Source organism: Heteronotia binoei, chromosome 20, assembly GCF_032191835.1.
Source record: "Heteronotia binoei isolate CCM8104 ecotype False Entrance Well chromosome 20, APGP_CSIRO_Hbin_v1, whole genome shotgun sequence".
In the NCBI taxonomy this organism is placed as follows: Eukaryota; Metazoa; Chordata; class Lepidosauria; order Squamata; family Gekkonidae; genus Heteronotia; species Heteronotia binoei.
The window spans coordinates 18,245,158-18,389,035 of NC_083242.1; the positions used below are offsets into that span (position 1 = coordinate 18,245,158).

Below are 143,878 nucleotides of genomic sequence, written 5' to 3' on the forward strand. Positions count from 1 at the left end.
AGGGGATCAGGCATAGTGGGCTGAAATACATGCAGTTTGTTGATTAAGAGGGCAAACTGACTGTGATCACAGGATAAAACAGTGTGGCTTGGCATTTGGTCTGGATAGCCATAAAAGGTAATAAAGTTTCCTGGCAGTTGGTGTTTCTGCCTATCTCGGTAAATCACAAAAGGACATGTGTTTCCTAGTTGTAGTCCACCTAGTTATTGAAACAGATTTTATCCTAACTCGATTGTGATTTTATTGTTATCTATATTGATGTACTCTGCCCTGAGCCCCCATGGGGAAATGGGTGGAATAATAATAATTAAAGTTAAAAAGCATTGCCCTGATTGTATAACTACTTGTGCTAGCCTTCTATAATAAACTTTAGTTTATTAGTTTTTATGTATAGTTTTACAACTTTGGCAGATAACTGCAAACTGGCTCAGAAGTCATTTACAATCGTCTAAACAATAAACCTCGCTGTCCCAGAAAGGATTTTTTAAGTCTAATGAAACATTTGGGAGAGAATTTTAAATGCTGTGCCGTTTCGTTCTACTGTTTAATCCCATTGCTTCGCCGCCCCCCCCCCTTCCGTACACAGACTTCTAAAAACACAAAAGTTAAAAAGCGTCGCCTCTGACTTGGCAGCCTGAGCCATCCACATCTTCTGTTCAAAAGAATGTAGATTTAATTTTGAAAAAAGTATTATTCCCTCCCTCCCTCCCCAAGCCACGCCCCCTTCCCCTCCCCTGTCCTAACGGCACGAGGGCTTGGCTGCAGTCTCCATTTCCGAGGGGAAACAAAACACGGCGCTGCTAGGGGAGGGTCTGGCTTTCAGCAGAGGCGACATGGCCGAGGAGGTGTTCCAGAAGGCCCGCGACAGGACCCTGAGGGTTTTCCGCGAAGGTATCGTTAGGGGCGGCCACGCAGTCGGCGGAGAGCCGCTTTGTCAGTCCTGCTTTCTCCTCCTCGGTTTGGAAAGGAAAAGGCAGCGGGGCGGAACCTTTGCGTGGGGACGCATCGGTCCCACTCGGCTCCTTTTCAGCGTCTGACTTGCGGCCAATGGGGGACAAGAATAGGGGCGCACTGAGGGGAATGGAAGGAAAAAAGGGGGTTGGGGAAAGGGATTAAAAGGTGCAGGGTTTTTTATCGTCGTTTGTTTTAGTCTTAAATTATCCTTGTTCACTCCGAGTTCGGAAATTCCTGCAGATTTGCGGTGGAGTTTTAGGAGGAAGGGACCTCAGCTGGTTGTGATACAGTTCACTCTACAAAGCAGCGTGTTTGTCCAGTGGAATTAGTGATGCCCTGGAATTGCAGCTCAAACCCAGACTACAGTGATCAGCTCCCCTGGAGAAAATGGAGGCTTTGGAGGGTGAATTCTGTCACCCTACTGAGGTCTCTCTCCTCCCCAGGCTTCACCCCCCCCCCCAAAAAAAAAAGTCTCCAAGAGTTTCCCAGCCCTAATGCATGTACAAAGTGGCTTCCCCCACCCCAGCCAGGAAGGGGCCAAATATGACTGGAATTCCAGACTCATCTCCAAACTACAGAAGAAGAATTGCATATTTATACCCCACTCTTCTCTCTGAATCAGAGACTCAGAGCAGCTTACAATCTTTTTTACCTTCTCCCCCCACAACAGACACCCTGTGAGGTGGGTGGGGCTGAGAGGGCTCTCACAGCAGCTGCCCTTGCAAGGATAACTCCTGTGAGAGCTATGGCTGACCCAAGGCCATTCCAGCAGCTGCAAGTGGAGAAGTGGGGAATCAAACCCGGTTCTCACAGATAAGGGTCCGCAAACCTAACCACTACACCAAACTGGTTCTCAAGGATCAGAGATCAGTTCCCCTGGAGAAAATGGGTGCTTTGGAGAGTGGACTCTGTGGCATTGTGCCCCATTGATGTCCCTGTCCTCCCCAGGCTCCAGCTTCAAATTTCCAGGAGTTTCCCAGCCTGGATCTGACATAAGAATATAAGAGAAGTCATGTTGGATCAGGCCAATGGCCCATCCAGTCCAGCACTCTGTCACACAATGGCAAAAGAACATAAGAGAAGCCAGATGTTGGATTAGTGGGGCCAGGGCACCAGAAGCCCTCCTATTGTTGCCCCTCCCAAGCACCAAGAATACAGAGCATCACTGCCCCAAACAGAGAACTCCAACATATGCTGTAACTAATAGCCATTGATGGGCCTTTGCTCCATATGTTTATCCAATCACCTCTTGAAGCCGTCTATGCTTGTAGCTGCCACCACCTCCTCTGGCAGTGAATTCCATGTGTTAATCACCCTCTGAGTAAAGGAGGACTTCCTTTTATCCATTCTAACCCGACTGCTCAGCAATTTCATTAATAATTCATTAATAATTTCATTTCATTAATAATTGTCAGTGTCACTGACAACTCTACCCCCACCCCCATCCCTTGCAGGTGGTCAGGAGGGACTTGGCAATCCTAATGGGAACTGATCCCTGCAACGAGGAGATCAGCTATACTTGTGGGAGATCTTAAAGGCTCACCTGATGATTGACACCCTGACCCTCAGACTTGCCAGAGTTGATAAAGGAGTGTTGTGATAAGAGCATTCAAGGGATTCCGTGCCTCCAAAATGGAAGGGAGCTCAGGGCTTAGATGGCTTTGCATTCGGTGTGTGCATGGAGGATGCATGTCTCATGCCAATAAAGAAATGGAGCCTCCATGGTCAGAGGCAGTGTACCTCAGCAAGCTGTTGGAAGACAAAGCAGAGGAGGATGTTTTTGTGTCCCCTTTGTCTCTCCGTCTAACCTACCTTGCAGGGTTGTTAGGATCAAATGGCGAAGTGATGGCACCCTGAGTTCCTTGGAAGAAAGGTGGGATAAATGTAAAATGTGCTGTGTCAGTGGTACGCAGGGGTCAGCAGCAGGACCCACGTCTAAGTTTTCTGTGCTCTTCGGGATCCAGCTGATAAAGTAATTCCATGCTCCTTTTGCATTCCCAGATATTTGAAATTGATGCGGTTGCTTTACATTATTGGTCTCCAAATAATATATTGAATTCATTTCGGTGTGTCTGCCTTAGCAAATATTGTTTTGTGTTTTATTGTTTCCAAAATACACATTCTCCATGATGTATAGTCATGGAAATATGAGTTTATAGTAGGTTACCTTCAAAACATTGACATTTTCATGCTTAGAAAACTGAAGGCAAGCTGGGCATACTTTTAGAGTGCCAGTTAAAAGATTCTTGTTATCTGTTGAGCTTGCTCTGTTTGGCGGTGGCATGTGCTGTTACTTCAGCATTTTATTGAAAACACTCCTTGTCAGACCGCTTTGGCAGATGTCTTGAGCTGATGATTCCACAAGGTGTATGATAACAAGCAAAAATCCACAAAAAAAGCATTTTTATTTCAAAACAAATCCTTCCAGAAGCAGTTTACATTCTACATTCCTACGAGGTGGGTTGTGCAGAGAAATGACCAGGAGCAGCCGGTGAACTTCTTGGTAGACTGGGTGGGTGGGTCTTCCCCCAGGTCAGGGGGGGATTATTGCCCCCCCCAAGTGTAGTATGTTTATTTATTTGTTATTGTAGCGCTGGTCAGGCTCTCAGAGCTGTGGTGTAGATATTATAATGTAGCGGTTGTCTTCCTCAGGTGTTAAATGCAAGCTGAAAAAGTTCGATCTTGCAGCCCCTGCGGAACCGTACAAGGTCCCACAGGGCTCTAATTTCTTCTGGAAGGGCATTCCACCATTTGGAGGCCGCCACAGAGAAAGCCCCGGCCCTGATGGTAACCAACTGTGCTTCTTTTGGCCCAGGGATCGTTAAAAGATTTTGGGAGCCTGAGTGTAGTGCTCGCTGGAGTACATATGGGGAAAGGAGGTCTTGAAGGGAAACAGGCCCCAGGCCATATAGGGCTTTAAAGGTTAGAACCAGCAACTTGAAGCGAATCCGGAACACCACAGACAACCAGTGCAGTGTTTACAGCACAGGTTGAAGAAGACGACAACATTGGATTTAGATTCTGCCCTCCATTCTGAGTCTCAGAGCGGCTCACAATTTCCTTTATCTTCCTCCCCCACAACTAGAGATGTAAAATTTCCAGAAATTTTGAAGCTCGGAAAAAAGCCCAGTTTTTTTTTTGAAAAAAACAAACAAACAGAAATTTTCAAAAAAATTGAAAAAATGCTACATTAGCACTTATTTTTTCTTTTCCAGATTGAAAGTTATTCTGTTACTTTAGGAACATAAAATATGACTATGGACAATTTTACTTGACATGAAATTATCCAAACTAGCATATTAAAAATATAGTGTATCCAAATAATTATTACAAACAGAATTTACTTTTTAAATAATATTTATTTGTAATTGTAACAAATGGAGCAACAATCTCCTGAACTGTTTACTAGTTTATGTGGAACAGACAAATAAGCCTCCACAAAACTATCTTTAAAAGTCCAGAAGTAACCATTATTCATATTTCTTCTCCACAGTATTAAATAAAAATTTTAAGAACCATTCTCATAAAAAGAATTGAAGAGGAGGAAAGTGTATAGAAGAAGATATGGGATTTATATCCCGCCCTCCACTCCGAAGAGTCTCAGAGCGACTCACAATCTCCTTTACCTTCCTCCCCCACAACAAACACCCTGTGAGGTGGGTGGGGCTGGAGAGGGCTCTCACAGCAGCTGCCCTTTCAAGGACAACTTCTGCTAGAGCTATGGCTGACCCAAGGCCATTCCAGCAGGTGCAAGTAGAGGAGTGGGGAATCAAACCCGGTTCTCCCAGATAAGAGTCCGCACACTTAACCACTACACCAAACTGGGAGCGTGGGGCTACGTTTCAATGAATATACGCAGAAATTAGAATAATCTGATACCATACATATTTTTTAGAAATGATTTGGAAAATAAACACCTTGTCTTAAAATATTTTATTCATCATGTTAAAATAAAACGTTCCAATTTTTCGGGAAAAAAACCAAAAAAAGGCTTCAGGAAAAAAATGGAAAATACCCGTTTTTTTCTTGAATTTTTCCAGTTTTTTTCAGGCCTTCACATCTTTACCCACAACAGACACTCTGTGGACAAGTCCTGTGGTGGAGGAGACAAGCTTGCAAGCCTGCCTATATCCCTCTCCTTCTCCACTTTGCACATGGCAGAAATAATCACCTCTTTATGGGTCAGCACTCAGAGACTGACTGAGAGCCTCTTACTGTCAAAAAAGTCTTCCTAATATCCAGCCAGTACCTTCCTGCCCTTAATTTAAGCCTATTATTGCGAGTCCTCTCCTCTGCTGTCTAGAGCTGCAGCTCCCTGCCCTTTTCTAAGTGAGAGCCCATCAAACACTTAAAGAGAGCAATTTTGATTCACCCCCTCAATAAAAATGGTAGAAAGGGGCATGTACACATCCCTGACCCTTAGAAACAGGGTACCGCCCTGCATTCCCCATTCAGGACATGGATCACAAAAGCGAAGAAAGTGCTGTCAGATGGCCTCACCAACTGCAACAGGTTACAGGGAATAATGGGTTTTGTGCGTCCGCTCCAGTCTTTATGGCATAAGGCACAGCCAAAATTATGTCAAGATAGAGAGCTCACAGGTATGAAAAGGCAAATAAATATAGAACACTCGGTGAGGGTTTTTACTAATGCATGTAATACCCAAACAGTTTTTATACTAAACAATATTCAATAGTATTCCAATAATTCTCTTTTACAAAAAATTGTACAATCTTCTCTCTTTGTTTGCAGAGCTACACAAAGTCCAAGAAATTCCAAAATAGATATGAGTGCTTCCCAAAACAGGCATGGCTGCAGACGGCCATTTCTCTTGAAAGGGCCCTTCTCTAGCCCTTTCAAGAGAAGCCCAGGGCAGATAGGAGCATTGAGTCCATTGGAGACAAGAGCACAGTCAATTGAAATAATTTACCCTTTTGGTGAGCTGCCTGAAGAAGGAGACTCCGAATAGAGTCCATTTGCAGTCACGCCTGTTTTGGGAAGCGGTCATATCTGTTTTGGAATTTCTTGGGCTTTGTGTAGCTCTGCAAACAAAGAGAGAACGTTGTACAATTTTTTGTAATGGGGAATTTTTGGAATACTATTGAATATTGTTTAGTATAAAAATTGTTTTGGTATTACAGCCAAAATTATGACAGCAGCAGCTTCTTTTGGGGGGGCCAGATTTGAGGCTGTGTCAAGCATTCTATTTCTATGTATCTAATAGACAGGCCAGATATAAAGCAGAACTCCGCCATGGCCTATTCCCCCCCCTTGTAACAAAAGGGTGCATAATAAATCCATCTGGACCCAGGATGTTTAGGTTAACCTTGCAGTAACTGTGTAGAGTGCCTCTCCCCCATATTCACACAGCCACGTCTTATTGGCTCTCAGAGAAAGTGAGATGTTTTTATTAGCTTGGATTCCTTTGCCATAAAAGAGATACTAGCTCTTTGAACCCGTGACTCAAATTGCATCTGTATGTTATCCTTTTGACACTATCTGTATGCCATCCTTTTGAAGTTTTCCTTTAAGTAACTATTCAATGCTGTGTACGTCATTACTTCCAAGGATTCCATCCTTGACTAAGCTATGGAGTTTTACAATAAAGCAACTTTTGATTAAAAGAACAAAAGCTTGATTATTGGGAAATATCGATGCTTGCCATTTTGGAAGTAATAGGGGGCAGAAGTTCATTGACAGGCTGCAGAGAACAGCACTGTGCTGTTGTAGACATCTTGTAGACATCTCTCCCTTCTTGGTTTCTGTCATGATCGGAGGCCTAGTGTGGCCTAGAGGGCAGAGAGAAGCCTGCCTAGGAGTTGCTAATGGGCCTATCTCCTCTGATTGGGTGGCAGAGTTTTGATGGGAAAACTAGCCCAGAGGTAGAACCTGGGAGGACAGCCTAAAAAGGCCCAGCTAGAAAGGGAAGTTGTTCTCTCTGCTGAGGCTGGACTGGAGGACGTTGCAGCTGAAGAAAGATCTGGTACGGTAGTAGCAAGGAACATCCAGTTAGTTGCAACCCGGCTGTTTTATCTTTGCACCAACCTTTGTTGTTTTTCTTTATTCACTGCACACTGAGAAGTTTTACAATCCACTTGTTGTTTTGTGCATTTATAGTAAATTTCTTGTTATTGTTAAACTGCCTGGGTCCCAGTGTTCCCTCTAAGCTGAGTTAGCATGAGCTAGCTCACAGATTTTTAGCCTGCAGCTCACACATTTTTGTCTTAGCTCAGGAAGGATGACCCCAGAGGACACTAATTTATGCAGGAGCTTGCAACTTGAATGCCAGTCGCTCACAAAGTGGAATTTTTGCTCTTCAGTTTAGAGGAAACATTGCTGGGTCCTCGTGTTTCTTTGGTCACAGTTAAAAGGTTTTGCTAAAAAGGAAGCCGGGTGGTTGGATGCTCTGGGCCCTCCCATACAATCCCTTAACAGAGTGGTGCAGCCAACAGAAGGCCCTTCCTGATCTCCTGCAAGGGGGAAGTGTTTTCTCTCCCAAAACAAAGCCAGATCTTGCCTGGTCCAGAGTATTTGCAAGACAACCACCACGTTTGTTCTGGCAGCAGAGTGGCTGCAGATGGTCTTGTTAGTTTGGAACAGGAGCACCTTCCATTCCGCAGGGGGGTGGGGGGAAAGCTGGTGACAGATGGAGTCACCTAGTTACACAAAGTCTACAGAGGAATGTTATCGCAAGGAATGTCCAGACACACAGTGTAAATGTTACTGAGCAAAACTGGATGGAAATGCTCCCATGAAGTATGACTAATAAGTTATTTTGACACCAGACCTGCAGACAGCATCCTAAAACCCACTGCACAAGCACTTGAGGTGGGTATTGATGGCTGCTGCAATGCAGTCTTACAAACGGCCCAGCCCTTAATCTATATTATGTGTTTTCCCATAAACTCGTTTATTTAAAAACGAACAAGACTCTCGTGTGAATGTATTATCTCTTTTATCAGAAGAGCGGTGTCTGAAAATCAACCGGGGAAAAAAATGTTCCGTGCAGAAATGTGAGAGGAAATACAGTTTTTTTTTCTTGCAAGTACATTTGTATTACTTAATTAAAAAAAAAAACCCTTATAAGTGATCCAGACAGCAGATGCTAAGTGCAACAAAAAGAATGAGGCCCATCTTTTAAGATTATGATATTGGATTTATACCCCGCCCTTCACTCTGATTCTCAGTCTAAGAGCAGCTTACAATCTCCTTTATCTTCCTCCCCCACAACAGACACTCTGGGAGGTAGGTGGGGCTGAAAGAGCTCTCCCAGAAGCTGCTCTTTCAAGGACAGCTCTGCGAGAGCTATGGCTGACCCAAGGCCATGCTAGTAGGTGCAAGTGGAAGAGTGGGGAATCAAACTGGCTGTAGTGTGCATGGTCTGAAACAAAATCCTTTGCAGGTTTCTTGTATAAAAATCAGTGCCACAGGTTTTGGGTGGTCTCGCAGAGGGGATGCTGTGCTAGAAAAAGCCAGCAAGCAGCGTACAGAGATGTCAGTTGCATATTCTTTTGGTTCACTCATGGTTGTTAAACGCATGAAGTTCTGCCTTCTATTTAGTGAGAACGTAGGTCGGTCAGGGTTAGTATTGTCTCCTCTGACAGGCATAGGCTTTCTGGGGTCTCAGGCAGAGGTCTTTCACATCACCTGTTGAGCCTTTTAAATGGAGATGCTGAGGATCGAATCCGGGACCTTCTGCATTTCAAAGCCAGTGTCATGTCCCTTCCTTCAGAGCCAGTATGGTGTAGTGCAGGGGCATCAAACATGCAGCCCATGGGCTGTGTTAAGCCTCCGAAGGGCTCCTATCAGGCCCATGAGCCACTTACTGTTGCCTGCTTCCTTCTCTCTCTCTCTTGCTTGCTTCTGCATCACAGCTTGCTTTGCCAGGCTTGCTCTATCAAGCTACAGAGCAAAGCTTCTATTTTCTCCACTGGCTCACCGGCACATGAAGCAACTTGTGTACCAAAGCTTGCAGTGCCCATCCATTTCATTTTTTCCCTTGGGTCTTAGGCTCAAAGCATTGACCGTGAGATTTCTGTAATGAATGTCACTAAATCAAAAGTAGGTTTGCAACATACATGCACACACCTGAACAGCACATGAACAGCATACTCAAGATTGCTATAGCACAGACATTGTCTCCAGATTTTGATGCAATAATTCAGAGCAAGAGGTCTCAGTTATCAGAAACAAAATATTGCAAGAGTGCTAATCTTTTAAGCATGTTTTAAGTTTTTAAAAAAATCTTTATTGTGTTTGTCTGTGTCCTTTATAAAATTTATATCTACACTACCTGGCATTCCATTTTATGACGCATATAGCCTGGCCCAGCAAGGTCTCATTTATGTCAGATCCGACCCTCATAACAAATGTGTTCAACAGCCCTGGTGTAGTGGTTAAGAGAAGTGGACTCTAATCTGGAGAATTGGGTTAGATTTCCCCACTCCTCCACATGCAGCCACCTGGGTCAGTCACAGTTCTCTCGGTGCTCTCTCAGCCCCAGGTGCTTCACAGGGGGTCTGTCGTGGGAAGTGGAAGGTGTCAAGTACTACAAGTCTCCTGCATTCAACACACCGTTGCTTATAGGAAAGATTTATTGATTGAAGAGCATGACAGGCGAGATGCCTCTTGCTAAAACTGCTTTTGGCAGGCAAAGCCCCTCTACATATACCTGAGGTCCAGCTGTTAAAAAGTTTAAGCGCCAAAATCCTATGTCTGTCCCTCCTCCCATAGTCCAGCATAACATTCCCAAGACAAGCAGGTGCAGACACTGACCAGATAAGTGCAAGAGGTTTGGCATGCAATAGAGGAACAGTGGCCAAAGGAGCAGTGGCCAGGGTTCAAGATTCACTGCAACTAGAGACGATAATCAAACATTAAACTTCTTGTACAAACAATTCCTGCACTTTATTTTTTATTTTGAAAACAAAAACCAGGTAACTATTGCGGGACAGCTGGATCCCCATACTGGAGTGTTCATCATCTATTTAAACATAGCTCGGGGTTTAAACTACAATATTGTAAACAAGAAGAAGACTGCAGATTTATACCCCCCCTTCTCTCTGAATCAGAGTCTCAGAATGTCTTACAATCTCCTTTATCTTCCTCCCCCACAACAGACACCCTGTGAGCTGGGTGGGCTAAGAGAGCTCTTACAGCAGCTGCCCTTTCAAAGGCAACCTCTGCCAGAGCGATGGCTGACCCAAGGCCATTCCAGCAGCTGCAAGTGGAGGAGTGGGGAATCAAACCCAGTACTTCCAGATAAGAGTCCGCACATTTAACCACCACACCAAACTGGCTCTATATAACAGCAATATAATAGCTTTCCCGCCTTCATCTATGGTTGCCAGCTATGGCTGATACCTAGTGGTAAATTTGAAGGGGCGGGGTGTCACTGTCAATGCAACAGTGTAATGTCACTTCTGGGTTTTCCCCGGAAGTGACATAATGCCATCATGCCAACTGATTTTTTTTCTTCATTCCCACCCACTGGCCTACTGAGCGCTGGTAGGAGCTGGTGTTGTCACCGGGAGACCTAGCAACCTGACATTCATCCCCAGTAAAGGAACTGCTAAAGCAGGCAAGGCACAGAAGCACCACACAATTGTCTGGCGCAGGGCGGAACGTTGCTTTATGAATGGTACACAGTGAGCACCAGAAAGATAGCGCAAAAGCAAGGCCTCAGGGTTGCTACAGGTTACAGCCACAGAAAATATCATTAAGGGAAAAGGCGCTCTTGACAAGGAGATTGTAAACCACTCCAAGCAAAGGGCAGGATATTAATCCCATCTCTTCTTCCAGGTTGTGCCTTTGGATGGTTGTGTCATTTTTTGACCCTTCAAAAAGATGCTGCCCTAGTCTTGTTTTCTTCAATGACTGATTTGCTTGCTTTTCTTTTGGGGCTGGCCTTTGGCATTGTCGAACAGTTTATTACTCACCGCAAACCTTCAGGACCAAGTGGGGGAAGCAAAATTGCTGGATGGTGTTGTGAGAACTGGAAAGAATTGGCAGGATTCTCTGGAAAGTGGGGTTGCGCTTGTGGCTTTTCCATTTGTCTGGAAGGGCTCGTGTTGCATAACATTCCGCTGTGTTCCTTTTCACCCCCTGTCCTGTGAACCGTCAGGTTGAATTTTAAACTGCAGCTTTTAATTCTTTATCCTGCTATTAACAGAAAAAAAAAAAGTGATAGCCTGACTTCAGCAGATTGCTCTCCCCTTTGAGACAGCAAAGGGAGTTGGAGGAGGGGGAGCTATTAGCATTGCAGTTGGCCGCAGAGGTAATTCTTCAATTAGAGACCTGATTGGGGTCAAAGCAGACCTGATGGCAGCTTTAGGATTCTACAGGCTGGGGGGAGGAGCGGAGGCAGCATTTTGGCTGGCTGGCAGGCGGGCAGGAAAAACAAGGCAACATTTTTCTATGAAGACGCTGGTTTGGCCCTTCTTCTTTTTGAGCACTTATAATAAACTGTTGTTATTTTTAAGCTGTCTGGGACCTGGTGCGTGGGAGTTGGCAAAATAGGTGGGCTCCTGGGGCGTCACCTTGCCGCAGGGGTGGGGGCGGGTGTCCCGTCCTGTTACCGCCGACTGGAACGCGTGGCTTGGCCCATCCCTTGCTCAGCCCTCTCCCGCTTTGCAAGAGAGGTGTGGTGGCGGAGAGTTCGGGTGGCAGCCTGCCTTCCTCAGGCGGCTGCCAACTTTTTCCACTCCATCTTAAATACTTCTAAATCATAGTCTCTTAAGGTTCTTGTTAACTTGTCCATTTCACTCCAAGTTAACAAGAACTTTAAGAGACTATGATTTAGAAGTTTTTAAGATGGAGTGGAAAAAGTTTTTGAAGATACGTAGAAAAAGAGTGGCAAATAAAAGGACATTGGACAATTTTTGATAATGATTAAGTATTAGAAGGTAGAAGGATATTAATTTTTGTTTTTATTAGTTAAGGGTACCTTTAAATGTTAGTATCTTACGTAAATAACACCGGCGGGGGTCAAGTAATGGGGGGAGGGGTGGTTAGAAAGTAATATATGGGATAGATAAAAAGAAGTTATTAATGATGCAAGAAATAGATATTGTTACCATATGTTACTAAATAAAATTGTTTTAAACTTAAGAAAATTTATACCCAAATATTCAGCCATTCCTGATACCCAAAGAGTATGATGACTCCTGAGCAGCCTGTGTGAAAACTATATTGTAGATATGGCAATCTTTTGATTTACTGGGATTTCTGATTCTTAATTTGTTTTTATTGTGTATGGCCTATGGCAGGGGTAGCCAAACTTACTTAGTGTAAGAGCCTTTATAGAATAAATATCAGATGTTTGAGAGCTACAAGACATAAGAACTGAAGAGAAGCCATGTTGGATCAGGCTAATGGCCCATCCAGTCCAACACTCTGTGTCACACAATGGCCAAAAATTTATACACACACACACACACACACACACACTGTGGCTAATAGTCACTGATGAACCTCTGCTCCATATTTTTATCTAACCCCCTCTTGAAGCTGGCTATGCTTGTAGCTGCCACCACCTCCTGTGGCAGTGAATTCCACATGTTAATCACCCTTTGGGTGAAGAAGTACCTCTTTTTATCGGTTCTAACCCAACTGCTCAGCAATTTCATTGAATGCCCACAAGTTCTTGTATTGTGAGAAAGGGAGAAAAGGACTTCTCTACCTTCTCCATCCCATGCATAATCTTGTAAACCTCTATCATGACACCCCACAGTCGACATTTCTCCAAGTTAAAGAGCCCTTTCTTTATAGTTGCCCTTTTCTGCACTTTTCCCAGTGCTATAATATCCTTTTTGAGGTGCGGTGACCAGAATTGCACACAGTATTCCAAATGAGACCGCACCATCGATTTATACAGGGGCATTATGATACTGGCTAATTTGTTTTCAATTCCCTTCCTAATAATTCCCAGCATGGCGTTGGCCTTTTTTATTGCAATCGCAGACTGTCTTGACATTTTCAGTGAGTTATCTACCACGACCCCAAGATCTCTCTCTTGGTCAGTCTCTGCCAGTTCACACCCCATCAACTTGTATTTGCAGCTGGGATTTTTGGCCCCAGTGTGTATTACTTTGCACTTGGCCACATTGAACCACATCTGCCACGTTGACACCCACTCACCCAGCCTCAACAGATCCCTTTGGAGTTCCTCACAATCCTCTCTGGTTCTTACCACCCTGAACAATTTAGTGTCATCCACAAACTTGGCCACTTCACTTCTTACTCTCAACTCCAAATCACTTATGAACATAAGAACATAAGAGAAGCCATGTTAGATCAGGCCAATGGCCCATGCAGTCCAACATTCTGTGTCACACAGCGGCCAAATATATGCTTGTGGACGCCACCACCTCCTGTGGCAGTGAATTCCACATGTTAATCACCCTTTGGGTGAAGAAGTACTTCCTTTTATCCGTTTTAACCTGTCTGCTCAGCAATTTCATCGAATGCCCACGAGTTCTTGTATTGTGAGAAAGGGAGAAAAGTACTTCTTTCTCTACTTTCTCCATCCCATGCATTATCTTGTAAACTTCTATCATGTCACCCCTCAGTCGACGTTTCTCCAAGCTAAAGAGCCCTAAGCGTTTCAACCTTTCTTCATAGGGAAGGTGTTCCAGCCCTTTAATCATTTTAGTTAAAGTTAAAGAGCATGGGACCCAGTACCAAGCCCTGCGGCACTCCACTGCTTACCATCCTCCACTGCGAAGACTGCCCATTTATACTCACTCTCTGCTTCCTATTAATTAGCCAGTTTTTGATCCACAAGAGGACCTGTCCTTTTACTCCATGACTTTCGAGCTTACTAAGGATGAGGAACTTTATCAAAAGCTTTCTGGAAGTCAAGGTAAACAATATCTATCGGGTCTCCTTTGTCCACATGTTTGTTCACCCCCTCAAAGAAATGTAACAGGTTAGTGAGGCAAGATCTTCCCTTTCAGAACCCATGCAGAGTCTTCCTCAAAAACTCGTGTTCATCAATGTGCCTACTCATTCTGTCCTTGATAATGGTTTCTACCAACTTTCCCGGTATTGAAGTCACACTGACTGGCCTGTAGTTTCCCGGATCTCCTCTGGAACCCTTTTTAAAGATGGGGGTGACATTTGCTACCTTCCAGTCCTCAGGAACGGAGGCAGATTTCAATGAAAGATTACATATTTTTGTCAGAAGATCCACAAGTTCAACTTTGAGTTCTTTCAGAACTCTTGGATGTATGCCATCCGGACCTGGTGACTTATTAGTTTTTAATTCGTCCATCAGTTGTAGGACCTCCTCTCTTGTCACCTCAATCTGGCTCAGGTCTTTCAACACCCCTTCCAATAGAAGTGGTTCCGGAGCAGGCAAACACTTCTCATCTTCCACAGTGAAGACGGAGGCAAAAAATTCATTTAGCTTCTCGGCCATTTCCCTATCCTCCTTCAGTAATCCTTTGACCCCTTGGTCATCCAAGGGCCCCACTGCCTCCCTGGCTGGTTTCCTGTTTCTAATATATTTGAAGACATTTTTATTGTTGGTCTTTATGTTTTTTGCAATATGCTCCTCATAGTCCCTTTTTTGCCTGCCTGATCACAGTCTTGCATTTGATTTGCCACTGCCTGTGTTTCCTTTTATTAATTTCACTTGGAGTAGCTTTCCACCGCTTAAAGGAGTCCTTCTTACCTTTTACATCTTCCATTACTTTGTTCATTACATGAACGTCAGATGTTTGGGAACTGGAAGGAAGGAGATGATGATGAAGATGATATTGGATTTATATCCCGCCCTCCACTCTGAATCTCATCATCTCAGAGTGGCTCACAATCTCCTTTATCTTCCCCACAACAGACACCCTGTGAGGTGGGTAGGGCTGAGAGAAGTCTTAGAGAAGCTGCCCTTTCAAGGACAACTCTGCGAGAACTATGGATGACCCAGGCCATTCCAGCAGCTGCAAGTGGAGGAGTGGGGAATCAACCCCGTTCTCCCAGATAAGAATCTGCACACTTAACCACTACGCCAAACTGGCTCTCTCAAGAAGGGAGGGAGGGAAGAAGGAAGGAAGAAAAATAGATGGAGAGAGAGTTAGAAAGAAAGCAAATGTAATTTTAAATGCATTCTCCATGACGCCAGCTGGCTTGGAGAAGTGATTTAAAGAGGCAAATGCCTTCTCCAAGAAGGCTGATGGAGCAGTGGGGACTCTTTGAGCCACACAATATGTGTGAAAGAGCCACGTGTGGCTCCTGAGCTGCAGTTTGGCCACTCATGCCTGTAGGCTGCTAAATTTAATAAACTTGAACTTGATTGGAAGCCACTTCTCCAGAGTTTCAGCCTGACACTTGCTGTCATAGGCTCCTGAACAGGATGTACCTGGGACTTCCTGAGCACAGAGTATGTACTCTGCCCCTGAGCCATGACTGCTGGTCCTGACCAACCAGCAGAAGTGGGATTCGATGCTCCCAGAGAGATGGCAGCGTTGTAATGGTGCTGCCAGGATGCTGTGTCATCAGCACTTTGTTCTAAATTATGTTTAAGTCGCATGCTGGAATTTAGTTTGTAACCTGTCCCTTTAAGTCCTTCCTGTCACTCTATATTCATCCATCTGGCCCTGTGCTTAGTGGTGGGGGGTGCGTGTTGGCTTCAGGCAACTTCAAAATGTGACTGGCATTCGTCTTGATGACAGAATCTATAATATGTGAAGTGTTTCTCTAGTGGAAAATGTTTTAGCCTTGGGTACACACACGAGGCCTCACAGTCCAAAGTACCTGAGGCGGGGAGGAAACAAAGCAGTTCAGTTGTTCACGCGTTGGTGGGTTGATTGTATTAAGAAATGTCGCTCACCTCAGATCAGGACGTGGGAAGTGGTTACCATTTGGGGAGGTTTACTCTCATCATTTTCTTGATTAGGGGGGAATCAGCGTGTTAAGGTATTAGGAACTCTATCAGTGGAGTACTGACCCAAGTCTTGTTCTTATTTCTCCAGTTTGGCGTCGTGGTTAAGAGCGACAGACTCTAATTTGGAGAACTGGGGTTGATTCCCCACTCCTCCATGTGCAGCCAGCTGGGTGACCTTGGGTCAGTCCCAGTTCTCTCAGCCTCACCTACTTCACAGGGTGTCTGTTGTGGTGGAGAGAGGAAGGGAAGCTGGTTGTAAGCAATTCCTCCTCTAAGCTGTGGTGTCTTGTGAGCAAAAGTTCTACTTTGTGAACTACTAGCATAATTTGTGTGAGCTACTGTTGTGACCTACAGGATAAATTAGTTTGCTCTGGGGCCTTTTTCCTGAGCGGAGACAAAAATGTGTGAGCCGAAGGCTGAAAAACTGTGAGCTAGCTCACACTAACTCAGCTTAGAGGGACACACTGGTTGTAAGCCACTCAGAGACTCCTTCAGGTAGTGAAGGGTGGAGTATAAAACCTCCTCCTCTCCCGTTTTGTTTTGTTTTGGGGTTTTTTGGATGAGGAACCTCTTTGAAAAGTTCAAAAACCCCTCCCCAGTGTCTAGACATGATTGGGGGAGGGGTTGGTTTTCTTTAAGCAGGAACACACAGGAATGGAGTTCTGGCTGGCTTGGTGCCAGGGGGTGTGGCCTAATATGCAAATGGGTTCTTGCTGGGCCTTTTCTCCAAAAAAGGCTCTGGGCATGATCATATAAGAGGAGTCCTGTTGGATCACTCTAAAAAGTACAGGTAGTCCAGCAAGCCACAATGGCTAACTAGATATTCCCGGAAGGCTAACATGCTGAGCATGAAGGCAAAAGCCCCTCCCCTATCATTTACTCCCAGTAACTAGTATTAAGAGGTGTACTGCCTTTGAACATGGAGGTTTCATTTAGCTAGTAGCTATAGATCAGGGGTGGCCAAACTACAGCTCAAGAGCCACATGTGGCTCTTTCATACATATTGTCTGGCTCTTGAAGCCCCCACTGTTGCATCAGCCAGCTTGGCTAAGGCATTTCTCTCTTGAAATCACTTCTACAAGCCAAACCAGCTGGCAACTTGGAGAATGCATTTAAAGTTGCTTTCTTTCTACCTCTCCCTCCCCATCTTCCTTCCTTCCTTCCTTCCTTCCTTCCTTCCTTCCTTCCTTCCTTCCTTCCTTCCTTCCTTCCTTCCTTCCTTCCTTCCTTCCTTCCTTCCTTCCTTCCTTCCTTCCTTCCTTCCTTCCTTCCTTCCTTCCTTCCTTCCTTCCTTCCTTCCTTCCTTCCTCCCTTCCCTTCCCTTCCCTTCCCTTCCCTTCCCTTCCCTTCCCTTCCCTTCCCTTCCCTTCCCTTCCCTTCCCTTCCCTTCCCTTCCCTTCCCTTCCCTTCCCTTCCCTTCCCTTCCCTTCCCTTCCCTTCCCTTCCCTTCCCTTCCCTTCCCTTCCCTTCCCTTCCCTTCCCTTCCCTCCCTTCCCTTCCTTCCCTCCCTCCCTCCCTCCCACCCACCCACCTCTGGCATTTATTGTATGTGGCCCTTACATTAAGCAAGTTTGGCCACCCCTGCTATAGATCTTTCTAGCCCACCCTTCTCTACACAGCAGGCTCAGGGTGGGTTAACAACAACGCATCAACAATAAATGGAGAATTTAAAACGTAGTACAATCATGGACAGAATTAACAGTATAATCAGTTGCAGTATTAACAATCATTAACAATCCTACTGCAGAAGAGTGTGCAGCATCAAACAGAGATTGTTTGGCCTGCAAACAATCTGAAATTCTATCCCAGTTGCTTGGCAGGGCCTCTGTAAGAAAATGCCTGAGATCCTGGAGAGCAGGTGCAGGCCAGAGCAGACAGTAATTGAGCTAAACAGACCATTCTGACTTGGTATAAAGCCGCCTTAGTGCAGCTCCTGTTCAGATCCAGCCGCCTGTCTCTTACTGGCAAGCCCCAGATTGCACCTATCGGCAGGGGTGGAATTCTAGCAGGAGCTCCTTTGCTTATTAGGCCACACACCCTAATGTAGCCAATCCTTTGAGAGCTTGCAAAAAAGAGCCTTGTAAGCGCTTGGAGGATTGGCTACATCAGGGATGTGTGGCCTAATATGCAAAGGAGCTCCTGCTAAAATTCCACCCCTGCCTATAGGCATCTGACGGACAGGTTCAGAAAGAGAATTAGTTTGTTTTGCTTCATTTATGCCCAGTCTTTCTCCTCAGTGGCGCTCAAAGCTACTTACAGCATTCTCTCCTCCATTTCATCCCTGTGAGATAGGTCAGGCAGAGTGTGCGTGACCATCCCAAGGTCATCCAGCATGCTTCCACCACAGATCGTAGTTGGACATTAACTCCTACAAGACCCTGCAATGCATGCATCCCAGAGATTCTGATTAAGCCAGGCTTCTGTTTGGTATTTTGCCCTTTCCCGCATGAAGGGATGGTTTACTGGGGTTAATCTCCTTCCTTGGGGGTATTTAGGCAGAGGTCAGATGGCCATCTGACAGCAATGCTGATTCTGTGAACTTGGGCCGATCGTAAGAGGGAGAGCAGCAAGGGTTATATTGGTGCTTCATTCTTGCGGCTCTTTCTCATATCTCCAGGGAAATGTCGATTTGGGGTCAGGCAGCAATTTCCTTCCAGGCCAATTTGGCCAGGGATTCTGAAAGATTTTTTGCCATCTGGGCATGGAGCAGGGGTCACTGGAGGTATGTGTGTGGTGGGGGGAGGTAATTGAGAATGTTCTGCATTGGACAGCATTTGGACTAGCTGATCCTGGAGGTCCCTTCTGTAATAAACGGATTCCCCCTTGAACCTCCAAAAGAAAAACGAAGTCAGTCAGGTAGACCCATGTCATAGTTTCTACTGATATAAGTAAGAGCTCAAAGTACAGAATTAAAAAATACATTTATACTTAAAAAAAAAAAAAAGGAAAGGAAAGGACTGCAAGCACTGGTCGTTTCCGACTCTGGGGTGATGTTGCTTTCACAACGTTTTCATGGCAGACTTTTTACGGGGTGGTTTGCCATTGCCTTCCCCAGTCATCTATGCTTTCCCCCCAGCAAGCTGGGTCCTCATTTTACCAACCTCAGAAGGATGGAAGGCTGAGTCAACCTGGAGCCAGCTTCCTGAAACCAGCTTCCGCCGGGATTGAACTCAGGACGTGAGCAGGGAGCTCAGACTGCAGTAGTGCAGCTTTACCACTCTACGCTACGGGGCTCAATATAAATATACTACTCCGGCCGCAAGTCCCTCCCTTGTCCTCCCAGTTGATAAGAGAACAAAGTTTAGAATTCTTTCAGACTGCCTTTTTCACACCACTACACATTAGCTCCTTGATATGACCCCCACCCTCTAACATACATCGTATGACTATGTAAATGAAGCAATTATCTATGCTGGGCGTGTTAGTGAATATTCATGAAGCTATTAAGCATGCCAAGTGTCCACCTATATACCCCATCCCATAACCTTTGTCACACTTTCATTCCTCGCTGCCAAGATGGCCTTACGATGGATCAAAAGAAGAGACTTCACTAAAATATGCAGCATCTCTAAGTTTCGCTCCTGCTTCTCTGTTGGCTAAATTAACCCTTACACATTGGGTTTCACTTCAGCTCAAACCTCAAAATCATTTCCCTCACTTCCAGCTCTGTGATTCTATTATGCTTCTTTCTGCTCTTGGGGAACCCTGTGCCAGCTTTTCACTGTTTGATCAGAGCCCAAGGCTGTATCTTGGTAGGAGGTGATTCCCCCCCCCCACCCACACACACACACTCTTTTTGCAGCAAGGTAGAAGTTCTGTTCTCCTCTTAAGGGGTTGCCCTCCTGTGACATGTAGAGCACTGAAATCTAAAGCAGCAACACAGGAGCCAATTCTGTGGCTCCGGTCCAAAGACGACGTGTATGATTTGTGGTTTGTGCAATGCATGCGCCTTGAAAATGCCCCACCATTTGCATTTTGACTTTATTATCTAACAGCATTTTTCTGTCACACCTGGCTGTCTAGAGGCCTGATTCGGGCCGCAAGTTTGAGACCCCTGAATTAGGCTTCCCTCATTGTGAAGGAGGGAGAAGGGCTAGTTTTATTAGGTTTCTATGGAGATAGCACTTCTTGTTGTTGTTAAGTCCCCCCTGGGTGAGTGAGTATAAAAAGGTGGTAGTGCATTCCAGTTGGTTTTGCTGGGTCTGGTGTGAAACTAAGCTGCTATCAATCAGAGTGCTGTGTTTTTTAAAATTCTTTTTTGTAAACTTTTTTATAAACCTGGGAGAGGGTTTTTCCCCTTAGGCAAGTACTGTTTGAAACCAAACATTCCACAACTCCTGGTAGATAGTTAATATTTACCTTAGTTTTGTGTAGCTTTCTGAATAAACTTGGTCCCTTTTCATTTTGAAAAGCAAACTGTCTCATGCCTGTCAGGTTGCCTCAGTTATCAGTCCGTGCTTAGGCGGGTTTATACCAGGGGTGGCCAAATTGCTTAACATAAGAGCCACATAGAATAAATGTCAGATGTTTCAGAGCAGAAAGATGTGAACATCAGGGAAGGAAGGAAGGAAAATAGGGGAGGGAGAGATGGAAAGAAAGCAACTTTAAATACATTCTCCAAGCTGTTGGCTGGCTTGGTTTGGGAAAGTGATTTAAAGGGAGAAATGCCTTCTCCAAGCTGGCTGATGGGGCAGTGGGGGCTTTGAGAGCCACACAATATGTGTGAAAGAGCCACATGTGGCTCCTGAGCTGCAGTTTGGCCACCCCTGGTTTATATCAAGGCCGAGATTCTGTCCCCTCAGGCTTTTTATCATTCCTGCTGAGAAACCCAGTGCAGTGGGGCAGGAGGGAAATTGTCAGAAAAAATCCTGTGAATGGGTGTCTTGACTCTCACCCTACCCCCCTCTGACAACCTCACGCTTCCTTATTTATTCATCTGTATTTTCTTTCTGGTGCAGCTGGCTATATACAGCCGAAACACAACAGGAACAGAGGTTGCACAGGCCACCAACTATTATTGGCTGCTTCTTTGAAACATTTTTGCTGCTTCTTTGAAACGTGCCAGAGCATGGTAGGATCAGTGTGTCCCTCTAAGGTGAGTTAGCGTGAGCTAGCTCACAGTTTTTCAGCCTCCGGCTCACACGTTTTTGTCTTAGCTCAGGAAGGATGGCCCCAGAGCAAACTCATTGATGCAGGAGCTCACCACTTGAATGTTCACCAAGTAGAATTTTTGCTCACAAGACTCTACAGCTTAGAGGCAGTGTTGGATGTGATGCCAGCTAGCTGCACCTTGTGCCCGTTGAAGTTGCCTACATGTCCTCCACACAAAGAGGCCTAAAATACAAAGGCCAGTAAAATATATTTTTCTCCCCTTCCTGTATTGTTTTGTTCTTACCATCCGGTCTGATGGAGAACTTGAAAGCTTGCGTAGTGTTTCACGTTCCTTTGGTCAGTCTTAATAATATTTTAAACATGGGTTTTACTTGTTGGAAGTTGCCGTTACACACGTGCAAAATGAACTGGTGTGTTATAGGGACAGAATGTGAGCCCAGCAATGTTCCCTCTAAGCTGCAGAGTCTTGCCCTCCACTTTCAGCTGCTGGAATGGCCTTGGGTCAGCCATACCTCTTGTAGGAGTTGTCCTTGAAATGGGCAGCTGCTGCAAGAGCTCTCTCAGCCCCACCCACCTCACAGGGTGTCTGTTGTGTGGGGAGGGGAGGTAAAGGAGATTGTGACCGCTCTGAGATTCAGAGTATAGGGCAGGATATAAATCCAATATCATCATCTTCTTCACAAAAATTCTGCTTTTTGAGCAACTGGCATTAAAGTGGTGAGCTACTGCATAAATTAGTGTGCTCTGGGGCCATTTTTCGTGAGCTAAGAAAAAAATGTGTGAGCTGGAGGCTAAAAATCTGTGAGCTAGCTCACACTAACTCAGTTTAGAGCAGGAATGGGGAACATCAGGCCCAAGGGCCGTTTGTGGCCCTCGAGATCACTTGGTCTGGCCCTTGGGAAGCCTTAATGGTGGGGATTGTGAAGGACTGCTGTGGGGTATGTGGGTGCCTTTAAAGGTCTGCTGGGAGCAGCTGCAGTTTCCGCATGAAGGGAGGGAGGGGTGGCAGGGGTGGGAGCCGGCTACCACCAGTTCAATTTGCACTTGATTATTCCAGATGGTGTGGCCTAATGTGCTAATATTAGAGGATGTAGTCTAATATGCTAATAAATTCCTACTGGGTTTTTTCTACAAAAAAAAGGCTTGGATCTAGCCATTTGCCTAGGGCGGCAGGCCAGGGCAGTGCGCCAAATTAGGCTCACCACACATGACTTCAAATAGAAAAACAATTATTTGCATTAATTTTGCCGACCTGAATTGTTCTCCCTTGGAGGAGCACTGTTCTTTAAATAGATTCTTTTGTATGGCCTGCGAATGACGTTATAAATATTCAAATGGCCCTTGGCCGAAAAAAGGTTCCCCACCCCTGGTTTAGAGGGAAGACTGGAGCCCGGTATCACTTGAAAATCCATCACAATTTTGGCATTTGTGTGCTAAACCTCAAGTTTGTTAGATACAAATGAGAACAATGTCTGACTTGGGCATAAGGGCTGACGGATCTTCATTCTCATTTGTATCTTAAGAAGGGAGTTTTGACTCATGAAACCTTATACCCTGGAAAATTCTGATGGCTTTTCATGGCTTCTGGACTTGAATTTTGTTCTTCAGCTTCAGACTAACACGGCTGCTGGCATGAACCAGTCTTCATGGACAATGTGAATGCTAGTGCCTTTTAAATTCTGCTAAGGCAAGTGTTTCCACCCCCCCTCTTTTGTTCTTTCCTCCCTGTCACGTCTAGATGTGGAAAAGGAATGGAAGGCCCCATTCTACTTCATTCAGGGAGCGGACCCTCAGTTTGGGCTAATGAAAGCCTACGCGATCGGCGACTGCAACAGCGGGGGAGACGAATGGGAGCAAGAGCTGAAGCTCACGCAGCAAGCGGTGCAGGCCATCAACCGGCTGAAGCCCAAGCCCAAGTTCTTTGTGATTTGTGGAGATCTCGTCCACGGCATGCCAGGTAACTGGGGGAACCTTTCAGCTGGCACAAACCCAGAGCCAAGGAAAAGACTAGTAGAGTTCAAGATCTTTATTTCAGCTTCATGGGCATACACACGCGTTGTCAGAACTGGCAAGCCCACCTTTGCCCTTACTGTTATAATTCAAGCCAAAGTGCGCCAAGCTAAAGCGGGGGTTTTGTTCAGGGTTTCTATTAAGCTCTCATCAACACAGGTGTCGTTATCAGTTCTCGGGTCGCATCTCCTGTTCGTGGCCTTAGCTACATAGCAACTAGCCAACTCCCAGTCCCAGACATACCATCCTCCCTTCAGATAGGCAACAAGCAGCGACTACATCAAAGCAGCATAGCTAGCACAAGCACAGTATTGTATAGCTGGATACATATGGCAAGAGGAACAAGATGGAGTGACTCTTGACAAAAAGCTCTAGAGTGCTATGCAGCTCTCCAAGCCTGTTTGCACAGGTTGTCTCACTGGGAGTAATCTAAAATATTTATTAATTTATTTATTTTTAGTAAATCTATATTCTGCCCTACCCCACAAATGGACTTAGGGTGGATTACAACATACAACATTAAAAACATTAAAAATCCATAAACAGTATGTTAAAACAAGTAGAACCCTCCTGGTTCAGAGCAGGAGACAGAAAGGTATAAGGTTAGAACAGTTTCCAGCTGGCCACTAAGTAATGATGTCATATTTCAAATGAGCCTTTTCAAGGGAGGCCAATGTAGTTTAGTTTGGTTTGACATGGATGCCTGCTGCCTCACCCAAAAGCCTGGCAGAACAGCTCTGTCTTGCAGGCCCTGCAGAAAGGTAGCAGATCTGGCAGGGCCCTAATTTCCAACGGGAGCATGTTCCACCAGGCCGGGGCCAGGGCAGAAAAGGCCCTGATCCTGGTTAAGGCCAGTCGGACATCCCAGAAGATGTTGGTTTTCTGAGTGTTATAATCTCTACCTTTCATTGCACTCTTGCTGAGTGACTGTTGAACCCCACCCACCCCCGGGGCCAGGGCTGCTTCACCAGTTTGGATCTCCATCACTACAATCCTGTAGGGTAGTTTAGACTGAGAGGGTGACTAACTGGCCGATGGTCACCCAGCCAGCTTCTGTAGCAGAGTGGGGAGATTCAAACCTAGGCCTCCCAGATCCAATCTGACATCCTGACCACTCCACCTCACTGGCTAGAGTGCTGGGCCAGAATCTGGAGACCTGGGTTCAAATCCCCAAACTTCTGTGATGTTCCTTAGGTAACTGTGGGCCGGGGAGATTCTTTCTCTGGCACTTGGCTGAACCTGCATGTTGTTGCCGTGATGGTAGAATGTGGAGGGAGTACAATGGAGACTGTCGTGAGCTCCTTGAGCGGGGGTGGGGGGGGGAAGGGGGAAGGTAAGGTCAGAATGCACAAGGTGGACATTGGTCTAGTATTGACCCAGTTGCATCCCCATGGGCCGCACTCGAGGTAAAATCCTGCACTTTCTGCTTGGCTTCCCTTACATATCCCTTTGCATTGCCGCTTAATGTTCTGTGGGTCAGGAAATTTTTGCATATCAGGTTAAAAAGGGTTCCCTAAGAGAATGGCCTTCTGTAGGCTACATACTAGCTCCAGAGCAGAGACAGAAGCAGGGGTGGAATTCTAGCAGGAGCTCCTTTGCATATTAGGCCACACACCCCTGATGTAGCCAATCCTCCAAGAGCTTACAAAAAAGAGCCTTGTAGGATTGGCTGCATCAGAGGGGTGTGGCCTAATATGAAAGGAGCTCCTGCTAGAATTCCACCCCTGGACAGAAGGCAGCTAGGGAGGGACCAGGACCACCCACAAGTGCTTTTGGATCTTTGAGCTTGGGGTGTCCCTGTGCCACGACATGGCAGCTCATTTCTCCTTCTACTGTAGTTCCTGTCTCTCCCCTTTCCAGGCAACTGAGGCTTTTCTGAAGGGAGTGGAGTATGACTTTTTGCACTCCTTTTAGCCCTGTTAAGAGTTTGCAGGGTTAAAAGGAAGGAGAAGAGCATCTGCACTATTTCAGGGTCCCTGGCGGAGGCAGGCGCACAGGAATTTTCTCACCTTTGGCTTCCTTCAGGCACTTCTCCCGTTTACAAATACTGTGATGCAGAAGGAAGCAAGAGAGATAGAAGGAAGCAGATGACAGTGAGTTGTTTGTGGGCCTGATAGGAGCCCTGTGGGGGCCTGTCTGGCCCTTGGGCCACCTGTTTGATACCCCTGCACTAGAACATGAATGTGGCAGTATAACAAAGTGCAGCATTGTATATTTTGCTTTTAAAATTTTATGTTGCTTTTATTTGTTGTTAACCGCCCTGACCCCCGCCAGGGGAGGGTGGAATAGAAATCTAATTAAATAAATAAATAAAATGTTGCAGCACAACAAAGTTCTTTCTTTGAGAATCTTCTTTCCCCCCACCATCCCAAGTTCCTCAGAAGAAAAGCTTTGTTCGTTCGGCATGCGATTTTCTTTTGCCTTTAAAAACAGTGCCTGTACACTGCTGATTAAAGGCGTCTGGCCAGCAAGTCAGAGAAGTCAGGAAAAGAACAGGTTCCTCAAGTACCTGTTGGACCTGAAAATGGTACTGCACTGTCTAGGTAGATCTTTGAAGGTATTGTCCATTGAGCCAGCATCTAAAGAGGAAATACAAGTGTATCCAGTCCAATCCAAATACCTTTATTGGCATAGAAGTAAAAAAGTACAGCATGGCAAATTTACACAGAGTTTCAGGTATAAAAACTAGTCAGCATCAAGAAGGGGAGCTAGTCTTTTGCTCCCTGATTGTTATGGCAGCCAAAAGGTACTTTGCAACTAGGCTAGGCGTATGGGAACATCGCTCAGATAGCAGAAAGAAAACCAACTTTGTCTCAGGTCGTCCATAAAGGTTAGACAGGATAGGTTTGATTGTACAGTCCCGCACTTCCCCATAGAAATCACAGTGGGTGACCGCTTTAAGAGGGGATTGGATAAAAATATGGAGCAGAGGTCCATCAGTGGCTATTAGCCACAGTATATATATGTGTGTGTGTGTGTGTGTGTTTGTATACACACACACACACACACACATATATTGGCCACTGTGTGACACTAGAGTGTTGGACTGGATGGGCCACTGGCCTGATCCAGCATGGCTTCTCTTATGTTCTTATATGTTTCGAGGTGCCTTTCATTACATGAGAAGAATCTTTCCTGATAATACGAGTGTATATCAGCATACTTTTGGGGCAAGAGTTAGCAAACTTAACTGAGAACGCTCTTTTCCCATTTGGCTTTTTTGCATACCATTCAATTCAGATCACATTCCATGGCTGTACAGAATTGTTCCAGCCAAAGCCCATTGATTTTGGAGGCCTCGCATAGTAATAATTCTGCATGGAGCTGCATTGTCAACAAGTACTGCAGGGCTTTTTTTGTAGCAGGAGCTCCTCTGCATATTAGGCCACACCCCCTGATGTAGCCAATCCTCCAAGAGCTTACAGAGCTCTTCTTACAGGGCCTGCTGTAAGCTCCAGGAGGATTGGCTACATCAGGGGTGTGTGGCTAATATGCAAAGGAGTTCCTGCTACAAAAAAAGCCCTGAAGTACTGTGTTTGTGTGTGTGTTAGATATAAGACCTTGTTGCTCCTAATGAGATGGAGTTTTGTGTTTTGTTGGTGGTGTTTTTGTTTTTATTTGTTGTGGGTTAGAGTGGGAGTTTGGCATTTGTAGGCTTTTAGGATGTACCTCTTGGGTTTTGGGTTTTGCTTTTTTTTATTTGTTGTATTTGTTTTAAATGTTGGTTGTTTTTTTCAAGGGCTTTCCAAAAGTAGAAAGAAGTGATGAGAGGGTGCAAAAATAATTCAAGCCTTGATTGCAGGGAAGAAAGTGACCTGATTAAGGGAGCTGTCAAAGGCAAAAGGGAGTGAGTCTGTCAGCACCGCCACACTGCTGTTCTAAGAAGCAAAATAACTATAATCTGTGTTTTTTTTTAATCTCATGAGAACACAAAAGAAGCCATGTTCAATCAGGCCAATGGCCCATCCAGTCCAACACTCTGTGTCACACAGTGGCCCAAAAAACCGGGTGCCATCCGGAGGTCCACCAGTGGGGCCAGGACACCAGAAGCCCTCCCAGTATTCCTCACCCCCTCCCCCAAAAACACCCAAGAATACAGAGCATCACTGCCCCAGACAGAGTTCCATCTATATATTGTGGCTAATAGCCACTGATAGATCTCTGCTCCATATGTTTATCCAATCCGCTCTTGAAGCTGGCTATGCTTGTAGCTGCCACCACTTCCTGTGGCAGTGAATTCCATGAGTTAATCACCCTTTGGATGCATATGCAGGAGCCCTAGTGATTAAAACACTCTATTCTTTTTGTTGTCATCGTAAAGTCTGTTGAACCCAAAACAGAATTCTCCCCAAATATTCTAGTTTTGCAAGAAATAATCCAGTCACGTTCCTGGGCTGTTGAGTTTATTCTGTGGATGTTTTTATTACTGTCCTGTTGCATTCTGTGGATATGCCTTCTGCATTTATGCAATGATAAATTCAGCCACTGGCATGAATATTGCCATTAAAACTTGGCCAGTTTTAGTGTAATTGAAATAGCTACAGATGTATTGTGTGAAGACGAATTGAAAGTATACAATAAAGTTCACATTCTGTAAGTATATGCATTCTTCACTGCCACCAGCAAACCACTTTTGCTGTATCTAGTTGCCGTTCTCCCTGCCACTCTCTCAACACACTGTGGCTATTTTTCGGGAGCAAGAGAAGCCCTTTTTGCAAGCAAAGGAGAAGCTGGGACAGAGAAGAAGATGACTGCAGATTTATATCCTGCCTTTCTCTTTGAATCAGAGACTCAGAGCGGCTTACAATCTCCTATATCTTTCCTGCCCCCCACAACAGACACCCTGTGAGGTGGGTGGGGCTGAGAGGGCTCTCACAGCAGCTGTGCTTTCAAGGACAACCTCTGCCAGAGCTATGGCTGACCCAAGGCTGTTCCAGCAGCTGCAAGTGGAGGAGTGGGGAATCAAACCCGGTTCTCCCAGATAAGAGTCCGCACACTTAACTACTACACCAAACTGGCTCCATGCCAGTAGTGATAAGCTCCAGCATGGAATTACCAAAGGAAGACTACATGAACTATACTCTCTGATGGAGGGACTTAACCACTACACCAAACTGGCTCTCAAAGGTGCCTGTGAGCCCTGTAAACCAGACAAGATAATAGAATCATAGAGCTGGAAGGGGTCTCCAGGGTCCAGCCCCCTGCACAGTGCAGGAACTTTACAAATACTTCCCCCCACACACATACATCCCCAGGGACCTCTGCTCCGTGCCCAGAAGATGGCAGAAACCTCCAGGATCCCTGGGCAAAGCAGCTTGGAGAAAAACTGCTGCCTGACCCCAAAGTGGCCATCAGCATTTCCCTGGGCATGTAAGAAGCGGCCACAAGAACTAAGCGCTGATGCAACCCTTCCTGCTCTCCTTCTCGTGATCTGCCTAATTCACTGCATCAGCGTTACTGTCAGATGGCCATCTAGTCTCTGCTTGTTGAGCAGGAAACACTTTTGATTTAATTTCAACCCGTTGGCTTCTGGTCCTACCTTCTGGGGCCACAGAAAACAATTCTGCACCATCCTCTATAGGACAGCCCTTCAAGTACTCGAAGATGGGGATCACGTCACCTCTCCGTTGTCGCTTCTCCAGGCTAAACATGCCCAGCTCCTCCAGCCTTTCCTCACAGGACTTGGTCTCTAGACCCCTCACCATCTTCGTCACCCTCCTCTGGATGCGTTCCAGATGTAAATGTCCTTTGTGTTTGTGTGTGTTTTTGATGGTTGCCTGCTGTAAGTCTTCAGGTACTTGGGAGGGACAGGATTGGCATCTCGGGTCAACTTTATTGGGTACCTGTTATGGCCTAATGAAGGCCAACAGCTGGAGTCGACTGGATCTGCTCCTTTTCCTCCTTGGTGTCACTGTTCCCTTGCCTGTCCTCTCCCTCTGGCCCCAAAAGGGGGAGGTGTAGCACTGCTTGCCTCTGCCTCTGGGTAGATCCAGGTGGGTAGCTGTGTTGGTCTGAAGCAATAGAAATAACTTTGTCCAGTGCAGGGGTGGCCAAGTCGCAGCTCAGGAGCCACACGCGACTCTTTCACACATACTGTGCAGCTCTCAAAGCCCCTGCTGCCCTGTGCACCAGCTTGGAGAAAGTGTTTGTCTCTTTAAATTGCTTCCCCAAGCCAAGCCAGCTTGTACCTTGGATAATGCATTTAAAGTTAAAGTTGCTTTCTTTCCACCTCTCCCTCACTTCCCATCTGTTTTCCTTCCTTCCTTCCTTCCTTCCTTCCTTCCTTCCTTCCTTCCTTCCTTCCTTCCTTCCTTCCTTCCTTCCTTCCTTCCTTCCTTCCTTCCTTCCTTCCTTCCTTCCTTCCTTCCTTCCTTCCTTCCTTCCTTCCTTCCCTCAAACATCTGATGTTCATGTCTTGTGACTCTCAAGTACATCCTTGGAATACCAGCAGTTGGGTGGCCAAACTGTGGCTCTTTCACACAGAGTGTGGCTCTTGAAGCCCCCACTGCCCTGTGGGCCAGCTTGGAGAAGGCATTTCTCTCTTTAAATCACTTTGCCAAGCCAAGCCAGCTGGCAGCTTGGAGAATGCATGTAAGGTTGAAGTTGCTTTCTTTCCAGCTCTCCCTTCCTCTTCCCCAACCTGTTTGCTTTCCTTAAGAACATAAGAGAAGCCATGTTGGATCAGGCCAATGGCCCATCCAGTCCAACACTCTGTCATGCAGTGGCCAAAAAAGAAAGGAGGTTTCCTTCCTTCCTTACAGCTGTTGAACATCTGATGTTCATTCTTGCAGCTCTCAAACATCTGATGTTTATTCTATGTGGCTCTTACATTAACCAAGTTTGGCCACGGCTGAGTTGGGAGGGCAGGGGTAGGCTTTATTCAGCCATCTTCCTGAATATTCTCCAGGTCCCCAGTAGGGGTCAGTCACCAGAAGTCAACATGACTTCCAGGTGCACACACACACACACACACACACACTCGCACATGCACATGCACATATAAAATACCCCTCCCCCCCAAAAAAAAATTAAATCCTTTTAGTGCTAGTCTGAGTTTGTATCTCTCAATGCCACTGTTTGCACCTGGCCTGGATAAGCCAGGCTAGCTCAATCTCATCAGATGTTGGAAGCTAAGTCAGGTTGGCTTCGGCTAGTATTTGGATGGGTGACCTCCAAGGATGTGCTACACACTGCCATATAATAAGAATAATAAGCAAAACCGAGTGGAGGTTGAAGAGTTAAGCTCCCTCTCCCAGTTTGGTGGAGAGCCAGTTGGGTGAAGTGGTTAAGTGTGCGGACTCTTATCTGGGAGAGCCGGGTTTGATTCCCCACTCCTCCACTTGCACCTGCTGGAATGGCCTTGGGTCAGCCATAGCTCTCGAAGAGGTTGTCCTTGAAAGGGAAGCTGCTGTAAGAGCTCTCTCAGCCCCACCTACCTCACAGGGTGTCTTGTGGGGGAGGAAGGTAAAGGAGATTGTAGGCTGTTCTGAGATTCTGTCCTTGAAAGGGCAGCTGCTGTGAGAGCCCTCTCAGCCCCACCCACCTCACAGGATGTCTGTTGTGGGGGAGGAAGGTAAAGGAGATTGTGAGCCGCTCTGAGATTCTGTCCTTGAAAGGGCAGCTGCTGTGGGAGCCCTCTCCAGCCCCACCCACCTCACAGGGTGTCTGTTGTGGGGGAGGAAGGTAAAGGAGATTGTGAGCTGCTCTGAGATTCTGTCCTTGAAAGGGCAGCTGCTGTGGGAGCCCTCTCAGCCCCACCCACCTCACAGGGTGTCTGTTGTGGGGGAGGAAGGTAAAGGAGATTGTGAGCCACTCTGAGACTCTGTCCTTGAAAGGGCAGCTGCTGCGAGAGCCCTCTCCAGCCCCACCCACCTCACAGGGTGTCTGTTGTGGGGGAGGAAGGGAAAGGAGATTGTGAGCCACTCTGAGACTCTGTCCTTGAAAGGGCAGCTGCTGCGAGAGCCCTCTCCAGCCCCACCCACCTCACAGGGTGTCTGTTGTGGGGGAGGAAGGGAAAGGAGATTGTGAGCTGCTCTGAGATTCAGCGTGGAGGGCGGGATATCAATCCAATATCATCTTCTTCTTCTTCCCTTCCCTGCCGTGCCTGGCCCAGAGGCGAATTGTGCAAGCCCGCACTTTTCCTCTTACAGATGGACTGAGATTAAGATCACGCGCCTTGTCTGTTTCTTCCTCCTGGACAAATCAACTGCGACCAAGGTGGAATTCTAGCAGGAGCTCCTTTGCATATTAGGCCACGCACCCCTGATGTAGCCAATCCTCCAAGAGTTTGCAAGGCTCTTTTTTGTAAGGTCTTGGAGGATTGGCTACATCAGGGGTGCGTGGCCTAATATGCAAAGGAGCTCCTGCTACAATTTCACCCCTGGCTGCGACAGTAATGAGGACGGATCGGCACAGGCTTGCCTCCTCTGCTTCCCCTGTGCGGCAACAAAGACTGGGCTTGAAAGGGAAGGGCGTTTGAGCAAAGAGGGATAAGAAGAGCATCTTGCCTTTGAGACTCTTAAAAGGTAAAGGTGTAAGCACCCGTCATTTCCGCCTGGGGTGACGTTGCTTTCACAACATTTTCACAGGAGACGTTTTACAGGGTGATTTGCCGTTGCCTTCCCCAGTCATCTACACTTCCCCCCCCAGCAAGCTTGGTCCTCATTTTACTGACCTCGGAAGGATGGAAGGCTGACTCAACCTCGACCCAGCTACCTGAACCCATCTTCCACCAGGATCGAACTCAGGTCATGAGCAGAGCTTAGGACTGCAGTACTGCAGCTTTACCACTGCGCCACGGGACTCTTACCTCCCATTTAAAAAAACAAACAAATCTGGTGCTGGAGTGAGATGAAAAAACCAAAATCAAACCAGTCTCCGGATCCAGAATGCACGCTGCGAAGCAAACCACAGAGCACAGCTGTTGGAGCTGCTCGGATGTCATGGCCTTTGAACATGGCAAAGTCTCAGACTTCGAGCAACTCAGGCCGATAAATAGCATCCTTATCAGCTAAACTGGGATGCAATCAAGCAGAGGGCTCGGAGCCTATTATGGGCCATTAAAAGCACCGCATAATCAGCAGCGGCAGCTCCGTCAGTAAAGGCAGTGATTAAGGCAGTGGTTCGTCCTTGGATTATTATTACTATTAAGAGGAGAAGTTTGCTGCTTGTTTTGCGTGTGCGCATGAGACTGCGTACACCATGGGTAAAATCTGCCATTGCATGGAACCTTAATTGGGCATTTGACAAGAGAATCTTGCAGTGCTGAGTTTCTGGAAATACTGAGGGGTTCCCACCCCCAGTAAATTGTTTTCTCCCTAGAAAATGGCTGTGCCAGCTTTAGCAGCACAGAGTTTCGAACAAGCAAGCCAGCGGCTTGGAAAATGCATTTAAAGTTGCTTTCCTTCTACCTCTCCCATCCCTCTCCCATCTATCTTCCTTCCTTCCTTCCTTCCTTCCTTCCTTCCTTCCTTCCTTCCTTCCTTCCTTCCTTCCTTCCTTCCTTCCTTCCTTCCTTCCTTCCTTCCTTCCTTGCCAGTTTGGTGTAGTGGTTAAGTGTGCAGACTCTTATCTGGAAGAACCGGGTTTGACTCCCCACTCCTCCACTTGCAGCTGCTGGAATGGCCTTAGGTCAGCCATAGCTCTCGTAGGAGTTGTCCTTGAAAGGGCAGTTTATGTGAGAAGTCTCTCAGCCCCACCCACCTCATGGGGTATTTGTTGTGTGTGTGTGTGTGGGGGGAAGGTAAAGGAGATTGTGACTGCTTTGAAATTCAGAGTATAGGGCGGTATATAAATTCAATGTCATCATCGTCTTCTCCTCCTCCTTCCTCCCTCCAACATCTGATGTTCCCGTTTTATAGCTCTCAAACATCTGACATTTATTGCGTGGGTTTTACATTAAGCAAATTTGATCACCCCTGCAATAGAACGAAGTGGGAGTCCAGTGACACCTTTAAGATGAACACAGTTTTATTCAAAGTGTGAGCTTTTGTGTGCATGCACACTTCCTCAGACATAGACAGACAGATCTGGGTACTCAGTTCCGTCAGAAGAAACCCTGTGCAGTTTTGCAGTGCTTGGTCTGCTCCTCTCTCCACTGCCAGCACCCCACTGGGAAGTTTCCCAGTAAACTATATGGCCAACTCACCCATCTGCAGTTAAAGACCAATTTCGCGCTAGACCTTTAATCCTGGTTTTGCCCTGTCCCCAAGCTGACTTTCTACGCTAAATAGATCCAGGTGGGCAGCCGTGTTGGTCTGAAGCAGCAGAACAAAGCAGGAGTCAAGTGGCACCTTTAAGGTCAACAAACTTATTCAGAATGTAAGCTTCCGTGTGCTCTAAGCACACTTCCTCAGATGAAGAATAAATACAACTGGAGGTTCTGGAGCTGCACTCCTGTGAGCCCCTGCCCAGAATGAGGCCTGGGACAGGCACTTCATTGTCCTTTTCAAATTGCTCTGGCTTTCCGTGCTGGCAGGTTGAAGTACGGACACAAGTGGATGCCGTGGCCTCATTCGTTTATTGCCAGGTGAATGATTTGTTGAAGCTGTTAATGGCTGAGCAAGATGGCATCTCCGTGAGTGTGTGTGTGTGTGAGAGAGAGATTGAAAAGACCAGCAAGGAGAAGGGCTGTCTCAATGTGCTAATGGACGCCCGAGGCCAGGCTTCCGCTACAGCAGCTTTAGAGCTGGGCTTCTCAGAGTTGTTGGCAAACGGGAGAGATGGTCGCTGGTCACGCAAGGCGTAAAAGAGGGCAAATTCTCACATTGCCACTGAAGCGCTGGAGGTGCGGAAAGCGTTTTGCGCTCTCAGGCATATGAACAGAGTCTGCAGCGAGGCGAATTGGGTGAAATCGTCTCTCCTTCTTGCTCGAACGGGAAACTTGCTTTGCCACGCTTCCTGTGTCAATGGGAGAGGGGGGCAATTTTAGCCGACCCTCCCTCTCCCAGCTTTGCAGGGACTGCAGGGGGCTGTTTGGGGAAAGCAGGAAAACAAGCACTTTTCATGGACAATTCAGGGGATAGAACCCAGGAGCAATTGAGGAGTCAAGTTCACAGTGGAGCTGGATATCTTACATGCCTGTGAAATACTGATGGTTGTAAGACAATCATATTTTCCCATTATTTCTTTATCTCAGCAGCAGATATGTTATTGCAGAATTAACACAGTAGTGGTACCAAAGAGGAGGAGGAGGAGATTGGCTTTATACCTTGTCCTTCACTTGGAGTCTCAGAGCAGCTCACAATCTCCTTTCCCTTCCCCTCCCCAGAACAGACATCCTGTGAGATAGGTGGGGCTGAGAGAGCTCAGAGAAAACTGCTCTTGAGACAACTGCTCTGAGAGAGCTGTGACTGGCCCTAGGTCACCCAGTTGACTGCATGTGGAGGAGTGGAGAATTAAACCCGGTTCTCCAGATTAGAGTCTGCCACTGTTAACCACTACACCAAACTGGTAGGAGGGTGGGACAACCAGGAGGAGGAGGAGCAGAAGAAGAAGAAATTGGATTGGTATCCTGCCCTCTACTCTGAGTCTCCGAGCGGCTCACAATTTCCTTTACCTTCCTCCCCCACAACAGACACCTTTGTGAGGTAGGTGGGGCTGAGAGAGCTCTCCCAAAAGCTGCCTTTTCAAGGACAACTCCTACAAGAGCTATGACTGACCCAAGGTCATTCCAGTTGCTGCAAGTGGAGGAGTGGGGAATCACACCTTATTCTCCCAGATGAGACATGGGGCACGGAAACAGTGTCCATGTTTTCAGCCGGTAAAACTTTGAAGGGCAGGAGAGGTGAGAACTTTGTTTTTTTCTTGTTACCGTCATTCCAGTTGAACATGTTTTCAAGCCAAGGTGGAAGGCTGGAGCTCAGAAGTTGCCATGCAAGGATCTTCTGTTGCAAGGCAGACAGAACTCCTTTTTTCCCTTTCTCACAATAAGAGAACTCGTGGACATTCAATGAAATTGCTGAGCAGTCGGGTTAGAACGGATAAAAGGAAGTACTTCTTCACCCAAGGAGTGATTAATGTGGAATTCACTGCCACAGGAGGTGGCGGCGGCTACAAGCATAGACGGCTTCAAGAGAGGATTGGATAAACATATGGAGCAGAGGTCCATCAGTGGCTATTAGCCACAGTTTATTGTTGGAATTCTCGATCTGGGGCAAGTGATGCTCTGTATTCTTGGTGCTTGTGGGGCACAGTGGGAGGGCTTCTAGTGTCCTGGCCCCACTGATGGACCTCCTGTTGCTGCCTGGTTTTTTGACCACTGTGTGACCCGGAGTGTTGAACTCAATGGGCTGTTGGCCTGATCCAACATGGCTTTTCTTATATTGTTATGTTCTTATTTCTGCCTCACTCCTTTGAGAGCCACTACCTGTCCAGACAGGCGGTAATGGCATGGGGAGAGGGCAGGGCAGAGTGGAGCTTGAAGCCTTCCCAGAATTAGAATTGGTCTCCTGGCTTGTGTTATCCCAACTAACCAAGCAGCCTTAGAGACTACAATGGATTTATGCAGATAAGACCTGGTAAAGGGGCGCCTGCAAACTAGACAGAACTTTCAATGAGCTAATCATCGTTATTAGAAAAAAGACAACACACTCGGTTTTTTCCCAGGCAAGGCAATACAAAATGCAAACAAGATCAAGTTAACCCTAAACTCAGTGAAAGACTGCATGCAAGGAAAATCAACTCTTCTAAACATTTCTCAAGCATGATTGAATTAATGAGCGTTAAGGTTAATCAGATTTCAAATAACGTATCTTAGAACGCTTTAAATAGTTTAGGAAAGCCAACACGCATTTGCACAGAAATCTCACCTACATTCTTCACAGAAACCTGAGTAGATCTGCGTGTGGCTTTTTATAAGCCAAGGGACATTCACTGTCTTTTAAAAATCGTCATAATTTTATCCTGCGATGGATTGCACGGATAAGTAATTACGGCAGTTCTCTGTGCGATTCTACAAAATCATGCACAGGTGTGCTGAGATAAATGCTCGTTAACTGCTCAAGCACGAGTGAAAAGGCTCAGTTTTGCACTTTACTGGTAATTTGTGGTAATGGGACACACTGTCGAATTGCAACCAATTTATGGCAATCCTGCAGGGTTTTGAAGGCAAAAGTTTCTCCGAGGTGGTTTGCCATTGTCTGCTTCTGTGGTATTGACCCTGCACTTCCTTGGTGGTCTCTCCCATCCAAGCACTAAAAGACAGTAATCCTTTTTTTTTTTTGCTTCAACTTCATTAATTGGCTCCCAAGAGAGAAAAAGGCCTGGCACGTGAGGCTTGCCCTTGAACCTGATCCGGAAACTCTGGCTGGTGCAAAATGCGGCCGCGCGCTTTCTGATTGCAACCCCTGCGGGGGTGTGCATTCAAGCAGTGCTATGCCAATTGCACTGGCTTCCAGTTGAGTACCGAGTCCAGTTCAAGGTGCTGGCTTTGAGGCTCCTCTATGTGACCAGGGACCAACATATCTGCAGGACAATCTCTCTGCATAGAACTTTATGCTTAGAAGAGCAATATGTGCCCCATAAAGCTCTACAATTGGCAGAGCAATATCTACAGGCAGTCCCCGGCCCAAAAGAGGTCCCCTTGGCTTCGACTAGGCCCAGAGCCTTCTCCCACCTGGTGGAACGGGCTCCCAATTGAGATCAGGGCCCTGTGGGACTTATTACAGTTCTGCAGGGCCTGCAAAGTAAAGTTGTTCCACCAGGCTTTCAGCTAACTGGTGGGCGTCCATTTATTTTGGCCCCTTCTGCCCAATTTGCCCTTAAATCACCGCTGCAGATGGTAATCGTCATCATCCATTGTAGCCAGAGTGCTATTATATCTCTGCACGCCTGGTCTTCAATACAAACGGTACGATGGATATTATTGATCACCGTCTATTGTTTGTTTTAATTTGGACTCTCATAGCTGTGGTTTTAGTTTTAGAATGTTGTTTTGCTGTGAGATTTATGTTGTGACCCGCCCTGAGCCCACTTGCAGGGGAGGGGCCATTGGCCTGATCCAACATCGCTTCTCTTATGTTCTTATGTTTTTAGATAGATTCAGGTAAAGTCTGCTCTGGTAAGACCTCACCTGAAGTATTGTGTTCAGTTTTGGGCACCACATTTTAAGAAGGATGTAGACAAGCTGGAGCGGGTCCAGAGGAAGGCGACCAAGATGGTGAGGGGTCTGGAGACCAAGTCCCATGAAGAAAGGTTGAAGGAGCTGGGCATGTTTAGCCTGGAGAGGAGATGACTGAGAGGTGGTATGATCACCATCTTCAAGTACTCAAAGGGCTGTCATATAAAGCAGTGGTCCCCAACCTTCTTGGTACCGGGGACTGACAACAGGGCCGTCCCGCCCACCGTGGCCCCAGGGCTGGCACAGAATTTGGCCTCACCCCGCCCCCCTGTGACGCTGCGCAGCCTCTCCCCCCCCCCATGCCATGCAGCCTTGCCACCCCTCTCCCCTCCCCTCACGGCACAGCCTTGCTGCTTGCCCCCCCTTGCAGCGCCTCCTCCACCCTCCGTTGTTACAATTTTAAGGCCAGAAAAGGGGATGAAGCGCCACCTTCCCCAGCTCTTTTAAAGCAACACCCCTCCCCCCCGCCACAGATCAGCTTGGAAAACTGCCGCCGCAGCAGCGGGCGACCCGCTGAAGAAGCGACCCACCGGAATTTAGCTCCGTCACCCCTCTCCCCCATGCAATGAGGTTCAAGTCCCTCCCCCTCCCCCACCACCTTCCCTCCCTCCCTAGCGCTGCTATGCAGTGCAGCGCTCCATTGTCAGCCTCCCTCCCTTTCTCAGATCAAGCTGAGCAGCGCCAAAGCTGTACCTTACCAGCTTCGATGCGGCTGGCATGCCATCTAACACTTTGAAGTATGCGCGAGAGAAGGCTTCTCCCCCCATCACTTCCGGTTCCAGGAAGGAGGGGGGAGAAGTCTTCTCTTGCATGTACTTCAAAGTGTTAGATGGTGCACCGGCCGCTTCAAAGCTGCTTTGGAGCTGCTCAGCGCGTTCTGAGGGAGGGAGGACGATGACAGAACGCTGCACTGCATTGCAGCGCGGGGGAGGAAGGGAAGGCAGCGGCGGTGGGGGGAGCAACGGAGCTAAACTCAGTTGCAGCGCCGTGAGGATCAGGGGAGGCGTCCAGGCTTTGCAGCCCAGTTGTTGTCAAGCATGGTTGAATATTATTGTCAATTGATTGTTTTAGGGTCCGGCCTGAATCTGATCTGTGAATTGTCATGGAGGACCCAAGTCTATTTGTTTGTTATTCTTTCCCCTTTCCTTTCCCGCTGAATGGCTGTTAATTTAGAGTAGTGTGAAGGGAACAAAGTAATCAGCACCTTCCCATATATCCTCCGGAGGGAGGATGAGACATCTGGTGAAAGCAAGGACAAAGTCCTGATAAACGCCCTGGGAAAGTAGACAGTTTGCTAGTTTAGGTGTGAACGCTTCCCTGCAGCCCCCTCCCTTGGAATCCTTTTGAAGTATGCCTTAAAAGTCTTGTATCAATGTATCAGTTTCATTACTCTCAAGAAATGGCTTTGGCTAAAGTATCGGTCTATCAATAAATGTAGTCTTTGTATCAACTTCGACTCGTCATTGAACCCACATGCTTGACAGTTGTGAGCAGGTTGCGGCCCAGTAGCGGCCAGAGGGTTGGGGACCCCTGATATAGAGGATGGTGTGGAATTGTTTTCTGTGGCCCCAGAAGGTAGGACCAGAACCAATGGATTGAAGTAAAATCAGAAGAGTTTCCGGCTCAACATTAGGAAGAACTTCCTGACCGTTAGAGTGATTCCTCAGTGGAACAGGCTTCCTCGGGAGGTGGTGGGCTCTCCTTCCTTGGAGGTTTTTAAACAGAGGCTAGATGGCCATATGACAGCGATGAAGATCCTGTGAATTTAGGACCCACGGCCCCAGGACCAGCAGGGTGGGGGCACCCAATTCAGCCTCCCCCCACGGCATTTCCTCCTCCCTCCTTTGCCCCCCCCCATACAGGCTCGCTGCCTCCTCCCCCTGTTCCCCCCCCCCATCTCCTCCTTTGCCGCCATCGTCCATACAGCCTTGCCGCCGCCTCCTCCCTGTTTACCTTCTCCCTCCTTCGCCGCCATCCACACAGCCTCGAGACCTGCTCCTTCCCCCGTTTTTACCATTTTAAGGCCAGGGAAGGGGCCAAGAACCCCCCCCCCCCCATCAGCTGATGGATGGGAAAATTGCCACAGCAAACGACGCTGCCCTTGCCTCCTTCCCTTCCCCAGCCTTAAAATGGTGAAAACTGGGGCGGGGGGGTGGGGAGAGGAGGCGTTGCGGGGGGAGGGCAGTGAGGCTGTGTGGGGGGACAAGGATGTGTGGCCCATTTCAAACAGGCTGCGGCCCGGTACTGGTCCCCAACCCAGGGGTTGGGGACCCCTGGACTAGATGACCCCGGAGATCCCTTCCAACTCTGATTCTAAGAAGGATAAGTCTATCAATGGTTCCTGGCCATGGTGACTGAGGGGAAACCATCACATCCAGAGGCACGAAGCCTCTGAATCCGAGAGCCAGAAAGCAGCACTGGGGAAGGTCTCAGTTTCTGTGCTCTGTTGCTGGTCATCCAGAGGAACTGGTTGACCACTGCGTGAGACAGGATGCTGGACTAGATGGATCTACACTGGTCTGATCCAGCAGGGCTCTTCTTATCAGAAGGAATGACATTCACTGCATTTCTTGTACCAAACAAGAGGACTTCCTTTGAGATTTTAGTCCTCCTCCTGGGTGATTTTGTTTTTTTCTTAGCAAGCCTCAGATTCCCATATGCAATACGGAGATAACAATGCCGGATCGCTGCAGGGGCAAACGAGCAAGCACTTCAAACACTTGAGAAAAAACACCCACAACTGCCAAGTATTCCACTTTGTTCAAAAGAGTTGATGTGCCCTCTCACACGGAAAACATTACCTCAGGGTCAGTTCTTTAAATGGGGCCTACGTCTGCCCGTTACTGATAGAGAAGGAAGCTTCCAGGATAAGGTTATCACAGGGTACAAATCCCCTGTAGGTTCACCAACTCTGGGATTTGTCGAAGACCAAAATGAGAGGTTATGAAGGCTTTACAACCAACACGGCCTAGTTACTGAGAGACCGAGGGGTGTGTGGGGGGGGTATTTTTAAGCCCTACCAGGTTGTTGAGAAGCGGCCATTGTTTCTCCGCTTCCACTGCAGCATCCGATTAAAGCGTAACATCCCGCCCGGGGAAGCGCTAATAAGGTGTCAGCCTTGATAACAATCGCTCATGTTTCCTGTTTCTGTCTGGGCCTGGGCAGCAACGACTTACACCTGACAGCTTCTGGCGTAATTTCCTCCATCTGGCTCCTGTTCCTTTAATCGTGACTGGCTTTTTACGTCTTAAAAAATATCAATTTGTGTCATTTCTACCGAGCCGTTATCATATTCATTATGGTTAGCAAATTAAGGGCGTGAAAGTTGTCTTGGCAGGTCGGCAAGCAGCAGGCGAAAGGCTCCACAGCCGGCAGAAGCCAGAAACGCTTGTCCTTGCCCCCCCCCCCCTGAAAGCCAGCTGCATTAACAGAACATGGCAATCAGCATTAAAAGGTATTTGCTCCACTTTCAGGTTTGAATATCAGGAGTGGGGCCAGGAACGTACATCCGAGCTGTCGAGAATGACAGCTTCCCTTTCTGCAGCTGGTGCTGTTTCCCAGGTATCCACTGGAACAAAGGCCTGGAGGTTGTGGTGTATTTTGTTGGGGGGGGGGGGAGTTGCCATCTTCTGGGCATGGAGCAGGGGTAACTGGCAGTATTGGGGAAGAGGTATTTGTGAATTTCCTCCGTTGTGCAGGGAGCTGGACTAGATGACCCTGCAGATAGAAGAAGAGATTGTGTTTATACCCTGCCCCTCACTCACAAGAACAAAGAGAAGACATGTTGGATCAGGCCAATGGGCCATCCTGTCCAACACTGCCACACAATGGCCAAAGAAACCAGGTGCCGTCAGGAGGTCCACTAGTGGGGCCAGGACACTCCCACTGCCCCCCCCCAAAGGCTTCAAGAGTTGCTTACAATCTCTTTTCCCTTCCTTTTTCCACAACAGACACTTTGTGAGGTAAACAAGGCTGAGAGAGCTCCGCTCTGAGAGAACCAGGACAGACTGAAGGTCACCTAGCTGGCTGCATGTGGAGGAGGAGTGGGGAATCAAACCCGGTTCTCCAGATTAGAGTCTGCCACTCTTAACCGCTACACCAAACTGGCCCTTCCCTTCCATGTCTATGGTTGCATTCACACTACACTAAATAATGCCTCCTGCAACTAGCCACAGCATATTGTTGGAACTCTCTGCCTGGGGCAGTGATGCTCTGTATGCTCAGTGATGCTCTGACCGGTCCCTGATGCCAAAAACGGTTTGAGACCGCTGCTCTAGAGGCTGGAAACCCTGCATATGAATGTTTATTTGTACTGAGATCACGGAATCTATGAAACGGTGTTCCGCCACATTAGATCATTGGTCTCATCGAATTTATCCTTGTCTCCTGTGGCTAGCAGTAGAGCTTCAGGGTCAATACCCATTAACCAGGATGTTTTAAACGGGAGATACGAGGTATCAAACCCAACTCTTTCTGGTACCATACCACTGAGACATGTTGCCGAATCTATGAAGCTGCCATGTGGAGAGTCAGATCACTGGACTATCTAAGATCACTGCTGTCTACCACGCTTGGCTCTTAGCAGAAATAACATTTCCTCCAAACCCAGGGGTGGCCAAACTTGCTTAATGTAAGAGCCACACAAAATAAACTTCAGAAGTTGGAAGGAAGGCAAATAGATGTAGGAGAGAGAGGTGGAAAGAAAGCAACTTTAAACCATTTTCCAAACTGCCAGCTGGTTTGGCAAAGTGATTTAAAGACAGAAGTACCTTCTCTAAACTGGCTGATGGGGCTGGAGGTTGACTTAGATAGCCACACAATATGTGTGAAAGATGTGGCTCCTAAACCACATTTTGACCACCCCTGCTCCAAACCCAAGATCTCCAGTTCTACTGTCTTGTGTGCTCTCCACCACTTTTGTAGAGAGTTCACCAGCTACCCGGGAAAAGAATTATCCATTTATTTCATTTCTATCCTCATCCAGTCCAACACGATGTGTCACACGAGCCAAAAAAACCCAGGTGCCATCAGGAGGTCCACCAGTGGGGCCAGGACACTAGAAGCCCTCCCACTGTTGCCCCCTCCCCCCCCCCGCCAAGCACCAAGAATACAGAGCATCACTGCCCCAGACAGAGAGTTCCAACAATATGCTGTGGCTAATAGCCACTTATGGGCCACTGCTAATCCCACTTCAAAGCTGTTTATTCCTGTAGAGTTCTCTACACCCTCTGGCAACGAATTCCACATTTTAATCATTCTTTCAATAAGGTAGTATTTCATAGAATCACAGAGTTGGAAGGGACCTCCAGGGTCATCTATTCCAACCCCCTGCACAACGCAGGAAACTCACAAATACCTACCCCAAATTCACAGGATCTTCATCGCTGTCATCATTTTTTTGTCTGTCCTCAACCTGACTGCTCATCAGCTTTGTTGGATGCTCTCAAGTTTCTAGTATTTTGGGAAAGAGAGAAAAAGTTCTCTTGGTCAGCTTTCTCTGCCCCTTGCATGTTTTATAAGCCTCTTATCATGTCCCCCATTATAGTAGTCTCTTTTTTAAACTGAAAAGTCCCAGACTCTTCAGCCTTTCTTCATAGGGAAAGTTGCTGCAACTCTCTAATCATCTTGGTTGCCCTCCTCTGTTCCTTTTCCAGCTCTGCAATGCCATTTTTGGTCAACCAAATGTCCTTTCAATTTGTTAATTTCACTGTTTGGCTATTGGATTATAACTTTGTACCATTTTGCGTGCTTAACCCCTGCCCACCAGGTATATGTAACTCTGCTCACTGTACAATGGTGCTTTGTCTGATGAAGTCTGCATGCATACGAAAGCTTACATTCTGCATAACATTGTGATGCAACGTCACCCCAGAGTCAGAAACAACTGATGCTTGCACAGGGGACTACCTTTTACCTTTACTAAAGGTGCTACTGGACTCCAACCTTGTTCCATCTCATAGCTGAGTTACTTAAGAACTCTTGGATGTATGCCATGAGGACCTAGAGCAGGGGTGGCCAAACTTGTTTAATGGAAAAGCCACATAGAATAAATGTCAGATGTTTTGAGAGCTGCAAGAGAAAGAGAAATATTGGATTTATAACCCGCCTTCCACTCCGAAGAGTCTCAGAGCGGCTCACAATCTCCTTTCCCTTCCTCCCCCACAACAGACACCCTGTGAGGTGGGTGGGGCTGTAGAGGGTTCTCACAGCAGCTGCCCTTTCAAGGACAACCTCTGCCAGAGCTATGGCTGACCCAAGGCCATTCCAGCAGGTGCAAGTGGCGCAGCGGGGAATCAAAGCTGGTTCCCCCAGATAAGAGTCCGCACACTTAACCACTACACCAACTGGCAAGACATGAACATCAGAAGTTGGAGGCAAGGAGGGAAAATAGATGGGGGTAGGGAGGGGAGAGAGATGTGGAAGGAAAGCAACTTTAACTTTAAATGCAGTCTCCAAGCCACCAACTGGCTTGGCGAAGTGATTTAAAGAGGCAAATGCCTTCTCGAAGCCAGCCAACAGGGCAGTGGGGGCTTCAAGAGCCACACAGTATCTGTGAAAGAACCACATGTGGCTCCTGAGCCACATTTTGGTCACCCCTGACCTAGAGACTTATCAGTTTTTAATTTCCCCAATAGGTCTACAACTTCGTCTTAGGTCGCCTCAGTTTGGCTCAGTTCATTAGACCCCCTTTCTGAAAACTGAACACAGAAGCAAAAAACTTATTGGAATGATCTTGGGCCAATGACACTCTCTAAGCCAGCCTACCTTACAAAATTGTTGCGAGGCTAAAATGAGAAAGGCATAACCATGTATGCCACCTTGAGGTCCTAGAGAGCCAGTTTGGTGCAGTGATTAGGAGCACGGACTCTAATCTGGGAGAACCGGGTTTAGTTCCCCACTCTTCCTTCACATGCAGCCAGTTGGGTGACCTTGAGTCAGTCACAGTTCTCTCAGAGCTCTCTCAGCCCCAACTACTTTCCAGGGTGTCTGTTGCGGGAAGGGGAAGGAGACTGTAAGCAGCTCTGATACATCAAGTGAAGGGCAGGGTATAAATCCAATCTCCTCTTCTTGGAGGAAGGGTGGGATAAAACTGTACTCGACTGAATAGATTTGCACATTGCACAAAATGAGCAGGTAGCAGTGCTGCAGGCTGTCTGTCATATTTTGAAGTGGAACTCCTGTCTTTTTGTGGTAATCTGAGGTTTCCTTGAGGGGAGATGCCAGAGTTTGCACCTGGGACTGTCTGTGTGCAAGGCAAGTAGTCTGCCACTGAGCTACGAGGTCTCCCCCAATAACAACCACTGTTGCGATTCTGGAGTAAAGGCCACTGTATAGACAGCACGTTTGGTGTGTGAAATGCGTTTGTATCTTCATAAGCACATAAAACTACAAACTGTGTTAAGGGCCCTGATGCATTCATGAACTGAATAATTCATAGAATAGCAGCATTTTCAATACCGTGTTTTTAATGTTGTCTTCTATTAAATGGCACACTTGCTACAAAAGATAATACTGGATACTTTAAACGCCCTCCTAGAGAATGTTACTACTTTACGTCACAGGTCATTGAGCCGTTGTCTCTTGCCCAGGGTCCCTTTTTTGGTGGTTGCTCAAAGGGACATTTACGGAAATAGTTTTATCAAGTGGAAGCGTATGCAGTTTCAAAGAGGGCCCCGTGCCAAAAAAGGTCACCCTGTAATGAAGAGGAATTTTTGTTTTGGGCTAATCGCCCCGTGGGGAGGGATTATCTCTAGATCGGAAATGAAATAGCTTTTTTTAAAAAAATGCAAGTTGTTCCCTGGAATAACTTTATGCCTGTATTTACCACACTTGTGACTCTGTTCTCCTGTCTAGTTTACTGACATCACTGCATTCCACATTTTACTGTGGACAGTTCTGGTTACTGGACCTGAAAAAAGATATTATAGCATTGGGAAAAGTGCAGAAAAGGGTAAGTTAATTGATTAAGGGGATGGAACACTTCCCCTATGAGGGAAGGTTAAAGAGGTTAGGGCTCTTTAGCTTGGAGAAATGACTGACAGGTGACATGATAGAGGTTTACAAAACTATGCCTGGGATAAAGAAGGAAGAGAAAGAAGTATTTTTCTCCCTTTCTCACAATGCAGGAACACATGTGCACTCAGTGAAATTAATGAGCAGCAGGTAGCCAGCTCCAGGTTGACTCAGCCTTCCATCCTTCCAAGGTCGGTAAAATGAGGACCCAGCTTGCTGAGAGGAAAGTGTAGATGACTGGGGAAGGCAATGGCAAACCACTCCATAAAAAGTCTGCCATAAAAATGTGATGCGGCATCACCCCAGAGTCAGAAACGGCTGGTGCTTGCACAGGAGAATACCTTTACCTTTTTAGGTTTGGAATAGGTAAAAGGAAGTACTTCACACAGAGAGTAATTAACATGTGGAATTCACTGTCACAGGAAATAGTGGCTACAGGCATAGACAGCTTCAAGAGGGGATTGGCTAAACATGGAGAAGAGGTTCATCAGTGGCTGTTAGTCACAAGGTAGAGATGGAATGCTCTGTCTGGGCCAAGTGATCCTTTGTATTCTTGGTGCTGAGGGGGGGTCAACGGCAGGAGAACATAAGAGAAGTGTTGGATCAGGCCAGTGGCCCATCCAGTCCAACACTCTGGGTCACACAGTGGCCAAAAAACCCCAGGTGCCATCAGGAGGTCCATCAGTGGGGCCAGGACACTAGAAGCCCTCCAACTGTTGCCCCCTCCAAGTACCAAGAATATAGAGCATCACTGCCCCAGACAGAAAATTCCATCTATACCCTGTGGCTAATAGCCACTGATGGAGGGCTTCTGGAGTCTCTGGCCCCACTGGTGGACCTCCTGATGGCACCTGGGTTTTTTGGCCATTGTGTTGGACTGGATGGGCCATTGACCTGATCTAACATGGCGTCTCCTATGTTCATTTGGTTAGTTGTAATTTTTTAAAATATATTATTGCCATTAGAGTACACATCTGTGGAAGAGCCAACTATACTGCATTTTGCTTCCTCCATCTTCAGCAGAATTGCCAGCTAAATGGACATTCTTCTATCTTTGTGACTGGTGGGTTGTGATAAAGCACTTTGTTGGAAGAGAGTGGTGTGGCCTTTTCCCGTCTCCTTCCAGCTCTTGGAACAAGGCCGCAATGACCAGGTGCTTAAACTGATAAAAAATTTCACACTGAGGAAACCATCCTGGAATCATTTTCTTAGCTGCGAGCCAGTTTGGCTCATTTTCGGTACAGGTTTCTCGGCACTTTCTCAAGTCTTAGGATCCAGCTTCACTAGCTGTGTCATGCAAGCGTGTGGGTACCAGCATCTGCTCTGCTTGTTCCACTCAGCTTCCTCCAGAGCAGCTCTCCTCACCCCCCCCCCCCCCCGTGCAAGTCCCCTGGAGACTGGAGCCCAGCCGCTGTGCTGTGAAAGCCGTTTGGGCAAACCCCCATCAACCTGAGATTTGCTTCATAAGGCTCTTACCTTGCCAGTCGATCCTGCTGGGAGAGCCAGTTTGGTGTAGTGGTTAAGTGTTCGGACTCTTATCTGGGAGAACCGGGTTTGATTCCCCGCTCCTCCACTTGCACCTGCTAGAATGGCCTTGAGTCAGGCATAGCTTTTACAGGAGTTGTCCTTGAAAGGGCAGCTTCTGAGAGAGCTCTCTCAGCCCCCCCTGCCTGGAGGGAAAGTGTAGATGACTGGGGAAGGCAATGGCAAAACACTGGATGGGCCATTGCCCTGATCTAACATGGCAAACCACTGGTGTGTCTGTTGTGGGGGAAGGAGATAAAGGAGATTGTAAGCTGCTCTGAGACTGATTCAGAGAGAAGGGTGGGGTATAAATCTACAGTCATCTTTTCCCAAATGGTCCAAAAGGAGCCCACTAGTGCTCTCTGCTTTGTTTTGTTGGCTCCCTGCCACTCTAGCCTCTGGTATGATTGTGGGCATCTGCCGGCATGCGCATGGTACAGCTTCGGCTTGTTCCCATCCATGACAGTAATAAAGTGGGTTTTTAAAAAAACAAAACAAAACCCAACTCTGCAACATACAGAGGAAAAAAAAGAATTAGGAGCCCTTTCACATTTATTTCCGAGTAAATTGTTCCTGACATGTCTGCCATTCAGTACCATCCTATAGTACAGGTGTGGCCAAACTGTGGCTCAAGAGCCACATATGACTCTTTCACACATATTGTGTGACTCAAAGCCCCCATCACCCTGTTGGCTGGCTTGGAGAAGGCATTTCCCTCTTTAAATCACTTCTCCAGCCCGAGCCAGCCAGCGGCCTGGAGAATGCATTTAAAGTTAAAGTTGCTTTCTTTCCACCTCTCTTTCCTTCCTCCCCATCTATTTTCCTTCCTTCCTTTCTTTCTCCCTCCCTCCCTCCCTCCGTCCCTCCCTCCCTTCCTTCCTTCCTTCCTTCCTTCCTTCCTTCCTTCCTTCCTTCCTTCCTTCCTTCCTTCCTTCCTTCCTTCCTCTTCCCTCCTCTTCCCTCCCCTCCCCTCCCCTCCCCTCCCCTCCCCTTCCCTTCCCTTCCCTTCCCTTCCCTTCCCTTCCCTTCCCTTCCCTTCCCTTCCCTTCCCTTCCCTTCCCTCCAACATCTGAAATTCATTTCTTGCAGCTCTCAGCCATCTAACCTGAAGTTTTGTTCTATGTGGCTTTTATGTGAAGCAAGTTTGGCCATCCCTGCTATAGTTCTGTTTTTACCCTTGTTTTAAAATTGGCATTCTTTTCCTTCCCCAAATCACAGATTGGAGGGGGGGTGGGAGGAAAGGAAAAGCTCCCACCTCCAGAGCTCCATTACCATTAGGGTTGCCTGGCAGAAGTGTCCGCAGCGTCTCCAACATTGTATATGACAGTCTAGGGTTTGGGAAAAAATTCCATGGATTTTTTTTTGCTACAAAACCGTAGCATTTGTCCAAAAACTGGAGCATTGTTGTGCAAAGTCCTTGGCACAATGAGATCACTTGAAGGGGACGCCATCGCACCAAGGACATCATGCGATGGTGTCCCTCTTTGGGGGTGGGGTTTCCTCAGCATTCAGCTGGCTGGTGTCAGATTGGAGCCCCCAAAGTGGGGGAGACTCTACTGGGACCTGGGGATTGGCAACCCTCATGGCTGGTTTTTATTTTTTTAGAAACAGGTGATTTTACAGTGAGAGCAAGCTGTGCAAATTCACTATTGCAGGGGGGGCCTGGCCATTGGTAGCTCTCCAGATGTTTTTTGCCTACAACTCTCATCAGCCCCAGCCAGCATGGGCAATGGCTGGGGCTGATGGGAGTTGTAGGCAAAAAACATCTGGAGAGCTACCGTTGGCCACCCCTGCACTATTGGGAGGGTTTTTTTTTTAAAAAAAAAAAACCTGCTTATTCCAGTAAGTGGTCTAAAAAGAAGAGGTTTTCTCTACTTCCACTATCCTGATATAGTAGAACAAAGTAGGAGTCCAGTAGCACCTTTAAGACCAACGAAATTTTATTCAGAATGTCAGCTTTCGTGTGCTCTAAGCACACTTCTTAAGACAAGGAGTCAGGTACAGTGAGCAGAGCTACATATAGCTGGCAGGCAGTGGTTTGAATGCAAAATAGTACAAATTTAAGATCTAGTGGCAGAATAAAAAAAAGCTGACATTCCCATGTTTTGACCTGTTACTGTTTTATTGGTTTCTCACGCTCATGCTACCCAGATGAAAGGTTTGCTCAATTTGTTAATTTTGCTATTGTCATTGGATTTTAAATGTGTATCATTTTGCATTCTAAACCACTGCCTGCTCACTGTACCTCATTCCTTGTCTGAAGAAGTGTGCCTGCCCATGAAAGCTTCATTCTCAATAAAACTTTGTTGGTCTCAAAGGTGCCACTGGACTCCTACTTCGTTCTACCGCTTCAGACCAACACGGCTGCCCCCCTGGATCTGTCCTGATATAGATTCGAGCCAGTTGTCTTGCTAATGTAGAGTACGTCACGTGATCCTGGACACCATGGGACCAGAAGCGAAAAAATAATCTGCTTTGGAGATTTATTGCATTCTCACGCATAAATACACAAGTGTTTTGTGGCAATTAATTTGGCTGCTGTGAAATCCAATCGAGTGATTTCAACCAGCTTAGTGTAAAATTTAATTTGTGCCAATCAGGCCAAGATAGGGAAGCATGAAATATACCCCATGTACAATTTCCCTGTTTATTTATTTTATTTTATTTTATTTGTATCCCGCCCTCCCCACTGAAGCAGGCTCAAGGCGTCTATTTACATTTGTGCCCAATATAAAATTTGGTTTATAGAAGCGAATGCATATCAGGGGCCTAAACGCTAGTTTGCTGGATCGGGCCCTGGGACAAGCGAGACCCACCACATTGGTCGGTGTGGGACAAGGAAGCGTTCTGGTAACTCTGAAGTATCCAATAAATGCAACTTTGTTTCAAAATACCAAGTCTGCTTACTTGTGAGCTTCAATGAACCCCCGCCTGACACCCCAATTGCAGCGTCTCTTTTCCCTTTGCAGCTTTAGCTGGGGAGGGGGGGAATTCTTTTTGGATTTTTCAGTGGAAATCCAGTTGTGTAGTTATGGTGTTCGGAAAAGACAAACAGGGGCTCCCCCCCCAGTCAGTGGAAAATCCTAAGCAAACACAAATACTGGAGAAATTTTAAACACTATATAGAACAAATATATATTATGACCAGGAAACAGTTCCAAGGGCATGACTCATATCAATTCACAAGACATACATTCCTGACTCCACAACAGAGACAAAAATGTTCTATCACAGAGTCCATAGGAGTATAGAATCTAAATTCAGATGTGGTGATATTCAAAAACACCAGATCCAAGAAGACCAGGAAAAAACCTCAAGGTCCCTTTGCCCAACAATCGTTTCAATGTGCCATAAGTTTGGAGTTCAACCGATGTATAATAGAAAAGGCTTGACTGTTCCATGTTACAAATTCAGTGAGGAGAATATTCTCAGCGCTTGAGAAAGATCCTTACTTGCAAGTCTCCTGAACCTTTCTGAGAGTTCCACCTCTTTCTCGCCTTGTCCATTGAATAGTAGGTGCAGCTGCATAACAATCCTGGATGAGCTCCACCTGTCAGAACTTGTACTTTCCCTGCTTGCCAAGCTTAGCAATGTTAGCCTAACTGACTCCATCTTGTGTGCTAATACTAACCCTGTATACTCATAGCTAGGCCTCTAATCAAAGTGCTTTGCATTTCAAACAAACTGTAACTGCCGGAGGAATGACAGATAGCCCCTGGGAATAGCCTGCAGGTGTCCTTTGAAGGCAACCGCCCAGGACATTGCAGCAGGACTCCTTCCTCCCTCTGCTGATAACAGACTCTGGGAACAGACCAGTGTCTCTGGAAGTGTGAGAACCAACTTGATTGTTTCTGTAACAACCGCATAAAATTGTAACCAATGCTAAACCCGTTATCAGAGTTATTCTGTGCCTTCATGAACTTAGTTCTCAATAAACACCTATACTTTGTAACGAAGTACTGGGCCTCGTTTGAAGTTCTTCAAGTTCTGACACCACCACCTATTTTTCTACAAAACGACCCCTGCTTACTTGTACTTGGAAACGATCATCAAGCAAAGGGACCTTGGCATTTTCTGCATTCTTTTCCTGGTCTTCTTGCGTCTAGTGCTTTTTGATACCACCACATCTGGATTCTGTGGACTCTGTGAAAGACCTTTTTTGTCTCTGGTGTGGAGTTAGGAATGTGTGTTCTCAACTTTTGTATGTATTGAGAATTATGTATTTGGATCTGTTTCCCGGTCATAATATATATTCGTTCTATAGTGTTTAAAATTTCCCCAGTATTTGTGTTTGCCTAGGATTTTTTACAAAGTCAGGCAACAATCCGTGTAGTGAGGGGGAATGCGTCTATAGTGCTTCGTTCTGCTACGTGCACAATCCAAGCCTCTGGTACTTCATACTTAGCAGAAACCACAGAGCTCGCCATTGTGTTGTGAACCGCTTCCCAAATTTTCATGCTAAAAGCAGAATGATTTCCATGACGTCCCCTCTGCATTGTAAGTTACATTCACCTGTAAAACCACATCTAGTTTTAGTTGTGCCGCCCTCAGCCATTTGGAACCACACTTGTCTGTTTAGTGCCTTTTTGGTTTCTCATAGGGTTGCCAAGTCCAATTCAAGAAATATCTGGGGACTTTGAGGGTGGAGCCAGGAGACTTTGTGGGTGGAGCCAGGAGACATTGGGGGTGGAGCCAGGAGCAAGGGTGTGACAAGCATAATTGTACTCTGAAGGGAGTTTTGGCCATCACATTTAAAGGGACCACACTCCTTTTAAATGCCTTCCCTCCATTGGAAATAATGGATAGGGGCACCTTTTTGGGGGGCTCATAGAACTGGTCCAATCTTTTTGAAACTCATAGAATTGGTCCAATCTTTTTGAAACTTGGAGGGTCTTTTGAGCAGAGGCACTGGATGCTATGCTGAAAATTTGGTGCCTTGGCCTCAAAATACAGCCCTCCCCAAACCCAGAGACCCACAGGTCAATTCTCCATTATACCCTATGGGAATCGGTCTCCATAGGGAATAATGGAGTGCCCAGCGGACATTTCCCTCCCCCCCACACACACTTCCTGATGACCCTGAAGCAGGGAGAGAGCCTCCAAACCAGGGGATCCCCTGCCCCCACCTGGGGATTGGCAACCCTACTTTTGCAACTTTTGTGGGTCTATGGCCCTTCCCTCTTAATCCTTCCCTCACTCAAGCTATAGGCCTTGAAGTGCAAATGGCAGAGGTGTTTGTGCAACTTCAGAGTTGAGGTGTGCTTAAAGGAAGCAGGGCAATTGTTTTCACGGCAGTGGGAAGATAATCTGCAAAAAAAAATGGTACTTAAGTGGGCACGTACTTTGTCGGACTCCAAGATACATGGAAGTGGGCAATCGCTCCTGTGATCCAGTGAAGCTTAAACGAAGGATAATTAAGCAGCTTAAAGGGCAGAGGGCCAATCCAGAGGGATGAGAGGAAGGGGAGCAATTTTTTTTAAAGTGTAGTTGCATTTGTCCATTGATAACTTTGCCGCAAAATCCCTGCGGAGAAAAAATGCATTTCATTTACAGGTCAGCCATGTTTTCATGCAGATAAATGCTTTTGTAATAATCGGGCATTGTGCAGTGTAATTCAATACCTAATATGATTTTCTGTTAAATTGGTGTGTTGGATAGCTTTCTCGCTTTGCAGTGAAAGAAGCCAAACCAGTCCCCTGAAAAAAGGGAGCTTGAATGGGTAATTAGGAGCTGTGAGCTTTGGCTGGGGGAGAGAACAGATTGGTCACACCCAGTTTTCCAGAAAAGTCTTAGCAAGCCTTCTTGAGAAAGCCAACAAGGATGTGCCACCCTACTCATAAAGGAAACCCAGCTCTACTTGAAGTAGCCCATATGGACTGTATTATTTCAGTCAGCTGAGAGGGCCCTTGCTTGACTGAGCGCTCCTCCATAACAGGAATGCACGCACATGCGCACAGGGCTTTTTTTGTAGAAAAAGCCCAGCAGGAACTCATTTGTATATTAGGCCACACCCCCTGACATCACCATTGTTCCACACAGGGCTTTTTGTGTAGCAAAAGTGTCAAGTCTACAGATTCAATGATGAGTCGATGTAAGTACAAAGAAACTATTTTATTGGTACTGAATACTTACGGCCTAAGCCAAGGCTTGAAAAGACTAAAGGACATACAGTAGATACATTGCATATAAGGTATACTTCAAAGGGATTCCTACGGGTAGGGGAATTGTGCAGAGGACAGGCCTTGATGCTCCCAGGCTCCGTCCTCTCCTCCGAGCCTGGGCTGAGAAGACTCAGATAAGACTTTTCACACATCACCATTTCAAAGCAGGAATATTCTCTACTGCCGGGGGGGGGGAGGGGGACAGGAGAGGGTTTGCTAGCAGCATTTGGTTACATTTTGGTTCTATCCAGCATGCTCTATATTTGAGCCAGAGTTATAGTCAGACTTGACATACTGCCCCCCCTAAGCTGCCTCTACCGCCCTGTTGGAACATCTTTGATGGAACCTCCTGATCAGATCTGGGGCTGATATGTCTTTCTCAACCACCCACTCATTTTCGCTAGAGGGGAAATGTTTCCATTTTATCAGATAGTACAAAATCCCCCTTTTGACTTTAGAGTCCAGGATTTCTTGTACTTCGTGGTGATTCTGGTTCCCAATCAGGATAGGTTGTGGGGCTGGTGCTCGAGGGTGCCAAACCGAATCACCCAGCGGAGTAAGCTGCAATGAAATACAGGGTGCACTTTACTAAACATCTTTGGCAGCTCCAGCTCTATAGTTACCTGGTTAATAACTCTCATGATTTTGAAAGGTCCCAGAAACTTTTATGCTAGTTTCTTGGAAGGCTGGCTGAGTGGCAAGTTCTTAGTGGATACAAACACTGAGTCCCCTACTTTAAAGTCCCAAGCTAGAACATGGGACTTGTCATATTGTTTTTTATAGGCTTCCTTAGCTGTTTCCAAATTCTCTTGGATTGCTTTACAGCTTCCACTCGGCCCTTGCCACCATTGTTCAAAAGAGGTTGATTCTGGGGAGGGATCCCCTCCTGGCAATAGCGGCATTGGCTTCCCCACCTCCCCGTTTACAGTTGAAAAGGGAGAAGCCTTCGTTGAGCTATGCATGCTATTGTTGTACCCATATTCAGCAAATGGAAGCAGATCCACCCAGTGTGACTGTCGATGGTTAATGAAACAATGTAAATATTGTTCTAGAAGTCCGTTCACATGTTCAGTCTGTCCGTCCGTCTGTGGGTGGTAGGCGGAACTCAATCCCTGTTCTATTCCGGTCAATTTGCAAAACTCCCACCAGAAGTTGGCAGCGAATTGCGGGCCGCGGTCGCTAATGACCTTGTCGGGGAATGAGTGAAGCCGGACCACGTGATTGAAGAAGAGGAGGGCTAATTTCTTAGCAGTTGGTAGTTGGGCACAAGGAATGAAATGGGCTTGTTTGGAAAAAGTGTCCACTACCACCAATATCACTGTTTTTCCATGAGAGGGCAGCAGCTCCACAGTGAAGTCCATTGACACCACTGACCACGGGCGCTTGGCCGTTTCGAGGGGCTTGGATAGCCCCGGGGCTTTACCGCCCCTTCTCTTTGCCACGATACGGATGGGGCATGAAACTACGAATTCCGACACATCCTTTTTCAGGGACGGCCACCAGAATTGTCTACTGATTAGGTGGAGCGTTTTGATGTAGCCAAAATGCCCTGCCAGTTTGTTAGAGTGGCAGAACTGCAGTACCTCCGCCCTTAAGCTGTTAGGGACATATAGTTTTTCCCCTTTGTACCACAGCCCGTCCACCTGCTTTTGGGCGGTCGTCTCCCTCCCTTTCGGTCTCTGTGGCTAACTTCTCAGTTCCTAGTCCCTCCAAGTCCCTTTTCTTCTACGACCGTGTGGTTACTACTGCGACCACCTGCGAGGGGGGGACTAAAGAGTCCACCACTTCCTCTCTTTGACTCTCGTGTTGCGGGAGGCGAGATAGAGCGTCCGCTAAGAAGTTTTTCGTTCCCTGGATGTGCCTTAGGGTGAAGTCAAATTTGGAGAAGAATCCCGCCCACCTGATTTGCTTTTCACTCAGCTTCCTCTTGCCCGTTAGGGCTTCGAGGTTTTTGTGGTCGGTCCAAATCTCAAAAGGCACTTTGGCTCCCTCTAGCCAGGACCGCCATGTTTTTAGGGCGAAAGTTACTGCAAAAGCCTCCTTGTCCCAAACTGACCAGTTTCCTTGTTCGCCTGAGAACTTTCAGGAGATATAGGCGCAAGGCTTCAGTCACCCTTCCCCATCCCTCTGCATAAGTATGGCTCCGACGGCCACATCAGATGTGTCACATTGCACAATGAAGGGCCACTGCTCATCGGGGTGGCTCAGGACCGGCTCGCTAGTAAACAGGCGTTTTAATTTATCGAAGGCCGTTTGGCACTTCGGGCTTCAATTGAGTCAGGCTCCCGGCCGTTTGGCCTCTGGCCCCTTCCCCTTGGTTTTTAGCAACTCGGTTAGGGGGAGGGCAATCTGGGCGAACCCCTCTATGAAGGTCCTATAAAAATTTGCAAACCCGAGGAAGGATTGGAGCTGTCTATGTTTCCTCAGGGGAGCCCATTCCAGCACTGCCTGCACCTTGGCCGGGTCCATCGCCAACCCCTTTTCAGACACCCGAAATCCCAAATAATCCAGTTCCATCTTATGGAATTCACATTTAGACAACTTAGCATACAGCTGGTGTTTCAGCAGGGTGCTCAGCCCCTTTCTCACAAACTTCACATGAGACTGCTCGTCTTGTGAGTAAATAATGATGTCATCCAGGTACACCACCACCCCCTTGAACAAAAACTTTCTGAGCACGTCATTTATAAAGTTCATGAATACCCCCGGGGCCCCCTGCAGTCCGAAGGGCATGACTAGGTATTCGAACTGTCCCATAGGTGTCTTAAACGCAGTCTTCCATTTGTCCCCCTCTTTGATGCGCACTTGGAAGTACGCGTCTCTCAAGTCCAACTTGGTAAAAATCTTGCCCTCAGATACCGTGCTTAACAAGTCTCGGATGAGGGGGTTGGGGTAGGGGTTGGTTGTGGAAATCGCATTAATCCGACGAAAATCCATGCATAGCCTAAGCGAGCCATCCTTCTTCTTCCTAAATAGGACCGGAGCAGCATGGGGGGGCGGTTGCCGGTCCAAATTATGGTCTAAGAATTTGCAGAGCTCCTTCTTCTCCGCCCAGCCCATGGGGTACAGTTTGGCTCTGGGCAGGGTTTCCCCCGGGATCAATTCTATGGCATAGTCTGTATCCCGGTGGGGAGGTAATTGGTTCGCTCCTTGTTCACTAAACACCCCCATCAAGTCCCGGTATGCTTTAGGGATGTCGTGGATCTCCTCCACCGACATACATGCTCTTTCCCTGGCTACCGGAGCCCGCAGGCCCCAGGCCGGATCCCAGAGGTGTGGTTTGCAAAGGGGGTCTATGAACCTGATAGTCTGTGCCCCCCACCTTATACGGGATTCATGCTTCGCTAACCAGCCCACCCCCAGTACTACTGGGTAGGAGCACAAGGGGGCGATGATAAAGGACTCCTGATCCCAGTGTTCCTCAGTCCCCATCGGCAAAGACTGGGTCTCTAGCCTGCACGGCTCCCCTTGCATCACTGACCCATCCGTCTGCTCGAACTGCATCGGGCAGGGTAAAGGCGAGCTCTCGAGTCCCAGAGCTTCCACCAGGTTGGGGGTGATCAGTTCCCGATTGCACCCTGAGTCTATTAGGGCCCGTACCTGCATGAACCTTTTCAGTTTAGTGTTCAGTCTCACTACTACAAAATACAAACGTCCCTTTACTCTCACCCTCAGCAGTGCCAGCTCCTCCTCGGCCTGCTGGTTGGCACCCTTCAGAGCAGGTCATTCTCGTTTCCCGCCGGCTCGAACGCCCAAGTCAGTTCGCTCAGCTCCGCCGACAGCAGCACATCCTCCTCCGGCTCCTCCACCATGGCGAAGCTACTCTTCGCCGCTTCCTTAGGGCGGCCGGTCGGTTTCTTGGGAGTTGGGGTGCTTGTCTTCGGCCCCCCTGGTGGGATCTTAGGGGGGGCTGGGCAGTTGGAGGTGAGGTGGTTCGGGTCACCGCAGCGGAAGCACTTGCAGGGCCCCGCAGGTGCCCCTCCCCCGGAGGCTTTCTTGGGCTCGGTCTTGGCGGTGGGGAGGTATCTGCAGCCCCTTCCCGGACTGGTGCTGGTGTTGCATTGCCACTCGCTTCATGTTGGTCTCGACCTCCCCTGCCAATTGTATCCATCCCACTAACGTGGTGGGTCTAGCTTGGGTAAGGGCCCGATCCAGCACACCAGCGTTCAGGCCCTGGGTGAAGTGCTCAGTCTTCATCAGCTCACTTCATCCCCGCACCTTGGCCCCGCGTTGGTTCGGAACTCCGCGGCGTATTCCCGGATGGTTTGGGAACCCTGCTGCATGTCTCTTAAGGCGGCTAGAGCTCACGTCTCTTGGAGCGGGTCCTTGTACTGGGCCAACAGAGCCTGGGTGAAGGTTTGCACATAGTCCAGTTCCAGGCTCATGGCCTCGTACAGGCTTACATACCACCTCTTCGCGGCTCCCTTCAGCTTCGACCCCAAGTAGTCTACTTGGCTGAACTCGTCCAGGAAGGTATTCCCCCAGTAGTACATGTAACTGTTCGCCTGGATGGCGAAGTATTCCACCTCGTCTGGATCTCCATCAAAAGTGGCTTCCAACTCCCGGCCTCGACCTCCATCCCTTGGGGCGGGCGGCACCGCTTGCTGCGGCACTTGGCCCGCTACTCGCGGCGCCGCTGGTGCTTGTGGCGGGGCTGTGGGTGGTCGAGCTGGTGGAGGTTGAGGGGGTCTCCGTGGCCCAGCTAACCCCAGGGCGTGGGAGATCTGGGCGGTCATAGCCTGCATATCGTCCTTCAGGCCCTTAATCGCCCCATCCACTTCTTTTTGGACCAAGGCCCGAAACATGCGGCCGTCTTCCTCGTGCATGTCCTTCGGCAGCGGCTCTTCTCCCCCTTTCTCTTCACCTTCGGGGTTTTCCTCTGGCTCTCGGACATTGAGAGTGGCATCAGCCTCGCCCGGCTCTCGGGTGCCCGGGTTGTCGGGCTCCGTTTTGGTCATCCGCACTCTCCTCATGTGGTGAGTCATGATCGCTTCCCTGCGAGCGGGTGCCTCGTCCATAGTGGTGGTTGAGGTCCGCGGCTGCCAGTGCCGGGGGGTGACCACAAGCTGTAACTATGGAGGGGAAACCGCGGCTCGCCTGGCATCTAGGACGTGCCAAGGTGCCACCGGCTCTTCCTCCAAGTTGGGGAGTTCTCCGTCTCTTGGAATCTTTTCGGCCATCAGGTTACAAAGTTGCCAGGGCGGTTGACCTCCAAAAAAGGGAGTCTTTTCAAAATGTCAAGTCTGCAGATTCAATGATGAGTTGATGTAGGTACAAAGAAACTATTTTATTGGTACTGAATACTTGTGGCCTAAGCCAAGGCTTGAAAAGACTAAAGGACATACAGAAGATACATTGCATATAAGGTATACTTCAAAGGGATTCCTACGGGGGGGGGGGAATTGTGCAGAGGACATTCACACATAGATGTTACAAATACATTCTCATGTTGATTAGAGACCCAGTTGGCCTTGATGCTCCCAGGCTCTTTCCTCTCCCCTGAGCCTGGGCTGAGAAGGCTCAGATAAGACTTTTCACACATCACCATTTCAAAGCAGGAATATTTTCTACTGGGAGGGGGAAACAGGAGAGGGTTTGCTAGCAGCATTTGGTTACACTTTGGTTCTACCCAGCATGCTCTGTATTTGAGCCAGAGTTATAGCCAGACTTGACAAAAAGCCCAGTAGGAACTAATTTGCATGTTAGACCACACCCCACTGACATCACCATTGTTCCAAACTGGGCTTTTACGTAGAAAAAGCTCAGCAGGAACTCATTTGGATATTAGGCCACACACCCTGATATTACCATTGTTCCACACAGGGCTTTTTGTGTAACAAAAGCCCAGTAGGAATTCATTTGGATATTTGGCCTGACACCAAGACAGCCAGAACTGCATTCTTGTGTATTCCTGCTCAAAAAAAGCTTTGGCTGTCTATCTGTTTGTCTGTCTGTCTATCTATCTAGTGGAAATGGAGAGCCAGTTTGGTGTAGTGATTAAGTGTGCGGTCTGTTATCTGGGAGAACTGGGTTTGATTCCCCACTCCTCCACTTGCAGCTGCTGGAATGGCCTTGGGTCAACCATAGCTCTCACAGGAGTTGTCCTTTAAAGGGCAGCTGCTGTGAGAGCCCTCTCAGCCCCACCCACCTCACAGGGTGTCTGTTGTGGGAGAGGAAGATAAAGGAGATTGTGAACCACTCTAAGACTCTGATTCAGAGAGAAGGGCGAGGTATGTCTGTGAGCCGCCCTGAGCCTGCCATTGGCGGGGGAGGGCGGGATATAAAAATAAATTTATCTTATCTTATTATCTTATAAATCTGCAGTCTTCTTTCTATCTATCTATCTATCTATCTATCTATCTATCTATCTATCTATCTATCTATCTATCTATCTATCTATCTATCTATCTATCTAATCATCCCTGACCAAGGACAACTAGTACATCAAGGAATAAATAAATAGAAGGGAAGTGTGTAGGGTTTCTTTCATTTCCAAACAGTGACACTGCACATAGCAATGCCCCCAGCGTGATGACATCACAAAGAAGGGATGTCGCACTGTGACACTCCGATTCGGGGGCAAAACTTTACAATTTGAGGGCGCAATTTTACCGTAGAGTTTTGCCCTCAAACCAGAGCATTGCTGTGCAACATTCCCAATGGGATTACATGATTTCCATGTGATATCATTGCTGGATCTCTAGCCAGCCCAAGCAAGCCTCGCTCACCCAGGGCTCTCCTTTCTTGCGTCAGGTTTGTTTTAGCTGGTGAGGGGAGGCAGCATATACTGAAAGGGTATGCTAATGAGTTCCACCACCTATTTTTCTACAAAACGACCCCTGGAGCTCAGAAGCAAGTATTTTTGGGGCGGGGGGGGGGTGTAAGAAAGAGCACAATAAAATTTAGAGCTTCCTGGCCTCCGCTCCTGTGAGCTTCTGCCCCAAATGAGGCCTGGTTCTTCTTCATACGCCCGCCAAGGGGTTAGACAGCTTCATGGAGAACAGTCCCACTGATACTTAGCCATGCTGACAAATTGGAAGTTCCATGTTCAGAGCCCTTTGAATACCAGTCCTGAGGTCAACAAAGGGAAGACCACAAGCCTTCCTGCCTTCTCTGGCTGGCCCGCTGTGTGAAATAGGATGGTGGATTCAGAGCAGGGATCCCCAATCCCTGGGCCAGTACCGGTCTGTGGCCTGTTAGCAACTGGTCCGTGAGTTGTATAATTATTTCATTATATATTACAATGTAGTAATAATAATAATAAGACGACACTGGATTTATATCCTGCCCTCCACTCTGAATGTCAGAGCAGCTCACAATCTCCTTTACCTTCCTCCCCCACAACAGACACCCTGTGCGGTGTGTGGGGCTGAGAGAGCTCTCCCGGAAGCTGCCCTTTCCAGGACAACTCTGCAAGAGCTATAGCTGACCCAAGGCCATTCCAACAGCTGCAAGTGGAGGAGTGGGGAATCAAGCCCGGTTCTCCCAGATAAGAGTCCTCACACTTCACCACCACACAAAAATAAAGTGTACAATTGTATCATCCCGAAACCATCGCCATCCCCGCCCCTGGTCCATGGAAAAATTGTCTTCCACAAAACCAGTCCGCAGTTTCAAACCACTGATTTAAAGGCCATCGGCCTGAGCCAGGAGGGCAGCCCTCTGATGGAAATCACACACCCCCCTCCAAAGATTTGCTGATTGGCCCTTAAAATGAGCGTCCTCCCCACCGTAGTAGCGGCCTAATGCTGATTTGCTGCCTGGGTTGAAGTTCTCAACAAAATAATTCACATGAACTGCAGCATTAACACCCGCCACTGCGCACCTTTATCCTTGAACGCTGTGGAGGAGGTGGGCATCGGTTTCCGACAGGAAGAACATACTTGTCCATTCAGGGCAAGTCCCCCTTTTTATTAAAACGCCAGCGCACCCCCTCCCAGAGATAGGCACGGCTCCATAAGGTATCTGTAGCTAATGCATTATGAATGCATTTCCCCCCCTGCGCGCATGCCCTCTGCCGCGTGGCCAAGGTCAGTTAAAAACTGGATTATTAGCAAATGGATTAGCGCTCGGGGGGAATAATCTGTGGATGCTGCTTCTGCTGACAGCCAGAAAAGCAGGCCAGTTCTGGCCTTGAGTTTTGTTCTCTCTCCCTCTTTTTGCACCAAAGAAGGGAGATTATTTCTTAAGCAGCAGATGTTCTGGCAGAGATGAGAGAAGGTTTCGGACTCCACGGACCACATGAGGTTTCTTCGTTCCTTGTATCTATTCCCCCACCTCAATACACTCCTTAATAGGACTTCGAGGGAAGCACAGTTGGCCACGCATGGCCTTCGATGACTGTGGCAGCCAGAACATGTCAAGGGAAGCCTGTTAGTTCAGGTTGGATTCTTCTGGGAGGAAGCAGGGAGAGGCTTAGAAAGTATTGAGTGTTCTCCTGTGGTTCAAAACAGGATGGGTCTGGTTCTAATTGAGTTGGCCAGCCTGTATCGGCACTGCTTGAGATGACAGATGGGGACTCGCTTGTGTTCCCATACAGGCAAAAAAACATTCTTGCAAATGGAAAAGCAGCTGGTAAGGGATATAGCTAAGCTTTGTCTCTTCTCCTTGCTCTGCTAGACTCTGTTTCCTTGAATATGCTGGATGAGGAGGTGGTGGACCTTGTCTGTGTGCTCTGTCTTTTCTCTCCAGCTGTGCAAGACTCTTCTCTGAACTACAGTCTTTTATGCCACAGATTCCTCCCTCCCTCCCTTGTATTTTTATGTGCACTTGTGTCACGACCCTGGTATTCCTTGGAGGTCACCCATCCAAATATTAGCCAGCACCAACCTGACTTAGTTTCCAAGATCTTACAAGATTAAGCTAGCCTGGGTTATCCAGGTCAGGTGCAAGCTGTGGTGTTGAGAGATACAAAGCCAGAGTAGTGCTAAAAGGACTTTTTTTATATATGTGCATGTGTGAGTGTGTACATATGTGTCTGTGCACCTGGAAGGTATGGTGACCTGGTGACGGACCCCTGCTGGGGGCTTGGAGGACATTCAGAGAGGTGGCTGAATAAAGCCTGCCCCTGCCTCCCACCTCTGGTATTCCTCTGGAGGTCCCCTATCCAAGTACCAGCCAAGACCAACCTTGCTTAGTTTCCAAGATCTGAGATTGGGCTCACCTGGGCTATCTAGGTCAGGGCTGTTGCTACAAAATTCAGTTTAAAGTTTGTACCAACATCACCTTAACAAGGCAGCTTGGAGAAGGCACTAGTTTTATTGCAGTTTCCCTCCTGGGAGGAGGCAGACCCCGCCGCATTAAAACCCATTTCCAAATAATGTGCTTCTTCTCGTCGTTGCCGAATTGTAACGTTCTGAGATGATCTTATTTCGTTTTGGCTTTGCGATCAAGTCCTTTGCATAATGAGCATGGCAGGTGTCAGAAGATTGCCAGCCAGCCAGAAGCAGCGAAAGTCCCAGAAATAATGCCTTAATCGTTGTGATTTGCAGGGACTCCTTGGCGAGAGGCGCAGACCCGTGACTTGAAAACTGTTCTGAAGGGCCTCAGCCGTGACATCCCCACGGTGTTCGTCAGCGGCAACCACGACCTCGGGAACTCGCCCACTCCAGAAACGATTGACGATTATTGCCAGCAGTGGGGAGATGATTACTTCTCCTTCTGGGCAGGGGGCGTCTTCTTCCTTGTCCTCAATTCTCAGCTCTACTTTGATCACTCGAAATGCCCGGAACAGAAGCAGGCTCAGGACTCATGGCTGGACAAGCAGCTGGCCCTGGCAGAAAAGAGAGCATGCAAACACGCTGTGGTGTTCCAGCACATCCCTTTGTTCCTCCAGGCGCCTGACGAAGACAACGACTACTTCAACCTGGAGAAGTCGGTCCGGCAGGAGTTGCTGGACAAATTCCGCAAAGCAGGTACAGCCCCTTTCCTCATTTTGGTGAGGTCATATCTGGGCTGTCCCCATGGCTTTTTTTGTAGCAGGAACTCCTTTGCATATTAGGCCACACACCCCTGATGTAGCCAATCCTCCAAGAGCTTACAGTAGGTCCTGTACTAAGAGCCCTGTAAGCTCTTGTGGGATTGGCTACATAAGGGGGGTGTGGCCTTATATGCAAAGGAGTTCCTGCTACAAAAAAAGCCCTGGCTGTACCGCTTCAGACCGGTGGAGGGTCTCCCTACAGAAAAATGTGCCCAGCAAATCAGTATGTCAGGATCTCACCTAGTAATTTTCTCTATGATATAGATCCAGGTGGGCAGCTGTGTTGGTCTGAAGCAATAGAACACAGCAGGATTCCAGTAGCACTTTTTAAGACCAATGAAGTTGTATTCAGAATGTAAGCTTTTGTATGCATGCAGACTTCATCAGACAGTGAAATGGGGTACAGTGAGGAAAGCTACATATAGCTGGTGGGCAGGGGTTAAGAATGCTCAAGAATGCAAAGTGGTACAAAGTAAGAATCCAGTGGCATTGGATCCAATTGCCATTGGATTCTAACTTTGTACCACTTTGCATTCTTGACCATTCTTAACCCCTGTCCACCAGCTATATGTATCTCTGCTCACTGTCCCCCATTCCGTTGTCTGATGAAGTCTGCATGCAGGGGTCATTCTGTAGAAAAATAGGTGGTGGAGCTCAACCAGGGATTGTTACGCAGCTGCACCTACTATTCAGTGGACAAGGTAGGTGGGGGGGAAGAGGGGGAACCCTCAGAAAGGTTCAGGAGCTGTGTTCCTGTGAGCTCCTGCTGAATTCAAGGCCTGAAAACTTAAAGGTAAAGGTAATCCCCTGTGCAAGCACCAGTCGTTTCTGACTCTGGGGTGCCGTTGCTTTCACGTTTTCACGGCAGACTTTTTATGCGGTGGTTTGCCATTGCCTTCCCCAGTCATCTACGCTTTCCCCCCAGCAAGCTGGGTACTCATTTTACCAACCTCGGAAGGATGGAAGGCTGAGTCAACCTGGAGCCGGCTACCTTGCTTCCACTGAGATCGAACTCAGGTCGTGAGCAGAGGGCTCTGACTGCAGTACTGCAGCTTTACCACCCTGTGCCACGGGGCCCCATAGGAGAACCCTGGAAACTTTGTTGGTCTTTAAGATGCTACTGGACTCCTACTTTGTTCTGTGTCTCCACAACTTGCTAATTTCCTGTGTGCCAGGAACTCTTTTCTTGTGAAAAAACTATACGTGCAGTTTCGACTGGTAACAGCCCTGCCGTTGGCCAAAGATTGAAAAACGCTTGGAGGTAAAGGAGCCAGAATGTCCTGCTGCTTTGGGGAATGATTTCCCTCGAGCGGGGAAGAAGAAGAATCTGCTTCACTTGTGTTGTCACCCATACACTTCCTCCTGACCCTCCCTCCTCCCTAGCAACAAAAATAAAACAGAAGTTCAGCAGCACTCTCCAGATTAGCAGAATTCCTTCTGGCATCACTTTTACTCTGCTCTGGTAAGACCTCACCTGGAGTATTGTGTTCAGTTTTGGGCAACACATTTTAATAAGAATCTAGACAAGCTGGAACGGGTCCAGAGGAGGGCGACGAAGATGATGAGGGGTCTGGAGACCGTCCTATGAGGAAAAGTTGAAGGAGCTGGGGATGTTTAGACTGGAGAGGAGGCAGCTGAGAGGTGATATGATCGCCATCTTCAAATATGTGAAGGGCTGTCATATAGAGGATGGTGTGGAATTGTTTTCTGTGGCCCTGGAAGGTAGGACCAGAACCAATGGGTTGAAATTAAATCAAAAGAGTTTCCGGCTCAGCATTAGGAAGAACTTGCTGACTATTAAAGAGGTTCCTCAGTGGAACAGGCTTCCTCAGTAGGTGCTAGGCTCTCCTTCCTCGGAGGTTTTTAAACAGAGGCTAGATGGCTGTCCTGTGACAGCAATGCGGATCCTGTGAATTTAGGGGGAGGTGTTTGTGAGTTTCCTGCATTGTGCAGGGGGTTGGACTAGATGATCCTGGAGGTCCCTTCCGACTCTATGATTCTATGATCATCTTTTTGGAATTGGCCCTCACATCGTCAGATGTGTGAAGTGCTCATTGATTAGGCAGATATATATTTATTTACCTTACTGGGGACCCAAAGCAGCTCATGTGGTTCTCCAGCCCCCCCCCCCCCCCGGTTTCAGGGTAGGTTAGGCTGAGATGGTGTGACTGGCCCAAGGCCACCCAGTAAGCATCCATGGCACTGTGAGGAATTTAAATCTGGGCCTCCCACATGATTTTCTGGCACTGTAACTACAGAAAAGAGCTGGGGGTGGGATTAGGGAATTGTCTATAGTGGTTAGGTGTGCGGACTCTTATCTGGGAAATCCGGGTTTGATTCCCCACTCCTCCACTTGCAGCTGCTGGAATGGCCTTGGGTCAGCCATAGCTCTCGCAGAGTTGTCCTTGAAAGGGCAGCTTCTGAGAGAGCTCTCTCAGCCCCACCCACCCCACAGGGTGTCTGTTGTGGGGGAGGAAGATAAAGGGGATTGTGAGCCGCTCTGAGACTCTTGAGTGGAGGGCGGAATATAAATTCAATGTCATATTATTATTATTATTGCAGTCTGTCTAAAGGTAGGGGCTTTGGAATATTAAAGTTTCTGTGTGCACACTTATATTTTTCATCATAGATTGTCTAGAAGTAGAGGCCCCAAGGTTTTTCCCATCACCCAATTTTTTCCCTATAATAAATGTTTTGGTGGTATCGTTTCACCCTGACATTTCTTCTATTATGGTTTTACACAAGCAACATAAGCAAACCACCCATTAAAAACAGCATCCCCAAAACAAACCATCAAACAGCCATGTAAAAAAAGAAGTAGGTTGGCCTGACACCCAAGAGACAGCCCAGCAGGGGGGGGGCATTCCAAAGGCGAGGTGACACCACCAAAGATGCCCTGTCTGTAGTTGTCTCATCTCTGTAGGCGGCCTCACAGGCAACAGGTTTTGGGAGGCAGGTCTTCTGGCAAGGTTGGACAGTAGAAGACGGCCCAAAGGGAGGCCAGTTTAAAGCCAGAGACAATCAAAAGGATAATCAGTCTACTCTCAAGTGGGAGAGCCCAGCAGTCTGTAAGGTATGTTGTTATTTTGTTAGATCTGCAAACTGGGGCCATTGTTCAGAATAAGGTACAAGGATCACAGCCAAGTGGCCAATGCTTTACAGGGTCCGAGAAAGCTGGCTGTGCCCCAAAAGGGCTTGCAGTCTAAATGGTGTTGAAAGGGAAGGGAAACACCTAGAAATGGGGAGAAAGGAGAAGGAGCAGGGCTTTTCCTGTACCAGGAACTCTTTTGCATATTAGGCCGCACCCCTCTGATGTTGCCAATCCTCCGAGAGCTTACAGGGCTCTTAGTATAGAGCCTACTGTAAGCTCCAGGAGGATTGGCTACATCAGGGGGTGTGGCCTGACATGCAAAGGAGTTCCTGCCACAAAAAAAATAAAGCCATGAGGGGGAGGAAATGCATTCATTCTTAGTTTCCATAGGGGAGAGAGTGTGTGAGTGGGTGGGTGGGTGTGCCCAAGGAGAAACAGGATTTGGGGAAGGGGTTTGCAGTGGGTAGGGGAGATGGTGTCACACAAGCACACTGGGAGGCAGTTCCAGGACAGAGGGAGAGAGAAATAGAAGCAACCGGATTGTTGCACAAAATGAGATTCTGGTGTTCCAGTATCTGTTCAGTCAGATGTCTGTATTAATTAAACAAATGAACCAAAAAAAAGAACAGACCCACTCAGCAGTTCACCCATATAAAGGCGTAGCTAAGAGTGTGATGAAATAATCCCAGGTCTTTAAAAAAACCCCAAAAAACTGTTAAATCTCATGGCTCAGTTTCTGTAGTAACAGAGCCATTCCATTTTCTTATCTCCTCCCTTTAAGAAAAATTGCTTGAAGAACCTTTCTGCGTGCTTACAGGTTGTTGTCGATACAGTACAATATTACATATATTGCAGAACCACTGCAAAGGTGTTCAGTGACCTATTTCTCTATACCTTCCCCACAAATAAAAAAATTTCAGTGCATCCTTGGTTATGAAACTGAAGATCTAATATAAATAATGAAATCTCAGACCGCTTCATACATTTTAATATATAGTTTGGGGGGGGGGGTGTTTGCTTTTATTTATCCGGCTCTTGTCATTTAAGAAGGTTAAGCTTCTGAAGCACTTAATATTCATTCTGGTCTTCCAAATCCAAGCTGAGAAAATTAGACTGCTTTTCTTTAATGAAAGATTATTCATTACCCTCTGGGTCTGTCGGTCTCGATTTTTCCCTCCTTTGCTCATGTTAGTACAGTAATTTGAGCACAATCCAGGAGAGTTTGGAATGGTGGGGAAAGAAGGTGTTTACAATAGGAGTCACTTGTGTAAAGGCTGCCAAGACATCTGGCTGTGGGCTTGTGATTCCATTCTGGCTAAGCTGAAGGTCAGTAGCCATCTGAGCCCACAGAATGAGAAATGGAGAAGAAAACGGATACCTTTGGTTGCTCCAGGTAGCCCTTTGAAATGGAGCAGGGGTGGCCAAACTTGGTTAATGTAAGAGCCACAAGATGGGAGGGTTGGAAGGGGTGGCTAAACTTGCTTAATGTAAGAGCCACATAAAATAAACATTAGATGTTTGAGAGACACAAAACAGGAGGGAAAAGAAGAAGAAGAAGATGATATTTATATCTCGCCCTCCACTCCGAATCTCAGAGTGGCTCACAATCTCCTTTATCTTCCTCCCCCACAACAGACACCCTGTAAGGTTGGTGGGGCTAAGAGGACTCTCACAGCAGTTGCCCTTTCAAAGGCAACCTCTGCCAGAGCGATGGCTGACCCAAGGCGATTCCAGCAGCTGTAAGTGGTGGAGTGGGGAATCAAACCTGGTTCTCCCAGATAAAAGTCCATGCACTTAACCACTGCACCAAACTGGTTCTCCAGGGAGAGAGAGCGATAGATAGATGGATGGATGGATGGATAGATAGATAGATAGATAGATAGATAGATAGATAGATAGATAGATAGATAGATAGATAGATAGATAGATAGATAGATAGATAGATTACGGAGGGAGGTGTAAAGAAAGCAGCTTTAACTTTAACTTTTGCTTGCCTTGGAGAAGCGATTTAAAGAGAGCAATGCCTTTTCCAAGCTGGCCAATGGTACAGGGAGGCTTCAAGAGCCGCACAAGATGTGTGAAAGAGCCACATGTGGCTCCCGGACCACAGTTTGGCCACCCCTGATCTAAGATTATGTGTATTGTATGGGCTCTTCATTGAAGTTCAGAAACGCCTTTTTCTTTGCTGCTAAGTCTAATCAGCGTTACTCTCTTTTGTAACGCCATATGATCAAAAATGTTGTGTGATATGTTTGATTTCAGTTCCTCATTCATTTTTTAAGCCGCAGATCTAAAACCCAAGCTGCAGAATCTACATCTGGTGTGAAGTGCTGAGTTACATTTCTCACTTAGAAGTGTCCCTAACAGTTGGGCTAATTAAACATAAAAAAAAATGTGTCCTTATTATAAATATTTATAAATTGAAAATCTGGCGCTTCCTTCATTTCACCAAGTTAAGCCATAAAGATAAGCGTATGCTACCAATTTTTTTAAAGTCATCTCTCCGGCGTGTTATCATTGAAAGGCAACTAGTGAGCAGTGGAGGAAATTTTCTTTAAAAATGCTCATAAGGAATCCAATTTCCAGTGGTACTCGGATGCTTCTTATGGGTACCGTCGGAGATGCATTTCAAAGGCAGAGACTGGCCTTAGAAGTTCTGCTGTCATCTGGTGTGATTAGCTGGATTGGTTTGCTCTCGGTCCACAACACGAATTGTGGGTTTACAGGCCCACATCCAATTCAGGCTGGCTTTGGCTCAGTGTGACACATGAACTGACAAACCTTTATTTATTTATTTACTTGCTAACTTACTGTATTCAGAGGCACCGAGGCAGGTATCCAGTAAGTTAGCAAGTCTCTCCCTTCTTAAATCTTCGTTCGCGAAGCCAAGCCGAGAGAGACTTGCTAACTTACTGTATTCAGAGGCACCGAGGCAGGTATCCAGGGCTTTTTTGGTAGCAGGAATTCCTTTGCATATTAGGCCACACACCCTTGATGTAGCCAGTCTTCCAAGAGTTTACAGGCCTCTTCTTACAGGGCCTACTGTAAGCTCCAGGAGGATTGGATACATCGGGGGAGTGTGGCTCAATGTGCAAAGGAGTTCCTGCTACCAAAAAAAGCCCTTTGAGGTATCCATGTGTCAGCTTTGCCTCCCCTCTGCCATAGTACTTTGAAAAGCAAATCACACAAGCATCTCTTAATATATGGTTTGCCGGTTGTATGCGTTGGAAACCTCTCTGTTGCCCATTATAACTTTGGAATTACAGAGGCACAAAACAGTGACCAATTTCACACTAAACCTTTAATCCTGGTTTAACTCTGTTCCCAAACTGACATTCTACACTAGAATCAGAGATACCAGCTCTATGACTATGTGATTCTATGATTCTAGTGTAGAATGTCACCTTTGGGACAGGGCTAAACCAGGATTAAAAGTCTAGTGCGAAATTGGTCAGTGTCTCCAGGCAGGGCCGTAGCAAAGATTTTTTTTTTTGGTTAGTGGATCACATTTTGGAAGGAATGGGCACCACTTATGCTTATTATACTTTATTTAAATAATAATGAATGAATAAGCAGACAAATCAAAGGAAGAAAATTACACCTACAGAATGTTTTAATTGAGGAGAGGGGGAACTGAGCCATCAAATGCATCCCTCCCTCCCACCGCCAAATGCTGACACTGGGCTTATTTTAAAGATTGATTCCAATAGATCTCCAGGTCCCCCCTAGAGTCTGTCATCCCCACCCCCAGAGCTCTTTTTCTAGCAGGAGCTTCTTTGCATATTAGGCCATGCCCCCTTATGTAGCCAGTCCTCCAAGAGCTTAGAGGGCTCTTCGTGCAGGGCCTCCTGTAAGCTCCAGGAGGATTGGCGCATCAGGGGGCGTGGCCTAATACGCAGAGGAGCTCCTGCTAGAAAAAGAGCCCTGCCCACCCCCACCCCCAATGCAGACATTGGGATTATTTTAAAGATTGATTCCAGAGGCTCAGGGAAGAGAAGGGCTGAGCTGGTTTAGGGAAGAGAGCGGCGGAGGAGGCAGTGGATTGGAGGACGCAGCAGCACTCGGCACACCTCAGAGGCTTGGGGAAGAGAGGGCCGTAGGGCTGGAAGCAGGAAGCGTCTTGCAAGAGAGGGCAGCCAGCGGTGGTAGCGACAAGGAGGAGCATGAGAACTTGGAAGTCAGGGTGGCGAGTGCTGGGGCCATGGCCCAGGGGCCCCACTCCAGCTGTGGGCCTGTCTCCAGGCCCTCAGCCGACAGACATGGCAAATGTCCTTGTAGCCACCTCCACCATAGCCTGGAGTCCCAAGAGGCTACACAAGGGTGTCAGACTCATTTGTTACGAGGGCTGGATCTGACATAAATGAGATCTTCTCAGGCCAGGCTGTGTTGGGCCGGGCTGTGTGTGTACTTTTTTAAGTGGTAAACAATTTTATTAGTAACATATGGTAGCAGAACTATATCTACAACTTATAAAGAACTTAAGATAAAAGAAAAATTTTTCTACCCCATATCTTACTTTCCCCTCCCCTCCCTCCGTTACTTGACCCCCGCCAGTGTTATTTTTTAAAAAATAAACAGGTATTAAAGGTACCCTTAGCTATTAAGAAAAGACAAAAAGACACCCCCCCATTGGTTATATTCTTATTCTTATTTTAAACGTCTTAATCCTCATCAAAGATTGCCCAATGTCCTTTTATTTTCCACTCTTTCTCTACGTATCTTCTGAATTTTTTCCAGTCCAACTTAAAAAGTTCCAAATCATAGTCTCTTAGTTTTCTTGTTAATTTGTCCATTTCACTCCATAAGATAACTTGTAATCCAATCCCATTTTTCTGGTATTTTTTCTTGCTTCCACAGCTGCGCATATAATGTCCTAGCAGCTGAGAGCAAGTACCATATTAAAGTTCTATCTTCTTTTGGAAATTTTTCCATTTGTAATCCCAGCAAAAAAGTCTCTGCCTCTTTATTAAATTCATATCCCAAAATTTTAGAAATCTCTTGCTGAATCATCTGCCAAAACATTTTAGCCTTTTCACAAGTCCACCACATATGGTAGAAAGAACCTTCATGTTTTTTGCATTTCCAACACCTATCTGGCATCTTATTATTCATCTTTGCTAATTTTTTTGGAGTCATATACCATCTATACATTAAAACAGTTCTCTTTAATACTATGACATGCTGTGAGTTTCATAGAGTTCTTCCATAGATATTCCCAAGATTCCATCTTTATTTCTTTGTTTACATTGATTGCCCATTTTATCATTTGCGATTTCACTACTTCATCTTCTGTAGACCATTGTAAAAGTAGTTTGTATACTTTTGAAATTAATTTCTCATTATCTCCAAGCAGAACTCTTTCCATTTCTGTTTGCTCTTTCCTTATTCCTTCAGCTTTAATATCATTCTCCACCAGACTTTTTATTTGTTGCATTTGAAACCAATCATATTTGTAACTCAACTCTTCTGCAGTTTTCAGTTCTATTTTCCCACTTTGTATTTTTAGCAACTGGGGCTGTGTGTGTACTTATTTAAAATTAGGTAGCGGAGATAGAAACTTTTTAATACGATTAAAGAATTTTTTTTAACTTAAAATAAAACATGCTTAAAACACTAGCACTCGTTGGTCTTAAAGGTGCTTTCTTTGCATTTCTCCCATGGGATCCAGGGAACTGGGCAAAGGAAGCTCTGGCTCTTTCCCTCCCTCCCCAGAGGATCAAGAGGCAGAGGCCCCTTGACCAATGGAGAAAATAGAGGCTTTCCCCTGTAGCTCCTGTGCTATTGAGCAAGCCTTGCAAAGCAAGCTGTGATGCAGAAGGAAGCAAGAGAGGGGGAGAAGGAAGCAGATGACAGTTGCTCAGGGGCCTCAGGAGCTGCATGTTTGACAACCCTGGGCTACAAACAGGTGTGCTAAAATACTTCAGTGATGCAGGTCTCAGGTAGTGTTTTGAACAGATCTTCTGTACAAATCCCTGCTGAATTTACCACACTGTGCCTATATGCTGCTTGTACCATGAGGTCCAAATTGATGTTCATTTTCTGTAACTTCTCACTGAGACATTTTTCTCTTTCTCTATGATCAAACACAAGCTATGCACCAGTTCCCATTTAATTGCTACATAGCTGAAATGTTACAGGGTGGGTTTTTTTTGGTGAAGCCAGAACTGATAGGGGATTCAGAAAGAGCTTGCATATAACCCCGAACAAATACCTGAGACTGAGAGATTCCAATTAGACTGTCTGAATCACTCAAAAGGATTCAAAGACTAAGACCCGGGTCAGCATTGAGCTTGTCTTGATAAAGGATCTCACTCTCAAAAGTCTGCGTTTCCTATTGTGGTAATTTTCTCTAATCAGTCTTTCAAGATAACAGCGTGCAAAATAAATTGTCAAGTTGTTCTACTCCTTCTTTCTATCGCAGCCACTTATGTTTTGCTTTCTGGAGTTCATCAAGGACTCCTTCATTAATTTATGTTGCAGAAAGAACCACCGATGTGCGAATTTGTTTTTGCAGTTGGTTTTAAAGGCGAGCCGAAAGAAGGGGCCGGCTTGTAGCCTCTCTGGATGGGGCTCAATACCAAGAGCAGAACAGAAGGAGAGAGGCAGGGGAAGTCTTCAGGTGTGGGGAGGTGAACAGTGGCTAGGAAGATGGGGGGTGGGGGGAAATCCCACGCTGTACTGGTTCTTGGTAATTTTCACCCCTTCCACCCGTTCTGGAGACAGTTTGGTGTAGTGGTTAAGTGCGCGGACTCTTATCTGGGAAAACCGGGTTTGATTCCCCACTCCTCCACTTGCACCTGCTGGAATCAGCTGTGGGTCAGTCATAGCTTTCATAGGAGTTGTCCTGGAAAGGGCAGCTGCTGTGAGAGCCCTCTCATCCCCACCCACCTCCCAGGGTGTCTGTTGTGGGGGAAGAAGATATAGGAGATCGTGAGCCGCTCTGAGTCTCTGATTCCCCTCCCCCACCCACCTCATGGGGTGTCTGTTGTGGGGGGAGAATATATAGGAGATTGTGAGCCACTCTGAGTCTGATTCCCCTCCCCCACCCACCTCACAGGGTGTCTGTTGTGAGGGGAGAAGATTGTAAGCCGCTCTTAGACTCTGATTCAGAGAGAAGGGAAGGGGTATAAATCTGTAATTCTTCTTCTGGGACTATCGTCAATTAAAGAAGGCCTCCAGTATACTCAGACAGTTGTCTTTACTGATAGACAGGACAGTAGCATACACGGTAGTGTCAGAACTAAAGGGTGCCTGTGAGGTAGTGCACCTTATATATACCTTATCAATGGCCGTTGAACAGCCTGCCTAAAATACAATGCGAAAAGCCCATACATTTAATATGAATATTTTCCCAGCACTTTTTCTCTTGTAGCTAACAGAGAATAGTGAAACAGTCTTTGCAAACAGATAACATGATCTTGGGTACCCGTCTGCAAGGTGGAAATGGTTACTTCGGGAAGCTACAAAAGAAAGCAAAGCAAAAGCAATCCGGCACATTACATCCCCTCCTCCCATTCCTCCTTACAGTTCAGAATACATTACACCAGACAATAAGAAATGGCAATGGATCGTGACAATTGTGTGACTCATTCACACATCTGTACTGCTGCCTCAGCCACTGTCTTCTGCTCCCATTTTCTGCTTGTGGGGTGAAAATCCTTAAAAAAGCAGCTAAGATCTTGCCACACAGAGTTGTGAAATCATATTCCTCTCAGCCCCACTATAAATCTCAGGTTGGGGCAAACCTAAGGTTTGGTTCCTTCAAGTTCAGAGGGGTGAAAACCTCCACTATCTGTACTTCCACATTGGGTGGAATTTTAACCCTTTTCAAATAGGATATGTTTCCACGTCTCCAGTCTAGGAGTGGCCCAACTTGCTTACTTCTTCACCCAAAGGGTGATTAACATGTGGAATTCACTGCCACAGGAGGTGGTGGCGGCTACAAGCATAGCCAGCTTCAAGAGGGAATTGGATAAAAATATGGAGCAGAGGTCCATCAGTGGCTATTAGCCACAGTGTGTGTGTGTGTGTGTGTGTGTGTGTGTATTGGCCACTGTGTGATACAGTGTTCGACTGAATGGGCCGTTGGCCTGATCAAACATGGCTTCCCTTATGTTCTTAATATAAAAGCCACATAGAATAAACATCGGATGTTTGAGAGCTGCAAGACATGAACAAATATTGCACACATCTTTTTATTAAAACTCTTAATGCTTTCTTTATACAGAAAGATAAAATACATATGGATGCGGTTTACGACTGTTTTAGAAGAAGACTTTTTAAAAAAACAAGCTGAGAGTAACAGTCCCCCTAAGACCACCATAGGGAAAGGTTAGGGAATTGTTTTTTGGCACCAGTGAGAGAAACACAAATGTATCATAAAAATCACTGACCATCGTTTGCATCATTATTACGGTTGCCAGCCTACAGGTGGGGCCTGGAGATCTACTTTTTACAGCTGGAGAAAATGGCTGCTTTGAAGGGTAAACTCTATGGCATTGTACCATGCTGAGCCCCCTCCCCTCTGCAAACCATGCCCTCTTCTGGACCCATCCCCAAAGTCTCAAAATATTTTCCAGCACAGACCTGGCAACCCTAATCATTATGCATCTCTTTTTGCCTTGGCACCAAGATTAGTAAATCCAGCTCCTACAAGAGCTATGAAAGTAAGGAGGAACCCTGCACCGGCTTCAACCCTGAAGACCTTTGGAGACCTTTCAAATGGTTCTGTTGCTGCGCTCACAGGAAGCCCATTGTTGCTTATGGGAATCATTACACAGAAAGGGCCCATAGGGTTAAACTTAGGGTTACAGTTCGAGTCACAGTTAGTTTCAGATTAAAGTTAGGTTTATGTTTAGGGTTGGGTAAGACGTATTTTTGTCTGTCTTACTGAAAGATATACTGTTGATGGGGAAGAATTATGAATGTTCTTCCACGCTCCATTTTAGTGTATGAGAAACATTACAGTGAATGGACCAATAGGGTTAGAGTTAGGGTTAGGGTTACGGTTGGCGTCACTGTTAGGTTCGTGTTAAAGTTAGAGTTAAGTTTCGGGTTGGGAAAGGAGTATCTTTCATATCATATTGATAGGTATCCTCTTGATGGGGAGATATTTTGGATATTTTTCTATTTTCCATTAGAGCCTATGGAAGTCATTACAGTGAATGAGAATCTACAGTGCATGGCAGCACACCTCAGCAAGGATGGAGGTGCTCCTGTGCGCCCACCAACCGAAACAATCCAACGGTCTCCAAAAATCTGACATTTTAAGGGTTAGAGTAGTGTGAAGGGAACAAAGTAATCAGCACCTTCCCATATATTCTCCGGAGGGAGGATAAGACATCTGGCAGAAGCAAGGGCAAAGTTCTGATAAACATCCTGGGAAAGTAGACGGACTTATAGTTTAGGTGTGAACGCTTCTCCGCAGCCCCCTCCCTTGGAATCCCTTTGAAGCATGCCTTAAAAGTATTGTATCAATGTATCAGTTTCATTACTCTCAAGAAATGGCTTCGGCTAAAGTATCGGTCTGTCAATAAACGTAGTCTTTGTATCGACTCGTCATTGAACCCGCATGCTTGACACACTGAGGGATTATAGCAATCCAGCAGTGTCTAAAAATCTGTTGTTTGAAGGGTTTAAGCAACCCTGAAGTATTATTTTGGAGACTTTTCAAATGCTTCTGTTGCTGCGCTCACAGGAAGCCCATTGTTGCTTATGGGAATCATTAGAAAGGGCCCATAGGGTTAAAGTTGGGGTTACGGTTCGAGTCACAGTTAGTTTCAGATTAAAGTTTATGTTTAGGGTTGGGTAAGACGTATTTTTGTCTATCTTACTGAAAGATATTCTTTTGATGGGGAAGGATTATGAATGTTCTTCCACATTCCTTTTTAGCATATGTTAATCATTACAGTGAATGGAACAATAGGGTTAGAGTTAAAGTTAGGGTTACGGTTCACGTCGCTGTTAGGTTCGGGTTAAGTTAGGGTTAGGTTTAGGATTGGGTAAGAAGTATCTTTCATATCATATTGATAAGTATTCTCTTGATGGGAAGAAATTTTGGATATTTTTCTATTTTCCATTAGAGCCTTTGGAAGTCATTACAGTGAATGAGAATCTACAGTGCATGGCAGCTCACCTTAGCAAGGATAGAGGTGCTCCTGTGAGCCCACTGACCGAAACAATCCAACGGTCTCCAAAAATCAGACGTTTTAAAACGTTTGATTTCAGGAGAACATTGGAATCCCCTGCTGAGGAAGCTTTTGGCACTGCTCTAAAAGGTAGCCCACTCCTGTGGGGATAGAGGACCTCTTGTGCACTGAGGGACTATAGCAATCCAGCGGTGTCTAAAAATCTGTTGTTTGGAGGGTTTAAGCAACCCTGAAGTGTTATTTTGGAGACTTTTCAAATGCTTCTGTTGCTGCGCTCACAGGAAGCCTATTGTTACTTTTGGGAATCATTACAGTGAAAGGGACCATGGGGTTAAAGTTATGGTTACGGTTTGAGTCACAATTAGTTTCAGATTAAAGTTAGGTTTATGTTTAGGGTTGGGTAAGATGTATTTTTGTCTGTCTTACTGAAAGATACACTGTTGATGCGGAAGAATTATGAATGTTCTTCCACGCTCCATTTTAGCGTATGGGAATCATTACAGCTAATGGACCAATAGGGTTAGGGTTACAGTTCGCGTCACTGTTAGGTTCATGTTAAAGTTAGTGTTTAAGTTTGTGTTAAAGGCCATTCCAGCAGCTGCAAGTGGAGGAGTGGGGAATCAAATCCAGTTCTCCCAGATAAGAGTCCATGCACTTAATCATTACACCAAACTGGCTCTCAGAGGAGAGGATAGCATTTCAGGTCATGCCAGACTGAAATGAATCTACTGTTTCGAGTGTGTGCAGAATCCTTGTGGTAAATAGTGACACTAATCTGCTCAACCTTTCTTGAATTAACAGAGCTTGCACGCACACCCAGAAAAATCAAATCTTGCCCCTCCCCCAGTGGCCATCCATATCATAGAGTTGGAAGGGACCTCCAGGGTCATCCAGTCCAATCCCCCACACAATGCAGAAAATTCAGAAAGGTGAATTTTCCTCTGTGCAAGCACCAGTCGTTTCCGACTCTGGGATGATGTTGCATCACAACGTTTTCATGACAGACTTTTTATGGGATGGTTTGCCCTTGCCTTCCCCAGTTGGCCATAACTTTCGCAGAGCTTGTCCTTGAAAGGGCAGCTTCTAGGAGAGCTCTCTCAGCCCCACCTACCTCACAGGGTGTCTGTTGTGGGGGAGGAAGGCAAAGGAGATTGCAAGCCACTCTGAGATTCAGAGTGAAGGGCGGGATATAAATCTAATATCTTCTTCATAGCAACTGGGGGTGTAGCATCTGGTTCCATATCACCATTGTGACTAACAGGGCCGGTGCTAGGGTTTTTGTGCCCTAGATGAGCTGTCCACTAGTGTCCCCCCCAAAAAAATTTTTTTAAAAAAAACCAGAGAATGGCAGAAGAAATGAAGGAACTTGAAACTATTTATATTTTGAATTTACAGTTTTTTATTTTAAATTTTTTTAAAGTGAGATTAAGCAATAAAAATTGTAAGAATGCTGCTTGATCCTTTTAACTGGAGGTGCCAGGGGCAAGACCTTGTGCAGGCGAGAAAGATGCTCTACCAATGAGCTATGGCTCCCACCCCACGGCTCTGTTAAAGTAGATAGGAAGGATGAGTGGCAGCAGACAACTTCAACTGGAGCCAATTTTTAGAAACTGTAATTGGCTCTTCTTCAGCTTTTACAGTTGGTTAATTTATCCCTGCCGGGCTCTGAGGAGTGCACTACGCAGGCACTGTTCGCTTTCGAATTTCCCAGGTCTGTAACAGACCCGGGGAATGCAAAACCGGCTGGGCAGGTTCTGCACTCAATGGAGCCTGTTTTCCATTGGGGAAGGGAGGCTCCAAGGAGCATACACACTGCACGTGGGGAGAGGGGCGCCCTAGACGACCACCTACTTGGCCTACCACTCACCAGCCATGGTGGCTAATAGCTTTGCGTGCCTTATCCTCTGTGTCTCTGCCCAGTCCTTTTTTAAAAAAATCCGCCACACCACCCTGTCTTGAGATAAGAACTGACTGCTTCTTTCACTCACCATCTCTGTCGTTGCTTACTGAAGCTTCCACTCAACTGCCATCACCTTCTCTGGGTTGCTCCAACCCTACCATCTGTTCTTTTTCCTTGTCAGGGGCACTTGGCAACTTGAGGATGCCATCTGTGATCTTGCATGGTTTCTCCTGAGATCTTGATTGGCATTCTCTGTTTTAAATCCCCCCCCTCCACTTTCCAGATTTTTCTTACTGCTCTGGGATTTTTCTACAAATATGGGCATTCCCTTATATTTACGTGCACACATAAACAGAAATGTGGGCTTCATGTGCCCTATATTGTGCAGATTTAAAAAAAAAATCTGAACTCTGGGATCTGTCCAAGTGCCTTGTCATTATGAGGTTAATGTTGAAATGTATCTCAGCACTGTGAACGCATTTTCTCTTGCATGCTGAGAATGTATCATCTCCCTCTCCCTGTCAAGTAGACAGATTCAACAAGGAGTCAACGTTGATACAAAGACTTCATTTATTGATTAACCGTTACTGTGGTTCAGGCTGATAGCTTGAGTGGAATGAAACCAATACATTGATACAGGAGTTATAAGATACACTTCAAAGAAATTCCTATGGGGAGGGTAGTGGGGGAACATTCACATGTGACTACAAAGATACATTCCCAGGCCAGTTATCACACCGTTTGGCCTTGCTTTCCTTGGAAGGCTTTCACTCCCTCACACCACTGTCTGAGAAGGAACAATTTACTTGATTCACAACAGTTGCCAGTCATAAAGGAGAGAGGGGTCATTACAGGGAAATAAACTAGCAGCATTTGGTCCAGGATGATTTTAACCAGGCCTGTTCTGACAGGCTGGACCCATCAGCCTTTGAGCAGAATCAGGCTATCTTGACATACTGCCCCCCTCAAGCGGAGCCCCTCGGTTTCAAGGGGTGTTTTTTGTGGAACTTATTAATCAGATCATTAGCTAGTACATCTTTTTCTGCAACCCATTCATTTTCACTGGAAGGGAAATGTTTCCACTTAATCAGATAATATAATTTCCCGTGTCTAATCCTTGAGTCCAGGATCTCCTGAACCTCGTGATGATTCTGATTCCCAATCTGAATAGGTTGCGGCACTGTTGTTCGAGAATGCCAAGGAGAATGGCCAGGATCTCGATGGAGCAGACTGCAATGAAAGACGGGGTGTACTTTACTAAACATTTTAGGCAGTTTCAGCTCCACTGTGACCCGGTTTATCACTCTTTTAATTTTGAAAGGCCCCAGATGTCATGGGTGCTGGGGGCCCTGCAGAAGAAGCCGAGCCTGCAGAAGAAACTGTGCCCCTGCCACCTGCACCAGTGCCCCTGCCTCCTGCTGGAGAAGATCCAAGCCCCCCTGCCTCCCCTCTCTGGTGGCTCGTGTGCGTGACCGCCTTCGTCAGGACCTCAGGGATCGGAGGAGGGCGGCACGCTCACGAGCAAGACGCTCCCTAAGCCCTGAGTTTTGAAAGGATTCTGGCCCTTCTAGGAGTGAGGGTGCTTGAGTCTCAGCAGGATCCTGGCTGTCCTCTGAGTCAGCAATTAGCCCAAATGGGCCACAGACAGCAGAGGGCTATATAGCTGTGGGCTTTGAGAGAAGGCTTTGTGGAAGCAACTAGTCACTTACCTGACGTTCTAGCATCCACTTCGGCTTCTGGACCCCCTGACTCTGGCATTGACTTCTGGACCCCCTGACTTCGGCTTCTGAACCTCTGACCTACGATACCTGGACTGTGGTTCGGTTTTGGCGCTTTGGACCCTCCTTGCTACCCAGCTACAGACCTTGGACTGCCCCTGGACTTCGCCTGGCCTGGCCCCAGCCCGTGACACCAGATACTGATATGCCAATTTCTTAGAGGGCTGATTGATAGGCAAGTTTTTAGTGGATACAAACACTGAGTCTCCCACCTTGAAGTCCGAGGCTGGCACATGGGACTTATCATATTGCTTTTTGTATGTTTCCTTGGCACTTTCCAAATTTTCCTGGATTTCATTCCAACTTTTACTCAGAGTGTCCCACCACTCTTCAAAAGAGCTAGGTTGCATGGCGGGGTCCCCGCCCCCCGGCAGTAAGGGGATCAGCTTGCCTTCATAGCCACTTACAGTCTGAAATGGAGAGACTTTGGTGGAGCTGTGTACGCTGTTGTTGTATCCGTACTCAGCAAAAGGGAGCAGATCAACCCAATTGGACTGTTGGTGGTTGATGTAGCACCTTAAATATTGTTCTAATAGGCCGTTCACACGTTCCGTCTGTCCGTCTGTCTGGGGGTGGTACGCGGAACTCAACCCCTGCTCCATCTCCATTAATTTATAGAAGTCCCGCCAAAAGTTGGCAACGAATTGCGGGCCCCGGTCACTAATTACCTTGTCCGGGAATGAGTGTAGTTTAACCACGTGGTTAAAGAACAAATATGCTAGTCTTTTAGCGTTGGGGAGTTGGGCGCATGGAATAAAGTAAGCTTGCTTTGAAAAAATATCTACTACCACCAGTATTAGTTTTGCCATGAGATGGCGGTAGCTCTACTATGAGGTCCAAGGAGACTACTGACCAGGGCCTGGTAGCTGTTTCCAATGGTTTGAGAAGTCCGGGAGGCTTCCCCCCCTTCTTTTGGCCATGATACAAATTGGACAGGAAGAGACAAATTCCGACACATCCCTTTTTAGAGACAGCCGCCAAAATTGTCTACTGATCAGGTGGAGCGTTTTCACATACCCAAAGTGCCCAGCCAGCTTATTTGAATGGCAGAACTGTAACACTTCTTTTCTCATGCTTTTTGGAACATAGACCTTTTCCCCTTTGTACCACAGCCCATCCTCTCTTTTCTGAATCTCCCCTCGTTGGACTTCTCCCTCTTTTTCAGTCTCTGCAACCATTTTCTCTGTTCCCCACCCTTCTAGCTTACGTTTCTTTTGTGAGCGGGTAGTGACGACTGTGGCCACTTGGGAAGGCGGAATCAGGGAATCTACTACTTCCTCTTTTTGGCTATTGTGCTGAGGCAGTCAGGATAGGGCATCAGCCAAGAAATTCTTTGTGCCGGGAATATGCTTAAGCACAAAGTCGAACTTAGAGAAGAATCCCGCCCACCGGATTTGCTTTTCACTCACTTTTCTCCTTCCCGTGAGGGCCTCAACATTTTTGTGGTCGGTCCAGATCTCGAACGGTACCTTCACCCCCTCCAACCAGGACCTCCAAGTTTTTAATGCAAAAGTTACTGCAAAAGCCTCCTTGTCCCATACCGACCAGTTTCTCTGCTCATTAGTGAATTTCTTAGATATATAGGTGCATGGTTTTAGACCCCCTTCCTCATCCTTCTGCATCAGAATGGCTCCTACGGTCACGTTGGAGGCGTCAAATTGCACAATGAAGGGTCTTAATTCATTGGGGTGGGTCAGGACCGGCTCACTCGTAAACAGCCACTTTAGTTTGCCAAACGCCGTTTGACACTTTGATGTCCAAATTAGGCGGGCGCCCGGTCGTTTGGCCTCTGGCCCCTTCCCCTTTGTTTTTTAACAACTCTGTCAAGGGGAGCATTATTTGGGCAAACCCTGGTATAAAGGTTGTGTAGAAATTTGCAAACCCGAGGAACGATTGGAGCTGTCTACGTGTCATCAGGGGAGCCCAATCTAATACGGCTTGTACTTTTGCCGGGTCCATTGCCAATCCCTTCGCGGAGACTCTAAACCCCAGATAATCTAGTTCCGTCTTGTGGAACTCACATTTAGACAGTATAGCGTACAGTTTGTGTTTTAACAGAGTGCTTAATACCTTCCGCACTAACGTCACATGGGATTTTTCATCTTGCGAATAAATAATGTCATCCAGGTACACCACCACCCCCTTGAACAAAAAGTCCCGCAACACAACATTTATAAAGTTCATGAACACCCCGGGGGCCCCTTGTAGCCCGAACGGCATCACCAAGTATTCGAACTATCCCATAGGGGTGTTAAATGCCGTCTTCCACTCATCCCCCTCCTTTATGCGTACTCGGAAGTACGCATCTCGTAAGTCCAGTTTTGTGAAAATTTCCCCCCCAGACACCGTGCTTAATAGGTCCTTGATGAGGGGGATGGGATAGGCGTTAGACGTAGAAATCGCATTTATCCCGCGAAAGTCTGTGCAAAGCCTAAGGGAGCCGTCCTTTTTCCTAAACAGGACCGGTGCGGCATGAGGTGCCGTCGCCGGTCTGATGAAGCCCCGCTTCAAGTTCTGGTCTAGGAACTTGTGGAGTTCCGCTTTCTCTGCCCACCCCATGGAGTACAGCTTGGCTTTTGGTAGCTTCTGACCCGGTATCAGTTCTATTGCGCAGTCCGTATTCCGGTGGGGCGGGAGCTCATTCGCGTTCTGTTCACTGAACACCCCCATTAAGACCCGGTAGGCCTTCGGCACTTCGGGGACCTCCTCCAGGGTTAGGCAGACCCTCCCTATTGATATTGGGGCTTGTGTCCCCCATTCGCAATTCCACAAGTGGGTTTTGCATAATGGATCTATAAATTTTATAGTCTGGTCTCCCCACCGGATGCGGGGCTCGTGCCAGGCCAGCCACCCAACCCCCAGTACTGTCAGACAATGGAACTTCAAATTAAGCAAACTCCATTTGTTACAATGTAAAGCCTTTATTTGATAGTTCATAGTTTCTGAGCGCAGCAAAAGATTGGAACTGATACTTTTCCCTAAAAGCACAGATATTTTAACGAGTTGTACATCAAAGGTTTCTAAACAAATCTACATTCCCACAATAGAGTGATACATTTCACACGGTAGTTTTCTCTTATCTCGTTGCGGTTCCCATTCTCACAGGGACGGCTCAACCGGCCTTCCCTGAGGCATTTTATCTTCAAAGGGAGGTTGCCTTTGTTAGTATCATGGACAGGAATTCACACCAGTGTTAGTAGCAACTTTACTTCTGCTTTGATATGCAAGGTTTCTACTTGGGGTTAGTGACATGTGTTAGAAAATGGAGTCGGTTAAGCTAAGCAGTTCATCACATTTCAGACCCAGCATCATATTATATCATGTTAACTTTCCAGTGTCTGACAGGTACCACTGTATAGGAGCAGGAGGGGGCTATTACAAATGTTTCCTGATCCCAGTGCTCCTCAATCCCCACAAGCACGAGTTGGGTTTCTCTGGTGCAAGGTTCCCCTTGCATCACCGACCTGTCCATTTGCTCGAACTGCATCGGACCAGGGAGGGCTGTGGTGGTTAGCCCCAGGGCCTCTACCAACTTGGGGGTGATTAGTTCCCGATTGCACCCAGAGTCAATGAGTGCCCTCACTTGCATGAACCGCTTAAGCTTGGGGTTCAACAGTCTCACTGGGACAAAATATAATGATCCGGTAACTCTCACCGTCAGCGGTGCCGGTTCCTCCATGACCCGCTGGTTGGCACCCTTCAGAGCAGGTCATTCTCGTTTCCCGCCAGCTCCTCCATCCACGCTAGTTTGCTCAGCTCATCCGCCAGAATGGATCTTCTTCCACCTCCTCGAGGGTCACTACCGTGCCTTTTGCCACATCCTTAGGGTGGCCCGGTGTCTTTTTCGGCATCGGTGTGCTTTGCTTGGGGGCTGATGGTGGAGCCCACGGGGGGGTTGGGCAACTGCTCGCCAGGTGACTTGGGTCTCCACATCGGAAGCACTTGCGTGGCCCCGTCGGCTTCCCTCCGCTGCTTCCCCCCGCAGGTTTCTTTACCTCTGCTTTTGGGGTCATTTTCGGGTCTCAACCTCCTGTTCCGCTCTGCTGCTGGCGTTGCATGGCCACACGCTTCATGTTGATCTCCACCTCCCCTGCTAGTTGAATCCAGCCCACCAGCGTGGTGGGTCTGGCCTGGGTGAGGGCTCGGTTCAGAATGCCTGCGTTTAAGCCCCAGGTGAAGTGTTCGATTTTCATCAGCTTGCTCCACCCTCTCACCTTTGCTGCGTTGGCCCGAAAGTCTGCCGCATATTCACGGATCGACTTTTGCCCCTGCTGCATGTCTCTCAGGGCCAACGCCCGGGTCTCCTGGAGGGGGTCTTCGTACTGAGCCAAAAGAGCCTGAAGGAACGTCACCCCATAGCCCAGTTCCAGGCTCATGGCTTCGTACAGACTCACGTACCATCTCTTCGCGGCTCCCTTCAGCTTCGATCCCAGATAGTCCACTCGACTGAACTCATCTGGGAATGTGTTGCCCCAGTAGTGCATGTAGCTGTTGGCTTGGATTGTGAAGTATTCCACTTATTCCGGGACCCCATCAAAAGTGGTGTCCAGCTCCCTTCCTCGTCCTCCATCCCGGGGGCCAGGGGGGACTGGGGACTTGCCGATAGCTTGAGTGGAATGAAACCAATACATTTATACAGGAGTTATAAGATACACTTCAAAGAAATTCCTACGGGGAGGGTAGTGGGGGAACATTCACACGTAACTACAAAGATACATTCCCAGGCCAGTTATCACACCATTTGGCCTTGCTTTCCTTGGAAGGCTTTCACTCCCTCACACCACTGTCTGAGAAGGAACAATTTGCTTGATTCACGACAGTTGCCAGTCATAAAGGAGAGAGGGGTCATTACAGGGAAATAAACTAGCAGCATTTGGTCCAGGATGATTTTAACCAGGCCTGTTCTGACAGGCTGGACCCATCAGCCTTTGAGCAGAATCAGGCTATCTTGACACTCCCTCTGTTTCCCAGGACTTCACCCCAAACATATCTGTTGCTATGTCTAATGCTATGGCTAGTGCGTAGAGCTTTATTGAAATAAACTTTATCAAGATTGCTTCCTTGGGAAAAGGTGTGCCCAACGGTAGCTCTCCAAATGTTTTTTGCCTACAATTCCCATCAGCCCCAGCCAATGGCCATGCTGGCTGTGGCTGATGGGAGTTGTAGGCAAAAAAACATCTGGAGAGCTACTGTTGGCCACCCCTGTCCTATATCTTCTCCCCCCACAACAGACACCCTGTGAGGTGGGTGGGGCTGAGAGGGCTCTTACAGCAGCTGCCCTTTCAAGGACAACTCCTGCAACAGCTATGGCTGACCCAAGGCCATTCCAGCAGGTGCAAGTGGAGGAGTGGGGAATCTCCCAGATAAGAGTGCACACACTTAACCACTACACCAAACTGGCTCTATGCACACATGTACACAGAGATGTGGGGTTCATGTGCCCTATTGTGCAGATTTTTTTTTAAAAAAAAAATCTGAACTCTGTGATCATTGTTCAGAATTGGATATATATATATATTTTTTCTGGGACATGTTTGAAGAACAGAGAAAGAAAGAGCAAGAAGTTTATGCGCCCAGGTCCACATGTTGCCTTTAAGGCCTCTCAGCCACTTGGATAATTACATGTTCACATTTTTTTTTTTTCAAAGTAAGGCGAGTGATTGGCTTTAGAAGGCCCTGATAAAAATCTCTAGATTGCATTTTAAATCAACTTGACTGGTTTATTTCATTATTTGTGATGCATTATGATGGCCACAGCTGTTGGGGCAACTGTTTGTCCTGCAGTTTGGCAGTTTCCCAGACTCTTGAGTTAAGAAAACGTCTTCTGTTGCCAGGAATTTAGAAGCTGATACCGACTGAGTAAAGTTCTGATCAGGTATTTTTTAATGTGATAAGTGGGGTTCAGAGGGGCAAGTTAAAGTCAGGTTCTTAGGTAGTTCTGCGAGGTAGAGGGCCCTGCTACAGAGACAAGATGTCTGGAACAAGGGAATAAACAGATGAGTTGAGCAGGGAGAGAGTAAGCAGAAATTTGATAGCCCCGGAATTGCAAAGGTTGTTTAATAAAATTTTGAATGAAGGGAAAGCCCCAGACTCCTGGAGGAAGACAGAGATTATTACAATCCAAAAACAACAAAGGGATCCAGAAGATCTGAATTCTTATAGACCAATAAGTTTGGCAAACCAAGATTATAAAATTTTTGCAAAGGTTCTAGCAAATAGATTAAAGAAGGTATTACCAAAGTTAATAGGAGAAGACCAATATGGATTCGTGAAAGAGAGGTATATAGGGCACCCTATCAGAAATGTGATAAATGCTTTATACCGTGGGAATAATAAGAAAAAAATTGTCTTATTAAAATTGGATGTATATAAAGCTTTTGATACTTGGATATATGTTTAAAGTGATACATAATGCAGGAGAGGCCATTGCAGTGACCATCTGCCAGGCATAGCCAGACAGTGACCACGCGGCATTCACTACACCGGGAGAGGAGAGGCTATGTATTGCGCATACACTTTCCCTGGGGGGGGGGGTAGGATACCCAGAGGGAGTCCACCCCCCCCACCCCCCCTCTCCTGCATTACTGCATCCGTAGCAACACCTTCTCGCTGGTCCCCCCCGTTTTTCACAGAGTTTGCTACGTCATGGTGCGACCGAATTGTCCGGCGGTATAACCGGATGGGCAGGCTGGGCCCACCAACCTTGCCAGCCTAAGAGAAGGAAAACTCTAACATCAAACCCGGGCAGATAGAGCTCGTTAATGTAACACCTACCACCTGGAGGACTTGCTGCCGGCGTCCCGGCTTACTGGGCCATGGCAGATGACCCCCAGGTGAAAGGGTGGAGCCAGTACCGCGCACACTGGGCTTCACCTAAAAAATTCCTCTGCGCAGGCCTGAAGGGCATATCCACATACACAACCCACAACGCATCAAGTCCTGCAGCGATGGGCAAGGGGCGAAACGGCAGGTGGAAGGTGCCACTGGAAGCCGCAGTCCCGATCCTGCATGTAGGCGGTTCAGGGTATTGGTCGCCTGATGCTAACCCGGAGACGAAAGCATTTTTCGGCAGCACCCTGAACGACCAAGCAGCGTTATCTAGGGACAGCACTGCTTGCTCCACACGGAGAGGGGCCTAGAAAAGGTGGCCTAAACAAAGCTCGTCTCCTCCACCCCAGTTGGCTAGCCGCGGTCAATGGGCATCCTTACTTGCGGTCAAAAAATAACAACAAAGAAAAGGCATGCACCTGCCTCACAAAGTGTGCAAAGACTAAAGCTTGCATGTTGGAACATCAGAACCATGCTTGACACAGTAGACAGTGGTCGCCCTGAACGACGCTCTGCTCTAGTTGCCCACGAACTTCTCAGGTTGAATATCGACATAGCAGCTCTCAGTGAGGTCCATTTCCCTGAGGAAGGTAGTCTTCAAGAACACGGTGCTGGCTATACCCTCTACTGGTCAGGTAAGTCAAAGGCTGAGAGCCGCCTTTCTGGCGTTGGCTTCATGGTCAGGAACTCCATTGCCTCCAAACTCGAAAACCTGCCAACAGGTCACTCAGATCGCATCATGTCCATGCGCCTCCCACTTCAAAACAAGCAGCATGCAACACTCTTCAGTGTGTATGCCCCAACCCTTCAAGCAGATCCTGCAGAAAAGAACAAGTTCTATGCTGATCTACACAACCTCGTACGGAAGACCCCTACAGAGGACAAGGTGATCATCCTTGGCGACTTCAATGCCAGAGTAGGTAAAGACTTGGAAGCCTGGAAAGGAGTACTTGGCAAACACGGCATTGGCAACTGCAATGACAACGGGCGCCTCCTGCTAGAATTCTGCATGGAGCACCAGCTCACTATCACCAACACTATCTTCCAGCAGAAGAACAGTCTGAAGACAACCTGGATGCACCCACGGTCCAAGCACTGGCACCTTATCGACTACATTCTGGTGCGCCAGAGAGACCTTCAAGATGTCTTACACACCCGAGTAATGCCCAGTGCAGAATGTCATACGGATCATCGTCTTGTACGCAGCAATCTCCGTCTTCACTTTAAACCCACACCCAGGAGAGGAGGTATCCCTCGGAGGAAGTTTCAGGTTGGCAGTCTCCAGTCAGCCGAAGTTAAAGCTGCCTTCCAGGCAAAACTCCAGTCAAGAATTGAGGACCCCAGTTGCCCCACAGACCCTTCTCCAGAAGCACTCTGGGAACACCTAAAAACTACCGTCCTGCAGATCTCTGAAGAAGTCCTCGGGTTCTCCACAAGGAAGAACAAGGACTGGTTTGATGAGAACAATCAAGAGATCCAAGATTTACTGGCGAAAAAGAGATCTGCCTACCAAGCACATCTTGCTCAGCCCTCCTGTCCTGGGAAAAAAGCAACCTTTCGCGCTGCATGTAGCAACCTCCAGCGCAAGCTTCGAGACATTCAGAACGAGTGGGGGACCAAGCTTGCTGAGAGAACCCAGCTGTGTGCAGACACTGGTGATTTAAGAGGGTTCTACGAAGCCCTGAAGGCAGTATATGGTCCATCATATCAGACTCAGAGTCCCTTGCATAGTGCAGACGGCCAAGTGCTCCTCACAGACAAGGCATCCATATTGAACCGGTGGTCAGAGTATTTTCAGGTTCTCTTCAGTGCCAACCGCGTAGTTCAAGATTCAGCAATTCACCTCACCCCACTTCAACCAGTGAAAACAGAGTTGGATGAGATCCCCACTCTAGAAGAGACTGTTAAAGCCATCAAGCAACTGAAAAGTGGCAAGGCAGCAGGAGTTGATGGAATTCCACCAGAGATCTGGAAGCATGGGGGCACAGTACTACATAGCTCACTTCACAAAGTACTTGTCACCTGCTGGGAACAAGGCAAATTACCACAGGACTTTCGCGATGCAATCATCATCACCCTATACAAGAACAAAGGGGAAAAGTCAGACTGCTCCAACTACCGGGGGATAACCCTGCTCTCCATCGCAGGCAAAATCCTTGCCAGAATACTCCTGAACAGACTGGTGCCCGCCATTGCAGAAGAACTCCTCTCAGAGAGCCAGTGCGGCTTCAGAGCTAACAGGAGCACCACCGACATGGTATTTGTTCTCAGGCAGCTCCAAGAGAAATGCAGGGAACAGAACAAGGCTCTGTATGTGACTTTTGTTGACCTTACCAAAGCTTTCGATACCGTTAGCAGGAAAGGCCTGTGGCAAATCTTGGAACGTTTAGGATGTCCCCCAAGGTTCCTCAGCATGATCATCCAGCTACACGAAGACCAGCGAGGCCAAGTCAGACACTGCAACGACCTCTCGGAGACCTTCCCAATAGGCACAGGTGTAAAGCAAGGCTGCGTTCTCGCGCCAACTCTCTTTACGATCTTCTTTAGCATGATGCTTCAAAGAGCCGCAGTAGATCTAGATGATGACGATGGTGTCTACATCCGCTATCGCACCGATGGCAGCCCGTTCAACCTGAGGCGACTAAAGGCCCACTCCAAGACAATGGAAAAACTCATCCGAGAGCTACTGTTTGCTGATGATGCTGCACTCGTCTCCCACTCGGTATCAGCTCTGCAGCATATGATGTCCTGCTTTGCAGAGGCTGCCAAGCTATTCGGCCTAGAAGTTAGTCTGAAGAAGACAGAAATTCTCCACCAGCCTGCACCCCAGGAAGATTATCACCCCCCCTGCATCACTGTGGGTGAATCAGTTCTGAAGACAGTCCAGCAGTTCAGCTACCTGGGGTGCATCATCTCCTCAGATGCTAAGATTGACAAGGAGATTGACAACAGGCTGGCAAAGGCAAACCGTGCCTTTGGCCGACTGCACAAAAGAGTGTGGAGCAACAAGCATCTGAAAAAAGGCACAAAGATCAATGTTTACAAAGCGGTTGTGATGACAACCCTCATCTATGGCTCCGAATCGTGGGTTTTATACCGTCATCACCTGCGACTCCTTGAGCGCTTTCATCAGCGCTGCCTTCGCACCATCCTCAACATCCACTGGAGTGACTTTGTGACCAACACTGAAGTTCTCAAGCGGGCGGAGGTTACCAGTATCGAGGCACTGCTGTTGAAGACGCAGCTGCGCTGGGCAGGGCATATTTCTAGGATGGAAAACCACCGCCTTCCCAAGATTGCCCTGTATGGTGAACTCTCCACCGGCCATCGAAATAGAGGGGCACCAAAGAAGAGGTACAAGGACTCCTTGAAGAAATCCCTTGCCACCTGTCGCATCAACCATCACCAGTGGTCTGACCTAGCCTTAGATCGCAAAGCATGGAGGCACACCATCCACCAGGCTGTTTCTTCTTTTGAGAACGCACGCATAGCTGGTCTTGAGGACAAAAGGAGATTGAGGAAGAATCGCACTGCTACAGCACCAACCCTAAATCAGACTTTTCCCTGCAGCCACTGTGGCCGGACCTGCCTGTCCCGCATTGGTCTTGTCAGCCACCAGCGAGCCTGCAGCAGACGTGGACTACTGCACCCTTCTTAAATCTTCGTTCGCGAAGCCAAGCCGAGAGAGATACATAAATTTGGTTTTGAGGGACAGTTTGTGAATACAATAAGAGAAATATACAAGGATGGGAAAGCAGTGGTTAAAATAAATGAAGGACATACTAAGGAAGTTATGGTTCAGAGGGGGCTTAAGCAAGGTTGCCCCCTATCACCGATGCTTTTTGTCATGGCTGTGGAACCTCTGGCTGATAGAATTAGGAACAGTAGTAGAATACAGGGATATAAGGTAGGGAAGGAGGAAATTAAGCTGAATTTATTTGCAGATGATATATTGTTAGTTTTAGAGAACCCCCTAGAGGCTATGAAAGAATTAATAATAATTTTGGAAGATTTTAAAGAATGTTCAGGGCTGGGATTAAACATTGAGAAATCAGAAATAATGTTCAGTATAAGGGAACAAAAAGAAATAGCAGAGTTAACAGGTATGAAATTAGGAGTTAAAAAGTTGAGATATTTAGGGGTAATTATAACAAGGAATGTTAAGTTAAAGACATTAACTTATAAAATAGTTTGGGGGGGGAAATAGAAGAAACTTTAATTCAATGGAAGGACAAGTATATGAGTATATTAGGAAAAATAAAAGGAATTAAAATGTTTATAATACCAAAGTTGATGTATCTGTTTCAGGTACTCCCAGAGTGGGTGCCCAAGAAACAACTGACAATATGGGATAAGGTACTTTGAGTTTTTGGAAAGAAACAAGCTGGAGTCTCAAAGCATGTGATATATACTTCAAAAGAAGAACTAGGTTGGGGTGTACCACAGTTGGAAGCGTATTATGAAGCATTCCAAATAAAAATGTTGATGGAACTGGATGGAAATAACAGAGATAAATGGGCAAGATGGGAAGATAGTATAAATAAAGGAGAAGGTAGATTTGGCATATTTACACAAGACATAAAAAGGGACATAAAAATACAATAGGACCAAGACAAGTGGGATTAAAAATATGGGGAAAAAAGAAGGGGATGTGGATGCCTACAATTTCAAAATGGGCACCATTAGAATCATTAAGTAGGGAGTCAAAACAAATTGAGAGAACCTTTTGGGAGAAACTGAAGGAAAATGATATAAGGAAAGTGAAAGATATGTATGATACCCAGGGTACTTTAATACCAAGGCAAGATTTATTAAGAATAGTAGGGAGTCAATATTCATTAGGTGTTAATCATTTATATAGTATGTTGAAACAACAAAAATATTCTGGAATATTTAAGGATGATACCCTGATGGAAGAACTGTATAGAAGTAGGAAAGATGACAGAAAAGGTTTAACAAGAAAGATATATAATATTATGAGGGAAAACAAAGATCATATGATAAGTATAATACAGTCAAAGTGGGAGAAAGATGTATTATTGGAAGAGGAGATAAATAAAGTAATGAGAAATATTCATGATATCAAATTTGAAAAATTTAGAGAATTAGAAATGAAATTAATTTGGAAATTGTATAGAACACCAGCTCAATTAGCATATACAATTAAGGGATTGAGATCCAGTTGTTGGCATTGCAAAAAGGAGAGGGGACATTATGTGCATTTATGGTGGGAGTGTTCAAAAGTGGCTGAATTGTGGCAGAAGATTTTGGGAAAAGTGCAAGAAGTGTGTAAAGTTAAAGTGAAACTTTTGGGAAAGGTGCTATTTATGGGAATATTGGGGAACCCTAAAGTGGATAAGCCTTTCCAGGAGATATTTAAGGCTATGATTTTGGCAGCCCAGGCTGCCATAGCATTTGGTTGGAAAGATGCCACAAAATGGACTTTGGATAAATGGAACAGTTATTTATACAAATGGATTCAGTCAGATATATTATCAATGCTAAAACAAGGAAAGCAAGGAGAGGATAAGATTGAAGAAATTAAGGAAAGGTGGTATAAATATATAGGATGGGTAAAAACAGGAGGGGCCATTAATGAAATAAGGCTCAGGCTCCAAAGGGTGTGCATGTGGTTGAAAATATAAATGAGTTCTATAATGGTCAATTTGGGAGGGGGGAGGGAGGTAATTGATGGATCTGTAATATGAATGTAAGATACTGTAGGAATGTAAGATGGAGAAATAACATGAGTTATATTACAAAATTAAAAAAAAACTGCAAAAAAAATAGGGTGAAATTAACATTGGAAATTAAATTAGGCACTGGGATGCTTTTTGGAACAAGTGGGACCTGTACCAAAGAGATGGTCTCCACTTGTCCCAAGAAGGAATCAGGCTGCTGGTTCTTAAAATCAAAAAGGTGGCAGAGCAGTTTTTAAACTAAATCCTGGGGGAAAGCCAACAGGAGATGAGTTATCTTCATTTTGGGATGACTCATCTCTAAGAGATGTTAACAGTTTTAGAGGGGAATGGAGTAGGACTGGCCACTGAGAGGCTGACAAACAGTATTGACTACCTGACAAGGTCTATAGCAGGGGTGTCAAACCCATTTGTTATGAGGGCCGGATCTGACATAAATGAGATCTTGTCAGGCCAGGTCATGCCAGCCAGGCCACGTATGTACCTATTTAAGATTAGGTAGCAGAGATATAAACTTTATAAAGGACACAGACAAACACAAATTTTTTTAAAAAAAACCCTTAAAACAGGCTTAAAACATTAGCACTCATTGGTCTTAAAGGGACTTTCTTTGTATTTCTCCCGTGGGTGTCAAGCAGATTTCAAAGTAACCAGTCCTTGAGTTGAAACAAAGTATGGCTTATTGATAATCCATGTGCTTTTATTGAGTCAGGTATTGGAACTGATACAAAGTAACAGTAGAATGCATACTTAAAGGTGACACATCAAAGGTTCTCTAAATATTGCCACAATTGCTAAACAATCCTGTATTCACATGTGAAACTTGACACAGTACTTCTTTATCTCCCCTGTGGTTACTCTTCCTGGGTCCAGGCTTGGCCTGGGAAACTGTCCCTGGAGGCTTTATCTTCAAAGAGCAAATTCCTACATTTGTTAGTAAAAGCGAAAGAGGCGCCGGCCAATTCTCTACTTTGATGTGCCTCAGCTTAGTTCAGGGTTAGTAACATTTTAAAACATGGCAGTTATATTCAGATAAACATAGGCGGATATAGAAAGATAAAACATTGCTTGACATACTGCCCCCCCTAAGCTCTTGCTTGGGGTTTGTCTGGGTGCAGTAGGTAAAATCTTTTGAGAAGGAGGGGGGCTCTAAGGTCGGAGGATTTTACCCATTCGTCACTGCTAGTGGAAAAATATTTCTAACGAACTAAGTAACATAGCACCCCCCTCTTCTTGGCATCCGACACTTCCTGGACCTCATGGTGACTCTGACCCCTCACTTGAATAGGTTTGGGCTCTGGAGGGCGGGGGTGCCAGCTCGTAGCCCCCGGATCTTTTCGAAGAAGGCTGCAATGGAAAACAGGGTGGATTTCACTAAACAGTTTAGGCAACTCTAGCTCCACTGTCACTTTATTGATCACCTGTTTTATTTTGAACGGTCCCAGGTACTTATAGGCCAGCTTTTTAGATGTTTGTGGTAACGGCAAGTTCTTGGTGGATAAAAACACTGTCTCTCCCACTTTGAATTCCCACTCCGGAGAGTGCTTTTTATCAAAGTGTGCCTTGTAATCCCTTTTTTCCATTTCCAGGTTGTCTTGGATCACATCCCACCCTTTTCCCAATGTCTCCCACCACTGTTGGCAAGAAGTAGGTGGTTGGGCTCCACTGTTGCTGGGTAACAGTGGGAAGGGCTTCCCCTCATAGCCATTTACAATCTTAAACGGTGTGGTTTTGGTGGAGCTGTGGAGGCTATTGTTGTACCCATACTCCGCAAATGGCAGGAATTCCACCCAGTTAGATTGCTGGTAGTTAACATAGCACCGTAAATATTGTTCTAGAAGGGCATTCACTCATTCCGTCTGCCTGTCCGTCCGGGGGTGATAGGCAGAGCTTCACCCTTGCTTCATGCCCATTAGCTTGCAAAACTCCCGCCAGAAGTTGGCAACGAACTGTGGCCCGCGGTCGCTAATGACCTTGTCTGGGAATGAGTGTACTTTAACAATGTGTTGGAAAAATAAATAGTTAAGCTTTTTTGCAGTGGGCAATTTTTTGCAAGGGATGAAGTGGGCTTGCTTTGAAAAGGTGTCCACCACTACTAATATTACAGTCCATCCCTGGGACACCGGTAATTCCACTATGAAATCCATAAAGGCTCCCGACCAAGGGCGTTCGGCCGTGGGAGTTGGTTGTAGGAGATCTGGGGGCTTCCCCCCCCCCCCTTTTCTTTGCCATTATGCACACTGGACAGGTAGCCACATATTCTGAAATGTCCTTTTTCATGTGTGGCCCCCAGAACTGCCTGTTGACTAAGTGCAGGGTTTTTACATATCCGAAGTGGCCCGATAGTTTGTTACAGTGGCAATTCTGTAAAACGTCCCTGTGCAGAGTTTTGGGGACATACAGTTTTTCATCATAATAACAAAACCCTCCTGCCCCTTTTGTAAGTCCTTCTGGCCTCCCTTCGCCCTCACGCTCCGTTTCCTCGATCAGTCTGTTGCCCCCCCATGGTTCTGGCACTTTATGCTTTTTTCCTGACGGGGTGGTCACAGCGCCCGCTATGGTGCTAGGAGGAATGATAGAGTCTACCACCTCCTCCTTTTGACTCTCATGCTGGGGCAGCCTCGATAGTGCATCAGCTAGAAAGTTTTTCGACCCGGGAATATGCTTGAGGGTAAAGTCAAACTTTGCGAAGAACCCAGCCCACCGGATCTGTTTTTCAGTCAATTTCCTACGCCCAGTAAGCGTTTCCAGGTTCTTGTGGTCAGTCCAGATCTCAAACGGCACCCTTGCTCCCTCTAGCCAGGACCGCCATGTTTTCAATGCAAAAGTCACTGTAAATGCTTCTTTGTCCCACACCAACCAGTTGCGCTGTTCTTGTGAGAATTTTTTAGAAATATAGGCGCACCGTCTCAACCTCCCCTCTGAGTCTTTCTGCATTAATATGGCTCCTACAGCCACGTCGGAAGCGTCACATTGGACCACGAAGCGTTTAAGCTCATCGGGGTGGGCTAAAACCGATTCACTTGTAAATAAGCATTTGAGCCATTTGAAGGCTTTTTGGCAAGTGGGGGTCCAAGCTAATTTTGCCCCCCCCTTTTTCGCTTTGGGCCCCTTCCCCTTAGTCTTTAGCAAGTCTGTTAGGGGCAACATCACCTGGGCGAACCCCTGAATTAAGCCCCTGTAAAAAGTGGCGAACCCGATGAAAGATTGTAGCTGTCTACGTGTCCTCGGGGGTTCCCAATCCAACACTGCTTGTATCTTGGCGGGGTCCATCGCCAACCCCTTCCCAGAGACACGAAACCCCAGATAGTCGAGTTCTGTTTGGTGGAACTCACACTTCAACAGTTCGGCATACAGTTTATGTTCATACAAGGTAGCGAGCACCTTCCTCACCAGTTGTACATGGGAAGCTAGATCTTTTGAATATATATCAATCAATCAATCAAATCAAATTTTATTCTTATATCCCGCCCTCCCCCGCCAAAAGGCGGGCTCAGGGCGGCTCACAGACATGGCGCGCCATGATTTAGTTAAAACAGATAAACAATACTTTAAATATGGTACAGTTACATAAATTAATTAAAATAAATAAAAATAGGTGCTATAAATTCTATCAATCCCAGTTACATCGTATCATACATCAGTTTCAATTATACATAAGATGGCTAAAGTTGCAATAATTTAATCAGTTCGGTCTGGTCCTAATTCAAATGCGAGCTGAAAAAGAGAAGTTTTGCAAGCCCTGCGGAACTGGTTCAGGTCCTGCAGGGCTCGCACCCCCTCTGGAAGTTGGTTCCACCAACGAGGGGCCATTAATGAAAAGGCTTGCTCCCGTGTTATCTTCAGTCTGGCCTCTCTTGGCCCAGGGATTTGTAGGAGGTTTTGGGAGCTCGATCTCAACGCTCTCCTGGGGATATATGGGGAGAGGCGGTCCCTAAGGTAGGCAGGTCCTCGACCATATAGGGCTTTAAAGGTGATAACCAGCACCTTATAGCGAACACGGTAGACGACCGGTAGCCAATGCAGATCCCGCAGCACAGGCCGCACGTGTTCCCATCTAGGTAGTCCCACCAACAGCCTGGCCGCTGCATTCTGCACTACCTGAAGTCTCCGCGTTCGACACAAGGGCAGCCCCATGTAGAGGGCATTGCAGTAGTCTAATCTTGAGGTGACCGTTGCGTGGATCACAGTTGCTAGGTCGTCGTGTTCCAAGAAGGGAGCCAACTGCCTCGCCCTCTTAAGGTAGAAGAAGGCGGATCTTGCAGTGGCAGCTATCTGGGCCTCCATTGATAGCGAGGATTCCAGTAGCACCCCCAGGCTCTTGACCCTGCGCACTGGTATCAGTGGCGCACCGTCAAAAGCCGGCAGAATGATCTCCCCTCCCGGTCCGCCCCGACCCACGCAAAGGACCTCAGTCTTCGTTGGATTCAACTTCAGCCCGCTCAGCCTGAGCCAGCTAGCCACGGCTTGTAACGCCCGGTCCAGATTTGTAGGGACATCGCCAGTCCGGCCTTCCATCAATAGATAGAGCTGGGTATCATCAGCGTACTGATGACAACCAAGCCCATACCTCCGTGCAAGCTGGGCAAGGGGGCGCATAAAGATATTAAACAATATCGGGGAGAGAACTGCTCCCTGAGGCACCCCACAGTGAAGAGGGTGTCTCTGAGACAGCTTCCCCCCAATTGCCACCCTTTGTCCCCGATTTTCAAGGAAGGAGGAGAGCCACTTAAGGCTAGCCCCTGGATTCCTGCGTCGGCGAGGCGGCGGGTCAGCAGCCGATGGTCGACCATGTCGAACGCCGCCGACAGGTCAAGCAGCAGCAATACCGCCGAGCCGCCCCGATCCAGTTGCCATCGGAGGTCATCTATGAGGGCGACCAAGACTGTTTCCGTCCCATGGCCCGGGCGAAAGCCGGACTGGCATGGGTCTAAGGTGGAAGCGTCCTCCAAAAATTCCTGTAACTGCGACGCCACAGCCCTCTCAATAATTTTGCCCAAAAAGGGCAAATTTGAGACCGGCCGATAATGTGCCAATACGGACGGGTCTGATGTAACTTTTTTCAGGAGAGGGCGGTCCACTGCCTCCTTCAGGGATGTTGGAAAAACACCCTCCGAAAGAGATCGATTTATAATGTCCCGTATAGGACATTTCAATTCCTCCTGGCAGGCCTTAATTAACCAGGAGGGGCATGGGTCCAGGTCACAGGTTGTGGATCGTGCAGTGCCAAGAATTCTGTCAACTTCCTCCAAGCTGAGCGGGTCGAAGCAGTCCAAGATTACATCAGAAGACACGCATTGGGCCTCAAGTTCACTCACTGCATCTAAATTGGCGGGGCAGTCGTGGCGGAGCGATTGGACCTTATCTGCAAAAAACTTCGCAAAGGCCTCACAGCCTATCTCCAATTCCTTAGCTTTTGGGTTGCCCTGTGGCAATGAAGTGAGGTTCCAAATTATTCTAAATATAATGATGTCATCCAGGTACACCACTACCCCTTTGTACAGGTACTCCTTTAAGACCTCGTTTATAAAATTCATGAATCTCTCGGGGCCCCCTGCAATCCAAACGGCATCACTAAGTATTCAAACTGTCGCATCAGGGTGTTAAATGCGGTCTTCCACTCGTCCCCTTCTTTGATTTGTACTCTAAAGTAGGCGTCTCTCAGGTCCAGTTTCGTGAATATGGACCCCTCCGACACCTTAACAAGTACTTAACAAGTCTTTGATTAGGGGGATGGGGTAGGCATTGGACATCGAAATCCCATTTATCCTGTGAAAGTCAGTGCAAAGTCTAAGGCTCCCGTCCTTCTTTTTCTAGAACAGGACGGGTGCGGTGCGGTAGCCGGCCTAATTAAGCCCCTTTTTAAATTCTTGTCTATGAATTTCCTTAGCTCCGCTTTTTCTGCCCACCTGATAGAGTACAGTTTGCCTTTAGGTAGCTCCTGGCCAGGGATTAGTTCAATGGCGCAGTCGGTGCTCCGGTGTGGGGGGAGCTCATTCGCCGCCTCCCTCACTAAACACCCTGTGCAAGTCCCGATACTCTCGGGAGATGGATTGAACCTCTTCCACGGACACACACATCCTTTCGTTCCTGGGAGATGGATTAAGTCCCCAGTCCCCCAGCCAATGATGGTGCATGCGCTTTTGTCAGTAAAGTCTATGGTTTGATCCCACTACTGTATTTCCGGCTGGTGCTTGGCTAACCATCCGACTCCCAGTACTACATCAAAAAAGGAGGAGGGGGCGATCATGAAAACCTCAATGTCCCAATGGTTCTCTATTCCTACCGGTACGCCCTGAACCTCTTCTACACAGGTCTCTTCGCATTATGGACCCGTCCATTTGTTCGAATTGGATTGGGTGGGGCAGGGGCTTTCGGATTAGTCCAAGAGCAGCCACCAGTTTTGAGGTGATAATTTCTCGTGTGCACCCAGAGTCAATTAGGGCTCGGGCGTGCATGAAGCGTTTGAGCTTCTGATTTTGCAAAGTCAGTGGGACAAAAAATAGGGATCCAGTTATTCTCATCCATAATGGTGCCGTTAGATTCACAACCTGCCTCTCGGCACCCCATAGTGTGCCGTTTTCCGCCGGCTCGGTTCCCCACGACTCCTCACTCATGTCGTCCAAAATTATAGTATCCTCATCTAGCACCATCGATGTCACGGTGCTTCCTCGACTCGATTCTTTGGGCCTGGTTGCCGCCTTCTTGGGCCCCGTCGCTGTTGGCTTCGGGGTAAGGGGGGGCTCGAGGTTTTTCCAGGCAGTTGGCCGCCAAATGGCCCGGGTCACCACAGCGAAAACACTTACAACCCATGGGGGGCTTGGCGGTTCCCCCTGGGGTCGATCCCTTCTTCGGCTCTACTTTGCCCCCTGACCAAGCCTTACGTCCCCCCTTTTTCCCTTGCTACAGTTGGTGCTGGAGAGCCACTCGCTTCATGTTGGTTTCCACCGCACCGGCTAGTTGCACCCATCCCACTAGAGTCGTGGGGCGGGCTTGCTGAAGGGCCCGATCCAGGAGATTGGCATTCAGGCCCCACTGGTAGGCTTCGATCTTTATCATTTCTGTCCTGCAGCAAGCCGTATTGGTGACCAGCAAGGAAGGGATGGGAAGGGAACTTCATGGCAAAAGTCTTACAAGGAGTCCAAATCCTTCTCCTCTCCCTCAATTCCTTTCCTCTCATCTTTGCATATGAACGGATAGGATTTCCCAATGCAGACAATCAGCGGGACTTCTAAAAGACTAGAACTTCTGTCTAATGATAGCACCCTACCAAACCAAAGCTGAGCACCAAGTATGTGTTCTACTCTTGCAGATCCCCCCATTGGTGACCACAGTGATAGCAGCACCAATCTCATGGCACCTTGTGTGTTATTTCCTACCATCGCTGATAGAAACTTATTGGTTGCTTCATTGCCATCCTGTGACCTGATCCTGGTTTGAGGCGTGTTCCAAGAGGGTAGGAGAGCCATGCAGCTCCTTGCATAGCAGCCACTCACACCTTTCCCTTTTTAGCTTTTATCCTGCTGCAAGGTGAAGGTTAATTCACACTCCTCCATTCACTGTTTCCATGTGGGGCTGCAGTTGCTGTTCAATCAGAGAGGGAGGGCTAACTGGTAGCCTTTATGGGCCAACTTTAGTTCTCGCCTTAATGTGCAGAGGATTGCAAAAGACTTCAAGAACCATGGTTCTGTAATGACATATACCCTCTAACTGCAGTCAGTTATGTTGTTTTCCAAGGTATACGTGTTTTCCATTTTTCACAGAAACATTGGGAGGTGGGCTAAATTGAGAGCGATTGTGTTTAAGCTGGTTTCAGAGATCTAAATTAAATGCAATGAATGAGAGATCAGAGACAAACACTGATCTTTTAGCTTTCCTCTAAGAGTTGGGCAGTTGCAAATTGTAGAAATGTATAACTACTGTATAACTTTTAATGCTGTTTTAAAATCACTGTATTTATTGTATAATGTTTTATCTGAATGTTGTTAGCCGTCCTGAGCCTGCCTAGGCGGGGAGGGGGGGATATAAATAAAAATTTAAAAATTTATCATCTCATTCCAACCTTGAATTTTGGCGCCCTGAAGTCAGCGGTGTACTCGCGCACCGATTTCGACCCCTGGTGCATGTCTCGCAGAGCCGTGATGGCCCGGGTCTCTTGGAGGGGATCCTCATACTGGACTAGTAGGGCCTGTAGGAACCCGGCCACACTATTGAGTTCAGGGCCCCGCATCTCATACAGGCTTACGTACCAGTGTCTGGCAGCCCCCTTCAGCTTGGAGTCGAGATGTTCCCAGACAACTTCAGCCAAGTGGACTGTGTTCCCACAATAATGCATGTAGCTATTGGCTTCGATGGTGAAATATTCCACCTCTTCTGGGTCACCATCAAAGGTGGCATCTAGCTCCCGGCCTCTCCTGTAGTCTTGTGGCCCAGGGAGTGCTGGCACTGGTGCTGGGGCCCCGGGTGGGGCTGGAACCACCGGAACCGCTGGCGCTGCTGGCGGTGCCAGCGGAGCTTGTGGGGCCCTTCCAAAATTGTGCAGTAACAGCCGGTTGATCTGCCTCTGCATCTCTCGCACCATGAAAGTGCCGTTCGCTTGGATCTCGTCCCGCAGTTCTCGAGCCATGGCTGCCATCTCTCCCCTCACAGTCTTTAGGATGCCCATTTCTTTCGGGGGGCTCCCATCTTCCTCCTCCGAGTCTGACCCATCACGGCAGTCGTTGTCTGGACTCGGTCCTCCCCGTTTGTCATCATCTCGAATGGGGCATTCGTCCCCTTGTTCCCCGGGGTTCCCGCTCTTCCCCCCTTTCACGGGCCTCGTCAGGAAGGTCTCGTGGCGCACCGGCGCCTCATCCATCAGGGTGGTGGAGGTGCATGGCTCCTACTTCTGAGGGGTGATGAACAGCTCCTGGATGTGTAGTGGGGACCCATGTCCCCCGATTCTTCGAGCCCCGACGATGTGCCAGGGAGGAGTCTTTACTCCTGCTCCTTCAAAAGTTTCAGTAGGTTCTCTGTTATCCGGCACTTTTTCAGCCATCTGGCTTAAAAGTTACCGGTGCAGATAAACTCTTAGTAATGGATCAGTTCCAAAATGTCAAGCAAGCAGATTTCAAAGTAACCAGTCCTTGAGTTGAAACAAAGTATGGTTTATTGATAATCTATGTGCTTCTATTGAGTCAGGTATTGGAACTGATACGAAGTAACAGTAAAATGCATACTTAAAGGTGGCACATCAAAGGTTCTCTAAACATTGCTACAATTGCTAAACAATCCTGTATTCCGTGTGAAACTTGACACAGTACTTCTTTATCTCCCCTGTGGTTACTCTTCCTGGGTCCAGGCTTGGCCTGGGAAACTGTCCCTGGAGGCTTTATCTTCAAAGAACAAATTCCTGCATTTGTTAGTAAAAGCGAAAGAGGTGCGAAAGAGGTGCCGGCCAATTTTCTACTTTGATGTGCCTCAGCTTAGTTCAGGGTTAGTAACATTTTAAAACATGGCAGTTATATTCAGATAAACATAGGCGGTTATAGAAAGATAAAACATTGCTCGACAGTGGGATCCAGGGAACTGGGCAAAGAAAGTTCTGGCTCTTTCCTTCCTTCCCCAGGGGACTGTGGGGGGAGCCTCAGCCAGTAGAAGGAAGAGAGGCTTGGCTCAGTAGCTCTGCTGTGCAATTGAGAGAGCCTGGCAAAGCAAGCTTTGCCTACCACCCTTCCTCCCGAAGGGAGGAGCCTCAGCCAGTAGAGAAAATAGATGTTTTGCTCTGAAGCTCCTGTGCAATTGAGCAAGCCTAGCAAAGCAAGCTGTTATGCAGAAGGAAGCAAGAGAGTGTCAGGCGGGGGTTCATTGAAGCTCACAAGTAAGCAGACTTGGTATTTTGAAACAAAGTTGCATTTATTGGATACGTCAGAGTTACTCCAGCTTGGTAGGCCTTGGAACTGATGGAGATCAGTTCAAATCATTGGTATTTAACATTCTACATCAAAGCAATTGCTTCTACCCCTCATTTCCCAAAACAAAAGGCTGCTTTTGCATTTGAGATGGTTACATTTTCCCAGAGGCAATGTCCTTGGTGCCTCTGGGGAGGAGGTGAGAATCTGGCACATACTTTCCACTTCAAAGAGACCTTGGCAAGCTTTGATATTCTCGGGAAGCTACTCTCTACTTTCCCCCCTCCCTTTTCACTACCCCAGCCCCCATGTTAGTGAGCGTTTCTAGGCATTGATCAATATGGTTAGTAAACAGTATTTAGCAATAGTATAAATGAACAGAGCCTGACAGAGAGCGGGAGAAGGAAGCAGATGACAATCAGTTACTGGGGGGCCTGATAGGAGCCTCCGGGGGACTGATTTGGTCCCAGGGCCGCATGTTTGACACCCCTGGTTTAGATGCTGCAGGAGGAATGTTGCAGGCCTAACTTGTCTGGGAAATTACAGATGTTGACATGCAATGGCTAGAAGTGAAGAACATAGGCTTTGTGGGCATTTCAGAAACTTGGTGAGATGAGGATAGTCAGTCGGATTCAATGATTCCTGGATATACTCTATATCAGAAGGATGGTGAGGGAAGGGTTGGAGGATTGGCTCTGTATGTCAGAGAGGGTATACAGTCCAGCAGAATTGATAATCTAAGAGAAATAGATTCATTTACAGAAACTCTATGGGTGGAAATAGTGGGCCCAAAAGGAAGCTTAGTTCTGGGGGTTGTTATGTCCCACCACATCAAAGGTTAGAGGATGATTTTAAAAATAGCAAAAGAATTAAGACAAGCAGGTCAGCAAAATAGCTGTGTCATCGGAACAGAACAAAGTTTGAGTCCAGTGGCACTATTAAATTAACAAAGTTTAATTCTAAGGTTTTGTGGGCATGCCCACTTCACCACCTGTGTCATAACAGTTGATTTTAACTACTCACACATTGGTTGAGTTAACAAGTCAGGAGAAAGAGATAGGTACCGATTCCACATTTCGCACTCGCCTTCCTTCTGTGGGGCTGAGTGTTCCCTGCTTGCTCGCTGCCCCACGCAAACTTACGAGCTAGAGACAAGACTGGAACAAAAGCTAAAGCAGAATCGGTAGAATTTTCTAGATACTCTCAATTAACTGTGCCATGGAGCAGATGGTCACAGAACCTACCAGGGGGCAGGTGATCCAAGGGGCTGCAATCAGAGCCCTCTGCTCACAACCTGAGTTTGATCCCAGCAGAAGCTGGTTCAGGTAGCCAGGTAAAGGTTGTCTCAGCCTTCCATCCTTCCAAGGTCGGTAAAATGAGTACCCAGCTTGCTGGGGGGGGAAGTGTAGATGGCTGGGGAAGGCAATGGCAAACCACCCCGTAAAATGTCTGCCGTGAAAACGTGAAAGCAACGTTACTCCAGAGTCGGAAACGACTGGTGCTTGCACAGGGGACTACCATTACCTTTTTTCTTTTCTTTTTTTTTTTAATGCTCAGAACCTGGTGAGAGGTCTATATGTAATAACACCAGCTGGGAACAGTGGCTCCAGTGCTAGTAAGTTTAGCATTTATGTAAACAGGGAGTTGTTCAAAAAGACTGACACAACCATATTTAACTTTAGAAGGGGTAACTTCTCTCAAATGAAGGGGCTTGTGAACAATACTCCCTCTAAGCTGTGGAGTCATGTGAGCAAAAAATTCTACTTTGTGAGCTACTGGCATTAAAACTGTGAGCTACTGCATACATTAATTAGCACTGGGGCCATTTTTCCTGAGCTAAGACAAAAATGTGTGAGCTGGAGGCTAAAGAACTGTGAGATAGCTCACACTAACTCAGCTTAGATGGAACACTGCTTGTAAAGGAGAAACTGGAAGGGGAGAGTTAAGTAGGAGTTTCAAACTCTTTCAGCAAGCGCAGAATCCATTTAAAACTACAATACTGGATGTTTGGATGAAATGTATGCTGCAGGTTAGGAAAGGCACAAAATACAGGTATTTTAAAAGGCCTGCATGGTTAACAAATGAAGTAATGGAAGCAGTAAAAGGTAAGAAGGATTCCTTTAAGCGGTGAAAAGCTAGTCTGAATGAGGCAAAGAGAAGGGAGCAAGGCCTTTGGCAAATACAATTTGTCAGAGATCAGACAGGCAGAAAGGGTTTATGAGGAACATATTGCAAAAAACATAAAGACCCATAATAAAAAATTTCTTGAAACACATCAGAAGTAGAAAAACAGCTAGGGCGCTTGGATGACCAAGGGATAAAGGATTACTAAAGGATGAAAGGGAAATGGCAAAGAAGCTGAATACATTTTTTTCAGGGCTTTTTTGTGTAGCAGGAACTGCTTTGCATATTAGGCCACACCTGTACGAACAGGCCTGTAAGCTCCAGGAAGATTGGTTACATCATAAGGGTGTGGCCTAATAGCCAAAGAAGTTCCTGCTACAAAAAAAGCCTTGCATTTTTTGCCTCTGTCTTCCCTGTGGAAGATGGGAGGTGCTCGCCCGTTCTCCAGAACTGCTGATTTCAGGAGGGGTGTCAGAAGTCCTGAGTCAGGTTCAAGTGATGAGACCCAAATGAACAAACTCAAATGTGAACTTGTGGATCTCGGGACAAAAATAGGCAAACTGTCACTAAAATCTGCCTCCATTCCCGAGGACTGAAGGGTAGCTGATGTAAAGTAATAAATAAATAAACCCCCACCTTTATAAAGGATCCAGAAGAGACCCAGGAAATTGCAGGCTGCTCAGCCTAAAGCCATTACTGGGTAAATTGGTGTAATCCATTATTAAAGATAGAATTAGTGAGCCAATTGATGAGCAGAAGGTATTGAGGAAGACTTAGATGGATTTCCGTAAGGAAAGATCTTAGGGTTGCCAGGTCCAATTTGAGAAGTATTTGGGGACTTTGGGGGTGGAGCTAGGAGCAAAGTTGTGACAAGCATAATTGAACTCCAAAGGGAGCTCTGGCCATCACATTTAAAGGGACATCCCATCTTTTAAATGCCTTCGCTCCATTGGAAATAATGGATAGGGCGCCTTTTGGAGGGAACTTATAGAATTGGGCTCCCTGGTCCAATCTTTTTGAAATTTTGGAGGGTATTTTGAGGAGAGGCACCAGATGCTATGCTGAAAATTTGGTGCCTCTACCTCAAAAAACAACCACCCTCCCAAGAGCAGTGTTTCCTCTAAGCTGTTAGTATGAGCTAGCTCCCAGATTTTTAGCTTCCAGCTCACACATTTTTGTCTCAGCTCAGGAAGGATGACCCCAGAGCACAATAATTTATGCAGTAGCTCACAACTTTAATGCCAGTAACTCACAACTCTAATACCAATAGCTCACAAAGTAGAATTTTTGCTCACAAGACTTTGCAACTTACAGAAAACACTGCCCAAGAGCCCCAGATACCCATGGATCAATTCTCCATTATACCCTATGGGAATCAGCCTCCATAAGGAATAGTGGAGTACCTAGCAGACATTCTCCCCCCCCCTCCGGTGCTTTTTGATGACCCTGAAGTAGGGGGGAGGGCCTCCATACTGGGGGATCCCCTGCCCCCCCACCTGGGGATTGGCAACCCAAGAAGATCTTGTCTCATTAACCTTTTAGAGTTTTTTTGAAGGGGTGAACAAACGGGGACAAGGGTGACCCAATAGATGACATTTACCCAGACTTCCAGAAAGCTCTTGATAAAGTTCCTCATCAAAGGCTCCTATGTAAACTCAGCAGTCTTGGAATAAGAAGACAAGCCTTCTTGTGGATTAAAAACTGGTTAATTAACCAGTTCGGTGTAGTGGTTAAGTGCGTGGACTCTTATCTGGGAGAACCGGGTTTGATTCCCCACTCCTCCACTTGCATCTGCTGGAATGGCCTTGGGTCAGCCATAGCTCTCGCAGGAGTTGTCCTTGAAAGGGCAGTGCTGTGAGAGCCCTCTAAACCCCACTCACCTCACAGGGTGTCTGTTGTGGGAAGAGAAGATATAGGCGATTGTAAGCCACTTTGAGTCTCTGATTCAGAGAGAAAGGTGAGGTATAAATCTGCAATTCTTCTTCTTAATTAACAGGAAACAGAGTGAGTATAAATGGGCAGTTTTCTCCATGAAAGGAGGTAAAGCAGTGGGGTATTGCAGGGCTCAGTACTAGGCCCTGGTGCTTTTTAACTTGTTCATTCATGATTTGGCTCTGGGAGTAAGCAGTGAAGAGGCTACATTTGCAGATGACACAAAGTTGTTCAGTCAGTGAGAACCAGAGAGGACTGTGAGACGCACCAGAGGGATCTGTTGAGGCAGGGCAAATGAGGATCAGCATGGGCAAGTGCAAAGTTATGCATATTATAGCCATAAATCCTAACTATAAGTATACATTGAAGGGTTCCAAACTGGCAGAGACTGACCAAGAGAGATCTTGGAGTCGTGGTAAATAGCTCACTGAAGATGTCGGCTCAGTGTGCAACTGCAATAAAAAAGGGCCAACGCTGTGCTGGGGATAACTAAGAAAGGGATTGAAAACGAATCAACTGGTATCATAATGCTCCTGAAGAAATCGATGGTGCGGCCTCATTTGGAATACTGTGTACAGTTCTAGTCACCGTGCCTGAAAAATGATTTTATAGCATTGGAAAAGCAAGTTGCACCTTTAAGACCAACAGAGTTTTATTCAGAATGCAAGCTTTGTGTGCTCTAAGCACACTTCATCAGACAATAGTATGGAATGGCAAGCAGTCCCAAATCCAGAGAAAGTGGGCTGTGGGTTAGTATGCAGAGTCATGGAAATGTTTTTTAGCAGATTAAAAGAATCACCAGTTGGGGTTTGGGGTTTGTTAGTTAGCATTAACTGGTCTGAAACAACACTTAACGGTAAATATAAAGCAGATTGATGTCCATGTACGAAACCCAGACCCCACATTGTGATTCTCTTAATCTGCTAAAAAACATTTCCATGACTCTGCATACTGACTCACGGCCCACTTTCTCTGTATTTAGGACTGCTTGCCATTGTCTGATGAAGTGTGCTTCTAGCACACAAAAGTTTTCATACTGAATAAAACTTGGTTGGTCTTAAAGGTGCGACTTGACTCTTGCTTTGTTCTACTGCTTCAGACAAACACGGCTGCCCACCTGGATCTATCAGCATTGGGAAAGGTGCAGAAAAGGACAACCAAAATGATTAAGGGGATGAAACACCTTTCCTATGAAGAAAGGCTAAAGAGGTTAGGTTTACAGAGAAGGTAGAGAAAGAAGTATTTATCTTCTTCGTGGTCTCTGTGCATCACACCGATGGGAGAAGGCGCCTGCGCCGATCACGATCGGTAAACTTCAAAGCTGCGGATTTCCGCGCCTCCGTCCCAGCGCGCATGCCCAGACGCCCCACTGCGCATGCCCACCGGGACGGGGAGCGGACATCCTGCCAGTTCTCTTCTGACCGCCGCGCTGATCAGTCGATCCATAGGCTACGGTCGGTGAACTTCGTTCTGTTTTTTCGATAGCTGTAGATATTAGTGTAGTTAGTGTTAGTATAGTGTAGTTAGTATAGAATAGTTAGGATTGTTTTTTCGGGGGTGTGGGGCGTGTGCTTTTTCCTCCACCTGCCGGGTGGCCCCCTCCCCCCGTTTTTTCTTCCCTTCCCGCCTTTGGCCTCGCATGGAAAGGCGGTGGGGGTTTTTCCGCCGGTGTTCCAAGTGCGGTAGTAAAATCGCACCACCCGACGGACATTCGTTGTGTTTATGGTGTTTAGGGGAGCACCACAAGCCAGACTCTTGCGGACATTGCGCCCGTTTTTCTAAACAGACGAGGAAAAATAGGGCTGCAAGACTGGCTGCAGCGCTGATGGAGCAGGCGCTTACCCCTAAGAAAATGGCGGAGGAGCAGGCTGCCGCGCCCGTCGAGCCATCGACATCGAAACCGGTCGACGCCGATCGAGCTCCAACCGATGCCGATCGCCCACCAAAGCGCTCGGGCTCAGCTTCCTCAGCGGATCCCTCTGTGCCTGCAAAACGGCTCAAGGATGACGCTGGAGAGCACACGGAAAAGACTAAGAAGGCCGATAAGGCCAAACATTCTAAGCCTCCACTGCAGATTTCTCCGGAATCGCCCCCGGCACAGGCTTTCATTGAGGACCTCCCTTTTGATGGGTCGGGTCTCTTCAGCTCCACCACTGACTCTGTACTCCAAGAGTTAGATAAGAGCATGAAGACATCCAGGAACTTGGGGGTGTCTACCTCTCGTCCTCAAAAACGCCAATGGAAACCGTGGCCCAAGAAGCCATATTCCAAGTCACCGGAACAGTCCTGGTGTACGAAGCCGTCCCCCACTTTTCCTCGCCAGCAGTATCAGGCTAAACCCAAGTACTCAATAACCAGGGTGGTGCACAAAATTCTGCGGGGCAGACCGGTGGGAATCCTGGTCACCCCTTGGTGGCCGAGGCAGCAATGGTTCCCGATAGTTCTGTGCCTCGCCAATGGGGAACTTCATCACTTTCCGCAGGCCCCGGACCTCCTGCTTTCCCATCAGGGTCAGGTCCTGCACCACGATGTGCCGCACTTGAAACTGACGGCGTGGCGCCTCAGTGCTCGCAGTTATCGGACCGGGCGCGCTTCGTCCTGTTGAACTGCAGAAAGTCTTCTACTAGGCAGTCCTATGCCTATAAGTGGGCAAGGTTCGTCCGGTTCGCTGGGGACGCTGGGGACGCTGGGACTGAGCCTCGCGGGGCAGGCTTGCCTGTCATCTTTGACTTTATCTTGTCCTTGTTAGACGGGGGTCTGATGGTGTCTTCTGTCCGAGTCTACTTGGCGGCTGTTTCCTCGGAGCATTCCCAGGTGGAGGGGTATTCCGTCTTTGCTCATCCGGACACGAAGAAGTTCCTTAAAGGGATTGCCCGGCTGTACCCTACCATCAAGGTTCCGGCGCCGGCTTGGGACCTTATTTTGGTGTTAAAAGCCTTATTGGCGAAGCCATTTGAACCGATGGCCACATGCTCCCCTCATCTTTTAGCCTGGAAAACAGCCTTTCTGGTGGCGATCACGTCCGCCAGGAGGGTGGGCGAGCTGGCGGCTCTCCGGTGTGATGACCCGTATTTGCGCTTTACCCCGGAGGGGGTGGTGCTTCGACCTGATATAACTTTTCTGCCAAAGGTGCTCTCGCCTTTTCATTTGAATGCTGATCTGTGCCTGCCGGTGTTTTTTCCTAACCCGGCATCGGACTCTGAGCGTCGGTTACACGCTCTGGACGTCAAGCGGGCGCTGTCCTTCTACCTTCATCGCACGAAGGGTTCCCGGAAGGACCCTCGACTATTTGTGTCCTACGCGTCAGCGTCGCGAGGACGGAGGATTTCGTCTCAACGGCTGTCGGGATGGATTACTGGGACCATTCGTCTCTGTTACCTCCTCCGCAAGACGCCGCTTCCAGGACCAGTCCGGGCCCATTCCACGCGGGCTGTGGCGACCTCGACGGCTTTCATGAGAGGGGTCCCTCTTCCGGACATCTGCAAGGCTGCCACATGGGCCTCGGCGCATACCTTCGTTTCGCATTATGCGCTGGACCTGAGGAGGCGTCAGGACTCTTCGGTGGGCTGTGCTGTGTTGCAGTCTGTCTCTTCCTGATGGACCGCCGCTCCCTCCTCCAGGTAGGACTTTGGCTTGCTAGTCTCCCATCGGTGTGATGCACAGAGACCACGAAGAAGATAAACAGGTTTCCTACCTGTAACTGATGATCTTCAAGTGGTCATCTGTGCAGTCACACTACCCGCCCTCCTTCCCCTCTGCCGTCGGTCCATCTGTGGGCTAACGCAGCGGTCAGAAGGAACTGGCGGGATGTCCGCTCCCCGTCCCGGTGGGCATGCGCAGTGGGGCGTCTGGGCATGCGCGCTGGGACGGAGGCGCGGAAATCCGCAGCTTTGAAGTTTACCGATCGTGATCGGCGCAGGCGCCTTCTCCCGTCGGTGTGACTGCACAGATGACCACTCGAAGATCATCAGTTACAGGTAGGAAACCTGTTTTTCTCCTTTCCTCATAATACAAGAAGAAAAAACTGTAGATTTATACCCCGCCCTTCTCTCTGAATCAGAGTCTCAGAGTAGCTTACAATCTCCTTTACCTTCTTCCCCCACAACAGACACCCTGTGAGGCAGGTGCGCCTGAGAGAGCCCTCAAAGAAGCTGCCCTTTCAAGGACAACTCTGCGGGAGCTATGGCTGACCCAAGGCCATTCCAGCGGCTGCACGTGGAGGAGTGGGGAATCAAACCCAGTTCTCCTAGATAAGTCTGCACTCTTAACCACAATGCCAAACTGGCTCTCTCGCGAGTCATGGGTACTCAGTGAAATTAATGAGCAGTAGGCATAAAACAGATAAAAGGAAGTATTACTTCACCCAAAGAGTAATTAACATGGAATTCACTGCTTCAGGAACTAGTGGCGGCTACAAGCATAGCCTCAAGAGGCAATTCGATAAACATCTGGAGCAGACCTCCATCAGTGGCTATTAGCCACAATGTATAGTGGAACAAAGTTAGAGTCCTGTGGCACTCTATAGGGGGGGGGGGCAGAAGTTCTCTGTATTCTTGGTGCTTGGGAGGCAACAGTGGAGAGGACTTCTGGAGTTCCAGCCCACTGGTAGACCTCCTGATGGCACCTGAGACCCAGTTTGGTGTAGTGGTTAAGTGTGTGGACTCTTATCTGGGAGAACCGGATTTGATTCCCCAAAATAAGGTTTGGACCACTTCCAGTCTTATACCCACACATTCAGGAGACTCTCCCCTTTGAGGGGACGTATGGAGTTTCCTGGTCCAACCAGGTTTGACTCCCCACTCCTCCACTTGCACCTGCTAGCATGGCCTTGGGTCAGCCATAGCCCTGGCAGAGGTTGTCCTTGAAAGGGCAGCTGCTGTGAGAGCCCTCTCCAGCCCCACCCACCTCACAGGGTGTCTGTTGTGGGGGAGGAAGGTAAAGGAGATTGTGAGCCGCTCTGAGACTCTTCGGAGTGGAGGGTGGGATATAAATCCAATATCTTCTTCTTCTTCAACTTGCACCTGCTGGAATGGCCTTTGGTTAGCCATAGCTATAGCAAGGTTGTCCTTAAACGGGCAGCTGCTGTGAGAGCCCTCTCAGCCCCACCCACCTCACAGGGTGTCTGTTGTGGGGGGAGACGAAAAGGGAGATTGTAAGCCGCTCTGAGTCTCTGATTCAGAGAGAAGAGCGGGGTACAAATCTGCAATTCTTCTTCTTCTGGGTATTGGCGACTGTATGACATAGAGCAAGGATGGCCAAACTTGGATAGTGTAAAAGGAAGGAAGGAAGGAAGGAAGGAAGGAAGGAAGGAAGGAAGGAAGGAAGGAAGGAAGGAAGGAAGGAAGGAAAATAGATGGGGAAAGATGGAAAGAAAGCAACTTTGATTTTAAGTGCATTCTCCAAGCTGGCCAGTGGGGCAGTGGAGACTTCAAGAGCCACACAATATGTATGAAAGACCCACATGTGGCTCCCAAGCCACAGTTTGGGCACCCCTGACATAGAGTGTTGGACTGGATGGGCCACTGGGTTCCCTGTTGTTCTTATATCATGAGGCCAGATTTGGCCCAACAAAATAATAGAGGGTTTTCCAAAAACCCCAGTGTGACAGTGTAACATTAGAAACCCATTCTAAGCAAATAAATTGCTGTCGAGTGTGCTGTACATTTTTATGAGATGCCTTTTCATGTTCGAGATCAAAAGCAAGACAGAAGTAAATTGCCAGCTTGTCATCTTAGCGTTATTGCATCTATTCAGTCCTGTTGCTGGCTTGTGGTAATGAACAAAAACAAGTTAAGAGACTGCAACTGGATGGGGAGAAGACTGTTGGCGGGGGGTGGGGGTGGCAACATTCTGGCTGCAACCTGCTTCTTTTTGGGGGGGGGGTGACAGCCGTCAACAATGGCCCCGGATTTTCAAAGCCAACAACAACCTGCGTTTTCAAACACCTCTTCCTTAAAACGGGTCTGGAAAGCATCAGTTTAGTTTTTCTTAGTTCTACTCAAAAGAGTAAATGTTGGCTGGGTTTTCTTCCCAGTCTCAGAGGGCCACTTTACTGAGGGACTAGGATTTTTAAAAAACTGTGACTATTGCAGAATAGATCTTAAATGGCCTCTGTTTGCCCATGGCAGCATCTTTCTCTTCAAGCTGGGGGCCTCCTTGAAACAGGATGCTCAATCAAGCATAAGCGGCCCATAATGTTTAGAGATGGCCTAAAACAGGGGTGGCCAAACTGTGGCTCAGGAGTCACATGTGGCCGTTTCACATATATTGTGTGGCTCCATGAGCTGGCTTGGAGAAGGCATTTCTCTCTTTAAATCAGTGGCTTGGAAAATGCAGAAGTTGCTTTCTTTCCAGCTCTCCCTCCCTCCCCCATCTGTTTTCCTTCCTTCCTTCCAAAACAAACAAACAAACAAGCAAACACACATAAGCCTTTATTAGCATATATCAAGTTATAAATAAGGCAACAACAAAAAGAGAAATAACAAAAATAACAAAATAAACCAGTCATAATCAGCTATACATTGGACAATCGATCCTTGATTACCAGATTCAAGAATAAAGCAACCTTTTCAGTTATTTCAGATGACAAATCATTCAGAAGACGGCAAACCTTTGCACCATCTGAGCAACTTGTCATATTGAGCAAAATTGGGACTAGAAACCTAAGGCGTATAGTATATTGGGAGCAGTAATGAAGAATATGGGACAACAAATCAACTTGTTTTGAGTTGGATGTACGAAGTCTTAATGACAGCGGGATTTTTTAATATCTACCATAGGTAACTGCTGATGGGTGGAAACAGTGGGCCCAAAAGGAAGCTTAGTGGCTTGGAAAATGCATGATGGTTTCTTTCCAGATCTCTCTCCCTACCCCATCTATTTGATCTTCCTTCCTTCCTTCCTTCCTTCCTTCCTTCCTTCCTTCCTTCCTTCCTTCCTTCCTTCCTTCCTTCCTTCCTTCCTTCCTTCCTTCCTTCCTTCCTTCCTTCCTTCCTTCCTTCCTTCCTTCCTTTCCTGCTCTCAAACATCCAACATTCATGGCTCTGACAATTATTCTATGTAGTTAAGCAAGTATGGCCACCCCTGCTCTTACTACCCCTGAGAGCCAGTTTGGTGTAGTGGTTGAGTGTGTGGACTCTTATCTGGGAGAACCAGGTTTGATTCCCCACTCCTCCACTTGCAGCTGCTGAGATGGCCTTGGGTCAGCCATAGCTTTCATAGAAGCTGTCCTTGAAAGGGCAGCTGCTGTAAAAGCACTCTCAGCCCCTCCTACCTCACAGGGTGTTTGTTGGGGGGGGAGGAGGTAGAGGAGATTGTGACCGCCCAGAGACTCTGAGATTCAGAGTATAGGGCGGGATATAAATCCAAAATCATCTTTTGGCAAGTCATGCCTTCAGCTTTCCCCTAAAAACTGCAGAAGGCAGAAAATGCTCTCAAGTTCTTCCCCTGGTACATTCTGATTTTTAAAAGTCAAAACTGAAACGCCTAGGTTTATGCAACAGTATCACCACCCCTGGTCCCGGTGCTTCAGTACAGGTGATGCTCTTGCCAGCAGAACATTTTTAGCGCACCTCCACATTTTATCACCGTCCAGAAAACCCCTGCATCTTTGAAGGCAATGAAAAGCTGCCGGTGGGAGCAAGAGTGGTATTGTAGCTCCTTTGTAATGGCAAGAAGCAGCGATGGAATATATGAAAGCTACGGGAGCAGCGAGAACCGCTCCTGACAGGTAACATTAGTCTTGTCTCAGCCAGCTATAAAGAACCATTTTCCTACATGACAACCTTGAGCCGGAGAGACAAAAGTGGAAGGGGGGGGATACCTTTTTACTGGGTCGTCATCCTTTCTGTGCAAATGGATGTCTAGCTGTTTCCTCTCACTTGCGTTTTTGGCAGCAGCTCTTCCGACCCCCCAAGAACTTCGTACAATTTGCAGAGATTCAGAGACCCCAATCAAAGTGTGGGATTCACCACCACTGAGTTGACGGCCCTCAGAGGCTGAATATGTACCTTTGCTAGAAATTCTCAACTGGTGTTAAGAGGATCCACAGCTTAACGTGAATCCGGGATTTATTTAAGATACGGTTGAGTTGTGAATCTCGGATCTGGCTCCTTGATTTGCCTCCACAAATGCTCATCTTACCACCTTTCACCTGGCCAGGTTTCTGTGTTGCTAAGTGGAAGAATCATAGAATCCTAGAGTTGGAAGGGACCTCTGGTGTCATCTAGTCCAACCCCCTGCACAAATACCTCCACCTAAATTCACAGGATCAGCATTGCTGTCAGATAGCCATCGAATCTCTGTTTCAAAACCTCCAAGGAAGGAGAGCCCACACCTCCCAAGGAAGCCTGTTCCACTGAAGAACCGCTCTAACTGTCAGGAAGTTCTTCCTAATATAGAGCTGGAAACTCTTCTGATTTAATTTCAACCCATTGGTTCTGGTCCTACCTTCTGGGTCCACAGAAAACAATTCTGCACCATCCTCTATATGACAGCCCTTCAAGTACTTGAAGATGGTGATCATATCCCTTCTCAGCTGCCTCCTCTCCAGGCTAAACATCCCCAGCTCCTTCAGCCTTTCCTCATAGGACTTGGTCACCAGACCCCTCACCATCTTTGTTGCCCTCCTCTGGACACCTCCCAGCTTGTCTATAGCCTTCTTAAAATGTGATGCCCAAAACTGAACACAATACTCCAGGTGAGGTCTTACCAGAGCAGAGTGCAGCGATATCACTTCACATGATCTGGACACTATACTTCCATTCATATAGCCCAAAGAAGAAAGCCATGGCACTGGATACCACATTTGTACATCATTGATATTACTGCTCTCTTGTACTGTCCCGTTCTTTTTCTCCTTCTAATGTTTTCTTCTCCACCCGTGCCCGCTACTTTTTCCTCTCCTCTCTCTCTCTGTTTCCTCCTTTAACTTTAAATGCATTCTCAAGATGCCAGCCAAGTGGGGCGGTGGGAGCCACATGATGTGTGTGAGCTTCTTAGGGAAGCTTCGGAGCCACTGTTTGGCCACCCCTGAGTAAGAACAACCCATCGCAGATGCCCAATAACAGGCTCATGTGGTTGTATCCTGAGTACCGCGAGCAGAGCTGTGCTCAGGGAACAGAACATCCCCACTTTTCAGCTTTTAAAATATTCAGAGTTTTATCTGAGAGGCTGGTTTTGTTTTTAAAGCCCTCCACTTGGAAGCAGAGAGTCAAGCCAGGAATGCAGCCATATGAAGCTTCAACACACTGAATTTGTAGACGGAACTTTAATCCCAGGTAGACAAAGTCTGCAGGTTTGTACTAAATAAAGGCATTTATTTAAACAGAAATAGGGCATGCCCGTATCTGTTTCCGTTCAAATAAATGTATTTAGAAGACAGTCTTTAGCAAGGCACCAGCGCTGAGAAATCAAGCTATTGTTTGCATAAGTTGCAGCATTTTAGATGGCACCTCCTGTTGGTTTATTGAGGCAAACCTCGCATAATAAGTGAATTGTATTGTGTGCTAAAGGAGCCATGTGGCTCAGAGTGGTAAAGCTGCAGTACTGCGGTCCAAGCTGCTCACAACCGGAGTTTGATCCCGGTGGAAGCTGGGTTCAGGTAGCCGGCTCAGCCTTCCATCCTTCCGAAGTCGGTAAAATGAGTACCCAGATTGCTGGGGAGAAAGTGTAGATGACTGGGGAAGGCAGTGGCAAACCACCCCATAAAAAGTCTGTCAAGAAAACATTGTGATATGACATCACCCCATGTCGGTAAAATCTTGGTGTTTGCACCTTTAACTTTTTATTGTGTGCTAAGCTGTTCTGTTGGCTAATAGAGCCGGGAAGCATGGTTTATGCAAGCAAAGCCTCCTGTTATACCTTGACAATAGCTGTCCATTCTTCCAGTTGACAAGGACTTTGCAGAGTGATGGATACACACACACACACACACTGAAATCACGTTTGACCCAATATTTAAAGGCTTCGTCCATGAGCAATTAAAGAGAGATTGTTTTGGTTAAGAATACCAGATTGACTCAGACTCATGAAAGGTTATGGTGGAATACCTTTTGTTGGTCTTGTTTTATTGAGATTGGTGGTAAGATGCCCACATGATGGTGGTGGTGGTGGTGATGATACTGGATTTATACCCCACCCATCACTCTGAATCTCAGAGTGGCTTACAATCTCCTTTATCTTCCTCCCCCACAACAGACACCCTGTGGGGTAGGTGGGGCTGAGAGAGCTCTCCCAGAAGTGGCCCTTTCAAGGACAACTCTGTGAGAGCTATGGATGACCCAAGGCCATTCCAGCAGCTGCAAGTGGAGGCGTGGGGAATCAAACCCGGTTCCCCCAGATAAGAATCCGTGCACTTAACCACTACACCAAACTGGCTTAAAATATAAACACATATCTCAAGCAGTGTAATTTTGTCAGCATTTCAAGTTTCGAAAGACAGTTGGATGTCTAGTGAACGTCCCTTGGCTCACATCATGGTTCTTCTGCTTTGAGTCTGAATAGTCCTTCATTCCCTCTCTGCCAATGAAAGCCTGAAAATATAAATAAAGGTTATATGCCATATCTTTGAAACCCAGATGGAGAAGGTGTTGTTTCTAGCATTATTTTTTAATATTTTTATATGCTACCTTTCTGCTTGACAGCAAAATGAACAAGCAAAAGTGGGAGGTGGGCATTTCAACCCAGAATAAACTACATAACCAAAAAAGTTGAAAAAGCTGAGGGGGGAAAGCTTGTATGCGGTAATATACAAAAAGCTACAACAATATTAAATCAGAAAAGCTTTAATCAGATTGTAAAACTTAAAAACTGCATCAAAATCCATCCATTTCGGTTACACGTATAAGTACCTCCCCTAGAGTAAGAAAATCTTTTTAGTAAAATTGCACTTTTACCCATGGGGATATCACACGCTTAGAAGCTTCTTTCCTGTCACCAGGCACAGTTATAAATAACATGAAATACATGTAAACTAAATGCATTTCAGCCAAGAGGCCTTCGTCAGTGGTTTAATTTTTCTTTTTTTTACAACATACACCATGAAGCGTTTCTGTTCAAATTACGACATGCCTAACCAAAGCACTGAACATCCACATGTGAAAATCTGTACACGGACTATCTCTCTTTGCTGTTAACCAGGACAGTTGGAGATAACTTTCCAGATGGTAGATGTTAGTGGTCCCAATTTCTCTTTTGGATGCCCAGTGGTGTGTACAGCCAACAGGCCTCCAGTGTGGCTGGCAATTAGATTTAAAATGCAATTAGCATAACCGGAATTAAAACAACAGCTGAGATTTAAACAGACCAACCATATGATGCAAAAACAGAAAACAATTTTTTTTTGCAAATATTTTCATGGTGTAACCTATGGCAAAGAGGAAGTGAATTACATAAGCTGAGCACAGGAACAGGAGAAAACACCCACCCATTCTTACTAATCACTAGCTGGCCTAAGAGAAAGAAACTTAACTGTTCCTTAAAGCCCTAAGTAGTCTGGTGTCACGGTTCCTCAGACCAATGGTCCATCTAGCTCAGCATCCTGTGTCATATAGCGGCCAAACCAGACATTCTGGAAAGCCTTATGGCAGGAGCTCACAATCCAGAGCCCCACCCCATGTTTCACCTTCCTTAATGACTGGGTCCAGGAGTCATTTAATATAAAAAGAGGTGCCGGAGCTCACTAGCAGAATTCATTTGCATACACCCACACCCCTGACTTCATCGGAAGGTGTACTATATTATATCGGCTCAGCATCTACCTTAAAATGCTTCTTGAATTATAATTGTCATCATAAAACCTTACTCCCATCCAGTGCTTCCTCTTAAGTTGGCTATTAGGTATATGGATTATAGATATAGAGCTATATATTTAAAAAGGTAAAGGTAGTCCCCTGTACAAGCACCAGTCGTTTTCAACTCTGGGGTGATGTTGCTTTCACAATGTTTTCACAGCCAACTTTTTATGGGATGGTTTGCCATTGCCTTCCCCGGTCATCTACACTTTCTCCTCAGCCAGCTGGGGACTCATTTTACCAACCTCGGAAGGACGGAAGGCTGAGTCAACCTGGAGCCGGCTACCTGAACCAGATTCCACATGGTGACATTATAAATGAGAAGTAGAATTTAAAATAATCTCTTTTGATCAAGGACGTGTGATAGATAATACACTTCTTTTCTCCAAACAGGTATTAAAGCAGTGTTTTCTGGACATTACCATAGAAACGCTGGAGGCTCCTACAAAGATCTTGAGATGGTTGTTTCATCTGCCATAGGATGCCAACTTGGAGAAGACACCCACGGTCTCAGAGTGGTGGTGGTCACTGCTGAAAAGATTGTTCACAGATACTACAGTTTGGACAAGCTGAACAATCAAGGGATAGAGAAAGATCTTATGGATTTGATTAAGCAGAATTAGTCCTTTTTCTTCCTGTGCCAGACATATTTGACTAATCCAGTCCAGGCAGGGCAGTTCAGCTGTGTGCCTTCACCCTGACCCACTTTTCTGCTTCTCCGCTCTCACATCTTAAGAACTAACCACCCAATAAGCCTCTGTCACCCTAGACACTGATATAGAAAGTCAAGCAGAGAGAGTTTAGCTGCGCTTCTGGGGTGTACATAAATCTTCAATTGTACAATAAAAGTAATGACAATGCTATTGATTTTGTAATTAAGAGAAGATATTTTAAGGCTGTCCCATTCTTGGGCTTGGTAGCAATGACAACTCAAATTACAAAAGGCTGTAGGGACCCAAGAATGATATTTAATGATACAAATGTTTGCCACCTAATTCAAGGCCAACACTGGATATACCGAACAGCTTTCTGGAGAGCCAGTTTGGTTTAGTGGTTGTGTGCAGTCTCTTATCTGAGAGAACCGGGTTTGATTCCCCACTCCTCCACTTGCAGCTGCTGGAATGGCCTTGGGTCAGCCATAGCTCTGGCAGAGGTTGTCCTTGAAAGGGCAGCTGCTGTGAGAGTCCTCTCAGCCCCACCACCTCACAGGATGTCTGTTGTGGGAGAGGAAGATAAAGGAGATTGTGAGCCACTCTGAGTCTCAGATTTGGAGTGGAGGGTGGGGTATAAATCCAATATCTTCTTCATCTTCTTCCTTGGGGGCTTGCATCCCAGGGCTTTTGAACAGGGGAGTTGAGCTCAAATTGGTGGAAGAGGCAAAGTTGCATGTCCACTGGAGTGTGTTTGCTAGTGCCTCCAACTCAAGACTGGGGACCTGGAATGCTTGATACTAAACGACAATGTAGATATAGGAGGTGTCCCAGAAGCATGGTGGAATGGGGGAAATCAATGGGATGTGGTCATCCCCTGGTATGAGCTCTGTAACCAGGATACGAGGGATGTGTTGGGGGAAGTGTTGTGTTGTATATCAAAGAGGACATAGAATCAAATGTTAGAAAATATCCAGGGAATGAACTCCCCAATAGAAGCAATATGGTTAGAAATACTGGGCTATAAGGGTTAGTTAACAGAGGAGGAGTACTATCACCCATCTGATCAAACTTCAGAGGCTGATCTTGAGTTGGGGAAAGAAATAAGGTAAAACATAAGAGAAGCCATGTTGGATCAAGCAATGGCCCATCCAGTCCAACACGCTGTGTCACACAGTGGCCGGAAAAAACAGATGCCATCAGGTCCATCAGTGGGGCCAGGACACTAGAAGCCCTCCAAGGTGATAAAGCAGCTAGGTTTTGGCTTCCCTCACATTGACTGAGATAAGCACGTGCTCAAGATTCCTAGAAATAAGATTCCTAGACATCATTAATGACTGCACACTGGAACAGTTGATCACAGAGCCAACCAAAGGGGTAATGATTTTGGTTCTGAGCAGGCCTGAAGACTTGGTGAGAGATGGAGATATTCTTGCACCAACTGGGTGTGGTGACTACAAAACTATTACATTCATCATTCATGTCAGCAGAAGTTTACCCCCAAGTTCAAAACAGTAACATTTTATTTCAAGAGGTAATACACACAAAAGAGGAGACTAGTTAAAAAATGAAAGGGAAACATGAGAAAGTTCCCTGGAGGAAGTTTGGAAATTATTCAAAACTGCACAGATTGAAACCCAGCTAGATTGCATGTCCCAAGTTAAAGGTAGTACAAAGTCTAAAATTATGCCTACCTGGTTAAAATAAGAAAGACAACAAATGTTTATTTTTAAAAGTGGAAGGTCTGCCCTGATAAAGTGAACAGAAACAAACACACACTCTGGAAAATGGAGTGTAAGTTAATAATTAGGAAGGTAAAAAGAGAATTCAAGGAGCAGATTGCTAAAAGCATCAAGACAAACAAACATTTACTTATATCCAGAACAGGAAACAAGCCAGAGAAACAGTTGGGCCTTCGGATGACCAAGGAAAAAATGGATTGCTAAAGGAAGATAGGGAGACAGCAAGTAACTAATTGAATTCTATGCATTTGTGTTCACTGTGGAAAGTGTGTGGCAGGCCACAGACACCATTTTGAAGAAAGAAGTTTGAAGAGTCAAATTGAGGTGATAAGTAAAGTTCTGGACATTAAAAACCCAATCATTTTCTAGGTCCTGAGGCTATTCACCTGAAGGTTCTCAGGGAGCTCAAATGTGAGACTGTTGATCTACTAAACAGTATATCTGACTTACCACTAAAAGCAGCCACTATACCCAAAGACTGGCAAGCAGCAAATGTTAACACAGTTTTTTAAAAGACATCAAGAGAAATTGCAGTCCATTTAGCCTAATGTCTGTCCTAGCAGAAACTGTAATCAAAGAAGGAATTATGAGGCACATGGAGGTACAAAGCCTGCTGAGGGGAAACCAGCTTGGCTTCTTCAAAGGTACATCCTGTAAGATTTGTTCAACATCTTTATAAATGACTTGGATGAAGGATTGGAGGGGACGTTCATTAAACTTGCAGATGTTACTAAATGCAATAGAAATGAGATTCAAGATGGTCTTGACAGGTTGGAAAATGGCTAAAACTTAACACGATGAATTTTTAAAGAGATGAATGTAAAGTTCTGCATTTAGGATGGAAGAAATCAACTATGTAACCATGGGATGGGGAGACTTGACTTGTTAGTAGCTCATGGAAAATGGATCTAGGGGTCTTAGCAGATCATACACTGAACATGAGTCATCGGTATGATGCAGCAACTAAAAAGGCAAATGTCATTTGGGACTTCATTCGAAGAAGTACAGTGATGGGAAGTGACAGTATCTGGTTAGGCTTCCCTTGGAGCATATTGTGTTCAGTTTAAGAAGGTTGTTGACAATCTGGAACTTGTGGGCAACACAAATGGTGAGGGGTCTGGAGACGCAAGTCCTATGCGGAAAGGTTGAAGGAGCTGGGCATGTTTAGCCTGGAGAGGACATGACTGAGAGATGATATGACAGCCACTTTGAAGTCATATAGAGGCTGGAGCAAAGTTGTTTTTTGTTACCCTAGAAAGTCAGGCCAGAATCTATGGATTGAAATTAAATCAAAAGAGGTTTTGGCTGAACATTAGGAAGAACTTCATGATACAGAGCAGTTCCTCAGAGGAACAAGCTTCCTCTGGAGGTGGTGGGCTCTCCTTTGGAGACTTTTAAGCCGAGACTAGATGGCCAGCAAGGCTGTTTCTATAACTCTCTAGGAATTCAGGAAGATTGTGGGAGAGCAGGAAGGGGTAAGCCAATGTTCAACTCTTCTGACCCTTTCTTATATGCTCAGGTTAATGCCAATTGCCATGTTGCGGTCAAGAAGTTATTTTCCTCCAGGCCAGATTTGCCCAGGGGTCCTGGAGGGGTTTTGCCTTCCTCTGGACATAGGGTAGAAGTCACTTGTTTAGTGTGGGGGGGGGGGGAGGTAACTGAATTTCCTGTGTTGTGCAGGGGGTGTTAATAGTTGACCTTTGGGGTCACTTCCAGCTCTATGTTTCTATGTCTTGCACTACCAACCTTTGGGAGTTTTGAGAAAACAATCAGTAGACGATATAAGTTTGGACTTTCAAAATACTTTTTGACAAAGCTTGTCACCAAAAACTGCCAAGTAAGCATATGTCCTCATAAGAGGACAGGTGATTTTATGGATTTAAAATTGGTTAAATACAGGGCTTTTTCTGTAGCAGGACCTCCTTTGCATATTAGGCCACACACCCCTGATGTAGCCAATCTCCAAGAGCTTACAGTAGGCCCTGTACAAGGAGCCCTGTAAGCTCTTGGAGGATTGGCCTACATGAGAGGGGGTGTGGGCTAATATGCAAAGGAGTTGCTGCTAGCAAAAAAAAAGCCCTGATTAAACAACAAGTTTAATGGAGAAAGGTTAAAACACTTGGGGCTCTTTAGCTTGGAGAAACGTCGACTGCAGGGTGACATGATAGAGGTTTACAAGATTATGCATGGGATGGAGAAAGTAGAGAAAGAAGTCCTTTTCTCCCTTTCTCACAATACAAGAACTCGTGGACATTTAATGAAATTGCTGAGCAGTTGGGTTAGAATTAATAAAAGGAAGTACTTCTTCACCCATTAACACGTGGAATTCACTGCCACAGGAGGTGGTGGCAGCTACAAGCATAGACAGCTTCAAGAGGGGGTTGGATAAGCATATGGAGCAAAGGTCCATCGGTGGCTATTAGCCACAGCTTATTGTTGGAACTCTGTTTGGGGCAAGTGATGCTCTGTATTCTTGGTGCTGGGAGGGGGGCACAGTGGGAGGGCTTTTAGTGTCCTGGCCCCACTGGTGGACCTCCTGATGGCATCTGGGTTTTTTTGGCCACTGCGACACAGAGTTTTGGACTGGATGGGCCATTGGCCTGATCCAACACGGCTTCTCTTATGTTCTGATGATCTTAACAAGTAGCAGAGAGCAGAAATAAATGGACAGTTGAAGAAAATAAGCAGCAGGGTCCAACTGTGGACCTGGAACTGCTGGTTTGTATGAACAGAATGTGGTGCCAGGTCAAGCTTCAGGAAAAAAGTGGAATCTCCTTTTGGGTTTGCCTTCATTCTTAAGTGATAGAAGAGCCTCCTCCTCGTCCTTTTCCTCCTCCAGGTAGTTCCCGACAGCATACCCAAATAGGTTGACTCCCTGGAATTGGACACTAACCCATCTGGTCTGTGAGGTGAGGTCTGCTTCCCAACCATGCAGCCCAGGGTGGCCATACTGTGGCTCTTTCACACATATTGTGTGGCTCTTGAAGCCTCCACTGCCTTGTTGGCTGGCTTGGAGAAGGCATTTCTCTCTTTAAATCTCTTCTCCAAGCCAAGCCAGCTGGCAGTTTGGATAATGCATTTAAGAACATAAGAGAAGCCATGATGGATCAGGCCAATGGCCCATCCAGTCCAACACTGTGTGTCACACAGTGGCCAATATATGTGTGTGTGTATACACACACACACATATATATACTGCGGCTAGTAGCCACTGATGGACCTCTGCTCCATATTTTTATCCAATCCCCTCTTAAAGCTGGCTATGCTTGCCACCACCACCTCCTGTGGCAGTGCATTTAAAGTTGCTTTCTTTCCACCTCTCCCCAATCCTTCCTTCCTTCCTTCCTTCCTTCCTTCCTTCCTTCCTTCCTTCCTTCCTTCCTTCCTTCCTTCCATTCATCCATCTTGCAGCTTTCAAGCATCTGATGTTTATTCTATGTGGCTCTTACATTAAGCAAGTTTGGCCACCCCTGCGCTATGCGGTTATGGTCAGCCCCATTATTCTGGCCAACCCGTGAAAGGCATCCAGAGACACAGTGGCTGAGAAGGCAGCAGCTGGGGGATGCCATTTTTGCTGCCAAAAGCTCCAGTGCCCAACAGGTAGAGCAGGAGCCCACTGCCAAAAGCCTTGAGTGCAGCCGCCAGGGCGTCGGAGTGTTTGCATACAGCCAGGCCAGAGTCATCGTGTGGATCCCTAGGAAGGCAGTGTCGGTTTTCTGCTGGGGTCGCTGCGTTAGAGTGTGGGTCAGTCGGTGTGGCCTCCACCTTGGGTGCCCAAAGCCAGGGAACAGAAGCAGGAACGGATCCAGCCCAAGGGCCGGCTGTTGCCTCCCATTCTGCTTTCACAGCTTTGCTAAACCCTTAAAGGAACAGAATGCCAGAAGCCACGGCTGAGCTGGTGAGATGTGCTGGGCCAGGCATTGTCTACTTCTTTCTTTCTTTTTTCCATTGGGTTTTTCAGGATAGAAAGAACCTGAGGAAAAACTTCTTGAGGAAAAAGACAAGTTTGCAAAGGGGTGACTCTTACATTAAGCTTATCAGGTGAGGGGTCTGGAGACCGTCCTATGAGGAAAGGCTGAAGGAGCTGGGGATGTTTAGCCTGGAAAGGAGGCAGCTGAGAGGTGATATGATCACCATCTTCAAGTCCTTGATGGGCTGCCCTATAGAGGATGGTGTGGAATTGTTTTCTGTGGCCCTGGAAGGCAGGACCAGAACCAATGGGTTGAAATTAAATCAAAAGAGTTTCCGGCTCAACATTAGGAAGAACTTCCTGACCGTTAGAGCGGTTCCTCAGTGGAACAGACTTCCTCAGGAGGTGGTGGGCTCTCCTTCCTTAGAGGTTTTTAAACAGAGGCTAGATGGCCATCTGACAGCATTGAAGATCCTGTGAATTTAGGGGGAGGTGTTTGTGAGTTTCCTGCATTGTGCACGGGGTTGGACTAGATGACCCTGGAGGTCCCTTCCAACTCTATGATTCTAAGACTGGGTTCCTCACCTTTCAGGAAATTAACCCCTTGTCCCTAGACAAAAGAAGAGTTGGATGGCAATCCTGCTCTAAAGACTGATGGTATGCCAGAAATCTGCCAGAGTCGGGCCTGTAGCTACAGAAAGGCATGTGGGGGCCCTGCTCCCTAACTTCATGTTGGGTGCCCAAACTCAGAGGTTCCCCGACCTTCCCTCCCCCCTGATTTAAATTGCACAGGAGGGGGATTGAAAGGGCCTGTCGATCAGGTGCCCTGAGTCGGGAGCCCTGACCCACTGAGGCCAGGGGAGGGGATCTGCTACGTGCCCCTGAATTTTTTACATGCCCCCCCAACTTTTAAAATCCTGGCTCCCAGCCAGGCCAGAGTGGCACATGCCATCTTGTTTCCACTTTCTTTTCCATGTAGGACACCACCCTAACTCACAAGGACTGTCTTACCTGGACCTGAAGAAGAAGACTGCAGATTTATACCCTGCCCTTCTCTCTGAGTCAGAGACTCAGAGCAACTTACAATCTCCTTTCCCTTCCTCCCCCACAACAGACACCCTGCGAGGTGGGTGGGGCTGAGAGAGTTCTCACAGCAGCTGCCCTTTCAAGGACAACCTCTGCCAGAGCTATGGCTGACCCAGCAGGTGCAAGTGGAGGAGTGGGGAATCAAACCCGGTTCTCACAGATAAGAGTCTCTGCACTTCACCACTACACCAAACTGGCTCTCCTGCGCTGAAGGGGTGAGGGCAGTCCCTGCAGCTGAACTCCTTCACGTGCAGCAAAATGGCAGACTGGCTGAAGCCACTGTAGCCACAGTCCCAGCCTAGATGCAGAGCAACGGGGGGAGGTCCCTGACCCAGACGTGTCCATGGCTTTTTCCCCTGAGGAGGAGGAGGAAAAGGAAGAGTTGGATTTACAGCCTGCCCCTTCGGAGTCTCAGAGCAGCTTACAATCTCCTTCCCTTCCTCTCCCCACAACAGACACCCTGTGAGGCAGGTGGGACTGAGAGAGCTTTGACAGGAATTGCTCTTGAGGGAACAGCTCTGAGAACTGGGACTGACTCAAGGTCACCCAGCTGGCTGCATGTGGAGGAGGAGTGGGGAATCAAACCTGGTTCTCCCAGATTAGAGTCTGCCAGACTTAACCACTGCACCAAACTTTCTGGAAGGTGGAAAGGTTTTACTTCAGTGGAGGGGAACCTAACTCTGCTTCAGGCAGCAGAAGGTGGTGCGTCTTCTTCCAAGCTGAACAGAAGAGAAGGATGAAGGAAGAAAAAGGCTGTGGAGGGGGAAAAAGTCACTGGGTAGCTGCCTCATGGCACATCTGTCTTTTAATTACACAGGGCCAAAACGGGAAGACAGGAGAGAAGACACACCCTTCAGGAATTACCAACAAAGGCGAACGACCCTGTCTGCTTTTAGGGAGGGGGAACTTCTGCTCAGCAAAGACTTCCCCAACCTGTATAAAAGAATAACGCCTGTATTAGGAATTATTATTATCAATTTATTTATTACTTTCAATTGGCTAGGCTGCCCTTCCCGGAAAGCAGGGCTTAGAGCACCTTACATTATTAGCCCTAATCCAGGGGTGGCCAAACTTGCTTAATGTAAGAGCTACGTAGAATAAATGGCAGATGTTTGTGAGCCACAAGACATGAATGTTAGATGTTGGAAGGAAGGAAGGAAGGAAAATAGATGGGGAGGGAGAGATGGAAAGAAAGCAACTTTAAATGCATTCTCCAAGCCACTGGCTTGGTTTGGCTTGGAGGAGGAGGAGAAGATTATGATGATCTTGGGTTGATATATGTTTTTTTCCAAGCCAGCCAATGAGGTGGTGGGGTTTCTAGAGCCACACAATAGAAGTGAAAGAGTGGCTCCTGAGCCGTTTGGCCACTCCTGCCCTAATCCATGCTGGTCCTTGGGTCATCATCTCCTATGAGTACCAGAGGTGGTACTTCCAGAAGAGCAAGCAGACATAGGCCACTGACAAATGAAAATATTGTCCAATTCGGAAAGCCACAGAGTCTTCCACTAACTTAAATAGAAGTCCAATAGCACCTTAAAGGCTAAAAACATTATTCCAGCATACACACTGGTGAAATAGCAGTCACTTCAGTTTGTGCATGAAATGTACATCCATGGGGGACATATTTATACTTCAAGTGACAAGCTGTGGAAAGGTGGCAGTGGGGGCAGGGTCAGATAGAGTGGCCGGTTAGAAACAATAACCGATAAGCCACAGAGGGAAGACTACTCACAGTAGAGAGAAAATCAGAACAAAGTAAGATCTAAGCTAGGAGTGTCAAATGTGTGGCCCGGGGGATGGATCAAGCCCCTGAAGGATTCCTGTCAGGTGCACTAGCAAGTCTGCTTTCTTCCTCCTCTCATTTCCTTCTGTGTCACAGCTTGCTTCACCAGGCTTGCTCAATCACACAGGAGCAACAGAGCAAAGCTTTTATTTTCTCCATTGGATGAGGCTCCTCCCTTGGGGAGGAAGGTGGGGAGGGAGAGCTTGCTTTTGCCAGGCTCTCTTGATTGCACCGCAGGGCTACTAAGCCAAGCCTCCCTTCCTTCTATTGGCTGAGACTCTGCCCCCACCTCATCCCCTGGGGAGGGAGGGAAAGAGCCAGCGCTTCCTTTGCCCAGTTCCCTCGATCACATGGGAGAGATACAAAATTTTTAATTGTGTTTGTCTGTGTCCTTTATAAAGTTTATATCTGTGCTACCTGGCATTACATTTTGTGATACACATGGCCCATTGCAACAAGGTCTCATTTATGTCAGATCCGGCCCTCGTAACAAATGAGTTTGACACCCCTGATCTAAGCACATGATAAAACCAATTGACTTCTCTATAGGTTGCAACATGTCGAGCAATTAACACTTGTAATGAATAAGGAAATCCAAGTCCCTGTTGAAACCCGGTGAAGAAAGAGTGTTAAATCTTCGGATGAATCCTAATGCAGCACTTTGCCTTGGAGTTTCACTTTTGTGAGTGCTTTTTGTCAGAGAACAGTAAGTAACCTTTCGATCAGCAGCAATATGTCCTGAAACATTGGGGGAACATTTTAATCTTCCAGGACATACTGGTGCAGATGATGAATTGGATTAAGTGAGGTCTGACTCATTAAAGCTTATGCTGGAATAAATTTTGTTAGCCTTTTAAGGTGCCATCAGGGTTCTGTTTTATTTCGCTCTAGCACGGCTTCCCTTCTGGAATTAGTCTCCCACTAAGTATCCTCTTGCCATCAGGCAAGCTGCTTAAACACTCACAAAGTTCATAACCATCCCTATGAGAAAGGAAGTAATGGGCTTTGCGTTCCATCTGCCATACGAACGCCAACCAACGCCAAAGCCATTTGTTTCAGCGCTGGCAGCTTCAAGCCGAGAGATTCTCACAACTAAAAAAAGCCAGAGAGGATTTGATTAGAGATCCCTAAACCGTTGGCAGAACAAAACACTGGGATTACCATGAGGGCTTTGTCTTATCTGTGGATTGGACAGTATCCTTGCATAGACTCTGCCTCCTCTTCCCTGCATGGGCAGAGCAGGGCAGGGGAATATTTTTTGCAAAGGGTTTTTTTTGGGGGGGGCGGGATTTTTGGATTTTTATGTGTGCTACCAGTTTATATAAAAATTTAGAAGAAGAGGGGCCAAGAGGCAGCCTTGTTTAACCCCTTTGGCTGTACCCAAGGGGTCTATCAGGAATCAGAATTCCTCATCTGAAGAAGTCTGCGTGCACACACAAAAGCTTCCATTCTAAATAAAACTTGGTTGGTCTTAAAGGTGCCACTTGACTCCTACTTTGTTATACATATTATAAATTCTAGATGTTTGAGAGGAGGGAAAGAAGGAAGGAATATATTAGGAGAGAGACGATGGCTCAGTGGTAAAGCATCTGCTTGGTAAGCAGAAGGTCCCAGGTTCAATCCCCGGCATCTCCAACTAAAAAGGGTCCAGGCAGATAGGCATGAAAAACCTCAGCTTGAGACCCTGGAGAGCCGCTGCCAGTCTGAGTGGACAATACTGACTTTGATGGACCGAGGTTCTGATTCAGTATAAGGCAGCTTCATATGTTCATATGTAGATGGGGGATAGAGAGGTGGAAAGAAAGCTACGTTAACTTTAAATGCACTCTCCAAGTTGCTGGCTGGCTGGTCTTGTCAAAGTGATTTAAAGAGAGAAATTCCCTTTTCAAGATGGCTAACGGGGCAGTGAGGGCTTTGAGAGCCACCCAATAAATGTGAAAGAGCCACATGTGGCTCCCAAGCTGCAGTTTGGACATTCTTGCTCTAGTTGGAACAGGAACACAGCTAAATTCTTGGGCAGGTACAGAAGTTTGCATCTTCTTTGTGGTCTCTGTGCTTCACACTCATGGGATAGAGTGCCTGCGCCGATCCCCGAATTGGTATCTGAAAAGCCCGGGATTTTTCCGTGCTCGGCACCAATGGGCATGCACAGGCGTCCCAATACGCATGCTCACTGGCGCCAGCGCGGGGATCCCGCCAGTTCCTTTCTGACCGCTGCGTGGAGAGGTTTGCCTTTCGTGTCCCCAGTCGGTGAGATATTGGGGTTTTGCCTTATCGTTGTATATAGCCGTTTGTTGTTTTTTCTTAGTGTAGATAGATAGATAGTTTTAGATAGTTAGTTTAAAAAGAAAAGTGTGTGTGATTGTTGGACTGCCCTTCGGGGCCTTTCCCCCCGTTTGTTTCCCCCAAAATTTTTCCCCTCAGAGGACTCTGAGTGGGTTTTTTTGCGACTGGCATCTATGGAAAGACGTTGGGTTTTTTCCAAATGCCGCCGCTCTTGTGGGAAGAAGATTGCCCCCCCCCCAGACGGCCACTCTCTGTGTCTTCTCTGCTTGGGTGAAGCGCACCGCGTGGAGTCCTACCCACACTATCTCCGCTTCTCCAAGCAAACAAGGAAGAGCCGGGCGGTGCAGCTTTCAGCTGCTTTAACCGAGTTGGCACTCTGCCCTCAGAAATCGGCATCGGGCCCGTCGGCATCGACCATGGTGGACACTCCAGCCCCGATGGTCACATCGGCCGATGTGACACCAGTCTTGACTGAAATGCCAATCGAGCGAGGCTCCTCCACAAAACGATCCCATGAAGGATCAGTGTACACGCCCGCCAAGAAGCGTCGGGATGACTCGGGGACCCGAGCATCCGTACTGAAGAAGGCCAAGTCCAAAGAGAAGCAGAAGAGATCCCGCACTCCATCACCTTCTCGTGACGTTTCGGCACCGATGACTTCTGCTCCGCCAAGGAAGATCCTGGCGTCTCCATTCCACAGCCCATCGGCATCGAGAGGCAGTATTCAGCAACTCCATCTCTCGATGTCTGAGCAGGAGATCGACCTCACCCAGCGATCTTCGTTTTCCGGGTCGCGGCGACGTAGTGGGAGTGGTTCCATCTCCAAAGTAGAGGCATCGGCACCAATGGACCCATCTACCCCGATGGAACCTAGAGGCAGACGAGAGCTACAGCCTTCCATGGCACCATGCCGTTTCCCACCGCTACCACCATGGGAGCCGCCCACCTATCTGTACCCTTATCCTCCATATCAGTGGTTTCCACCAAAGGAGTTTGCGGAGTGAGATCAACAATCGGAGGCATCCTACATGTCAACGCTTTCGCACCATTCCCGAAGGCCATCGGCATCGATCCCTCCGGAGAGGCGCACCGCCCCAGCAGCTGAAGCTCATCGGCGACTATCGACATCGACCCATTCGCCCATCCAGGAATTGATGCCAATCCTCTCTGAGCACTCCATGCAGAAGGAGTCTTCCTCGTCGGACTCTGAGAGCGGTACCGACAACCAGGAACGTGCCTTGGAGCCTTTACCAGTGTCCCGTATGGCTGAGGATCTTCCTATCTCGCCATCGGAGGATCTGAAGTCCTATGGTGAACTGGTGAAGAGGATGGCTACTTCCCTCTCCCTGCCTGTGAAGCAACCACAACCCGTCGTGGATGATAATGTCTTTGAAATTATGCAAAGGGACACATCCACAGCAATCGCTTTACCGATCACCAAAGTGATTCTGCAGCCAGTCAAGGAGCCCTGGAAGAAACCATCTTCTACGCCAGTGTCATCTAGAAGGCTGGACCACATGTATAGGGTCCAGGAGGTGGGTGCTGAGTTCCTTTTCGCCCACCCAAAACCGAACTCAGTGGTCGTCTCTTCTTCTTCCAAAGCACGTAAGGTCCACCTGGCAAGGGGGGAAAAAAGCTGGACAGTATGGGAAGAAAGGTCTACTCTGCAGGGGCCCTAGAAGTAAAGGTATCTAACTATGCTGCTTGCATGGCTAGATACCAATACTCCGTATGGGAACAACTCACCCCTCTCCTCTCTTCCCTGGGCGAAGACAAAAAGGCTGCTGCTAGGAAGCTGCAGAAAGAAGGCTTTGCTGTAGCCAAGCAACAATTGGCTGCAGCAAAGCATATGGTGGATGTGTCCGCAAAGACCATCACGTCTGCTGTGTGCATTCGTCGGCACTCATGGCTAAGGTCAGCAGCCCTGCAGCAAGATACTAGGGCCTTTGTTGAGGACTTGCCCTTTGAGGGGAATGGCCTTTTCAGCACTACCACAGACAGTGCACTGCAGGAGATAGACAAGAGCCTGAAGACCTCCAGGAACCTGGGTGTGCAGGCCACCTCCAGAGCTCCCAAGGCGAAGCAGTGGCACAAACCATGGGCCAAGAAGCCTTATCAAAAGTTCTCGCCCGAACAGCAATGGCGACCTCGTTCCACCCAGCCTGACAGCAGACCATTGTACTCAGGCAACAACAGGAACCGTTATGGTTCTCAGGCCACTGACATATCCAAGGGTGCTCGCCCTCAAAAGCAGGGCCTTTGACTTTCTCGTGGCACGCGTCATCATCCCTACTATCCACCTCCGCCCTTTCCTACCTGCCTGGGAGTTGATCTCTACAGACAGGTGGGCTCTGTCCATCATAGAAGAGGGCTACAGAATAGAGTTTGCTCAGATTCCGAACCAATCCGTGGTGATCACCACTCCCCCTTCCCCACCTCTGCTGGCAGAGGTGAACAGTCTCCTATGGAAACAAGCCATAGAAAGAGTTCCGATGGAGGCCAGGACGGGAGGTTTTTACTCTCGCTACTTCCTGGTCCCCAAGAGGGACGGGGGTTTAAAACCAATTATGGATCTTCGGAATCTGAACAAATTTATTCTGTACCAGAAGTTCAGAATGTCCACGCTGCAAACAATCCTGCCCCTCATCAATCAAGGGGACTGGATGGCGACCCTGGACCTCAAGGATGCCTACTTCCACGTCAGCATCCATCTGGCGTTCAGGTGTTTCCTTCGGTTTGCAGTGGGTTCCCAACACTTCCAGGTCAAAGTCCTACCGTTCGGCCTGTCCACTGCACCTCGGGTGTTTACGAAGATGATGAGCGTTGTGGCTGCCCATCTCCAGGGAGTTGTCGTTTTTCCATACATCGACGACTGGCTCCTTGTGGCGAAGTTGAGGGAAAGTTTGTCAACGCACATTGCCATCACTCTACGTCTTCTCGACACCTTGGGGTTGCAGGTCAATTTGGAGAAATCTCACCTTACTCTGTCAACGACAGTGCAGTTCATAGGGGCTTTGCTGGATACGAACCAGCATCGCGCATACCTACCTCCGCAGAGAGCGAGGGACATTATCGGTCTGGTATGACTTTTAAGGAGGCGAAAGTGGGGCACGGCGCAGCAGCTGCAGCGGATGCTGGGGCTGATGGCGGCAACGACAAGTGTGCTACTTTTTGCGAAACTGAGGATGAGAGGCCTGCAGTTGTGGTTTCTTCGCCAGTTTCGCCCACTCAGAGACTCAACTCAAAAGAGGTTCGTCATCCCATCTGTGACTCTTCAGATGCTACAGTGGTGGGAGTCAGAGAACAACATCTGTCAGGAAGCTCCCTTCCATCTCCTGACTCCTACTGTGACTATCACAACAGATGCCTCCTTGTGGGGTTGGGGGGCCCACATGGAAGGCCTGTGTGTGGGGGGCCAGTGGCCGCCAAAACTGACTCAATGCCACATAAACTACCTAGAACTGCTGGCAGTTCACTTTGCCCTATGCTCTTTCCGCCCCTTGGTGGCGGGGAAGACTGTAGTGCTACTTACAGACAATACCACTGCCCTGTGCTACATCAACAGGCAGGGAGGGACAGTATCTCGTCGGCTCTGCGCATTGGCGATGGATCTCTGGTTGGAGTGTCTACAATACGACATCTTTGTGAAGGCTGCACACCTTCCAGGGGTCCTCAACATACAGGCAGACTCCCTCAGCAGGGGTGTGGCTTCCCCACACGAGTGGGAACTACAGTGGCATTTTCTGAAGCCTGTATTCCAGCTTTGGGGGTACCCGCAGCTGGATGTCTTCGCCACGGCCGAGAACAAGAAATGTCCCATGTTCTGTTCCAGAGGGGGAGCGGATCCAGCCTCTCTGGGAGATGGGCTCCTACTTCATTGGGAGGGCTGGTTCTTCTACATGTTCCCGCCTCTGTCGTTGTTGACAAAGGTGGTCAACAAAATAGCAAGCGAGAGACCATGCTGCATCCTGGTGACTCCCTGGTGGCCTCGCCAGAACTGGTTCTCGATCCTGCTCCAACTGTCGAGGGGGGCCTTCTACCAGTTCCCGGCAGAACCGGACCTTCTGTCAGCTCAAGGCGGGCATGTATTCCATCACAACGTGCCCCATCTGAAGCTGACAGCGTGGTTCATCGACCAGTAGGGTTCTCTGACAGGGTCCAGCAAGTCCTTACGAACAGCAGAAAACTGTCCACCCGCGCTTCCTATGACAGGAAGTGGCGGAGATTCACTGAGTTCTTAGTTGACCCTTCAGTCTCACCTAGCAGGGTGGGATTATTGGTAATTTTTTATTTTTTGTTATCCCTAGTGGATGCTGGCCTGGCTTTCTCTTCCATCAAGGTATATTTGGCGGCAATATCTGCCTTTCATGATCCGGTGGAGGGGTACTCTGTTTTCGCACACCCTCAGTCCGAGAAATGCTTGAAGGGTTTGTTTAGGCTGCATCCACCATCAAGATCGCCCCCACAGTTGTGGGACTTGACTTTAGTGCTGGACAAACTAACTCGTCGCCCCTTTGAGCCGATGGCCACGTGCTCTTTGCAGCTCCTGTCATGGAAGACTGCATTTTTGGTTGCCATCACATCAGCACGTTGTGTTGGGGAGCTCAAGGCGATTATCCTTATCTTGTTTTTTGAGAAGCTGGAGTTTCCCTGGCTCCGGACATTAGTTTTCTTCCAAAGGTGGTCTCTCAGTTCCACCTCAATTTAGAAGTTTGGTTGCCCACTTTTTACCCTAGCCCTTCCTCGGACGAGGAACATAGGTTGCATGCTTTGGGCGTTAAGCGTGCTTTGCTGTTTTATTTGAACCGTTCAAAGATTTTTCGTAAGGACAAGCAGCTTTTTTTTTTTTTTGTATGCTGCTCCCAAACTAGGTTCCAGGATTTCGTCTCAGCGGCTCTCAAAATGGCTCACTGAGACGATTAAACTCTGTTATTTGTTGGCAAAGAAGCCATTACCTGGACCTGTTCGTGGACACTCCATAGGAGCAATGGCCACGTCAGTGGCGTTCCTGAGGGGCGTGTCCCTTACTGATGTCTGTAAGGCTGCCACCTGGTCTTCTCCGCGTGCCTTCATGAAGCACTACATGCTGGACGTACATGCTCAGCAGAGGACTCGGTTGGGAACTGCGGTGTTGTGAGCTGTCTCTTCCGGTTGACCGTCTTCCCGCCTCCAGGTATGTCTTGCTTGCTAATCTCCCATGAGTGTGAAGCACAGAGACCATGAAGAAGATAGACGGTTTGCTTATCTGTAACTGTAGATCTTCGAGTGGTCATCTGTGCATTCACACTACCCGCCCTCCTTCCCCACTGCTGATGGTCTCCCTCCAGTAGGGGCTTCCAGCGGTCAGGAAGGAACTGGCGGGATCCCCGCGCTGATGCCGGTGAGCATGCGTATTGGGACGCCTGCGTGTGCCCATTGGCGCCGAGCGCGGAAAAATCCTGGGCTTTTCAGATACCGATTCGGGGATCGGCGCAGGTGCTGTATCCCATGAGTGTGAATGCACAGATGACCACTCGAAGATCTACAGTTACAGGTAAGCAACCTGTCTTTCCTGCAGCATGCACATAAAAGTCAACAAACATGCAAGTCCCTGTCAAGTACTGCAGAGATTGTCTTGCAAATTGGCATATATCCTTTTTTTTACAATAACATTTAAAAACAAGTCTTCCCGGGCTTCACACAAGTCCACACTTCAGCAAGGGGAAATGTCAGTCTGAAGCAGGTGAAATGGCAACAGCATCAGAACTGTTTTCTCCTGGCAAAAGAAACTGCCAGGATAATAAAATACACAGACACAGTTTCTCGCAATTCTAAATCAAGGGTTTCATTTTGAACCTAATCCTTTTTGGCAGAACCCAGCTTATGAACTGAATAAAAGTGAACAAAAAACAAAGCTTCTGTGTTCTTTTTTTTCTTGTCTCCTTTTCCCTCATGTTTGTTCAGATATCATGGGGGAGATGAGAGAGACTGAGCATTTGTATTGCAGGTCTTAAACCTGTTTGGTCCCAGGAAAGGCCCATATAAACTACGGAGAGATGTTTTTTGACAAAGGTGGACATAAATGTGGGGGGGGGGATAGTCAAAGCGATGGTATTCTCAGTGGTAATGTATGTCTGTGAGAGCTGGACCATAAGGAAGGCCGAGCGTAAAAGAATAGATGCTTTCCAGCTGTGGTGCTGGAGAAGAATCTTGAGAGCCCCTTGGACTGCAAGAAGATCAAATGTCAGTCCTAATGGAAATCAACCCAGACTGCTCCCTGGAAGGTCAGATGCTGAAGCTCAAATACTTGGGCCACCAAATGAGAAGGAAGCACTCCCTGGAGAATACCCTGACACTAGGAAAGACAAAAGGTAAAAGAAGAAGGGGGAGGCAAAAGAGATGACTGGACAGCTTTACTGATGTCACTAACACAAATTTGAGCAGACTTCGGAGGATGGTGGAAGACAGGAGGGCCTGGCGTGACTTGGTCCATTTGGGTCACAAAGAGTCGGACTCGACTGTGCAACTGAACAACCACAAAAAAACCAGCCACATATTTGCAAACCATATAAAAGAATTGGTTTATACCCTGCCCTTCACTTGGAGTATCAGAGCAGTTTACAATCTCCTTGCAATCACCAAATCACACACACACATATTTGCTGTGCAAGCTATAAGACTCCACAAACAACTAACGGATAAAAACAGGTTTCTTACCTGTAGCTTCGAGTGGTCATCTGTGCAGTCATACACATGGGTTATCCGCCTGGATTAAACCCGACCTCGGAGAATTCAAAGCAGTCTTATGCATTAATTTTGGCGCGCACTCCCTATCAATCTGGGGAGGAGGCATCCACTGTGCATGCCTAAAACGAAGGGAGACCGCTCCACCCACCCAGTTTCTTCTAGCCGCTGTATAGAGGAAATCTGTAAATAAGGCGAGCAACGAAACCAGCAGTGGGGAAGGCTGGGCAGGCGTGTGTGACTGCACAGATGACCACTTGAAGATCATCAGTTACAGGTAAGAAACCTGTTTATCTTCATCATGGTCTCTGTGCAGTCCCACACATGGGTGACTGGCAAGCTGATCTGCCCGGAGGCGGGTGCTGGATCTGTAATAAAAGTCAGAATTAATTATGCATATAAGCCATGAGATATAAGACATAAAATAATGTACTCACAGACTAGAAGACTGGGGACGTCAGTCAAAAATGGAATGCAGTACAGCCTGTCTGAAGGACGCATCATGCCAAGTACAAACGTCTAATGCGTAGTGCGTGGCAAACGTAGATGGAGAAGACCAGACCGCAGCGGCACAGATGTCTTCCATCCCTCTTCGGCACCAGAAAGTAACGGGAGTAGAACGCTGTGTGGTGGAACTGTGGTGGAACTGGTTCTATAGCCGCCTTGTTCAGCAAGATGGCGATCTCCTTCTGGAGAGGGAGGGAGGGGGGAGTACTTATGAATCTGTGGAGCTTCAGGGGCGAATCGAACTCTATGTTGTAGCCCCTATGGATGATCGCCAGGACCCATGAATCTGATGTTATAGATTCCCACATGGGGTAGAATGGACATAGTCTGGTGGTATCTGTGTGGTGTTGTGGTCGATGGAGGGGTGGCATCAGAAAGTCTGAGACTGTTTTGAAGCCGGGGCCATCTTTTTTGCGGTTTGAGGATGGGCCCTTTGATGGAACGGTTGTTTTGCTGGTGGAGCCTTGCGTTTCCAGAAATCAGCCTGTCGAGGTGAGCAGGGACGCTTATAATATGATGGTTTCCAGACCCTCTGTCGGTTGGGTTGGGATTGTTGTTGGGTAACTCCCAACCTCTTAGCCCTTTTTCTGCTGTCATCAACAGTGGTCAAAATGTCATCTGTAGTTGCATTGAAGAGGCCTTGACCATCAAAGGGTAGGTCCTCAATTTTGTATTTAATGTCGGGCTGCAGTGAAGAGGAACAGAGCCAGGCATGACAGCATAGAGCAATAAATTTGGCCATAGTCCTGGATGAGCAAGCCACTGCGTGACGTACTGAATTAATTTGTTTGCTCACCCGGGAGAGCTCTTGTAGGATGTGTGATGCCTGCTTCTGTGCCGTGTCAGGTAAGGAAGGGATCATGGTGTTAAGTTGAGACATCAAATTAAACGAATAGGCTGAAAAATAAGCTAAATAATTATGAATTTTGGAAGTGGCTGTGGTAAGGGAGTAGATTTTCCTCCCTAATGTGTCCAATTTCTTCCCTTCCTTTTCAGGTGGGACCGGATGACATGTCTGCTTAGATTTCGATGATAAATGGACGATCACGGAGTTCGGTGCCGGATGGTTGAACAAGAATTTTGAATCTGGAGCATGAATTTTGTAAAGGGACTCAATCCTCTTAGATGTAGGTGGGACGGATGAGGGGTCGTCCCACGCCTCCTTTAAGCCCTCCAGATGTACAGGAAGCATAGGTAGGAAAGAGCCTGCCAGCAGGTCTGCATGCAGTAAGTCATGGACTATATCTGACACTCTCGGTAAGTCAGTGGTGAGTTTGATGTTAAGGGCGTTAGCCATGTTGGTAAGTAAATCCAAGTAGGCCTTGGATCCTTCTGATGGTGAAAGGTCGGCTGGCTTGGTGATGTCAGAAATTGGAGAGGGCAGTAAAGAGGCTGTTGACTGGAAAGAGTCAGAATGCTCGGCTTCAGATTCTTCAGGAGCATCTATGGTTGTATCAATATGAGTCGTGTAGGTGGTCTTAGTGGGCATTGACATGGTTTTAGTAGACACGGAAGGTTGTTCAGGCTGTTGTTTCGAACAGACTGAACAAGCTGCTGTAGACCTGGTGATAGCGGTTTAGAGACTAAGCTGTAATGCCTTGGGTGATGGTAAGGACTTCCATGTCGGATAAGAGAGACATCCTCACGGTACCGAGGCCGGTAGGTGTCTTCATGGTACCAATGTTCTCGATAGGTGTCTTCGTGGTATTGAGATTCTCAGTATGTAGGCCGATAGGTTGTCTCTCGGTACCGAGGCTGGAATGGTTCTTCGCGGTATCGATACCTATGCGAGTCGGAAGAAGGCGACCTATAGTATCGTCGGTATCTACGAGGGGACATTGACCTCAAGCGTGACGGGCTATAGTAATAGTAGCATTCCCTGCAACGACGGGGAGATCGTTTGGCCAGGACTTGAGTGCATGGTTCTTTGGGAGTCGAAGGCTCTCTTTGGAGTGGAGGCTCCTTTAGGAGTGGAGACACTGGAGAGACTGTTTGCTGCTTGCGAGGCATGGAGACTTCGTGAAAGGAGTGTGCTCCCAGCAGGTTAGCTCGCTGACCCCGATGGTGCTCTGACTCTGGCGATTCGGTTTCCAGAATGTGTTCTGACAGGGACCCGTGGACCGATGGAGATCGAGAATGGATATGGACGATCTCAGCAGGTACAATATCGATGGGTATAGACAGCTCTGGTGGTGTTGGTGTTGATGGCATCGAAGTCAAACCAGTCGGGTGCGGTGCCGAAGTCATGGCAGGGGATTTAGAAGCCGAGGACCGGTGATCCATCTTCAGCTTCAATTTCAAGGATGTCGAATCTGAGAGATTTCTAGAAGTCGATTCCATGCGGTGTTTTTTCCTGGAATCGTCAGACTTCTTAGAGTGTTTTCCGGACTTATGCTTGCTGGGAGCTGATGCCACGGAAGCTGCCAGTCGAGCCACGTCCCCTTGTACAGTTAGGGAGGATGGCGAAGTTTGGGACATTACAAGCCGTAGGGATGACTCCAAGAGGTGGCTTTTGAGTCTAGCTGCGCAGTTCTTCCTAGCCTGTTTCCCAAATTGGCTACAGTGAAGACAAGTATCTGTTCTATGGGTCTCCCCCAGACAGAAAAGGCACAAGGAATATATATATATTTTAAACAATACCGGAGAGGTGAAGATGAAAGTCAGAAACTGAAGAGAAAAATGATGAAGTGCGGGAACAAAGTGAAGATTGCAGTGAAATACGGAGATGCAGCAAGGTAGGTGTATCCCGGACGGCGGTAAAGAAGAAACTGGGTGGGTAGAGCGCTCTCCCTTCGTTCTAAGCATGCGCAGTGGGTGCCTCCTCCCCAGACCGATAGGGAGTGCGTGCCAAAATTAACGCATAAGATTGCTTTGAATTCTCCGAGGTCAGGTTCGATCCAGGTGGATAACCCATGTGTGGGACTGAACAGAGACCACAATGAAGATAAAATACTTAGATGTTTATGAAATATTTTAATCTACTTTGTTTTATAAGTAGAAATGGAACTGAATTTTTAAGGTATAATATTTTATACATACAAGCTGAATTGTATACCTTGGTTTTTCTAATGCCACTTGTTACTTATTTTTCTCTCTCTCTTTTTTCAATGGGCCTCTGACCATATTAGACCCTATCCTGCACTCGAAGTCTCTGTCCCTTCCTCTCCCCACAACAGACACCTTGTGAGGTAGAAAGCTCTGAGAGAGCTGTGCCTGACCCAAGGTCACATCAGCAGCTGCATGGTGACCAACCCCCACTGGGGGCATTCAGAGAGGTTTCTGAAGTAGTTAAGAGGGACAGACTCTAATCTGGTGAACCAGGTTTGATTCCCGCACTCCACACAAATCCAGCTGGGTGACCTTGGATCAACAGAGCTGTTCTCTCAACAGCAGTCCTCTCTGAGCTTTCCCAGCCCCAGCTTACTCAGAGGGTGTCTGCTATGGGGAAAAGAAGGGAAAGGAGATTCAAAGGAAAGGAAAGGTCCCCTGTGCAAGCACCAGTCGTTTCCAACTCTGGGGTGACATTGCTTTCACGTTTTCACAGCAGACTTTCAACGGGGTGGTTTGTCATTGCCTTCCCCAGTCATCTACACTTTCCCCCAGCAAGCTGGGTCCTCATTTTACTGACCTCGGAAGGATGGAAGGCTGAGTCAACCTCAAGCCAGCTACCTGAAAACCCAGCTTCCGCAGGGGATCAAACTCAGGTCGTGAGCAGAGCTTAGGACTGCAGTACTACAGCTTTACCACTCTGTGCCACGGGGCTCTCTTCAAAGTGAAGAGCAGGGTACAAATCCAACCCTTCTTCATCATCATTTTTGTGTTTGTTGGTGTAAAGCATGGTAAAATAGAGAGCCAGTTTGGTGTAGTGGTTAAGTGTGCGGACTCTTATCTGGGAGAACCGGGTTTGATTCCCCACTCCTCCACTTGCACCTGCTGGAATGGCCTTGGGTCAGCCATAGCTCTGGCAGAGGTTGTCCTTGAAAGGGCAGCTGCTGTGAGAGCCCTCTCCAGCCCCACCCACCTCACAGGGTGTCTGTTGTGAGGGAAGAAGACATAGGAGATTGTGAGCTGCTCTGAGACTCTTCGGAGTGGAGGGCGGGATATAAATCCAATATCTTCTTCTTCTTAAAATTCCAATGGTAATTAATGGTTTAATGGCCCTCCATAAAGCTGGTCTGTGAAGTATCATGGAGGACTGAAGTAGTTTGACTCTGTTATTCTTACCCCTTTTCCCTTCCCGCTTATTGCTGTGAAGTAGAGTAGAAAGAAACAAAACCAACAAGATAAAGAGTATTTGCACCTTCCCATGCATTCCTGGTTGGGAGTGTGAAACATCTGGGGAAAGCAAGGATGAGATACTGATAACATTGTGAGAATGTAGACATTTATGTTAGTTTATGTGTTAGAGAGCATTCCTAGCCCCCAACTTTGGGAACCATTTGAAGTGTGCCTTAAAAGAAGTGTATCAATGTATTGACTGTATCACTCTCAAGAACCTGTCTCAAGAAAGCATATCAGTCTATCAATAAACGTAGTTTTGTATCCACTTGACTCGTCGTTGAGAACTGCATGCTTGACAGTTGGGGGACATGCTCGCATCTGAAAGCCATGGCGACCTCTGGTGACTGACCCCTACTGGGGACCTGAAGGATATTCAGGGAGGTGGCTGAATAGAGCCTGCCCCTGCCCTCCTGACTTCTGGTATTCCAAGGACTGCTCCAATCCAAGGACTTGCCAGAGAAGAACCTGGAAGTCATGGCGACCTCTGGTGACTGACCCCTACTGAGGGCCTAGAGGATATTCAGGGAGGTGGCTGAATAAAGCCTGCCTCTGCCTCCCAACTGCTGGTATTTCAAGGAGGTCTCCCATCCAAGCACTTGCCAGAGAAGAACCTGAAAGTCCTGCGGACCTCTGGTGACTGGGGGCCTGGAGGATATTCAGGGAGGTGGCAGAATAAAGCCTGCCTCTGCCTCCCGACTGCTGGTCTCCCATCCAAGCACTTGCCAGAGAAGAACCTGGAAGTCATGGGGACCTCTAGTGACTGGGGGCCTGGAGGATATTCAGGGAGGTGGCAGAATAAAGCCTGCCCTTGCCCTCCTGACTGCTGGTATTCCAAGGAGGTCTCCCATCCAAGCACTTGCCAGAGAAGTACCTGGAAGTCATGGGGACCTCTGGTGACTGGGGGCCTGAAGGATATTCAGGGAGGTGGCAGAATAAAGCCTGCCTCTGCCTCCCAACTGCTGGTATTCCAAGGAGGTCTCCCATCCAAGCACTTGCCAAAGAAGAATCTGGAAGTCATGGGGACCTTTGGTGACTGACCCCTACTGGGGGCCTGGAGGATATTCAGGGAAGTGGCTGAATAAAGCCTGCCTCTGCCCTCCTGACTGCTGGTATTCCAAGGAGGTCTCCCATCCAAGGACTTCCCTGGGGTCGACCCTGTTTAGCTTCTGAGATCAGATGAGATCGGGCTTGGCTGGGCTATCCAAGAGCAGGGCCAAACTGGCTCTCTATGGAAATTAGCTCTGTGAGCACAGGCTCCTTACATGGATTGTCTGCTAGTTGGTTCATTCTAGCTCAAGGTGTATTCTGGCCAGCGGCAGCTCTCCAAAGTCCCGTCAGAGTAAACATTTCCCCCCACATCTGCAGCTGGAGATGACAGGCCTTAAGCCTGGAACCATCCGCATCATTATCATTCTTATTTCGGAGATGTATGCGATGCCTCTCCAGTGATCTGCCCAAGGTGGCTCTCCGAGTAAAAACAATACAATAAAATCTTTAAAAAATCACGCTGTCTATTACAACTATTACAGCAAGCCATTAAAAACAAGCCAGGGGCATGGAAACCATCTAAAACAATATTCAGCAGCCTAAAATTATCCACAAAGCAGGCTGGAAGGAGACCATTAAAAACAGCTTTAGAAAGATGGAGGACAGTAGTTAAAATGCTGGGTAAAAAAAAATGTTTGCTGCCTGGCGTCTCTAAAGGACAGCAAGAGAGGGGATGGGGAGGCCTCACTGGAAGCATTTATTTAGATAGTTTCAGGGCTTTTTTTGCAGCAGGAGCTCCTTTGCATATTAGGCCACATCCCTTTTATGTAGCCAATCCTCCAAGAGCTTACAGGGCTCTTAGTACAGGGCCTACTGTAAGCTCTAGGAGGATTGGCTACATAAAAGGGGTGTGGCCTAATATGCAAAAGAGCTCCTGCTGCAAAAAAAGCCCTGCATAGTTTACTTTTTTCCACAGAGGTGACCCCCCCACAAGGGTCTGAGAGCCACTTTGGTGTAGTGGTTAAGGACAGTGGACTCTAATCTGGATAACTGGATCTGATTCCCCACTCCTCCACAAGCAGCCAGCTGGGTGACCTTGGGTCAGTCACGGTTCTCTCAAGAGCAGTTCTCTCTGAGCTCTCTCAGCCCCACTTACCTCACAGGGTGTCTGTTGTGGAGAGAGGAAGGGAAAGAGATTGAAAGCCATTCTGAAACTCTGAGTGAAGGGTGGAGTATAAATCTAATTCTTCTTCAGAAAGCCAGTTTGGTGTAGTGGTTAAGTGCATGGACTCTTATCTGGGAGAACTGAGTTTGATTCCCCATTCCTTCACATGCAACTGCTGGAGTGACCTTGGGTCAGTCCTAACTCTCTCAGAGCTGTTCTGCTCAAGAGCTCTCTCAGCCTCACCCACCTCACAGGGTGTCTGGGAAGGGAAGGGGAAGGAGACTGTAAGTCACTCTGAGACGATATTTATTGATATAAATCCAATCTCTTCCTCCTTTTTCCCTCAGCAACTCCCAGGCAAGCAGCCCAGGACAGTACACCTCTGCCCTATTTGCTAGAGCACTGTGACCCACAAGAAGACATTTTCACTGTTGCAGCTGAAGCTCATTCATGTAACAGCTCTGTCCAGTCAGAAAGGTTATATCAGGAGTATCCAGGCCTTGAATTCAGCAAGAGCTCACGGGAGTGCAGCTCCTGAACCTTTCTGACGCCCCCCCTCCCCACCTACCTACCTAGTCCACTGAAAAGTAAGTGCAGCTGCATAACAATCCTTGGATTAGGAGAGCAGGCAGGCAGCCAGCCACCAGGGCCTTTGCCTCACCCCCAGCAGCCCTCATTAACCCCTGGAGAAACCCATGCCACCCTTTCTCCACTTCTTATGTGATTTTGGGCGGTGGGTGGCTTGCTGGCCTTTTGACTTGGCGGAGGGTCTTCCAAGCAGAGCCCCAGATGATCAAGGCCTGCTAGGGTTGCCAAGTCC

At 47.3% G+C, this 143,878-nt stretch overlaps 1 protein-coding gene across 1 annotated transcript; it reads left to right on the top strand.

Moving 5' to 3' along the window:
- The first annotated feature begins 726 nt into the window (after positions 1-726).
- Positions 727-118,801, top strand: CPPED1 (calcineurin like phosphoesterase domain containing 1). The gene is made up of 4 exons (XM_060260800.1): positions 727-891; positions 22,689-22,907; positions 62,269-62,691; positions 118,332-118,801. Exons 1-4 carry the CDS (start codon positions 834-836, stop codon positions 118,559-118,561), a joined length of 930 nt encoding a protein of 309 aa, XP_060116783.1. The 5' UTR covers positions 727-833; the 3' UTR covers positions 118,562-118,801.
- Positions 118,802-143,878: the final 25,077 nt, after the last annotated feature.

What these genes read in the sequence shown, in the direction of transcription:
- CPPED1 (XM_060260800.1), top strand. Translation starts at nt 834, where the DNA reads ATGGCCGAGGAGGTGTTCCAGAAGGCCCGCGACAGGACCCTGAGGGTT. An exon ending in CCTGAGGGTTTTCCGCGAAG is followed by an intron (nt 892 to 22,688) that starts GTATCGTTAGGG and finishes TGTCACGTCTAG; the next exon opens with ATGTGGAAAAGGAATGGAAG. An exon ending in GGACAAATTCCGCAAAGCAG is followed by an intron (nt 62,692 to 118,331) that starts GTACAGCCCCTT and finishes TTCTCCAAACAG; the next exon opens with GTATTAAAGCAGTGTTTTCT.